The sequence below is a fragment of the Heptranchias perlo genome, chromosome 3 (assembly GCF_035084215.1).
Source record: "Heptranchias perlo isolate sHepPer1 chromosome 3, sHepPer1.hap1, whole genome shotgun sequence".
Lineage (NCBI taxonomy): Eukaryota > Metazoa > Chordata > Chondrichthyes > Hexanchiformes > Hexanchidae > Heptranchias > Heptranchias perlo.
In genome coordinates, this window is record NC_090327.1 from 6,437,333 (window position 1) to 6,581,511 (window position 144,179).

The 144,179-nt window shown below is 45.6% G+C and overlaps 1 long non-coding RNA gene across 1 annotated transcript; it reads left to right on the top strand.

Moving 5' to 3' along the window:
- The first annotated feature begins 3,581 nt into the window (after positions 1–3,581).
- LOC137305903 (uncharacterized) lies at positions 3,582–92,164 on the top strand. The gene is made up of 3 exons (XR_010958777.1): positions 3,582–3,696; positions 8,338–8,488; positions 91,973–92,164. It is a non-coding gene; the product is annotated as an uncharacterized lncRNA (long non-coding RNA).
- The last annotated feature ends 52,015 nt before the right edge of the window (positions 92,165–144,179 follow it).

The following is a 144,179-nucleotide window of genomic DNA, read 5'->3' on the forward strand; positions in this document are numbered from 1 at the left end:
TTGACCCAGACACCAAGGAGAACTCCCCCACTCTTCTTTAAAGAGTGCCAATGGATCTTTTACATCCACCTAAGAGGGCAGATGTGCCTCGGTTTAACATCTCATCTGAAAGACGGCCTCGCCGACAGTGCAGCACTCCCTCAGTACTACACTGGGAGTGTCAGCCTGGATTTTGTGCTCAAGTCTCTGGAGTGGGACTTGACCCCATGTGTCGGAGGTGAGAGTGCTGCTCACTGAACCACGGCTGACTGCAAATGCCACGTGTTATTTGCGATCGACATCTTGAAAGCCAATTAAAACGTCTTCAGGCAAATTTCCACTGTCTTTTGCTTCCCTTGAATATATGCGGATATCGGGCACAATAAAAACTGCAATTGACACCATGGAGAGAGTCGACATTGTGCGGAAAGGCAATGGAAAAGGCTATCAAATTACATAGAGAGGCTTTATTTTCTCTGTTTGATAACATCGGAACAGTGGTGCTGCATTTATAGACTTAGAGAAAGAATAACAGGAGTAAGTGGAGGGCAGCCAGGGATCATTGGAAGTACATCCACACGCAGGACCAGTGATACTTCTGGCACTGGGTGTACTGATGGAACATAGGACCAGGAAGAGGCCATTCAGCCCCTCGAGCCTGTTCTGCCATTCAATCAGATCATGGCTGATCTGTATCTTAACTCCATCTACCCGCCTTGGTTCGGTAACCCTTAATCCCCTCGCCTAACAAAAAACTATCAATATAGGAACACAAGAGTGACTGAAATTGACCTCATCAAGCAGGTCTGCCTGTAGCAGTATTGGGTATGATTTTAGCTGGGAGCCGGGAACCCAGTCCGTCCCTAGATATTCACATGGGGAACCCGGAAGCCGAATGAGTGCGACTCAATTGAAAGTGAGTATTTGTGCTTCCGGGTTTCCCAAGCACCAGGCAGTTGGATTGACAGGCTGTGGGGGCCTGTTGGAAGGCAAAGGAGCTGTGAATCAGAGAGGGGGGGGGCGGGAGGGAGAGAGAGAGATCGTGGCCCCTGAAAGAAATCAGGAGTTGCGGAAAGGTGGGCGACATCGGGGGGGGAGAGTGGTCCAGCATTGGGGATCGAGGGGGAGGCCCAGCATTGGGGGAGTCGAGCATTGGGGGGGGATCTAGCATTGGGGGGTCTAGCATTGGGTGTCCAGCATTGATGGGGGTTTGGCATTGGGGTGTCCAGCATTGGGGGGGGGTCCAGCACTGGGGGGTCAAGCATTGGAGGGTCCAGCATTGGGGGGTCCAGCATTGGGGGGTCCAGCATTGGGGGGTCCAGCATTGGGGGGTCCAGCAGCCGAAGATCAAGGGGTCCAGCATCGGTGATGGGGGGTGGTGGGGGGGGGCGGCCGATTGCAGGTTCTTGTCGGCCAGGTGAGCGTGTTGGGCCTGGATGAAGCACTCCTGCTCCTCCGGGCCCACAAGCAGTGCAATAAAGGCACTCACCTCATGGATCCAGCTCTTCCCGCCTGCTTTTACCTGACGTAAATTGAAAGCAATGGGAAATCTGAACAGGTAAGGTTAAATTTGTTTTACTTTTGTAATACACAAAATATTAAGTACCACGACTATTTCAATGAGGTACATTGCCCCTTTAAGTATCGGCCCGCCGGCTTTACGTTCTTGGGGGGTTAACAATACCCCCAATGCCTCAGTCACAGACATATTTAAGTTAATTTGTTTTATACCTACAGGCTACATTCCACCGTACCAACTGTGGCAGTAAAAATGCCCAATGGGGCTGAATCTTTATGTCTCAGAATTATTCAAAGCACGTGCAACAGATATGCAAGAATTAGACAGCCTGCCATGCACCACTGCATCAGACAGACGACAGGTGCCCCATTTCAATATGAGCGGTCCTTTATAGAACGTAACATGCAGCTGCAACCGCCATGAAGAGACAGATACATGCCACAAGTTATTATGGCCTCCCTAGGGTGCACAGCACCAACGTTGCCGTTCAGCACCTACACATAATGACTTGCACTATATTAAAGGGGACAAAACAACAGCTCTGTAAATATCAAATCAGAGAGTCATAGAATCTTAGAAAGGTTACAGCACGGAGGAGGCCATTCGGCCCGTAGAGCCCATGCCGGCTCAATGCAAGAGCAATCCAGCTAGTCCCACTTCCCCGCCCTATCCCCGTAGCCCTGCAAATTTCTTCCTTTCAAGTACTTATCCAATTCCCTTTTGAAGGCCATGATTGAATCTGCCTCCACCATTCCCTCAGGCAGTGCATTCCACTCGCTGTATAAAAAGGTTTTTCCTCATGTCACCTTTGGTTCCTTTGACAATCACCTTGAATCTATGTCCTCTGGTTCTTGACCCTTCCACCAATGGGAACAGTTTCTCTCTATCTACTCTGTCCAGACCCTTCATGATTTTGAATACCTCTATCAAATCTCTCCTCAACCTTCTGTTCCAAGGAGAACAACTCCAGCTTCTCCAGTTTATCCACGTAACTAAAGTCCCTCATCCCTGGAATCAGTCTAGTAAATCTCTTCTGCACTCTCTCGAAGGCCTTCACATCTTTCCGAAAGTGCGGTGCCCAGAACTGGACGCAATACTCCAGTTGTGGCCGAACCAGTGTTTTATAAAGGTTCACAATGACTTCCTTGCTTTTATACTCTATGCCTCTATTTATAAAGCCCAGGATCCCGTATGCTTTTTTAACCACTTTCTCAACTTGCCCTGCCACCTTCAACGATTTGTGCACATATACCCCCAGATCTCTCTGTTCTTGTGGGTGTGATCGATACAAAAGGTGCTTGACCACAGCATGAAAATAAGTGGAAGTTACGTTACAGCTGTATCCCCCATCTGGAGTCCTGCATTCGGTTCTGGGCACCGCACCTCAGGAAAGATATATTGACCTTGGAGGGGATGCAGCGCAGATTCACCAGAATGGTACTGGGGCTAAAAGGGTTAAATTATAAGACAGGCTGCATAGACTAGGCTGTATTCCCTTGAGTATAGAAGATTAAGGGGTGATCTAATTGAGGTGTTCAAGCTTATTAAAGCAGTTGATAGGGTAGATAGAGAGAAACTATTTCCTCCGGTGGGTGAGTTAAGAACAAGGGGGGCATAACCTTAAAATTAGAGCTAGGCCGTTCAGGGGTGATGTCAGGAGGCACTTCTTCACACAAAGGGGAGTGGAAATCTGGAACTCTCTCCCCCAAAATGCTGTTGAGGCTGGGGGTCAATTGAAAATTTCAAAACTGAGATTGATAGATTTTTGTTGGGTAAGGGTATTAAGGGTTACGGAACCAAGGTGGGTAAATGGAGTTAATACACAGATCAGTCATGATCTAATTGAATGGCGGAACAGGCTCGAGGGGCTGAATGGTCTACTCCTGTTCCTGTGTTGCTATGTTTCTAATACCTGCTAATGCACTTGTGGCAAAAATAATGGTTGTGAAAAATGTCGATGTGTTAACAACGCACTCTGTTTAATACACAGATCGCCCAGCAAGTACGGGGGATGAAGAGATACGCCCTGAGTTGGGAATCTCCAGAACTGGCTGGTCAATTTACACCGCTCCACCGTCTGCTTCACACAAAAAGGCATCTCGCCCTCAACCTCCCCGTTATTTTTAAGAACTTGCTGGATTTGCCCATTAATTGTCCATTAAACTCGCCGCAGAAAGTTAGGGCTGGTAACTAACAGCGTAAGTACCTTTTTAACAATGTGATAATTGTTAATGCAATGCCAATTAACCTCCCTGGCCCAGAAAGAGAACAATTTAAACTGTTGCGTCTTGTTCCTGCAGGTAGTAAATTGTTCCTAGAGGTTTTAAAAATTTTATTTTTTTTTGCTTACTTTTCCTTTCTGTCTCTTTTTTCTCTCGCTCTTAATTTCCCTCTCTTTATTTCTCTTTCTGTACCTGATTTGACTCTAATTCACCCTATTTCCTACTCCGTCATTCCTGTTTCCTTCTCAATCCTTAAATCTCGTTGGTTCAGGAGATTGGCTGTTGTTCCCGTCGTTCACTAAGATCCCAGATGCCCCTTTGTCCTCACTGCGCCCGTTACCAGCTCGCAGTTCCAGCGAGTTACGGTGTAAAGATTTATTGAGCTGAACGTTGCAGGAGAAAGTCCATCTGACAGCGTATGTCGTGAGATGCCCCACTCCAGTGAGATTTGGCCCATTCGGGTGAATACATGCTCAATGGAATAGAACTATAGAAAGGTGAGCACAGGAGGAGGTTATTTCCGCTCTTGTTCGCTGCGATGAGGTTAGCCCACCCTGATTATGCCCAGTTACTTTTTCCTGTTGGAGGAGGTTACAGAGATTGCGGGGGGGGGGGGCGGTGGGCACGAGGCCAGGGAGGGATTTGAAAACAAGGATGAGGATTTTAAAATCGTGGCATTGCCGGACCGGGGGCCAATGTTGGTCAGTGAGCACAGGAGGTGATGGGTAAATGGGACTTGGTGCGAGTTAGGATACGGGCAGCAAAGTATCAAGCACAATACATTAATTGGACAAATCAAACTTGCAGTGACTCCTCCTGCCTCCCTTAAGGATGTCACTGAATGCTCTGCTTAGCATTTCTCTGCTCAGGTAATTTAACCTTCCAACACTCCATACATGAGCACTGCTTCTGGATACAATGTAGACCTAGTAAGGCCCACACCATGCAAAGAGCTTCCATCACTGGCTTAACATTAGCTATTACCTTATATAAACACACCAACTCCTTCGCTACGCGCAAAAACAAATAAGAACATAAGAACGTAAGAAATGGGAGCAGGAGTAGTCCATACGGCCCCTCGATCCTGCTTCGCCATTCAATAAGATCATGGCTGATCTTTGGCCTCAACTCCACTTTCCCGCCCGATCCCCATATCCCTTAATAAGATGATAGAAAAGAAAAGTCCGTCACTTCCTACTGCCCTGTGGCTTCAGGCCAAACATCCCTCGAATAACTAATCCTGACTTGGGCCAAAATTCTCTTCCTAAAAGACTCCGCAAGGATTGCGCTAAATTGACAAATTACTCCGATGGGCTCGATTTTCGCACCCGCGATCGGGTGCGTTCCTGGCGGGGGGGGCTGCGAAAATCGGGGATTCCGGGGGCGGGTCTGGAGCCCGGCCCCAACCCGCCCACTTCCGGGTTTCCCCACTGACGCGCTGACATGCGCCCGCAGACCCCGCATGTGGGACTCCGGTGCCACTTAAAGTACTTGAACAGGTATTTCAGGTTGTTTACAGACCTGATTGACCTGATATTTTAGCAGGGATGGGATTTTGCAACTGACTGAGACTGTTTCCCGTACTGGGGGAAACACTCCCAGTTCAAATGGACGTGTTGCAGCCATCAGCCTGTGGCAGCTGCAAAGGTCCATTTGACCAGTTGGGGGGGGGGAGACCCTCACTCATTGCAGGAGGCCACTCTGTCACTTGGGACAAAGTTTGGCCTCCACCACCCTCCTCCTAACAACAAAATCCACCAACTTGCACACTTACCCCGGGGTCCAGACACATGTACCTACCTTGCGGACCCCCTCAAACGTACATCTTCCGGATTGGGGCCGCCGTAGCTGCAGTCATGACCTCCTCGGAGGACGAACAGCATCACCAGCCTCGCCGGCCATGCTGTCCACCTCTGACACGTGGAGCTCCACAACACAGTGCTGTGACACATCCACCTGCACAGCAGGAGGGAGGGCAACCACAGAGAGAGAGATGCGTCGCAGAGGGCACTACCCTCGCCACAGGGTCCACAGACCGAGGCTCAGCTTCCTGGACCTCTCTGAGCAGCAGTGCACACGGAGGCTCAGAGTCACTCGACATGTAGTCGTGGACATCTGCAGCCTCCTTCATGCCGAGCTGCTCCCGGCTGGCCCGAGCACCATCTTCTTACCTGTCGCTATCAAAGTCACCACTGCCCTCAACAACTTCTCCTCCGCATCCTTTCAGGGTGCCACCAGGGACATCGCCGATGTCTCTCAGTCGTCTGCACAAAAGAGCCCTGCCAATACACCTACACCCAATCTGCAGTGACACAATGGGTGGCATTAGTTGTGGGTCTTCATAGTGATCCTCAGGAAAGGGCATTATTGCACAAACCAAACAAGATTCGTAAATACGTGGCAGTAGTGGTGCCAATATAACATGTAATGTGAGTTGATCAGAAATTAAATATCAGTAAAAACCATGACAAACCCTCAAACACCCTTGTGCATCCCCTTCATGCTCACGACACGTTTGCCTTACACTTCCTACTGCACATATGTGATGCATGCCCTGTGGCTGCAGCACAGGTAGTGGCAGGTTGAGTGAAGCTGACTGTGAAAGAGATGCATGAGAGGGTGAGTATGAGATAGAGCCATGAGATTGTATGAGGATTGGGTTGAGTGGTAGTGGCGGGATGAGTACTGGCGAGGTGAGTAAGTGCAGGTACGATGAGGATGAGCTTTGAGTGGGTGTGAGGAGTGATGTGACAGAGTAGTGTTGGCAGTGCAGAAGGAGATGTGGGGTGGGGGCGGTGATGTGGCAGACGGAGTGTAGGGGAATGAGTAAGTGTACTCACTTTGGCTGACCTACTTAGGTCATTGCAGCGCCTCCTGCACTGTATGCAGGTGCATGATATGTTGGTGGTGCTGGTGACCTCCTCTGCCACCTCGAGCCAGGCCTTCTTGGTGGCAGAGACAGGCCGCTTCCTCCCGCCCGCCGGGGAGAAGATCTCTGTCCTCCCCCTCCTCCTCACCCCATCCAATAAGAGCTGGAGTGAGGCATCATTAAACCTGGGAGCAGCCTTCCCCCTGGGCTGCTCCATGCTGTAATTTTTCCTATTTCCTGCAGCATCAGTCAGTGGAGGACTGCCCCTTTAAATAGAGCTCCTCCAACTGACAGACCTTACTGCGCATGCGCAGCCCGCCCGCCGCGCAGCTCAGCAGTGGGGAACCCGGAAGAACAGGTAAGTGGATCCAATCAGCCTGCGATTGCTTGCGGAGCAGACTGATTTCACCGGGCGCGTTAGCCACGCGCCCAATCGACCCCCCTCTGCGAACCCGCTGCCATGGTAATATCGGGCTACATGTCTGTCTCAGATACACTTTCCAGACATGCCTGTTTATGGGTTAAATAATTAATTCACTTGGACTTTGCAGCCATGACTCGGTTTCTAGCATTCCCTCACTCCATCTACAAGATCCTGAAGGTTGTCGTCATTAAGGGTTTTTTTTGAGTCCATTTAGAATCACTTTCATAAGTCACAGCTGAATTAATAGAAATGTGTATCTTTGAATGTTTAGGAGACTCGTTAGCTATTCAACAATTGAGTTGGCCACATTCGTGCAGGCCTTTTCTGATTAGAATCATAGAATCATAGAAGTTACAACATGGAAACAGGCCCTTCGGCCCAACATGTCCATGTCGCCCAGTTTATACCACAGTTTATAAACAGGCATGTCTGGAAAGTGTATCTGAGACAGACATGTAGCCCGATATTACCAGTGATTGGCTCATTCACTGTGATTGCATTATAACAAATCCCATCTTGCAAAAATCACGTGTTCCTGAGAATGTGTTAAAAGGTCAGTGCAAAGCAATTAATACTCATCTTACTCATGTTTTGCATGAAGAAAAGGATTTCAATTCCTGTTACTACACACCTTTAAAAAATCTTACACACCGTACTGATGTTGAAATGCACGAGGTATCACAGATATATTTGATATACTATTTAGCTATCGTCTCACAAAACTTGTTTAAATTGCAAATATCTTTGTTTGTTCTTCCCTCTCCAACACCTCTTTTTCTCAAATAATAACATTACTAATTATTTTTTGTATCTCCTAAGTTCAAGTTACACCATTGGCTTAGATTTTATTTGTTTCTCATCCTTGTTTTCAAATCCCTCCATGGCCTCGCCCCCTCCCTATCTCTGTAGCCTCCTCCAACCCCCGCAGAACTCTGCATTCCTCCAATTCTGGTCTCTTGCGCACCCCCAGTTTTAATTGCTCCACCATTGCCGGCCGTGCCTTCAATCGCCTAGGCCCTTTACTCTGGAATTCCCTCCCTAAACCTCTCCGCCTCTCTCCCCTCCTTTAAGACGCTCCTTAAAACTTACCTCTTTGACCAAGCTTTTGGCCACCTGTCCTAACATCTCCTTATGTGGCTCGGTGTCAAATTGTGTTTGATAATGTTGCTGTGAAGCGCCTTGGGACATTTTACTACGTTAAAGGCACTATCTAAATGCAAGTTGTTGTTGTTGTTTATCTTTCCCCTCTTCAAAACTTTCCTTTTTTTCCTCATATTATTCATATGGTTACAATGGAGTTTTCCCTCTCCTGCTTCCTCTACAGATTTGTAGCTCTCACTGTTGTTGGTGTACGACAGTTAAGTCTCCAAAGACAAACATCTTCAACAGGTGGACACTTGACATGCTCCAGGCTTGAAGCAGGCGCCAAAATCAGGGCTCAGCGCTGAATGTGTCTCGTAAATATCTCCGTTCAGGTAAACACGCACCTAAGACACCCTTTCGTGACACAAACAATATTTAACTCACCCAATGTTGTCAAGGGGGAGTTGGACTGGTTCCTGACTGAGGCAGTGATTGCATCATATTGACCCCCATTGAGGCTGGGGGTCAACTGAAGATGTCAAAACTGAGATTGATCGATTTTTGTTGGGTAAGGGTATTAAGGGTTACGGAACCAAGGCGGGTAAATGGAGTTAGGATACAGATCAGCCATGGTCTAATTGAACGGCGGGACAGGCTCGAGGGGCTGAATGGCCTCCTCCTGTTCCTATGTCCGGATCGTGAGTTGCGGGGCAGGATTGATGGACCAACTCGTCTTTTCCTGCTTGTCGTTTTCGTATGTTCACACGTCAATAGCTCAGAATTTTTATTTGCTAAATCAATATGTATAAATTGCTGGGAAGAGTGCAATCTTTCTCGGTGTGTCATTTTCCCTATTGAAGGCACCTCGCAATTGTTATTTCTTAACGTTTTGCTTGGCGATCATGTGACGTGGGTTACCATGGCCCACTCTTTGAGTATTGTGCATCCACAGGAGCAGAGTGGAAACCACAATCTATCAAAGGAAGCTGGAAATCCCTCAACATCCGAAACCCGGGTGAAATTTCCAACTCTGCAACTTAAGGTGAACTAAAGACCCCGGTGCGGGGGGTGGGGTGGGGTGGGGGGAGTTTCTGTCAGTTTTGTGCTCAGATTCTAGCGCAATCCTGGTGGAATCGGCTGAACCAGCGCGAAAGATCGGGGTTGGGGGGGTGGGTGGGGTGGGTTTAAACGGAAGTGAGTTATGCCCAAAACCACTTCCGTTCGTGTTTTCCGCGATCTTTTACGCCCGGATCAGGCCCCGCCCACAAAACTGGCCACGCCCCCAAGTCGACAGTGCGAGATCCTGCCCATTGCGCAGGTTCAGGAAGGCACTTCGAATTGCGCCCATTTTCCTAGGCGCACAGGCACCAGTGGGTAAGTTTTAAGTCTTTTCATATCAAAAAATATTAAATTTACTAAGAAACTGACTTGTGTGCACCAATGAAACTATTAAGTGGTTCAGCGCAGTTTCTTTTAAGTCATTTTCAGTGATTTTAAATCAGGTTGTTTACAGGCGGAGGACTGAACACCCTCATTAAAAATGCTTGTTTTTGGCGCTAAACCAATTTTCAGCTGTATTAATAAAACTGCACCATCGTATATCAGGGAATACATTTTAATGGAAAGTAAAAAAAAACCGATATGATTCCGTTCTATTACGCCGCCCGATTGCACTGGTTCATGGACGATTTTACGTTTTGTGATTATGCAAAAGCGTTTTAGCGGACTCTTGAACTTTAATCTAACCAGCGGAATTTCAAGCGCATTTTGGGCGCCATTTCCCGATTGTACCCCAAGCAGAAACTCTAGGCAGCGTTGTAAGCAGTGTAGCTGGAAGCAGAAAATTACAGAGAGCTAGTAATAGATTAAGTGAATGGGCAAAACTGTCGCAAATGGATTTCAATTTAGGCAAGTGTGACGTCATCCACTTTGGACCGAGAAACATAGAAAATGGGAGCGGGAATAGGCCACTCGGCCCTTCGAGCCTGCTCTGCCATTCAATACGATCATGGCTGATCCTTTATCTCAATACCACATTCCCGCGCTCTCCCCATACCCCTTGATGCCTTTTGTGTCTAGAAATCTATCTAGCTCCTTCTTAAATATATTCTTATTCTTATTCAGTAACTTGTAAAGTTTCTTATTCAGTAACTTGGCTTCCACAGCCTTCTGTGGTAGAGAATTCCGTAGGTTCATCACCCTCTGAGTGAAGAAATTTCTCCTCATCTCAGTCCTAAATGTCCTACCCCGTATCCTGAGACTGTGACCCCTCGTTCTGGACCCCCCCAGCCAGGGGAAACATCCTCCCTGCATCCAGTCTGTCTAGCCCTGTCAGAATTTTATATGTTTCAATTAGATTTTTATACGTTTCAATGAGGACCTAAAAAGGATATATCAGAGTACTTTCTAAATGGTAAAAAGCTCAAAACAGTGGAGATCCAGAGAGACTTAAGGGTCCATGTACATAGATCATTAAAATGTCATGGACAGGTACAGAAAATAATCAAAAAGGCTAATGGAATGCTGGCCTTTATATCTAGAGGACTAGAATACAAGGGGGTAGAAGTTATGCTACAGCTATTCAAAGCCCTGGTTAGACCACACCTGGAGTACTGTGTTCAGTTCTGGGCACCGCACCTTTGGAAAGATATATTGGCGTTGGAGGGAGTGCAGCGTAGGTTTACTAGAATGATACCCGGACTCCCGGGGTTAAATTACAAGGAGAGATTACACAAACTAGGGTTGTATTCCCTGGAATTTAGAAGATTAAGGGGTGATTTGATCAAAGTTTTCAAGATATTAAGGGGAACTGATAGGGTAGATAGAGAGAAACTATTTCTGCTGGTTGGGGAGTCTAGGACTAGGAGACACAGTCTAAAAATTAGAGCCAGGGCTTTCAGGAGTGAAGTTAGGAAACACTTCTACACGCAAAGGGTGGTAGAAGTTTGGAACTCTCTTCCACAAACGGCAGTTGATGCTAGCTCAATTGTTAATTTTAAATCTGAGATTGATAGATTTTTGTTAACCAAAGGTATTAAGGGATATGGGGCTAAGGCGGGTATATGGAGTTAGGTCACAGATCAACCATGATCTCATTGAATGGCGGAACAGGCTCGAGGGGCTAAATGGCCTTCTCCTGTTCCTATATTCCAATGTTCTACCCCCCACCCCCCCAAATCCTGGACTTCAGACACAGGAGCAGGCTTTTGTAGAAAACACTAACATTAAATGACGAATTTTGTAAGTAGATACACCCATCTTTTATTTCCAGGATTTTTATGCCGTAAATGTTATTATTAGCCGTATACACTGATATGAATAACGGAAAGAACATCGCAGACAAAAACAACATTAAGAAATTATTTGATTGGTTTATTTCATGATAGTTGCTGGTTCCAGATCTTAAACGAAGATTGAGTGATCTGATTCGAGGGTTTTGTTGTGCTTATTCATAATTGAATGGTAGTGAAACAAAATGATTTTTTCATTGCTTCATATTTAGTCAATTGGATCTTTCAGCCAAGCAACATTATTAATTTGACAGATAGTAATTATTTTAGCCAATTATGCCAGATGGACAACCTTGAGTTATGACCACCAAAGGTACAGTGACCATTTCAAAGGTATAATGACCTATAATTGCGAGAGGGCTACATATATATTATATATTACTATTGTCTCAATAAAATTAAAGCAGTGCTGATGAAAGTAATTATCTCATAATCCAGGATTGCCTGGGACATTGGGATGGATGAATAAAGAAATAAGGTCAAGATTGAAACGTAAGGAAAAGGCACACACTAAGTACGTGGCCAAAAAAGGAGAGGGTGACAAAAGGGAATACGAAAAGGTTAGGAAAGAAGTTAAAAAAAACAATTAGGAAGGCAAAGAAAAACTACAAAATTAAATTATCATGGAATAGAAAAGGAAATAGTGAAGTATTCTACAGACACATAAATAACAAAAGAAAAATCAGGATAGGGATAGGGCTACTTAGGGACAGACACGATAAACTCATAGGTAGTGACAGCGAAATGGCAGAAATATTAAATAATTACTCTGCCTCAGTATTTACCAGGGAGACTGACATCCTGGGCATGACATTAGAAGATGAGATCAAAAAAGATGTAAAGACATTTAAGATAGAAAGGGGGGAGATAACTGATAAACTATTCAAACATAAAGAAGATTAAATCCCTGGTCTGGATGGAATGCAGCCGCACATGTTAAAAGAAGTTAGGGAAGAGATAGCAGAGGCACTATTAAAGATATATAAAAATTCATTAGAAAAGGAAATAGTGCCAGAGGACTGGCAGACAGCTAATGTGATTCCTATATTTAAAAAGCACAATCGAACCAGTCCAAGGAACTTTAGACCAGTTAGCTTAACATCGGTGGTAGGAAGGATAATGGAATCCTTACTCAAAGATACAACAGCAAAACATCTAGAAACTGAAAATATAATAAAGAATAGTCAGCACCGATTTCAAAAGTGAATGTCCTGCTCACATATGGACATACAAACATACGAATTAAGAGCAGGGGTAGGCCATTCGGCCCCTCGAGCCTGCTCTGCCATTTGATAAGATCATGGCTGATCTGATTGTGACCTCAACCCTACTTTCCCGTCTACCTACTCTAACCTTTGACTCCCTTGTTAATCAAGAATCTATCTAACTCAGCCTTAAAAATATTCAATGACCCTGCATCCACCACTCTCTGGGGAAGGGAGTTCCACAGACTCACGACCCTCTGAGAGAAAAAATTTCTCCTCATCTCCGTCTTAAATGGGCGACCCCTTATTTTTAAACTGTGGCCCCTAGTTCTAATCTCTCCCACAAGGGGAAACATCCTCTCAGCATCTATCCCTTCAAGTCCACTCAGGATCTTATATGTTTCAATAAGATCACCTCTCATTCTTCTAAACTCCAGTGTTTACAGGCCCAACTTGTCCAACCTTTCCTCATAAGATAACCCCCTCATCCCAGGAATCAGTCGAGTGAACCTTCTCTGAACTGCCTCCAAAGCAATAATGTCCTTTCTTAAATAAGGAGACCAAAACTGCACACAGTATTCTAGATGTGGTCTCACCAATGCCCTGTACAACTGTAGCAAAACATCTCTACTTTTATATTCCATTCCCCTTGCAATAAATGACAACATTCCATTTGCCTTCCTAATCTCTTGCTGTACCTGCACACTAACTTTTTGTGATTCATGTACTCAGACACCCAGATCCCTCTGTACCTCAGAGTTTTGCAATCTCCCTCCATTTAAATAATATTCTGCTTTTCTATTCCTCCTGCCAAAGTGGACAAGTTCACATTTTCCCACATTATACTCCATCTGCCAAATTTTTGCCCACTCACTTAACCTATCTATATCCCTTTGCAGACTCCTTATGTCCTCTTCACAACTTACTTTCCTACCTTCCTTTGTGTCATCAGCAAATTTAGCAACCGTACATTCAGTTCCTTCATCCAAGTCATTGATATAGATTGTAAATAGTTGAGGCCCAAGCACTGATCCCTGTGGCACTCCACTCGTTACATCTTGCCAACCTGAAAATGACACATTCATGCTTACTCTCTGTTTCCTGTTAGCTAACCAATCCTTTATCCATGCTAATAGGTTACCTCCTACACCATGAGCTCTTATTTTGTGTGGTATGCTTGACCAACCTTATTGAATTCTTTGAAGAAGTAACACAAAGGGAAGACAAGGGAAATGCAGTAGATCATAGTATCATGGTAGGTACAGCACAGGAGGAGGCCATTCGGCCCATCGGACCTGTGCCGGGTCTTTGAAAGAGCTATCCAATTAGTCGCATTCCCCTGCTCTTTCCCCGTAGCCCTGTAAATTTTTTCCCTTCAAGTATTTATCCAATTCCCTTTTGAAAGTTACTATTGAATCTGCTTCCACCGCCCTTTCAGGCAGCGCATTTCAGATCGTAACAACTCGCTGCGTAAAAAAAAATGTTTCCTCATGTCGCCTCTGGCTCTTTTGCCGATCACCTTAAATCTGTGTCCTCGGGTTACTGACCCTTCTGCCACTGGAAAAAGTTTCTCTTTATTCACTCTGTCAAAACATTCATGATTTTGAACACCTCTATTAAATCTCCTATTAACCTTCTCTGCTGTAAGGAGAACAATCCCAGCTTCTCCAGTCTCTCCACATAACTGAAGTCCCTCATCCCTGGTATCATCCTAGTAAATCTCTTCTGCACCCTCTCTAAGGCCTTGACATCCTTCCTAAACTATGGTGCCCAGAATTGAACACAATACTCCAGCTGAGGCCGAATAAATGTTTTATAATTATTTAGCATAACTTCCTTCCTTTTGTTCTCTATGCCTCTGAGCCCAGGATCCCATATGTATCTTTAACAGCCTTCTCAACTTCTCCTGCCACCTTCAAAGATTTGTGTATGTGCACCCCAAGACTCTCTGTTCCTGGACCCCCTTTAAAATTGTAACATTTACTTTATATTGCCCCTTCTCATTCTTCCCAACAAAATGCAGCACTTCACAATTTTCTGCTTTAAATTTCATCTGCCATGTTTCTGCCCATTTCACCAGTCTGTCTATTGCCTCCTAAAGTCTGTTACTATTCTCCACATTGTTTACTGCATTTCCGAGTTTCGGGTCATCTGCAAACTTTGAAATTATACTCTCTTTAAGAACAAAATAACATAAGAAATAGGAGCAGGAGTAGGCCATACGGCCCCTCGAGCCTGCTCCACCATTCAATAAGGTCATAGCTGTTCCAGTACAGCTACAACACTGGCATCTACCCGACAATGTGCAAAATTGCCGAGGTATGTCCTGTCCACAAAAAGCAGGACAAATCCAATCCGGCCAATGACTGCCCCATCAGTCTACTCTCAATCATCAGCAAAGTGATGGAAGGTGTCGTCGACAGTGCTATCAAGCGGCACTTACTCACCAATAACCTACTCACCGATGCTCAGTTTGTGTTCCGCCAGGACCACTCGGCTCCAGACCTCATTACAGCCTTGGTCCAAACATGGACAAAAGAGCTGAATTCCAGAGATGAGGTGAGAGTGACTGCCCTTGACATCAAGGCAGCATTTGACCGAGTGTGGCACCAAGGAGCCCTTGTAAAATTGAAGTCAATGGGAATCAGGGGGAAAACTCTCCAGTGGTTGGAGTCATACCTAGCGCAAAGGAAGATGGTACTGGTTGTTGGAGGCCAATCATCTCAGCCCAAGGTCACTGCTGCAAGAGTTCCTCAGGGCAGTGTCCTAGGCTCAACCATCTTCAGCTGCTTCATCAATGACCTTCCCTCCATCACAAGGTCAGAAATGGGGATGTTCGCCGATGATTGCACAGTGTTCAGTTCCATTCGCTACCCCTCAGATAATGAAGCAGTCCGTGCCCGCATGCAGCAAGACCTGGACAACATCCAGGCTTGGGCTGATAAGTGGCAAGTAACATTCGCGCCAGACAAGTGCCAGGCAATGACCATCTCCAACAAGAGAGAGTCTAACCACCTCCCCTTGACATTCAACGGCATTACCATCGCCGAATCCCCCACCATCGACATCCTCGGGGTCACCATTGACCAGAAACTTAACTGGACCAGCCATATAAATATTGTGGCTACAAGAGCAGGTCAGAGGCTGGGTATTCTGCGGTGAATGACTCACCTCCTGACTCCCCAAAGCCTTTCCACTATCTACAAGGCACAAGTCAGGAGTGTGATGGAATACTCTCCACTTGCCTGGATGAGTGCAGCTCCAACAACGCTCAAGAAGCTCGACACCATCCAGGACAAAGCAGCCTGCTTGATTGGCACCCCATCCACCACCCTAAACATTCACTCCCTTCACAGGATGTACTGCAGCAACTCGCCAAGGCTTCTTCGACAGCACCTCCCAAACCCGCGACCTCTACCACCTAGAAGGACAAGGGCAGCAGGCACATGGGAACAACACCACCTGCACGTTCCCCTCCAAGTCACACACCATCCCGACTTGGAAATAGATCGCCGTTCCTTCATCGTCGCTGGGTCAAAATCCTGGAATTCCCAGCACTGTGGGAGAAGCTTCACCACACGGACTGCAGCGGTTCAAGAAGGCGGCACACCACCATCTTCTCAAGGGCAATTAGGGATGGGCGATAAATGCCGGCCTTCCCAGTGACGCCCACATCCCATGAACAAATAAAAAAATATCCCGGCCCTCCTCCACGCACAAGACAGACTTAAGGGCTGGCTCCTTGAAGACAAGGGATGCCCCCTGTAGACGTAGCTCATGACACCTTTGAGGAAACCTACCAGTGAGGCACAGCAGTGGTACAAAGACAGTCGCATCACCACTAGGTCTGTCATTGAACAAGCCATCGGGCTGCTGAAGTTGCTTTACCTGTGCCCGGATCGATCTGGGGGAGCGCTTCAGTAATCACCAGTGAGGGTGTGTAGAATAATCGTCAAGTGTTGCATCCTGCACAACATCGTTCAACAGAGAGGGTAACCGGTGGATGAGGTTCCATGTGCTCATAAAGCAGCTGCACCTACCATCAACATTGAAGAAGACGAGGAGGAGGAGGAGGAGGACGAGGACAACGGGCGAACCACCTGCTAAGCAGCATCTCATCTGGTTGCTCGTGATGCCAGGGAGTCACTCATATTTGATAGATTCTGATAGGGAGATCTGCAAAGTGACTGTAATCAGGCACTCAGACCACCTGTAACGACCACCAACACTAACAGTCCTACAACCACACATACACCCATTGCAAACGCACCCAATGGGCGGCATCAAATCTCACCATTCATGGTGAAGCACATGAAAGGACGCTTTCACAAAAGGGACTCAAGAATGGGCAGAACGTGGCAGTGGTGGTGAGAATCATTACATTTAATGTGCATTGAACCAAAACCAAATATAAGTGTGAAACGTGACAGTCTATCAGCCACCCTTGTGCCTACCCTTGGTGATTACAAAACTGTTGACTCCCTCTTCCTACATCTTCTATGTGGTGCAGCCCCTGTGGCTGCAGCAGAGATAGTGGCAAGTTGCTCAGATTCATGCCCTGACTGCTTAGATGATTTTGACCTCCGACCTCTGGGTTTTGGAGCCCGTGGGGGCCCCGCCAAAGACTGCTCCACCTGCACCTGTGCAGGGGCAGGCTCGGCCACCTGGAGAGGAGGCAGCATTGCAGGTACCGATTGAGAGAGAGGGGCAACGGGTGAGATGTGGGAGTGCTTTGAACGGAGTCCCCACTTAAAATATCCCCCTTTTGCCATCATCCCTCTCCTGGGTCAGGGCCACATCACTCCTACCACCCTGCTGGATGGCAGTTTGGAAGACATGTGTGATGCTAATGTTAATGTTTCTGTCTGCCTGTTTAAGGCGGCAGCATGTTGTTCACCCTGAGTCTGCACGGCCATTGCAGAGGAGATTCACCAGGATGTTACCAGGGCTGGAGCGCTTCAGCTATGAAGAGAGACTGGGAAGATTGGGTTTGTTTTCCTTGGAGCAGAGGAGGCTGAGGGGGGACATGATTGAGGTGTACAAAATTATGAGGGGCACAGATAGGATGGATACTAAGGAGCTTTTTCCCTTCGTTGAGGGTTCTATAACAAGGGGGCATAGATTCAAGGTAAAAGGCGGGAGGTTTAGAGGGGATTTGAGAAAGAACTTTTTCACCCAGAGGGTGGTTGGAGTCTGGAACTCACTGCCTGAAAGGGTTGTGGAGGCAGGAACCCTCACAACATTCAAGAAGCATTTGGATGAGCACTTGAAATGCCATAGCATACAAGGCTACGGACCAAATGCTGGAATATGGGATTAGATTAGACAGGGCTTGATGGCCGGCGCGGACACGATGGGCCGAAGGGCCTCTATCCATGCTGTATAACTCTATGACTCTATGACTCTATTTGTGAGCCGTGCATTAAGCGCAATGGAAGCTGCCATTCCTTCCATCGCGGACATTCCCGCACTTACCCACACCACCAGTCCACTAATGCTGGAGGTGAACTCCTCCATCCTCTGCGTTAATATGGAGTCTGAGCGTGGCAAGTCTTCCAGTACGTCGCGAAGGCGCCTCTGTAGCTCTATCATTCTCCTTTTCAAGGATGATCCCTAGGGTTCAGCATCTGCGCCAAGCTGAGCAGAGCTTGGAGAGGAGTGCGCCCCCCCGCCCCCCCGACTCCGACGCGGACTCTCCACAGCTGTCCCTGCCACCAGTGTCTGCTCACGCTCACTAGTGCGTGGTGACTGACCAGGTGACAACCCGTCTAACAGGACCCACCGAGGTGTGAGTATCTGCGCTGGTGGATGGCTCACTAAGATGTGACGGTGCACCCTCAGAGGCAGGGGGCTCCTCTAAGGAATCGCCCTCGTCCACTTCTTCACTCCTTGACGGCCCTGGAAGAGAACGTACAGCAATATTAATAATCATCGCAGAAGTGATGTTGCGATGAGCATACTGAGGTGTGCAGCAGGTCAATCATTGATAACATCAATTCATGTTGTGTGTGAGGGATGTTAATGTGCTGTCCCCAGATGTTTGCGGAGTTCCAGTCTCGGCAACCCTGACGGCCAGGCACTCCACCGTTTGCAAGGCCTCCTCCTCCGCCTCCGTAAGGGCCACTATTTGTGGAGGCCCCCCTCCAGTCCCACTCCTCTCCCTCGCATTTTGCGCTCTCTTATCCTACAAGGGGAGAAAGAACAGACGTGTGAGTGAGTGAGGGTGAAGTGGTCACCCGATGGATGCATTGCTCTGGGTCAGGCTGACAATGAACGAGATGCATCAGAGGGTGACGATCAGACAGATTGATCACATTGCATCGGGATTGGGGTGAGTGGGAGAGGTGGGTGCACAAATTGGGGTGGGGGGGTTGATGAAGTGCACAGGAAGTGAAGGTAACTTGACACTGAGCCTTAAGTGGGTGTGAGGAGTGATGTGATGGAACAGGTTTCACAGGGCAATGTGAGGGGGGGGGGGGGGGGTAATGTTCACCACAGAAGGCAGGTGAATCAGTAACTGTACTCACTTTTCCTGACCTGGTTAGGTCATTAAACCCCTTCCTGCACTGCAGCCATGACCGGGGCACCGTGCTCCCACTGCTGACCTCTTCTGTCACCTCCAGCCACGCCTTCTTGGTGGCAGAACCAGGTTTCTTCCTCCTGTCAGCACCTCCCTCCTGCTTCTCACAGCAGCCAGTAGTATCTCCAGGGCAGCGTCCGAGAACCTGGGTGCTGCCGTTCTTCCAAGACGTTCCATTCTGCTTTTTACTCCTTCCTCCTTCAAAATGCATTGGTGCATTGGCCCTTTAAATAGCGGGCCTTAAAACACGTCCTGCGGGTGCGCAGTACACCCGCAGAGCAGTTTGAGGACGCGAAACCTGGAAGTCGAATTAAATGGATTCAATTGAGTTACGATTACTCGGGAACACGCACAAAAATTATATCCAGGTTTCCCAACGGCTTATTAACCCCCCCCTCCACTGCTGAGATCCCGTCTCATTGTTAAAATTTAGGCCTTAGAGTCTAAATGGGGTAGAGGAGCAGAGGGATCTCGGGGTACAGAGACACAAATCACTAAAATTAGCGACACACGTTAATAAGACCATAAAAAAAGCAAACCAAGAGCTGGGGTTCATTTCGAGAGGGATAGAATTGAAAAGCAGAGAAGTTATGTTAAACCTGTACAGAACCTTGGTTAGACCACACTTGGAGTACTGAGAACAGTTCTGGTCTCCATATTATAAAAAGGAGATAGAGGCACTGGAGAAGGTGCAAATAAGATTTACAAGGATGATACCCAAACTGAGAGGTTAGACCTATCAGGAAAGAATGAATAGGCTGGGGCTCTTTTCTCTAGAAAAGAGAAGACTGAGGGGTGACCTGATAGAGGTCTTTAAGATTATGAAAGGGTTTGATAGGGTAGACGTAGAGAGATGTTTCCACTTGCGGGGGAGACCAGAACTAGGGGCCATAAATATAAGATAGTCACTAATAAATCCAATAGGGAATTCAAGAGAAACTTCTTTACCCAGAGAGTGGTGAGAATGTGGAACTTGCTACCACAAGGAGTGGTTGAGGCGAATAGTGTAGATGCATTTAAGGGGATGCCAGATAAACACATGACGGAGAAAGAAATAGAAGGATTTGGCTGATAGGGTTAGATGTTGTAGGGAGGGAGGAGGCTCGAGTGGAGCATAGACCTGTTGGGCCGAATGGCCTGTTTCTGTGCTGTACATTCTATGTAATTCTAATTGTTAAAGGAATGTCCGTCCTGTTTGCACTGACTGCACTGGAAGATCTTCCTTTCACAGTCTGACATCCCTCCATCAAGCAAAGAGGAAAAATGTGGCAGAGAATAGTGAAGGTGGCAAATCTCTCATGAGAGAGAGAGAGAGAGAAAGATGCAGCAGAAGATGATGGAGAGGGAAAGATACAAGAGAAAAGAAGAGTAAAGAAGAAAAGATTACGGAAAAGAGAGAAAAAATGACTTTCATGTCACTTTTATACTGCGCTGACAAATGCCATCATTTTTACAGTGATGCTAACAGGGATTCACATTTACTCTGAATGATCACATCAGGGTGAGGTCGCAGAAGGCAGAACTCGATGAATATTACTTAAAAGTTTATACAGAACACCATTCACCGGCCTCCCATTGCCAGGGCAATTTCTAATGATTGAATAGAGCTGACAAGATACTCAACTCTTTCAATCATTAAAGTATAAATGGCAGTACATCAGGCCAGCAGGGGTTTCTTTTAATTCATCGTGACAGTTTTAAATATAATATTTTGAAATATGAGAAACGTGGTTGTAAATATTCATAATTCAGAGGATATAAAGACAGAAAGATTTATTTATAAAGAGCCTTTCATGACCTCAGGTTGTCCCAAAGCGCTTCACAGCCAATAAAGTGCTTTTTGAAGTGTAGTCACTGTTACAATGTAGGAAATGCACACAGCAAGATCCCACAGACAGCAATGTGATAATGACAAGATCATCTGTTTTTCAGTGATGTTGGTTGAGGGATAAATATTGGCCCAGGACAACACCCCAGCTCTTCTTTGAAATAGTAGCCATGGGATCGCGTACATCCACCTGAGGGAGCAGACGGGGCCTTGGTTTAACATCTACACCCGAAAGGCGGCACCTCTAACAGTGCAGCACTCCCCCAGTACAGCACCAGAGTGTCAGCCTAGATTTTGTGCTCAAGTCCCTGGAGTGGGACTATGCATCCACAACCTTCTGACTCAGAGACAAGAGTGCTACCCACTGAGCCACTACTGACAGTGCAGTGGAAACAAAAGCCCTGGAATCATTCCTCAGCACCTCCCAAACCCGCGACCTCTACCACCTAGAAGGACAAGAGCAGCAGGCACATGGGAACACCACCACCTGCACGTTCCCCTCCAAGTCACACACCATCCCGACTTGGAAATATATCGCCGTTCCTTCATCGTCGCTGGGTCAAAATCCTGGAACTCCCTTCCTAACAGCACTGTGGGAGAACCGTCACCACACGGACTGCAGCGGTTCAAGACGGCTGCTCACCACCACCTTCTCAAGGGCAATGAGGGAAGGGCAATAAATGCCGGCCTCGCCAGTGACGCCCACATCTTATGAACAAATAAAAACAAAATCCCGGCCCTCTTCCATGCACAAGACAGACTTAAGGGCTGGCTCCTTGGAGACAAGGAATGCCCCCTGCAGTCATGGCTCATGACACCTGTGAGGAAACCTACCAGTGAGGCACAGCAGTGGTACAACGACAGTCGCATCACCAATAGGTCTGTCATTGAACAAGCCATAGGGCTGCTGAAGTTGCTTTACCGGTGCCCGTATTGATCTGTGGGAGCGAATAAAAAAAAAATTCAAGAGACAATTGGACGTTGTAAAGGGGGGGACTGTAGGGTTCATCTGGACAGATTAATTAAGTAACTTTCGCGCCAGACAAGTGCCAGGCAATGACCATCTCCAACAAGAGAGAGTCTAACTATCTCCCCTTGACATTCAACGGCATTACCATCGAGACTTTTTTGAAGAAATGTCCCGCCAGTTTTATGAGCTAAGTTACGGGGATGAGAGTCGGGAGGGGTTTATATACATTAAATACGAACAGTCGCGTTGGTTCGGGGAGACAGAGGAATGTCTCTAATAAACAGTTTGGAAGATGCACAGCTGCAGATGCAGGTCAACACTTTAAGGGACCAGCTGCGAAAGATACTGGGGGAGGGTAACGAGCTAGAGGGGTCAGAGTTACGGGAGGACCAGGCTCTGACCATACATTTAAAGGAGGTCATAACCGAGCTGGAGACGCACGTTCAGACGATCAATAGTTTGATCAGGGAGGATCGGAATGCGTTGGCACAGGCAGCTAGTAATGATGGGTGTGTGTTGTACGGTGCGTGGTTGCTGAACGAAGGGAGCAGTAATATGGAGGATCTGCAGCAAGGTCGCGTCCCTTCCTGGGTTAGCAACCGGCACCTCACCGCACTGAGCCCCTATGATAATCTGATGAGTCCGTGTCAACTCCGACTGGTCTCAGAGCCATACCCGGTTCCAGTTGATTGCGGCCAGTCCAACCACACAGTGATGGGGATTGTACTCCAGGTGCCGGTAATGGGCAGGTCACCGCAGCCAGCACCGGTTTACCGGGTACAAAACATTGGCGTCCTGAGGAACGGGGTGCAGGTCTGGTATCATGGGGCCCCACTGTTTGTAATAAAGTGGGAGCACGCCATGATCGGTACTGACCTCAAGGGGTGCCAGAGCAGGGGTGCGCACGTGGTGTTGTGTCCCCCGCACCTGAACGCGTTCGATCGGCCAGTGTGTGGGTTTGAATCGGACCGTGCAGAGCCCATCAGTTGCACCATGGAGGTGATGACCCACAGTCACATTCCACCCCAGGTAGCAAACGCGGGCAACGGGACGTACTGCGTCACGACGAACGTGTGATGATCCGGATTCTTTCCCCTCAGTCTGGTTCAGTAAAAACTGAAGTCGAATACATTTTAAAGTTCATCACGACTTTAATAGCAGGGTTCTTAGTCTGCAGCATTGATTTGGACTCCTGATAGAGTCCCTCTATGCTGGCAGAGCAAGAACAAAAACATACAGAAATCCACACGTTTTTATACAAATCAATAGGGTTGGAACATACTTAACGAGGGTCAACACCAATCATAAGCCGAGCGTAGGTTGCCATGCGAGGTTACATTATTTCCGGCCAATCATAACTCGTCCATGTGCTGATCATGTTGCTGTTAGACATCAAAGGGGATACTTCCTCACCTTCCAACTTGGAATGTTCTTCCCTGTTCCTTCTGTTCCTTATCTCCCAACCTGGAATGTCTTTCAACTTTGGCTAAGCTCGTTACCTATATTGATCTGCCATAAACATGGAGACATTCAGACCAGTCCTTGAATCACATCAAAGACTCTACATTGATAAGACCATGCAAACCTGCTGACTACGCAAACATATGGCCCAGCAGGAGGCCAGGCCACCTGTACCAATCTCAGTTACTAACTAATTAACCCTTTCTAACCATTTTGCATTCTGCTTCTTTGCCACGTAGGCATCTTAATATTTTACCGAAAACTGACCACGTAGGGATTCTCACGTGGACCAGTATCGGGTACACAACTACACTTGGTGCCCTGTCACCAACAAAACTTTCTGCTTCAAACCCCACATAGAGGTTCAGGTGGTGCAAGAGTGCATCATCCCCATTTCAGACTTCACCACGGTACACATTGAACGAGACGGTACAGGACCTGCAGCAATACGTAACACGGTTCGGGTATGAAATTCCCCCTCTGCCCGAACACCTCACAAAACTAATAAGGAAAGTTGAACTCTCTCAAAAACACTTCTACACCCTTGAACAACGGAACAGGGAAGCGGGGGAAGAAATAAAAGAAATGGTTTCCCCGTCCTGGTGAGGACTTCGGTTTGAATGTCGAGATCCCGCCATGGATCCGAATAGTTTCACACACAATAGTAATGGTACAACTAATCATGGTGTTGAATCTGTTAGAGTTATCCCGTAAAAAGAGAAAGAAAGCTCTCCAAAATCGTTGGGAGGCCCTAATGAAAGGGTAACCAGGAGTTTATCTGCCTGTAAGTGTGTTGAATTGAATTGTTTGTTTGGTATAAGAAACGGGACCCCAGGTGTAATTGATCAGTTATGGACGGTTTGGTTGTGACCCACAATGCACCTCCCACAGGGAAGATGACGAAATTCGTGATATTTCTGGTTTTGGTGATGAAATATCAAAGGGAGGACTGTAGCACCAGCATTCTGGCCATTTTTATGAATCATATTTTAAATCCAATACCCCCAAGAAAGAACTGTACTCTTTGGCAAGCTTGTCGGAGTGGCTTAGGGAATAGGATTGACTGGCAGGAGTTTCGAGCCAGGCTAACCTGACTAAGGTGCATTCATATACAAACGGATATTTCACACTGACAGGCTGGGTGGAAGGGGACCCACGCTGATTAACATGATTACTGGGAACAATATCCCGAGAGGTAACTCAGAGACTCTCAGTCCCAACTGAAACTGGTGGAAGGCAGGAGATGGCCGGGCCATTGTCTTCCAGGAGAGAAGCCAGTTAAGCAAGGTCGGTTTGAGATTGAAACCCATTACCTGTTAATGGGGGCCATCAATTCAGGAAACGACAGACACCCAGTAATCAACACCCGTTGTCTCTCCAGATGCAAGGCCTGGGAGCGGGGAAATGAAATAGCATTTTTCATAAAGATTTCAAAGGTTATGAGTCACTCCAGGCCACGGGGTGGGGCGGGGCGGGGCGGGGTGGGGTCCAGACAGATCACCTGAGTCAATACATCGATCAGTATTGGCGAGAGAAAAGGTGATGGGTTTTGGGGATAGAAGGAGCCGTTTGGCAACAGTTCCTGGCTCGGCTCTGCTCTCTGCTCTGCTCTCTTCTCTCTTCTCCTCGGCATCAATCTACAGCGAGTCTCCCGAGTGGGCCTCGGCTCGATTCAGCGGAACACCGCCAGAAGCTGAGCGCTGCTCTTCATCCCTCATCAACGGACCTCGACTCAAACTGGGACTTGGAGTCTGCGTCGGCGGTACTGAACCAGGAGCGAGACGTGCGGGAAGAAACTGCGAGCAACAACGGGCATTCGGGGTGAGCATATTGCCTGCGCCTACACATCCACAAGACCACTGAGCTGTGTGAGGGGGTGATTGTAAGTCCCAACCAAACCTTAGAGGGTTTTAGTGCTGGAGGCGGGTCCTGTGTTAATTTATTTCACGGGATGGTTCCCTTATTAGGCTGTGGTAATTTAGCACGGTGGGGCTTATAGAACAAGCCAGGGTTGTACTGTTTGTACTGTTTACTGGTGTCATTGTTAATCTTATTAAACACAATATGGTTGAGCCCGAAAACGTGTGTCCGAGTCTGACCTGTCCTTATAATCCCTATCGTTCCATCGTTCCAGATCTTATAGTAAGAGGTGTATTTTCGGTACTCCCGAGAAAACCACTTACAATTGTCGCTGGGTCAAAATCCTGTAACTCCCTGTCTTAAAGCACTGTGGGAGAACCTTCACCACATGGACTGCAGTGGTTCAAGGAGGCGGCTCATCACCACCTTCTCAAGGGCAATTCGGGATGGGCAATAAATGCCGGCCTCGCCAGCGATGCCCACATCCCATGAACGAATAAAAAAAAAGTGTTGCAGAGATAACCCTGCAAAACTGTCCATAAAGTATTAGCTTAATTTGAAGCCATCTAATCAGATTTCGCTTGCTGTTATGCGAATGTAACATGTTTAGTCACGCAATTAAGCGACATGACCTATAACCTCCTCCAGCCCTACCACCCTCTGAGATCTCTGCGCTCCTCCAATTCTGGCCTCTGGCACATCCCCAATTTTCATCACTCCACCATTGGCGGCCGTGCTTTCAGCTGCCTCAGCCCTAAGCTCTGGAATTCCCTCCCTAAACCTCTCCGCCTCTCTCTCCTCCTTTAAGACGCTCCTTAAAACCTACCTCTTTGGCCAAGCTTGTGGTCACCCTATGTGGCTCGGTGTCAAATTTTGTTTGATAATCACTCCTATGAAAGGCGCTATATAAATGCAAGTGGTTGTTGTTGATGTGACTTGCTGCACAGACGGCAGGAAATGTGCAAAATAGCAAGTGAGCATTTTCTAAAGAGGATGCAGTTTTTGAGAAATGGAACTTTTATATTCCTGATGTTGAACACTGAAAAAGAAAAAAGAAATAATCAGGAAAGCATCGTGCCTGTAATAAAGCCCGCGTCAGTATTGTTCCAAGAGTGAACCTTTTACCATAGGGTACTCCGAAATATTTGTCACAAGATTATCACATGAGAATCAAAGACCTGTAAATCAGAATACAAGAGAAAGATCAAGGCTACACCATAGACCGTGAAAGGCCTTCAAGCTAAGCACTGACAGGCCAAAGGAAACAATCATGCAGATATTGAACCTGGGTGCAATGTGATATAAGCTCGTGCTCAAGGTGGCTGAGGAATCTGGTAAGTGGCAGAATAATTTCCTTGTTGTTTACAATCATAAATACATCTCCTCATTGTAAAGTCGATAAAGCCCCCTTCATCTGCATGACAAGAATAGGTAATAAAACCTTTCAAGTCCTTGGCTGATAATATCCTGTGTCCTTCAGTGTCTTCCAGCTAAATAATTTCAGTACCGTTCTCCGCTTTATGTATTGATATTATCAAAGAAGTCTTTGCAGAGTGCGTTTCTGTCCAATGTTGTAAATTGTCTTCCGTTTTCGCAGATGAGCCCACCTCTCAGTCACTGCAGAAGGTCATAGTATCAAATAATGAGGAAGACACCACGGATGCAGATCTCAGTTATGTCTCACCAGGAAGAACGCTCAGGACAAACATTGATCGGATCTGTAGTCCAGGCAGATCACTGTACTACAGAGTGGTAGGAGAACGGATTACCGATAACTGGAACCTTCCCAAATCCTCGGTTATCGGAACATAGGAACAGGAGGAGGCCATTCAGCCCCTCGAGCATGTTCTGCCATTCAATTAGATCATGGCTGATCTGTATCTTAACTCCATCTACCACCTTTGGTTCCGTAATCCTTAATACCCTCACCCAACAAAAATCTATCAACTTCAGTTTTGACATTTTCAATTGACCCCCAGCCTCAACAGCTTTTTGTGGAGAGATTTTTTCTGTCATAAAATAAGAAGCAGTCACAATTTGGTCAGACCCTGTTTGCGGAGCAAATTGGCTCTCTTATCAATTATTTTATCAACTCAAATTTTTTAATTAATTCCATTTATAGGGCCACTCCAATAGGCATGGCATCCATTTAGTTCAGAAAACAATACTGAGGGTGTATTGTGGATGACATCTGCTATGAGGGGGGTGGGGGAGTCTCCCTGGGGAGAATGACTTTGGTGTCAATGGCATTTGTCTCTGCAGAATAATTGCAAGATGTCTAAATAAAAAAGAAAAATTTCATTTATCTAGCACCTTTCACGACCTCATGACTTCCTAAAATGCTTTATAATCTAATGAGGTACTTTTTGAAGTGTAGTCACTGTTCTAATATAGGAAACGTGGCAGCCAATTTGCGCACAGCAAATGTTACAAGTTGGATGGCCTGGTGGTGAAGGATGGAATACTAGAGCCTGGTCTTCAGTTGCTTCCAAGCCTTTATTCACAGAGATCCACATTACACACACCACACCCTAGATAAACTCTCTTATATATGGATACAAGAGAGTCCCAATTGATACACACAACCTGAATTCAATTAACAGCAATTGATATCAATTACATGGATACAATTAACAGCAAAGTCCCACAAACAGCAATGAAATAAATGACCAGATCACCTGATATTGGCTAAGGGATAAATATTGGTCCAGGGCACCGGGTAGAACTCTCCTGCTCTTCTTTGAATAGTGTCATGGGATCTTTCTCCTCCACCTGAGAGGGCAGACGGGGCCTCGGTTTAATGTCTCATCTGAAAGACGGCACCTCCGACAGTGCGGCGCTCCCTCAGTACAGGCACTGGAGTCTCAGCCGAGATTATGTGCTCAAGTCCCTGGAGTGGGACTTGAACCCACGACCTTCTGACTCAGGGACAAACCACTGGAAGAGCCAGCCTGTATGTTGGACCTATAGCAGATGGCATAGTTATGTGACAGTCTCCTTCATGAAGCAGAGGTATCAAAGACAGATCTCCCAGAATGGACTATTTGGACCAGGAAATGGGGTAAGGATAGGTACATACATAGTGGGCCAGGTGCAGTTACACCTGCAAAAGTGGAGTTGAGGTAAAAATCAGATCAGCCATGATCTCATTAAATGGCGGAGCAGGCTCGAGGGGCCGAGGGGCCTACTCCTGCTCCTATCTCTTATGGTCTTATGGTCACCTGCCTTTCTTGTCCAGTCAAAAAGTGTCATTGTTCCTCCAAATCTAGGAATTGTAAACAATTTTACAACACCAAGTTATAGTCCAGCAATTTTATTTTAAATTCACAAGCTTTCGGAGGCTACCTCCTTCCTCAGGTGAACGATGTGGAAATGAAATCCTCGAAATGAAGTCGCATTTATAATTCACAGAACAATGCTTGGTGATAACAGACAGTTTTTTCAACTGCCTGTTGCCAAGGCAATCAGTGTGCAGACAGACAGGTGTTACCTGCCAGGTCTCAGAATATACAAATCACCAAAAAAAAACAACAAACAAAAAAAAACAGAGATAGAGAGGTAGAAACATAGAAAAGACAGCAACTGGGTCAGTCAGCATGGCTTTATGAAGGGGAAGTCATGTCTGACAAATTTGCTTGAGTTCTTCGAGGATATAACGTATAGGGTGGATAAAGGGGAACCAGTGGACGTAGTGTATTTAGACTTCCAGAAGGCATTCGACAAGGTGCCACATAAAAGATTATTACTTAAGATAAAAAATCACGGGATTGGGGGTAATATTCTGGCATGGGTGGAGGATTGGTTATCGAACAGGAAGCAGAGAGTTGGGATAAATGGTTCATTTTCGGACTGGCAACCAGTAACCAGTGGTGTTCCACAGGGGTCGGTGCTGGGTCCCCAACTCTTTACAATCTATATTAACGATTTGGAGGAGGGGACCGAGTGCAACATATCAAAATTTGCAGATGATACAAAGATGGGAGGGAAAGTAGAGAGTGAGAAGGACATAAAAAACCTGCAAGGGGATATAGACAGGCTGGGTGAGTGGGCGGAGATTTGGCAGATGCAATATAATATTGGAAAATGTGAGGTTATGCACTTTGGCAGGAAAAATCAGAGAGCAAGTTATTTTCTTAATGGCGAGAGACTGGAAAGTACTGCAGTACAAAGGGATCTGGGGGTCCTAGTGCAAGAAAATCAAAAAGTTGGTATGCAGGTGCAGCAGGTGATCAAGAAAGCCAACGGAATGTTGGCTTTTATTGCTAGGGGGATAGAATATAAAAACAAGGAGGTATTGCTGCAGTTATATAAGGTATTGGTGAGACCGCACCTGGAATACTGCATACAGTTTTGGTCTCCATACTTAAGAAAAGACATACTTGCTCTCGAGGCAGTACAAAGAAGGTTCACTCGGTTAATCCCGGGGATGAGGGGGCGGACATATGAGGAGAGGTTGAGTAGATTGGGACTCTACTCATTGGAGTTCAGAAGAATGAGAGGCGATCTTATTGAAACATATAAGATTGTGAAGGGTCTTGATCAGGTGGATGCAGTAAGGATGTTCCCAAGGATGGGTGAAACTAGAACTAGGGGGCATAATCTTAGAATAAGGGGCTGCTCTTTCAAAACTGAGATGAGGAGAAACTTCTTCACTCAGAGGGTGGTCGGTCTGTGGAATTTGCTGCCCCAGGAAGCTGTGGAAGTTACATCATTAGATAAATTTAAAACAGAAATAGACAGTTTCCTAGAAGTAAAGGGAATTAGGGGTTATGGGGAGCGGGCAGGAAATTGGACATGAAGCTGAGTTCGGATCGGTCAATGCCCTGTGGGTGGCGGAGAGGGCCCAGGGGCTATGTGGCCGGGTCCTGCTCCGACTTCTTGTGTTCTTTAGATTTGTGGTTGGGATCAGATCAGCCATGATCTTATTGAATGGCGGAGCAGGCTCGAGGGGCCGATTGGCCTACTCCTGCTCCAATTTCTTATGTTCTTATGTTCTTATGTTCTTCATTTCGAGGATTTCATTTCCACATCGTTCACCTGAGGAAGGAGGTAGCCTCCTCAAGCTTGTGAATTTAAAATAAAATTGTTGGACTATAACTTGGTGTTGTAAAATTGTTTACAATTGTCAACCCCAGTCCATCACCGGCATCTCCACATCAAATCTAGGAATGCTGCTGGAACCTCCAATGAGTTTCCCTTGTGCCCAGTTTGGAAGTAAATATCTTACCGGACAAAAAATAAATAAATCAGGCCTTAGTAACAGCAAAAATCAATGCACCAATGCAAATGCCGATTTTAAGTAAGGATGCCAACTCTGGTTGGACGTATTTCTGGAGGTTTCATCACACGACCTCCTGCCCCACCCCGCCTTCACACTCCCGCCATTGGTCGCCCAACATGCCCATAATCGCTGTGCCCCGCCTTCCCATCGGAAAGCGATAGACTCTTCTTAACCCGATGGTTGTCGGTCAAACAGCCTTTTCTCCCATGTCTGATATTTTTATGATGTGGAGATGCCGGTGATGGACTGGGGTGGACAAATGTAAGGAATCTTACAACACCAGGTTATAGTCCAACAGTTTTATTTGAAAATCACAAGCTTTCGGAGATTATCTCCTTCGTCAGGCGAGTGAGTGAAATCGCATATGCGATTTGAGAACCTCTCATTCACTCACTCACTCACCTGACAAAGGAGATAATCTCCGAAAGCTTGTGATTTTCAAATAAAACTGTTGGACTATACCTTGATATTTTTATAACTAATAAACAAAAGTGTGCAAAGAAAATGAAAAAAACACACACAATTTCTTTTAATGTCCCTATGATGTTCCTCCCGGGTGTTTTGCTCACAGCAGTGCCCTGGAGATTAATCTTCAATTCCTGGAGACTCCAGGCCAATCCTGGAGGTTTGACGACTGTAATTTTCAGGCAAAAAAAATCGAAGATTCCAATAATTAAAAAGTGATACCTTTAAGAAGGCGGGTCAGGCAAGCAGCGGTAGCTGTGAGAAGGTGGCAAGAAAACCACTGAATTCCCTGTGGGACCAATTTAGATTTTCTTTGAATGCTTCATTAGGCCTGCGTTGGGTCATCGGTACAGTTCTCAAAACGCTATCATTTTCCTTCACTGTGAAATGCAGAGCATCGTGATTTGGGTGCACTATTCTGTGCGCCCTATAAGGCTTAGGGTTGCCAACTCTGGTTGGACGTATTCCTGGAGGTTTCATCACATGACTTCCCACCTTCAATCGCCCCCACAGTCAAACAGCCTTTTTTCCCCATTTCTGATACTTTTATAACTAGTAAGCAAAAGTGTTCAAAGAAAAATGCATCTTTTTTTTTAGCACTTTTATGATTTTTCTCACGGGTGTTTTGCTCACAGCAGTATCATAGAATCATAGAAGTTTACAACATGGAAACAGGCCCTTCGGCCCAACATGTCCATGTCGCCCAGTTTATACCACTAAGCTAGTCCCAATTGCCTGCACTTGGCCCATATCCCTCTATACCCATCTTACCCATGTAACTGTCCAAATGCTTTTTAAAAGACAAAATTGTACCCGCCTCTACTACTGCCTCTGGCTGCTCGTTCCAGACACTCACCACCCTTTGAGTGAAAAAATTGCCCCTCTGAACCCTTTTGTATCTCTCCCCTCTCACCTTAAATCTATGCCCCCTCATTATAGACTCCCCTACCTTTGGGGACTAATCCTGGAGAATAGTCTTCAATTCCTGGAGACTCCAGGGCAATCCTGGAGGATTGGCAACCCAAATAAGGCTTGGTGTTGCCTGTGGTACCATACAAAATCAGAGCTGTGACATACAGAGGAATCTTCCCTTTACAGTCACCACCACTTACACTGCCCCCGCTTATCCCGGACTACCGCTACATCAAGCAAACGGCGCTAACCGTTCACCATCACCACAGGCATCGATTACAAAGGCGCTGCTTAATCCAAAACTCTGCTGCCCGTATCGTAACTCGCACCAAATCCCGTTCACCCACCACCCCTGTGCTCGCTGACCTACATTGGCTCCCAGTCCGGGAACGCCTCGATTTTAAAATTTTCATCCTTGTTTTCAAATCCCTCCATGGACTCGCCCCCTCCCTATCTCTGTAACCTCCTCCAGCCTTACAACCCTCCAAGATCTCTGCGCTCTTCCAATTCTGGCCTCTTGTGCATCACCGATTTTAATCGCTGCACGGTGGCCGTGCCTTCAGCTGCCTAGGCCCTAAGCTCTGGAATTCCCTCCTCAAATGTCTCCACCTCTCTCTCCTCAGGGTGTATGTATGTATGTATGCATAGATGACCACAAGATGGTTTGACACTAATAATGTAAAGCTCATTTATTCCAAAAATCACTTAGTACATTTTTAACCTGTACAGTGGATAACTGTATACATACAAATTTACCAGCAAATGCTAAAGGACTTTTCTACATGATCATGGTTTTGAAACTAATTTATTAAAAATTCTTTTTCTAAAAATTGTGTTTTTAAGCAAACTCTTGCTGCATCCTTTTATACGGTCTGGGTTTTAGGCTTGCTGTCACCCAGCAGTGCCTGCAACATAATTACCAGGGATATTATGTTACTTCAATCCAAAGTGAGCTGATATGAAAAGATCAATATTGCTCCTTAAAACCTACCTCATTGACCAAGCTATTGGTCACCTGTCCTAATATTTGCTGACGTGGCTCGGTGGCTTGTTTGATAATCGCTCCTGTGAAGTGCCTTGGGAGGTTTTACTACGTTAATGGCGCTATATAAATGCAAGTTGTTGCTAAACCCGTTGGCTATTCCGGGCAGCTGTCCGAGGTTCAATTTCTGCCCACTGACGTTCCCCCTGCAGCCCTGGTTTAATGTACGTTGGTAAAAAATGGAATCTCGTTGAGTATCTTTGTTAGAGAACTCAAGTCTTTCACATCAACTCTACTCAGCAGATATATTTCCTGCTTTGAATCACCCCCTCATTAAATGTTCATTTCTGAGACATTCACAAGGGGTCAGCGGTTCAGCAACTTTGAAATTGACCAGCTTTCCAGTTGAAGTTGCTGACATGGGTCGTGATGCGACTCCCTGCATGACCCATAACACTTGGCAATATTCCTTACATTTATTAAACACCGGCATTATTTCCGGAGCTCACCATAGAAGTCTGACAACCGTAACAGCGGCCATCGCGTTTGGCGGGCAAATCGTCTTCGCACGAACCCGCCCGCTCTAGACGGGAGGACTGCACTTGTCTGTTTAATCTCTGGGAGCCGAGGCACCAGTCCAAACTCTGTGGCTAGGAATACTCTCTTGACTCTGCCTTCATACTCAAGCCCCAAAATTTAACACACATTCCCAACTTAAGTTTAGGATATTAGAATGTAAAGGAAATAGCTTAATAGGCCGGCTAACTTGCTGGAGTGGGACATCTCGCGGCCTCTGCCGTTAGTTAGACATTTTCCTGCACCCTTCAGCTTTAAATAACATTTGCACCACAACTTGCAGGAAGTTCGAGCCGATAACGGGCACGGCGAGGGAATGTGGGACCTTAATGAACGACAGGAACAACAGTCTATCTGTCTCCTTAACCAATGAGATTTAAGGATTGAGAAAGAAACAGAGGTAGGACGGAGAAGGAGGGCGAATTAGAGTCAAATCAGGTATAGAAAGAGAAATAAAGAGAGACTGGATTAAGAGAGAGAGAAAAAAGAGACAGAAAGGAAAAGTAAGAAAAATGGAAAAATTTAAAAATTGACTTTTTGAAAATCTCCAACAGTTGAACAAATCTGAAGGACTGAGACTCCATGGTTTAAATTGTTCACTTTTTGGGCCAGAGAGGTTGTTTAGCAGTCATTAACAATTATCATATCATTAATTGGGTACTTAGGCGATTAATTTCGAGACTTAACTTTCTATAGCGAGTTTAATGTGCAAATCCAGCAAGGGTGGTAGAGAAGGCTTTAAACTAAATGGCCAGGGGGAGAGAGTTCAGGTGGGGTGAAGTTTAGATTGATAAAGAGAAAAGACAAGGAAGTGGTGCAGGAAAGTGATGGGAATAATGATAAACAGAGTGTGTCAGGAAGGGACAGAGCGTACAAACATAAGAGTGCACTAGCAAATGGGGCCGGGGTAGGAAAGAATGGTGAAAAGACAAAATTAAAGGTTCTTTATCTGAATGCGCGCAGCATTCGTAATAAGATAGATGAATTGATGGCACAAATAGAAACAAATGGGTATGATTACAGAGACGCGGTTGCAAGGTGACCAAGGTTGGGAGGTAAATATTCAGGGTTATTTGACATTTCGGAAGGATAGGAAAAAAGGTAAAGGTGGTGGGGTATGTCTGTTAATAAAGGATGAAATTGGTATAATAGTGAGAAATTATCTTGGCTCAGAAGATCAAGATGTTGAATCAATTTGGGTGGAGGTAAGAAATAGCAAGGGAAAGAAATCATTGGTGGGAGTAGTATATAGGCCCCCTAACAGTAGCTACACTGCAGGGCAAAATATTAATCAGGAAATAAGGGGAGCTTGTAAAAAAGGTAATGCAATAATCATGGGCGATTTTAACTTTTCATAGATTGGACAAATCAAATTGGCAAAAATAGCCCTGAGGAGGAGTTCATAGAGTGTATTAGGGACTGTTTCTTAGACCAATACATCGGGGAACCAACCAGGGAACAGGCCGTTTTGGATCTGGTAATGGGTAACGAAACAGGATTAATTAATGATCTCAAAGTAAAGGATCCCCTGGGAAGCAGTGATCATAACATGATAGAATTTCACATCCAGTTTGAGAGCGAGGATCTTGGGTCTGAAACTACTGTGTTAAACTTAAATAAGGGCAATTAAAAAGGAATGAGGGTGGAATTGGTTAAAGTGGACTGGGTAAACAGATTAGATGGTATGATGGTGGATAAGCAGTGGCAAACATTTAAAAAGATATTTTATGATTCGCAACAAAAATATATCCCTGTGAGGAGGAAAGACTCCACAAAAAGGGCGAACCAACCATGGCTAACTAAGGAAGTCAAGGATGGAATTGGGTTAAAAGAAAAAGCATACAACGTGGCAAAGATTACTGGTAAGCCTGAAGATTGGGAAACTTCAAAAACCATCAAAGGATGACTAAAAGAATAATAAAGAGGGAGAAAATAAATTATGAGAGTAAACTAGCAAGAAATATAAAAACTGACAGTAAAAGCTTCTACAAGTATATAGAAAGGAAGAGAGTAGCTAAAGTAAACATTGGTCCCTTAGAGGATGAGACTGGGGAAATAATAATGGAAAACAAGGAAATGGCAGAGCAATTGAACAGATATTTTGTATCTGTCTTCACAGTAGAAGACACTAATAATATACCAATAATAGTAGAAAATCAAGGGGCAAAGGGGAGGGAGGAACTAAAAACAATCACTATCACTTGAGAAAAAGTACTAGGTAAACTAATGGGTCTAAAGGCTGACAAGTCCCCTGGACCTGATGGCTTGCATCCGAGGGTCTTAAAGGGAGTGGCTACAGAGATAGTGGACACATTGGTTGTAATCTTCCCGATTTCACTAGATTCTGGAAAGATCCCAGCGGATTGGAAAACCGCAAACGTAACACCCCTATTCAAGAAGGGAGTGAGACAGAAAGCAGGTAATTATAGACCAGTTAGCCTAACGCCTGTCATTGGGAAAATACTAGAATCCATTATTAAGGAGGTAGTAGCAGGACATTTGGAGACTCATTATACAATCAAGGAGAGTCAACATGGTTTTATGAAGGGGAAATCGTGTCTGACAAATTTATTAGAGTTCTTTGAGGAAGTAACGGGCAGGGTGGATAAAGGGGAACCAATGGATACAGAATATTTGGATTTCCAAAAGGCATTCGATAAGGTGCCACATAAAAGATTACTGCACAAGATAAGAGCTCATGGTGTTGGGGGTAATATACTGGCATGGATAGAGGATTGGCTAACTAACAGAAAACAAAGAGTCGGGATAAAAGAGTAATTTTCGAAATGGCAATCTGTAACTAGTGGGGTGCCGCAGGGATCAGTGCTGGGGCCTCAACTATTTACAATATATATCAATGACTTGGATGAAGGAACAGAGTGTCTTGTGACCAAATTTGCTGATGATACAAAGATAGGTGGAAAAGCAAGTTGCGATGAGGACACAAAGGGCTTGATTTTACAATGTTGGCGGGTTGTTAGCGGGGGGGAGGTGCACATGGCAAACCCATAGAATCATATCATAGAAGATTACAACATGGAAACAGGCCCTTCGGCCCAACATGTCCATGTCGCCCAGTTTATACCACTAAGCTAGTCCCAATTTCCTGCACTTGGCCCATATCCCTCTATACCCATCTTACCCATGTAACTGTCCAAATGCTTTTTAAAAGACAAAATTGTACCCGCCTCTACTACTGCCTCTGGCAGCTCGTTCCAGACACTCACCACCCTTTGAGTGAAAAAATTGCCCCTCTGGACCCTTTTGTATCTCTCCCCTCTCACCTTAAATCTATGCCCCCTCGTTATAGACTCCCCTACCTTTGGGAAAAGATTTTCACTATCTACCTTATCTATGCCCCTCATTATTTTATAGACTTCTATAAGATCACCCCTTAACCTCCTACTCTCCAGGGAAAAAAGTCTCAGTCTATCCAACCTCTCCCTATGAACCAAAATTACCGTTTCCGACGCGATTGCATGTTGATTGATGGTGATTATCGTCCTCTCCGGGTTTCGCGCCTGGCAGCCAACCTGATTGACAGGCTGGCTGCCATCAGTAGCTGCAACGTGAGGGGAGGGGCGAGGAAGAGAGAGAGAGAGACATCATCTGGCGCTGAAACGTGGGATGGGGAAAGATTGGGAGGAGAGAGGGGAAGATCGGGGTGGGAGGGGGAAGATCGGTGGGGGGAGAGGGGAAGATCGGGGGGAGGAGAGGGGAAGATCGGGAGGACATCGGGAGGGTGAAATCCCGGGGGTGGAGGCGGGGTGGAGGGGGACACGGGGAGGGCATTGGGGGATGAAGAGGGATACATCGGAGCGGGAGACATCAGTGCAGGGTGCAAAGGTAGGTTCATTTGGTGTTTTCACTTCCTTCCGTGGTTTTTTATTTAATTTATTTTGTTTCTTTTTCCCTGATCCGGCCCTTCATGCCTGGTTTCACCAGGCGTGAATCAGAAGCGGTGGACAAGCCGCCCAGGTAAGTTAAAAATCTTTCTAGTCTCTTCTTCTGTCACAGGTGAAGTGCCTCAAGTAGCTCAATGAGGTACATTTGGCTCTTTAACTGTCATCCCGTTGGCTGTAATAGTCGGCGGGACTTCCATTTTCGGTTCACCCGTGCGCACACAGATGGGTCCCTGGGAAATTCGGAAATCGGCGGGTTGGAGCCGGCTTCTGAACCCGAACGGGAATTCCGCGATTTTCGGAGCACCCCCGCCCCCCACGCACCCGGAATTGCCCCCTAAAATCACCCCCAAAGTGTCTGCAAAGGGATATTGACAGGTTAAGGGAATGGGCAAAAATTTGGCAGATGGAATATAATGTGGGAAAATGTGAAGTCATCCACTTGGGAAGAAAAATAAAAAAGCAAAATATTATTTGCATGGAGAAATGTTACAAAATACCGCGGTACAGAGGGATCTGGGTGTCGTTGTACATGAAACACAAAGAGTCAACATACAGGTGCAGCAGGTAATCCTGAAGGCAAACGGAATATTGGCCTTTATTTCTAGAGTATAAAAACAGCGAAGTCATGCTACAACTGTACAGGGTGCTGGTGAGACCACACCTGGAGTACTGCATACAGTTCTGGTGCCCTTATTTAAGGAAGAACATACTTGCATTGGAGACAGTTCAGAGAAGGTTCACTAGATTGATTCTGTCTTATGAGGAAAGATTGAACAGGTTGGGTCTATACTCATTGGAGTTTAGAAGAATGAGAGGAGATCTTATTGAAACATACAAGGTTCTGAGGGGACTCGATAGGGTAGATGCTGAGAGGATGCTACCCCTCATGGGGGAATCTAAAACTAGGGGGCATAGTCTCAGAATAAGGGGTCGCCGATTTAAGACCGAAATGAGGAGGAGTTTCTTCTCCCAGAGGGTCATGAATCTTTGGAATTCTTTACCCCAAAAAGCTGTGGAGGCTGAGTCATTGAATACATTCAAGGCTGAGTTAGACAAATTTTTGATCAGCAAGGGAGTCAAAGGATATGGGGAAAAGGCGGGAAAGTGGAGTTGAGGTAAAAATCAGATCAGCCATGATCTCATTAAATGGCGGAGCAGGCTCGAGGGGCCAAATGGCCTACTCCTGCTCCTATCTCTTATGGTCTTAAGTTCTTAAAAATAACGGGCAGGTTGAGGGCGAGATGCCGCTTGTGCGAAGCAGACGGTGGAGTGGCGTAAATCGAGCAGCCAGTTCTGGAGATTTGCAGCTCATGGAGTATCTCCTAATCCCCCGAACTTGCTAGCCGATTTGCGCATTAATAATGGCGTGCGTCGTTAACACAACGAGATCCGGCCCATTTGTTTTCAGTTATTGAAATTGTAACTACCAAACAATATATTCAGTTTGTCATATTACAGGTTGTGAAACCTGAGGACATTTCTAATTCTTTATCCCTCATCTCATGTGGCATTTCATTTTGTGCCAGTGTGGCTCAGTGGGTTGCATTCTTGCCTCTGAGACACGAAGGTTGTCGGTTCAAGTCTCACTTCAGGACTAGGTTGCCACTTCGGTGCAGTACCGAGGGACTGTTGCATTGTTCATTGAATCTTACAATACGGAAGGAGGCCATTCGGCCCATTGTGCCTGTGCCGGCTCTTTGAAGGCACTCCCGTCCTCTTTCCCCATAGCTCTGCAAATTTCTCCCCTTCAAGTATTTATCCAATTCCCTTTTGAAAGTTACTATTGAATCTGCTTCCTCCACCCTTTCAGGCAACACATTCCAGATCGTAACAACTCACCGCGTAAAAACATTTCTCTTCACATCGCCTCTGGTTCTTTTGCCAATTTCCTTAAATTTGTATCCTCTGGTTACCGAGCCTCCTGCCAGCGAAAACAATTTCTCCTTATTTATTCTATCAAAACCCCTCATAATTTTGAACACCTGTTAAATCTCCATTGTTGAAGGTGTAACGTCTTTCAGATGAGATGCTAAACTCATCAGACTGTTCAGGTAGGGATAAAGATCCAATGAGAATATTCATATAAAAGCGGGGAATTCTCCTCTTGTCCCAGCAAGCATTCATCCCATGACCAACGTCACCAAAACAGTTCTGACTGGTCGCTTACCTGATTGCTGTTTGTGGGACCCTGCTGTAAACATTGGCTGCACTGTGGGACGTCCTGAGAACGTGAAAGACACTCTATATGAATGCAAGTTCTTTCAATTTCTGTTTCCTGAATTGACGAATTCACCAAATGAAAACCGTAATGAGCGATGTCTTAAAGTAATGTTACATCCAACGTACACAGTGCATAATCTTATTATTGATGAATTATGTTGTCAATAGTAATGACTATTGTCTGAGTTACCGAACAACGGCAGTGTGGGGCCTAGGTGACTTAACGCATGGGCACCAACAGTGAGGCAAAGGGAGGACCGTAGAATTCGGGGCGGGTTGGGGGGGTGCAGGGTTTATAGGTCTGGACAAGGCTACAAAGATAGGGAGGGGTTAGGTCGTGATTGGATTTAAACATGAGGATGAGAATTTTAAATCGGACATGTTGTGAGAATGGGAACCAATGTAGGTCAGCAAGGACAGGAGGGCTACTCGATCAGGATTTGTTGCGGGACGTGATATGAGCAGCAGAGTATTGGGTGAGTTGAGGTTTATAGGTGGAGGATGGGAGGTCGGCCAGCAGGGCAGTGGAATAGTTGAGTCTGGAGGCGACAAAGGCATAGATGAGAGTTTCAGCAGCAGATGGGCTGAGCGAGAGAGGAGGTGTGTGATGTGGCAGAAGTGGGAGTAGGTAGCCTTTGTGATTGAGAGGTTATGGAGTCAGAAGCTCAGCTCAGGGTCAAATAGGATTCTGAGGTTGCGAAGAGTCTGGTTCAAAAAAAGAAGGAAAGAGCTCACATTTACATAGCGCCTTTCACAACCTCAGGACGTCCCAAAGCACTTTACAGCCAATGAAGTGTTTTTTGAAGTGAAGTCACTGTTGTAATATAGGAAACGCGGCAGCCAATTTGTACACAGCAAGGTCCCACAAACAGCAATGAGATTAATGACCAGATCATCTGTTTTAGTGATGTTGGTTGAGGGATAAATATTGACCAGGGAGATTTCCCTTGCTCTTCTTCAAGTTAGTGCCATGGGATATTTTACGTCCACCTGAGAGGGCAGACGGGGCCTAAATTTTGTGCTGAGGTCTCTGGAGGGACTTGAACCCACAACCTTCATAAATCAGAGGCGAGAGTGCTACCAACTGAGTTACTGTAAATTTTAAAGGTAAAAGCAACACGTGCTTGTTAGGTCTAATGGCCTTCTTCTGTTCAGAATTTTTTTAATGTTCTTATGTTGATATATGCAATTTTATCTCAACTCAACTTCGATACAGATTGTGACAGAGAAGATGAATCATGCATGTATTTGCTACACTATTTTTAGATGCATACCGACAGAAAGCTCCTCTGAAGTCAAAATGTGTCATAATATCTGCTGCATAACATTAGCTGAAACAATTTGGACTGTTTACTTCAAAGCATAATTCAATTAAATGTGACAGTACTTTGCATATTTTAGTTAGGAAAGAAAGAGATTGATCGACAAGCTAAGTGGAGCTAATTCAGCCTGATTGCTCTCCGTAGTCCAGTTTGCAAGGTGGATCTGTGGCAGAATTTATCATGCAAATACCTAGATCATTTCTAATATTAAAATATCACTGCAAATTAAAACATCAAATAAAAACAAATTTTAACTTGGAATCAGTCGGTTACAGCATTTATTCCACAGTGCAGACATTTATATATTCTCTGACCCTTTCGAAGTCCTTTTATAATGAAAGAAAGAAAGAACTTGCATTTATATAGTGTCTTTCACTACCTCAGGACGTTCCAAAGCACTTCCCAGCCTATGAAACTATTAACCTCTTTACCAAGAGACTAGTGAGAATGTGGAACTCGCTATAACAAGGAGTGGTTGAGGCGAATAGCGTCGATATATTTAAGTGGAAGCTTGATAAACACATGAGGGAGAAAGGAATAGAAGAATATACTGATAGGGTGAGATAAAGTAGGGAGGGAGGAGGCTCATGTGGAGCATAAACACCAGCATGGACCAGTCGGGCCGAATGGCCAGTTTCTGGACTGTAAATTCCATGTAATTCTATGTAAAGTACTTTTGAAGTGTGGTCACTATTGTAATGTAAGAAATGTGGCAGTCAATTTGCGCATGGCAAGGTCCCACAAACAGCAATGTGATAATGATCGGATAATCAATGTTGGTTGAAGGATAAATATTGGCCAGGATACTGGGGAAAACTCCCCTGCTCTTTAATGTAGTAAAACGTCCCAAGGCACTTCACAGGAGCATTATCAGATAAAACTTAACACCAAGCCACATAAGGAAATAGTAGGTCAGGTGACCAAAAGCTTGGACAAAGTGGTAGGTTTTAAGGAACGACTCAAAGGAGGAGAGAGAGAGGGAGAGAGGCGGAGAGATTTGGGGGGGAATTCCAGAGTTTAGGGCCTAGGCACCTGAAGGCAGGGCTGCCAATGGTGGAGCGATGGAAATCGGGGATACGCAATTGGCAAGAATTAGAGGAGTGCAGAGATCTCAGAGGGTCGTAGGGCTGGAGGAGGTTACAGAGACAGGGAGGGGGCGAGGCCATGGAGGAATTTGAAAACAAGGTTGAGAATTTTAAAATCGAGGCATTGTTGGACCGGGAGCCAATGTAGGTCAGCGAGCACAGGGGTGAGAGGTGAACGGGACTCGGTGTGAGTTAGGATACGGGCAGCAGAGCTTTGGATAAGCTCAAGTTTATGGAAGGTAGAAGGTGGGAGAGCATTCAAAAAGTCGAGCCCAGGGATGAAGCGTTCCCTAATTATGTAGTTTTAATGCTCAGCACACTACATCTGATTATAATCAACCCACTGCCAAAATTCATCTAAAGACAGAGCAGGCCACTTTAGAAGTCTAGTCACTTTGTTATAAGACGCATTTTTGAAAGGTGTGTTTTATTGTTAGTTTTGCTTAGATTGAATTGCTGACTGAATGATGAATTGGGTCATGGTACAAAGATATGCAAATTGGCTGCTGTACTTTTTTTTTAACTGCGGCTCTTACAGAGCCTTAACCCAAGTATTTCGCTGATTTAACCAAAACACTGAGCTGCAAACTGCAATGATCAGTCTTCCACTGCAGGACTATGTGAACAACTCTCCTATAAACAATGGTTCGGGCCTACAATTCGAACCCGTTTTCCGGCAGAGGTTTTGCTTCAACCTATTAATTAGTTTACGATGTGGATGGAGGTAAGTTACTCGCAGAACTGCAGACGGGGTACATTATACAGACTGGCGTTCGTCTCATTTGCTTTTTTTTTGTGGGATCTTGCTGTGCGCTAATTGTCTGTCGTGTTCCCTTACATAATAACAGCAACTACAGTGCAAAAGTAATTAGTTGGCTGTGAAGCATTGTGAGAACGAACTGAAGGCAGGACTATATAAATGCAAGTTCTTTCTTTATGTTGTCACAAATGTTACATTTAATTGGCCTTAAAATAAAATAGAGGATTGTCTCGTTCAGTGAAATCAGGTCTCGTTGTCAAGTGAATTTTTTTTAAAGCAGTCGGCGAGCAGGAAATCCTGGTAAGTGTTAAGAACAATTTTGCTGTCAGATTCAAAAAACTTGACAACAACGAAACGATCATTGAACACAAGGATGTGAATTTTAAAATCGAGGTGCTGCCAGACTGGGAGCCAATGTAGGTCAGCGAGCACAGGGGTGATGGGTGAACGGGACTTGGTGCGAGTTAGGATACAGGGAGCAGAGCTTTGGATGAGCTCAAGTTTACGGAAGGTGGAAGGTGGGAGACCGGCCAGGAGAGCATTGGAATAGTCGAGTCCAGGGATGAAGCGTTCCCTAATTAATATAGTTTTAATGCTCAGCACACTACGCCTGATTATAATCAACCCACTGCCAAATTTCATCTAAAGTCGGAGCAGCCCACTTTAGAAGTCCAGTCACTTTGTTATAAGACGCATTTTTGAAAGGTGTGTTTTATTGTTAGTTTTGCTTAGGTTGAATTGCTGACTGGTGCCCCGATATTAACGGGGAGGCGGCAGAGGGTGAGGGGAGCCCGATACCAGGCAATGGACACGGCAAGGCCGGGGACATGGTGTCTCTGCCGATCTTAACGGCACGGCTTCAATTAAATAAAAGAACACACAGTCCCGCCCGGTTTGTAACCGCCTGGCCGCCTGGCGGGAATGAGAATCAGTGGCAGGAGGCCGCAGCCAGGGACCCGTGGGAACAGACCTCGGCAGTCAGTGGAGGGTCTGGCCACAATCAGAGGAAGGGTCATGATCAGGGGGACTGGGTATTTATATAGTGCCTTTCACAACCTCAAGATGTCCCAAAGCACTTTACAATCAATGGAAGTATTTTTTGAAGTGTGGTCACTGTTGTAATGTAGGAAACATGGCAGCCAATTTGCGCATAGCAAGGTCCCACAAACAGCAATGAGATAACAACCAGATAATCTGTTTTTTAGTGATGTTGGTTGAGGGATAAATATTGGCCAGAACACCAGGGAGAACTCCCTTGCTCTTCTTCGAAATAGTGGCCGTGGGATCTTTTACATCCATCTGAGAGGGTAGACAGGGCCTCGGTTTAATGTCTCATCTGAAAGACAGTACCTCTGACAGCACAGCACTCCACAGCTGAGATTTAGTGCTTAAGTCTCTGGAGTGGGACTTGAACCTATGACTTTCATGACTCAGAAGCAACAATGCTACCCACTCTAGAATGACATTCTAGAATTGAAAGGGACTTTGGACACTATTTTTTTCCAGCATGAATGCCTTTCAGTTTACCTTGTACTGAACGCATTCTCTTTTTGGCTGTCAGCAGAAATCGAATGCCTTTATCGGCATTTTGTACATTTATCAATGCAAATGACCACTCGACTTGTTTCTCTGATGACAGCAAATTCGCAAAACACCATCTGAAAACAACACAGGAGGCCAATTCTGAGCTGAACTTTTTACTCCTGTGATGGAATTCTGAAAACAGAAAGGGCCGTTCTCCGGGACACAAGCAACCTTTTCAAAACTATGAGGAACAAGTCACAGTCTGGGCTGAGCGCCATGCAGAAAGTTAGCAGATATTCAAAAGTATGCAGATGGCTTTCAGATTGTCAAAGATGCATTAAACCACCTCAAAAGAGCAGCAAAATGCAAATTGGAAACACGACGCAAAAACTCAAAACAACGCCAGCTGGATAGTTAGGGGAAAAAAAATCCGAATAAAACACGAAAACATCAGGAGTCATCTCATCAAGTGTGAGGATGACAACCCCCTCCCCCTCAACTTCAGGCTGTTGAGGAATCCAGCGAGTCACACTATCATTTACGTGACTACATGAGAGAAGCTGGGATTGTTCTTCTTTATGGTGTCAGCCGTGGCTCAGCAAGTAGCACTCTTGCACTTTGATAGATTTATGAAAGTTGTGGGCTCAAGTCCCACTCCAAGAGACTTAGAGCCTAAAACTTTTTTTTAAAGCAGTGCCAGTACTGAAGGAGTGCTGCACACTTTCAGGTGAGATGTTAAACCAAGGACCTGTCTGCGCTCTCAGGTAAAAGATCCCATGGTCACTATTTTGAAGAAGAGCAGGGGAGTTCTCCCCGGTGTCCTGGACAATATTTATCCCTCAACCAACATCACCAAAAAACAGATTATCAGGTCATTACCACATTACTGTTTGTGGGACTGTGCTGTGTGCAAAATGACTGCTGCATTTCCTATATTACAAAAGTAACTCCTCTTCAAAAGTACTTAACTAGTTGTGAAGTGCTTTGGGACATCTTGAGGTCGTAAAAGGCGTTATATAAATGCAAACTCTTTCTTTTAGTGCAGGGAAGGTTATAAGGAGATTCTGAAGGGTTTCGATAGAGTAAAGAAGGAGAAACTGTTTCCACTGGCCGGAGAGTCGACAACCGGAGGACGCAGATTCAAGATAATTGGCAAAAGAACCAAGGGGGAGATGAGGGAATATTTTTTACGCTGCGAATTATTATGATCTGGAATGCACCGCCAGAAAGGGCGGTGGAAGCAGATTCAATAGTACCTTTCAAAAGAGAATTGGATAAATACTTGAAAAGGAAAAACGTGCAGGGCCATGGGGAAAGATCAGGGGAGTGGGACTAATTGCTGGCACAGGCCGATGGGCCGAATGGCGGCCTCCTGTGATTCTATGTCCTGTTATTATAAGGCTCTCCTGCTATCCGCATGTCAACTCTAAGTAGTGAATCTGTTTAAATCCTCTGATAATAAAGTCCTATGTCCCTTATTGTTTGTTGCACTCCAAGTAACTTATTAGTTTCGCTTTCCTTTCCACAATAATATTACTGCTTCCCATAAGAAATTTGGGTGCCAGTTCAAAGACTATTAATGCACAATGTCTCTCACAGTTGAATCCATCAGAGTAAAAAGCAGGAAACTATCACCATCTCAGAAAATGAAGAAGGTCTCACTGATACAGACACTGAAGTCCAATAGGTTGGAGCTCCATAGCAATCACCCGCGTGATCGCGGTTTCAGACAGGCAGTTGGGCGGCTGAACGTAACTAGTGTCTGGACTTTCCCCACAAAGTTTCCCCTAAGCCTGAGGGTCGCCTGCAGAAGAAGTGGGGGACATATTGCTGATTCTTTCATAACCTCTCCTTATACCCAGAGAAGCTTGATGGGAGTAGGCTATTTGCCTGCTCCGTGAGTCATGCGCAAAGCGTGCCTGAAATGCTGACGCGCACATTGGCGCAGCGCTGTTGCACACTTACGTGCAAATTGGCTGAGTCCAGTTGGTGGAGCTGGCCGGCATGGGTATCAATGTGCTCACTGAGCTGGTGCAGAACCAGCCGCCTCCTCCATGTAGCTCTACTGGGCACCACACGTTAACACAGGATGTCAAAGTCTTAGAGAGGGTGCAGGAAAGATTTACTAGAATGGTGCCAGGGATGAGGGACTTCAGTTATGTGGAGAGACTGGAGAAGCTGGAGCAGGATAGAGCAGGATAGAGACGGTTAAGGGAAGATTTGATGGAGGTGTTCAAAATCGTCAATGGTTTTGATAGAGTAAATAAGGAGAAACTCTTTCCAGTGGCAGAAGGGTCGGTAACCAGAGGACACAGATTTAAGGTAATTGGCAAACGAGCCAGAGGCGACATGAGGAAACATTTTTTTTACGCAGAGAGTTGTTATGATCTGGAACGCGCTGCCTGAAAGGGCAATGGAAGCAGATTCAATAATAACTTTCAAATGGGAATTAGATTAATACTTGAAGGGAAAATATTTACAGGGCTAAGGGGAAAGAGCAGGGGAGTGGGACTAATTGGATAGCTCTACCAAAGAGAGGCACAATGGGCTGAATGGCCTCCTTCTGTGCTGTATCATACCATGATACTAGCTGCAGGGTGTTGTTATCTAGAGCTCACTGGTGTCATTTAAGGCAGTGCATAGGGGCAGTGGGCCAGTATTCAGGTTGATGTGGGTTTGAATGCCAAGCTTGTCCCGTGGAGAGATCCTCTGAGTGATGGATCCTTTCACAACTTGGCAGCGAGTCCAACAATTACGCCTATGAAAACCAAAAGAGACGCAGTTATTACAATTATAGAAAGAAAGAATTGGGAATTCCGAAGGGAATTGGACAAATACTTGAAAAGGAAAAATTTGCAAGGCTACGGGGAAAGAACAGGGAAACGAGGCTAATTGGATAGCTCTTTCAAAGAGCCAGCACAGGCACGATGGGCTGAATGACCTCCTTCTCTGCTGTACGATTCTATGACTCTATGATTCCATGAAAGAACATGCATTTACATAAGAGTCTTAATGCAATCTCAGGATTCCCCAAAGTGCTTCACAGCCAATTAATTACTTTAGAAGTGCAATCACTGTTGTTAATATAGTCAAATGCAGCAGTCAAGTTGTAATATAATTTAAGAACAGTTCAATATGAACAAGGAGAGTCATTGATTAGTATTGGTATTATTTTGACTCCATCAAGTGCAAAGAATTGAAAAGGATGATAAATGCGTGACATAATTGTAGCTTCTTTTCTGAGTTTATTTCTTTTGTGCTTCTCTGAATATGCTTCATGTAACAAGGCGTATCTGTGTTATAAAAGTGACACACTGGGAATTCATATTAAAACACCACACACTGGAGCAGATGGCTTTGATTAAAGAAACTCCCTGTCTGTAGGAATAAATTAAATCTACTTTACGGAGTTTGATAACAGATGTCTTGTGACAGGTCAGTTTACACATATGCTCACAACTAAATTGCTGCGCTCTCTAGTCAAATGATGCTAAATCTCACAACGTAGCACTCCAGCGTAAATACAATATAAAACGATACTCAGCGCAGAACCTTTGTTTCCAACGGAGGGGTGATTTACCAGCTTTGCGATGCTGGCGGGGACCGGCACGTGATTTTCTGTCAATTTTGTTTAGAAGATCACGGGCAGTGAAATGCCCGAATTTTTCAATACATGTTGTCAGCAGGTGAGACTGCACACCGCCAGTGCAACATAAAAAAAAAGATCTTTTATATAAGCCCTGAATTTATTGTGAACAATGCTATCCTATTGTTGTCAGCCCTGGCTCGGTGGGTAGCACTCTCACCTTGGAGTCAGGAGGTCATGGATTCATAATCCCACTCCAGAGACTTGAGCACAAAAATCTAGGCTGACACTCCCAGTGCTGCATTGTCAGAGGTGCCGTCTTTCAGATGAGACATTAAACCGAGGCCCCGTCTGCCCTCCCAGGTTGAAATTAGAGATCACATGGTCCTACGTCCTGGCCAATATTTATCCCTCAACCAGCACCACTAAAAAAACATTATCTGGGCATTATCACACTGCTGTTTGTAGGACCTTGCTGCGTGCAATTTGGCTGCCGCATTTCCTACATTACAACAGTGACCACACTTCAAAAGCACTTAATTGGCTGTAAAGCGCTTTGGGATGTCCTGAGGTTATTTGATTACCTACGCAACAAGCTCTGTACTTCAAATTAATTCATTGTATGTCTGGTACTTTGAGATGTGTCTGAGAATCGTGATAAGGAGCTACATTAATCAAAGTCTTTTTCTTTCTTTTAGATCAAATAATGAGAAGAATTATTTAACGGTAAACTGTAAATATTTTCCCCCTTATTTTATGTCCCTCTCCAGTGGCTCCAATTATACACTTTCCGGGAAGATGTTAGTTGCATTTGGAGCAACTCTTATCCCAGACTGATTCTGAGCAGAATTAGAAGATGTTTCAGAAATGGCAGGTCTGGAATGTACCAACCTGATGATTAATGTACTGGAGATCCCTTTCCAAGTCGCTCTGTGCAAATAACCCTTTTGTGGTTCACTGTCTCCTTAGAATGGGAATAGAATTTTACGAGGACTACAAGCAGAGTATTGATTACGATGACTGAACAAGTGGTTCCATGATTCTTACTGGTGCATTCCATGATTCTGCCCGTCACAATTAGTGCCGCTAACTTGTGGCAACTGAATAGGCAAATTCCATTTTCATTATAGAAAAAAGAATGAGCTTGCAGTTATATAGCGCCTTTCACAACCTCAGGATGTCCCAAATTGGCACTTTACAGCCCATGCAGTACGAATGAAGTGTAGTCACTGTTGTAATGTCGGAAACTTGGCAGCCAATTTGCTCACAGCAAGGTCCCTTTAGACCACATCTGGAGTACTGTGCACAGTTCCGGGCACCGCATCGGAGAAGGGATATGTTGGCCTTGGAAGGAGTGCAGCGTAGATTCACCAGAATGTTACCGGGGCTCCAAGTGTTAGATTATGAGGAGAGATTACATAAACTAGGTTTGTGTTCCCTGGAATATAAAAGGTTAAGGAGTGCTTTGATTGAGGTTTTTGGGATTTTGAAAGGAATTGATAAGGTAGATAAAGAGAAACTTTTTCCGCTGGTGGGGGAGTCTAGGGCAGGGGGACATCACCTTAAAATCAGAGCCAGGCCATTCAGGAGAGAAGTTAGGAAACACTTCTTCACACAAAGGGTGATAGAAGTGTGGAACTCTCTCCCACAAAAAGCAACAGATGCGAGCTCAATTAATAGCTTTAAATCTGAGATCAATAGATTTTTTATTAGCCAAGGATTTAAGGTGAGAGGGGAGAGATACAAAAGGGTCCAGAGGGGCAATTTTTTCACTCAAAGGGTGGTGAGTGTCTGGAATGAGCTGCCAGAGGCAGTAGTAGAGGCGGGTACAATTTTGTCTTTTAAAAAGCATTTGGACAGTTACATGGGTAAGATGGGTATAGAGGGATATGGGCCAAGTGCAGGCAATTGGGACTAGCTTAGTGGTATAAACTGGGCGACATGGACATGTTGGGCCGAAGGGCCTGTTTCCATGTTGTAACTTCTATGATTCTATGATTCTATGATATTAAGGGATATGGAGCCAACGCGGGTAAATGGAGTTAGGATACAGATCAGCCATGATCTCATTGAATGGAGTAACAGGCTCGAGGGGCTGAATGGCCTACCCCTGTTCCTATATTCCTATGTCCTACAAAAAAGCAATGAGATAATGACCATAATGAGAGTTTGTGGATTTCCTAGATCTATTTTCTGTGTTTGAGAGATTGAATCCTGTGATTCCATCCATTTTTCCATGAAAACTGATAAACAGTCGTCTTCACTAGAAAGAACACTCCTTTGGGTAGAGAGAAGGAGAGGCTAGACCAGCACTATACCTTTGATTGACAAAAGCAACAGGCAGGATTGGATCAACCTGCAACCTTTCCATGAGTTAATTTTTCAAAGCCATTGGTAATGTGATGTTTCAACCTGATTCTACCAGTCTTAGTTACTTGACATTGATGGACATTGGCAGTGCCTTAACAAGCATGCTATTATGCTGGGTGTAAAACAGCATGATAAAGTCCCAGAGACTGCTCACATTCTCAAGACCTTGTTTCGGGTTGTGATATTCAGTCTTAAATACACTGATGGTCATTACCTTTACCCTCCTTCAGCTCATCAAATAATCTAATCAATTATCGCATTGCAATCCAAAATGTTCCAACTCTTCACCAGGTGAGAATTGTTTTATTGAAAATCAGCCTGCTCCCCTAAATAGTAATTGAACACTATATTTGAAACAGTAAAGAGGGGTGGGGGGGTGGGGGAATTCCCATGGGGGTTCTCCCAATCATCTGCCATTTACACTGTTTTTTTTCTGGGGTTTCGACAGGTCTTCCAACTGCTTTGCTGTGAACCAGAACACTCCATGGAAATTCACCTGCTGTATGTTTAAGCCAATAGTTCTTAAATACTTTTGTGCCTTTAACAAATCTGTGCTGGCTTTCATTTATTAACCTAGGAAGGAACATAAGAGGTGACTAAAGTAGTGGACAGGGGAATGTCAATGGATGTTATTTATATGGACTTCCAGAAGTCATTTGATAAAGTCCCACATAAGAGACTGTTAGCTGAGATAGAAGCCTATGGAATCGAGGGAAAAGTACAGACTTGGTTAGGAAGTTGGCTGAGCGAAAGGCGACAGAGAGTAGGGATAATGGGTAGGTACTCACATTGGCAGAATGTGACTAGTGGAGTCCCGCAGGGATCTGTCTTGGGGCCTCAATTATTCACAATATTTATTAACGACTTAAATGAAGGCATAGAAAGTCTCATATCTAAGTTTGTCGATGACGCAAAGATTGGTGGCATTGTAAGCAGTGTAGATGAAAACATAAAATTACAGAGGGATATTGATAGATTAGGTGAATGGGCAAAACTGTGGCAAATGGAGTTCAATGTCGGCAAATGTGAGGTCATCCACTTTGGGCCAAAAAAGGATAGAGCATGGTACTTTCTAAATGGTAAAAAGTTAAAAACAGTGGATGTCCAAAGGGACTTAGGGGTTCAGGTACATAGATCATTGAAGTGTCATGAACAGGTGCAGAAAATAATCAATAAGGCTAATGGAATGCTGGCCTTTATATCTAGAGGACTAGAGTACAAGGGGGCAGAAGTTATGCTGCAGCTATACAAAACCCTGGTTAGACCGCACCTGGAGTACTGTGAGCAGTTCTGGGCACCGCACCTTCGGAAGGACATATTGGCCTTGGAGGGAGTGCAGCGTAGGTTTACTAGAATGATACCCGGACTTCAAGGGTTAAGTTACGAGGAGAGATTACACAAATTGGGGTTGTATTCTCTGGAGTTTCGAAGGTGAAGGGGTGACCTGATCGAAGTTTATAAGATATTAAGGGGAACAGATAGGGTGGATAGAGAGGAACTATTTCCGCTGGTTGGGGATTCTAGGAGTAGGGGGCACAGTCTAAAAATTAGAGCCAGACCTTTCAGGAGTGAGATTAGAAAACATTTCTACACACAAAGGGTGGTAGAAGTTTGGAACTCTCTTCCGCAAACGGCAATTGATGCTAGCTCAATTGCTAAATTTAAATCTGAGATAGATTGCTTTTTGGCAACCAAAGATATTAAGGGATATGGGCCAAAGGCAGGGATATGGAGCTAGATCACAGATCAGCCATGATCTTATCAAATGGCGGAGCAGGCACGAGGGGCTGAATGGCCTACTCCTGTTCCTATGTTCCTCTTTTACTGTGACATTGATTATTATGGTACATACGAGCAATTGTGGCTTCTCCTCAATCCTCACAGCCTCAATGCTTCCTAGATTCTCCCTCGCAACCAAATCAAGAAATGGATTAAGTCCCTCAATGTCCATTGCAAGCAGTTTCCTCCAACCATATGCCTGTTTTGTCTTTAAGTGTGAGTGGCGGGGCATTCAGACATGGGTTGGGAATTCCCTTGTTGCTCCTGCCAACCCTGCCGCCATAACTTCACCAGACGTGCGGCAGAAACTCCATTTATGCACCTGAGCCGAGTTTCCACCGGGCTTCCGGTGAAGTTACGGCGACAAAGCAGCAGCAACTCCCAGGAAATTCCTGGCCGTGGTAATTTGGCCGGTGGAAATTCCTTGCACTCTCTCATCAAGGCACGAACAATAAGATTTGCATAAGCCTAAAATTTTCACTTCTAACACCTTACTTCCTACACCCTGCAAACATTTCTGTGTCAGCACAATGTTTTTTGCATGCATAGGAACATAGGAACAGGACTAGGCCATTCAGCCCCTCGAGCCTGTTCTGCCATTCAATTAGATCAATGGTAGGAAAAATAATGGAACCCTTGCTCAAAGATGTAATAGAAAAACATCTAGAAACCAAAAATATAATAAAGAATAGTCAGCACGGATTTCAAAAGGGAAGGTCATGTTTGTACAAGCTTATTGAATTCTTTGAAGAAGTAACAGAAAGAGTAGACAAGGGTAATGAAGTAGATGTAATATATTTGGATTTTCAAAAGACCTTCGATACAGTACCGGATAGTAGATTCTTGACTAAGGTCAGAGCATATGGAGTCATTGGACAAGCTGTGGAATGGATAGCAAGCTGGCTACAAAACAGAAAACAGAGAGTAGGGGTTAAAGTTAGTTACCCAGACTGGCAAAAGGTGGGAAGTGGTGTTCCACAGGGATCGGTGCTGGGACCACTGTTGTTCACCATTTACATAAACAATTTGGACTGTGACAAAATACAGGAAGACACTAATAAACTTGCAGAATGGGCATGTAATTGGCAAATGAATTTCAATATAGATAAGTGTGAGATGGTACATTTAGTAGGAAGAATAAGGAGGCCACATACTGCTTGGATAGTAAGAGTCTAAATGGGGTAGAGGAGCAGAGGGATCTAGGGGTACAGATACACAAATCACTAAAAGTAGCGACGCAGGTTAATAAGGTCATAAAAAAAGCAAACCAAGAACTGGGGTTCCTTTCTAAAGGGATAGAATTGAAAACCAGAGAAGTTATGTTAAACTTGTTTAGAACCTTGGTTAGACCACACTTGGAGTATTGTGAACCGTTCTGGTCTCTATATTATAAAAGGGATACAGAGGCACTGGAGAAGGTGCAAAAAAGATTTACTAGGACGATACCGGGATTAAGAGGTTATACCTATCAGGAAAGATTGAGCAGGCTGGGGTTCTGTTCTCTATAAGTTACAAGGAGAGGTTACACAAATTGAGGTTGTATTCTCTCGAGTTTCAAAGGTTAAGGGGTGATCTGATCTAAGTTTATAAGATATTAAGGGGAACAGATAGGGTGGATAGAGAGAAACTATTTCCGCTGGTTGGGGATTCTAGGAGTAGGGGGCACAGTCTAAATATTTGAACCAGACCTTTCAGGAGTGAGATTAGAAAACATTCCTACACACAAAGGGTGGTAGAAGTTTGGAACTCTCTTCCGCAAATGGCAATTGATACTAGCTCAATTGCTAAATTTAAATCTGAGATAGATAGCTTTTTGGCAACCAAAGATATTAAGGGATATGGGCCAAAGGCAGGTATATGGAGTTAGATCACAGATCAGCCATGATCTTATCAAATGGCGGAGCAGGCACGAGGGGCTGAATGGCCTACTCCTGTTCCTATGTTCCTATAAAAGTGAAGGCTGAGGAGAGACCTGATAGAGGTCTTTAAGATTATGAAAGGGTTTGATAGGGTAGATGCAGAGAAGATGTTTCCACTTGCGGGGAGACCAGAACTTGGTGCTATAAATATAAGATAGTCACTAATAAATCCAATAGAGAATTCAGGAGAAACTTCTTTACCCAGAGAGTGGTGAGAATGTGGAACTCGCTACCACAAGGAGTGGTTGAGGCGAATAGCATTGATACATTTAAGGGGGAGCTAGATAAACACAGGAGGGAGAAAGGAATAGAAGGATATGATGATAGGGTGAGATGAAGTAGGGAGGGAGGAGGCTCGTGTGGAGCATAAACTTGGTGGGCCGAATGGCCTGTTTCTGTGCTGTACATTCTATGTAATTCTATGTAATATAACCATGACTGATCTATATTTTAACTCCATCTACCCACTTTGGTTCCGTAACACTTAATACCCTTGCACAACAAAAATAACTCTTCAACAATTATCTTTTTCCTTCAGTTGGTTATGTATCCTGTTCCCCCAATGTACAATCAACAACAAGAACTACTTGCATTTATATAGCGCCTCTATCGCAGTTAAACATCCCCAGGCACTTCAAAGACGCGTTATCAGACAAAATTTGACACCGAGTCACGTAAGGATACGTTAGGGCAGGTGAACGAAAGCTTGGTCAAAGAGGTCGGTTTTAAGGAGCGTTAAGGAAAAGTGATCCACCCGTGGCTTACTAAAGAATTTAAAGAGAGTATTAGATTGAAAGAAGAGGCCTATAATGTTGCCAAGAAGAGTAATAAGCCTGGGGATTGGAAGAGTTTTAGAAGCCGACAAAGGTCGACCAAAAAGTTAATAAGAAGGGAGAAAATAGAATATGAAAGTTAAACTAACAAGAAATATTAAAACGGATTGTCAGAGCTTCTACAAGTAGGTAAAAAGGAAGAGAGTAGCAAAAGTAAACGTTGGTCCCTTAGAGGCTGAGACAGGAGAAATTATAATAGGGAATCAGGAAATGGCAGATGCATTGAACAAATATTTTGTATCTGTCTTCACAGTAGAAGACACAAAAAGCATGTCAGGAATAGTGGGGAACCAAGGGGTAAATGAGAGTGAGGAACTTAAAACAATTAATATCACTAGAGAAAAAATACTGGATAAACTAATGGGACTAAAAGTCGACAAATCCCCTGGACCGAATGGCCTACGTCCTCGGGTTCTAAAAGAGGTGGCTGCAGAGATAGTGGATGCATTGGTTATGATCTTCCAGAATTCTCTAGATTCTGGAATGGTCCCATTTGACTGGAAGGTAGCAAATGTTACCCCGCTATTCAAGAAGGGAGGGAGAGAGAAAACAGGGAACTACAGGCCAGTTAGCCTGTCATCAGTCATCAGGAAAATGCTAGAATCCATTATTAAGGAAGTGGTAACAGGGCACTTAGAAATTCATAATATGATTAGGCAGAGTCAACATGGTTTTATGAAAGGGAAATCGTGTTTGACAAATTTATTAGAGTTTTTTGAGGACGTAACTAGCAGGGCAGATAAAGGGGAACCAGTGGATTCTGGATTTTCAAAAGGTATTCAATAAGGTGCTACATAAAAGGTTGTTACACAAGGTAAGGGCTCATGGGGTTGGGGGTAATATATTAGCATGGATAGAGGATTGGTTAAAGGACGGAAAACAGAGAGTAGGGATAAACGGGCGATTTTCAGGTTAGCAGGCTGTAACTAGTGGGGTGCCGCAAGGATCGGTGCTTGGGCCTCAGCTATTTACAATCCATATTAATGACTTAGATGAAGGGACCGAGTGTAATGTTTCCAAGTTTGCTGATGATACAAAGCTAGGTGGGAAAGTAAGCTGTGAGGAGGACACTAAGATTCTGTAAAGGGATATAGACAGATTAAGTGAGTGGGCAAGAAGGTGGCAGATGGAGTATAATGTGGGGAAATATGAGGTTATTCACTTTGGTAGGAAGAATAGAAAAACAGAATATTTTTCAAATGGTGAGAAACTATTAAATGTTGGTGTTCAGAGAGACTTGGGTGTCCTTGTACAAGAAACACAAAAAGTTAGCATGCAGGTACAACAAGCAATTAGGAAGGCAAATGGCATGTTGGCCTTTATTACAAGGGGGTTGGAGTACAAGAGTAAGAAAGTCTTACTACAGTTGTACAGGGCTTTGGTGAGACCTCACCTGGAGTACTGCGCACAGTTTTGGTCTCCTTATCTAAGGAAGGATATACTTGCCTTAGAGGCGGTGCAATGAAGGTTCACTAGATTAATTCCTGGGATCAGAGGGTTGTCCTGTGAGGAGAGATTGAGTAGAATGGGCCTATACTCTCTGGAGTTTAGAAGAATGAGAGGTGATCCCATTGAAACTTATATGAGGGGGCTTGACAGGGTAAATGCTGAGAGGTCGTTTCCCCTGGCTGGAGAGTCTAGAACTAGGGGGCATAGCCGCAGGATAAGGGGTCGGCCATTCAAGACTGAGATGAGGAGGCATTTCTTCAAGCAGAGGGTGTGACTCTTTGGAATTCTCTACCCCAGAAGGCTGTGGATGCTGAGTCACTGAATATGTTCAAGGCTAAGATGGATAGATTTTTGGACTCAAGGGGAAATCAATGGATATGGGGATCGGACGGGAAAGTAGAGTTGAGGTCAAAGATCAGCCTTGATCTGATTGAGTGGCGGAGCAGGCTCGAGGGTCCGTATGGCCAATTCCTGCTCCTATTTGGTATGTTCTTATTAAAGGAGGAGATAGAGGCGGAGAGGTTTAGGGAGGGAATTCCAGAGCTAAGGGCCTAGGCAGCTGAAGGCACGGCTGCCAATGGTGGAGCGATGTAAATCGGGGATGAGCCAGCGGCCAAAATTGGAGGAGTGCAGACCGGACTGAGAGCCAATCGTGTCCTCTCTTTATCTCTGGCATTTTCTTTAAGTTGGACACCTATCTCCTGGACCTCCAGCCCAATCCTCTGAGTGGAGGAGACAATGGGGTTGATTTTCATCTTGCTATCCAGGCATAGAATTATCGTTGTGCATGTGATGCCCATCATAGAAACCTCCTGATTTTCATTTCCATTGAAATCAATAATGGCCAGCCAATTCGGAATTTTTTTTTTATTCGTTCATGGGATGTGGGCGTCGCTGCACTTAATTATTGCCCATACCTAATTGCCCTTGAGAAGGTGGTGGTGAGCCGCCTTCTTGAACCGCTGCAGTCCGTGTGGTGACGGTTCTCCCACAGTGCTGTTAGGAAGGGAGTTCCAGGATTTTGACCCAGCGACGATGAAGGGATAGCGATATATTTCCAAGTCGGGATGGTATGTGACTTGGAGGGGAACGTGCAGGTGGTGTTGTTCCCATGTGCCTGCTGCTCTTGTCCTTCTAGGTGGTAGAGGTCGCGGGTTTGGGAGGTGCTGTCGAAGAAGCCTTGGCGAGTTGCTGCAGTGCATCCTGTGGATGGTGCACACTGCAGCCACAGTGCGCCAGTGGTGAAGGGAGTGAATATTTAGGGTGGTGGATGGGGTGCCAATCAAGCGGGCTGCTTTGTCCTGGATGGTGTCGAGCTTCTTGAGTATTGTTGGAGCTGCACTCATCCAGGCAAGTGGAGAGTATTCTATCACACTCCTGACTTGTGCCTTGTAGATGTTGGAAAGGCTTTGGGGAGTCAGGAGGTGAGTCACTCGCCGCAGAATACCCAGCCTCTGACCTGCTCTTGTAGCCACAGTATTTATATGGCTGGTCCAGTTAAGTTTCTGGTCAATGGTGACCCCCAGGATATTGATGGTGTGGGATTCGGCGATGGTAATGCCGTTGAATGTCAAGGGGAGGTGGTTAGACTCTCTCTTGTTGGAGATGGTCATTGCCTGGCACTTGTCTGGCGCGAATGTTACTTGTCACTTATCAGCTCAAGCCTGGATGTTTTCCGGGTCTTGCTGCATGCGGGCTCGGACTGCTTCATTATCTGAGGGGTTGTGAATGGAACTGAACACTGTGCAATCATCAGCGAACATCCCCATTTCTGACCTTATGATGGAGGGAAGGTCATTGATGAAGCAGCTGAAGATGGTTGGGCCTAGGACACTGCCCTGACGATCTCCTGCAGCACGTCCTGGGGCTGAGATGATTGGCCTCCAACAACCACTACCATCTTCCTTTGTGCTAGGTTTGACTCCGGCCACTGGAGAGATTTCCCCCGATTCTAGTTTGATGCCATTTTGATGCCCAGGCAACAAGTTAAATATCCACCCCAACGTCTGTCATTATTACTTCCTCCCTTTACATGCTGGCGGACACTCCCCCCACCATCAAAAATATGTTTGCGTTGTTCCGTTACTGTACTCACCAACACTCACAGGACCTCATTGCTAAATCAACATTTTTTATCTTGACGTTCAGACATTTTTTACCTGGAATTACGTAGAATTTTACAGCACAGCAACAGGCCAGTCGGCCCAACAGGCTTGTGCCGGTGATTCTGCCCCACATGAGTCTCCTCCTATCCTACCTCATCTAACCCTATCGACATAACCTTCTAATCCTTTCTCCCTCTTGTACTTAAATAGCTTCCCCTTAGATGCATCATTGCTAATCGCCTTAATTACACCATGTGGAAGCAAGTTCCACATTCTAACCACTCTCTGAGTAAAGAAGTTTCTCCTAAATTCCTTATTGGATTTATTACTGACTATCTTATATTGATGGCCCCTAGTTCTGGTCTCCCCCACAATTGGAAACATCTTCTCTACATTTCCGCTATCAAACCCTTTCATAGTCTTAAAGACCTCAGTCTTCTCTTTTCTAGAGAAAAGAGCCCCAGCCTGTTCAATCCTTCCTGATAGGTCTAACACCTCTCAGTTCTGGTATCATCCTTGCAAATCTTTTTTGCATTTTCTCCAGTGCCTCTATATGTTTTTTTGTAATATGGAGATCGGAACTGTGCGCAGCACTCCACACTTTTCTTCTCCATTCTATCTCCTCCAAACAACTGTGCACTTCGCATTCGATCACTGAACGTTTCAACATTCATAACAATTCTGCGGTTCTTTCGCTACTTGAGAAGTGCTAAAGGATCATTACTACAGGTGCATTGTGATTCACTGCCACTTTACATTGCTGCTAACAATAACACATCATCGTAAACTACCCATTTGAAAGCTGCACACTCCCATGATTTTACTAGTGTTCGTTCATTTTGAAGAAAAACATTTTTTTTTAGCAAGTAACGGAATGTCGGACCCTGGATGAGTAATCGCTCATGTGGTGAGTAGAATAGTGCGGCAGTATTTGATCACATCTGGCAAACAGATATTGCCAGGTCCAGGTAAGCTACACATTTTATGAGAGTGGACTCCAGGCTGTACAGCTTTAGAGGTATCACAGGGTCTACCTTCAAAGATCTTATCACAACACATCTTGTTTGAATTTTCTTTGGAATGGATTTGGCAGCTACTATCTGGTTTTATATGATCAAAGAAGCTGGCCTGGTGCCATTCCATAGTGAGGCTATGTTTGCTGTTCCTATTTACGGTCTCTCTCTCTCTCTCTCTCTCCCTCTCGCTCTCCTGCTGTCTGTAATAGAAAAAAAATCTTTCTTTAACCTTAACGAGCTTTTTTTTTCATTTCTTTGTTTCCATTACACTGTTTTTCTTCAGTTGAATGCCCTGGTTTCTCTCCTCCCTTTCTCTGTTGCTCTGTGTATTTCTCATTATCCTTTCTTTCTCCAGCTCAATCTGCTTTTATCTTTTTTCTTTTATTGCCTCACCTTTTTCTTTGTTCCAACTACTTTGATGTCTTTCATTTTCTCACACTTAGCCTCAATTTTTATTTGTCATTATTTCTTTATCAACACATCTCTTTTTACCTCCTTTTCTTTTACAAGCTCCTTGTCCATCTTTAAATTCAAACGCTCCCCATATCGTGTCCATGCAATGGCTATGAACTTATCCTCTACGCTCTCTGTCCTAAAATCTCTCACTGTTGTCTCCCCGCAAGGCCTTGCTTCTCCCTATCTCTGTAATTCGAGGGGCCGTATGGCCTTCTCCCGCTCCTATTTCTTATGTTCTTATAACCACCTCCAGCCCTACAACCCTCTGAGATCTCTGCGCTCCTCCAATTCTGGCCTCTGGCACATCCCCGATTATCATCGCTCCACCATTGGCGGCCGTGCCTTCAGCTGCCTAGGCCCTAGGCTCTGGAATTCCCTCCCTAAACCTCTCCTCTTCTCTACCTCTCTCTCTACCTCTCCATCCTCCTTTAAAACACCCTTTAAAACCTACCTCTTTGACCAGTATCTCCTTTTGTGGCTCAGTGTCAAATTCTGTTTGATAACGCTCCTGTGAAGCGCCTTAGGACGTTACTAAATTAAAGGCGCTATATAAATGCAAGTTGTTGTTGTTGTTTTAGAGTTCCTGTGTTTTGTTCCCAAAAAACCTGGAGCAGCTCATGAACATCAACAGATTCAGGTTGCAAGTGCTGCTACTCCACCTGATACTATGGTATCGATTAACATAAACTTTACAATATGTTTTAACGATGTTAGGTTTTATTTTTTACAAATGCCAAAAATGGTTCCAATACTTGGAGATATCAAAAGCAGGAGTTATTTCATCTGTTGTGGTGGCATTTTAAAGAAGGCCGCTTTAGCAAAATGGTGATATGACAGAAAATGACCCTATTGCCACAAATTCAAAACGCACTTCGGCCTTTAAAGGATTAATACATATTTTCCGACACTTAACTTCAGCGCAACTAACATTGTCTGCTTTGAAAATTCAAACACTATTGAACAACAAGCTAAATCACAGCACAATGAGACATGCTATTTTAATGTAATGAATGGGCAAACTCCGGCACGGTCTCAATGGGCTGAATGGCCTCCTTCTGCGCTGTAACCATTCTATGATTCTATGATCCTATTGTTCAATTCAAACAGGGTGATTGTTACCATCGATAACCTGCTGCGTTAGTCTTTTGAACGCTGCCTAATGTAGTCAGCATGTAACTCATTTTGAAAGAAATACATTATAGTGCTATAAAAAAAAGTCAGACCTTTAACAGACTTTGTATAATCCAAATAAGGTAAATTCTGTGCTTGCATGCCATGGTAATGTGATGCACATGGTGAATGGAATTTAGTATTGCTTATCAAGCATCTCTCTTGTACGGAAATCTACCAGGTCTGGTAATATGGATGTTATGCACAGTGGAAAATTTAGCTTTAATTAGCATCAGTTAGTAGTTAGTTTTCTATTTCATTCACAACCGCTGTTTAACAATCCTAATTGTAGTTGCATATAAAACAAGATTGTAGTAACAGTACATCGAGTTACATCGAGTCTACAGCACAGAAACAGGCCACTCGGCCCAACTGGTCTATGCTGGTGTTTATGCTCCACCCCAGCCTCCTCCCAACCCTCTTCATCTCACCCTATCAGCATATCCTTCTATTCCTTTCTCCCTCATGTGTTTATCCACCTTCCCCTTAAGTGCCTCTATACTATTCGCCTCAACCACTCTATGTGGTAGTGAGTTCCACATTCTAACTGCTCTTTGGGTAAAGAAGTTTCTCCTGAATTCCTTATTGGATTTATTAGTGACTATCTTATATCTATGACCCCTAGTTTTGGACTCCCCACAAGTGGAAACATTTTCTCTGTGTCTACCCTATCAAACCCCTTCATAATCTTAAAGACCTCTATCAGGTCACCCCTCAACCTTCTCTTTTCGAGAGAAAAGAGCCCGAGCCTGCTCAGCCTTTCCTGATAAGTATATTCTCAGTTCTGGTATCATCCTTGTAAATCTTTTTGCACCTTCTCCAGTGCCTCTATATCCTTTTTATAATATGGAGACCAGAACTGTACACAGTTACTCCAAGTGCGGTCTAAGCAAGGTTCAATACAAGTTTAACGTATCTTCTCTTTTTTCAATTCTATCCCTCTAGAAATGAGTGCTTGGTTTGCCTTTTTTATGGTCCTATTAACCTGTTGCTACTTTTAGTGATTTATGTATCTGCACCCCCGAGATCCCTCTGCTCCTCTACCCCATTTAGACTCTTATTGTCCAAGCAGTATGTGGCCTCCTTATTCTCCCTACCAAAATGTATCATCCCACGCTTATCTATATTGAAACTCATTTGGCCTTTACAAACCCATTCGACAAGTTTATTAATGTCTTCCTGTATTTTGTCGCATTCTTCCTTTGTATTAACGAGACCTCCCAATTTGGTGTCGTCTGCAAATTTTGACATTGTACTTCTGGTTCCCGAATCCAAATCGTTAATGTAAATTTTGAACAACAGTGGTCCCAGCACCAATCGTTGTGGAACACCACTTCCCATCTTTTGCCAGTCTGAGTACGTCAACAGTTTATTTCATCAAGGCAAATGTATCAGTGTCAACATTTCTATGTGGGACCAATATTACACCATAGATCTTTTGCATAACTGAAGTTAATTAGATCCATCTAAATTTTTTTATTTGTTTATGGGATGTGGGTGTCATTGGCAAGGCCAGCATTTATTGCCCATCCCTAATTGCCCGTGAGAAGGTGGTGGTGAGCCTCCTTCTTGAACCGCTGCAGTCCGTGTGGTGAAGGTTCTCCCACAGTGCTGTTAGGTAGGGAGTTCCAGGATTTTGACCCAGCGACGATGAAGGAACGGCGATATATTTCCAAGTCGGGATGATGTGTGACTTGGAGGGGAACGTGCAGGTGGTGTTGTTCCCATATGCCTGCTGCCCTTGTCCTTCTAGGTGGTAGAGGTTACGGGTTTGGGAGGTGCTGTCGAAGAAGCCTTGGCGAGTTGCTGCAGTGCATCCTGTAGGTGGTACACACTGAAGCCATGGTGCGTCGGTGGTGAAGGGAGTGAATGTTTAGGGTGGTGGATGGGGTGCCAATCAAGCGGGCTGCTTTGTCCTGGATGGTGCCGAGCTTCTTGAGTGTTGTTGGAGCTGCCCTCATCCAGGCAAGTGGAGAGTATTCCATCACACTCCTGACTTGTGCCTTGTAGATGGTGGAAAGGCTTTGGATATGAATGTAAAAGGTATGATCAGTAAGTTCGCTGATGATACAAAAATTGGTAGGGTGGTAAATAGCGAGGAGGATAGCCTCAGTCTGCAGGACGATATAGATGGGTTGATCAGATGGGCGGAACAGTGGCAAATGGAATTTAACCCGGAAAAGTGCGAGGTGATGCACTTTGGAGGGACTAACAAGGCAAGGGAATACACAATGAATGGGAGGACCCTAGGCAAGACAGAGGGTCAGAGGGATCTTGGTGTGCAAGTTCACAGATCCCTGAAGGCGGCGGAACAGGTAGATAAGGTGGTAAAGAAGGCATATGGGATACTTGCCTTTATTAGCCGAGGCATAGAATATAAGAGCAAGGAGGTTATGATGGAGCTGTATAAAACACTGGTTAGGCCACAGCTGGAGTACTGTGTGCAGTTCTGGTCGCCACACTACAGGAAGGATGTGATAGCTTTGGAGAGGGTGCAGAGGAGATTCACCAGGATGTTACCAGGGCTGGAGCGCTTCAGCTATGAAGAGAGACTGGGAAGATTGGGTTTGTTTTCCTTGGAGCAGAGGAGGCTGAGGGGGGACATGATTGAGGTGTACAAAATTATGAGCGGCATAGATTGGATGGATACTAAGGAGCTTTTTCCCTTCGTTGAGGGTTCTATAACAAGGGGGCATAGATTCAAGGTAAAAGGCGGGAGGTTTAGAGGGGATTTGAGAAAGAACTTTTTCACCCAGAGGGTGGTTGGAGTCTGGAACTCACTGCCTGAAAGGGTTGTGGAGGCAGGAACCCTCACAACATTCAAGAAGCATTTGGATGAGCACTTGAAATGCCATAGCATACAAGGCTACGGACCAAATGCTGGAATATGGGATTAGAGTAGACAGGGCTTGATGGCCGGCGCGGACACGATGGGCCGAAGGGCCTCTATCCGTGCTGTATAACTCTATGACTCTATGAGTCAGGAGGTGAGTTACTCGCCACAGAATACCCAGCCTCTGACCTGCTCTTGTAGCCACAGTATTTATGTGCCTGGTCCAGTTAAGTTTCTGATCAATGGTGACCCCCAGGATTTTAATGGTGGGGGATTTGGCGATGGTAATGCTGTTGAATGTCAAGGGGAGGTGGTTAGACTCTCTCTTGTTGGAGATGGTCATCGCCTGGCACTTGTCTGGCGCGAATGTTACTTGCCACTTATCAGCTCAAGCCTTGGTGTTGTCCAGGTCTTGCTGCATGCGGGCATGGACTGATTCATTATTTGAGGGGTTGCGAATGGAACTGAACACTGTGCAATCATCAGCGAACATCCCCATTTCTGACATTATGTTGGAGGGAAGGTCATTGATGAAGCAACTGAAGATGGTCGGGCCTAGGACACTGCCCTGAGGAACTCCTGCAGCAATGTCCTGGGGCTGAGATGATTGGCCTCCAACAACCACTACCATCTTCCTTTGTGCTAGGTATGACTCCAGCCACTGGAGAGTTTTCCCCCTGATTCCTATTGACTTCAATTTTGTCAAGGGCAGTCACTCTCACCTCACCTCTGGAATTCAGCTCTTTTGTCCATGTTTGGATCAAGGCTGTAATGAGGTCTGGAGCCGAGTGGTCCTGGTGGAACCCAAACTGAGCATCGGTGAGCAGGTTATTGGTGAGTAAGTGTCGCTTGATAGCACAGTTGACGACACCTTCCATCACTTTGATGATGATTGAGAGTAGACTGATGGGGTGGTAATTGGCCGGATTGGATTTGTCCTGCTTTTTTTTTTGTGGACAGGACATACCTGGGCAATTTGTTAATGTACTTAACTGTTGTTTTCAAATGACACTTGCTAAAGATACATCACATAGTTAACCCTATGCCAGGAAAGAGAAACCAGCATAAAAACTGATCGAACAACACATGACAGGAAACTGATGTGAACATTACTGACAGGCAGAAATCATCATTATAGGTGTTTAATTTGCATCAAGCTAACCAAATACCATGGCCATTTTTGACCAGGACAGATTGTATTTTACATAAACAGAATTTATATCTAGAATTATTAGAATATTAGACACTTTGAGTTACTTTATGTAATTTTCTCCTCTTGCCATACAGTGCTCGCAATCGATAAAATGTCTGTGAGCCAACGTTAAACTTATTGATCATCGACAGTACATTGTTAGAAATGAATTAATATCCTTCATTCTAGGCATGTTACTGCCAACTGAGGACAGATGCTCGTACAGTAATAGTGTTTATTTAATAAGACCCGTTGAACAAAAGGAGATTTGCTCGCCAAGGGATACACTAGTTATTCACATTATAAAATATTGTAGTTGAAAGAAAACTGCACCAGAGATTTCACATATAACGACAGCAACTTGCATTTATATAGCGCCTTTAACGTAGTAAAATGTCCCAAGGCGCTTCACAGGGGCGATTATCAAACAACATTTGACACTAGGCCACAAAAGGAGATATTAGGACAGGTGATCAAAAGCTCAGTCAAAGAAGTAGGTTTTAAGGAGCATCTTAAAGGTTGTAACTGGTGGGGTGCTGCAAGGATCGGTGCTTGGGCCTCATCAGTTTACAATCTATATCAATGACTTAGATGAAGGGACCGAGTGTAATGTATCCAAGTTTGCTGACGATACAAAGCTAGGTGGGAAAGTAAACTGTGAGGAGGACACAAAGAGGCTGCAAAGGGATATCGAGAGATTAAGTGAGTGGGCGAGAAGTTGGCAGATGGAGAATAATGTGGGGAAATATGAGGTTATCCAATTTGGTAGGAAGAATAGAAAAACGGAACATTTTTTAAAAGGTGAGAGACTAAGAAATGTTGGTAGTCAGAGGGATTTGGGTGACCTTGTACTCGAATCACAGAAAGTTAATATGCAGGAACAGCAACCAATTAGGAAGGCAAATGGTATGTTAGCCTTTATTGCAAGGGGGTTGGAGTATAAGGAGGTCTTACTGCAATTATATAGGGCTCTGGTGAGACCACACATGGAGTACTGTGTACAGCTTTGATCTCCTTACCTAAGGAAGGATATACTTGCCTTCGAAAGGGTGCAACGAAGGTTCACTAGATTGATTCCTGGGATAAGAGGGTTGTCCTATGAGGAGAGAATGAGCAGAATGGGCCTATATTCTCTGGAGTTTAGAAGAATAAGAGGTGATCTCATTCTTAGAAAATTCTTAGAGGGCTTGACAGACCATAAGACCAGAAGAGATAGGAGCAGGAGTAGGCCATTCGGCCCCTCGAGCCTGCTCCGCCATTTATTGAGATCATGGCTGATCTGATTTTTACCTCAACTCCACTTTCCCGCCTTTTCCCCATATCCTTTGACTCCTTCGCTGATCAAAAATTTGTCTAACTCAGCCTTGAATGTATTCAATGACTCAGCCTCCACAGCTTTTTGGGGTAAAGAATTCCAAAGATTCATGACCCTCTGGGAGAAGAAATTCCTCCTCATTTCCATCTTAAACGGGCGACCCCTTATTCTGAGACTATGCCACCTAGTTTTAGATTCCCCCATTAGGGGTAACATCCTCTCAGCATCTACCCTATCGAGTCCCCTCAGAATCTTATATGTTTCAATAAGATCTCCTCTCATTCTTCTGAACTCCAATGAGTATAGACCCAACCTGTTCAATCTTCCCTCATGAGACAATCCTTCCATACCCGGAATCAACCTAGTGAACCTTCTCTGAACTGCCTCCAATGCAAGTATGTCCTTCCTTAAATAAGGGCACCAGAACTGTACCATGTACAGTTGTAGCATGACTTCCCTGCTTTTATACTCCATCCCCCTAGAAATAAAGGCCAATATTCTGTTTGCCTTCCGGATTACCTGCTGCACCTGTATGTTGACTTTTTGTGTTTCATGTACGAGGACACCCAGATCCCTCTGTACCGCAGCATTTTGTAGTATTTCTCCATTCAAATAATATTTTGCTTTTTTATTTTTCCTCCCAAAGTGGATGATTTCACATTTTCCCACATTATATTCCATCTGCCAAATTTTTGCCCATTCGCTTAACCTGTCAATATCCCTTTGCAGACACTTTGGGCTCGAATTTAGCAGGCCTGCGGGTTCCCAGTGGGTGGTCCTCCGGGAGCGTGGTCAACACGCTCGGCGAAATTAGTGGGTTGCCCACGCGATCGTAGCAGGCAACCCACTAATAGGAATCAATTACCTGCTCCTCCGGGGTCCACGGCACTGGCCTGCGCGTCGGTCGGGCTGCGCATGCGCAGTACGATCTGTCAGCTGGAGGCTCTCTAGTTAAAGGGGCAGTCCTCCACTGACAGATGCTGCAACCAATGGAACAAATTGCAGCATGGAGCAGCCCAGGGGGAAGGCTGCTCCCAGTTTAATGATGCCTCACCCCAGGTATCATCAGATGGGGTGAGGAGGAGGGGGAGGACACAGATCTTCCCCCCGGCGGGCGGGAGGAAGCGGCCTGCCTCTGCCACCAAGAAGGCCTGGCTCGAGGTGGCAGAGGGGGTCACCTGCGCCACCAACATATGGCCCACCTGCATACAGTGCAGGAGGCGCTGCAATGACCGCAGTAGGTCAGCCGCAGTGAGAACATGAAGTCTTTCCCCTACACTCCGTCTGCCACAACACTGCCCCCACCCCACATCTCCTTCGGCACCGCCAACACTATTCTGTCACATCACCCTTCATACCCACTCAAACCCCATCCTCATCTTACCTCCACCCACTCACCTCGCCAGTACTCATCCTGCCACTAACACGCAACCCAATCCTCATACAATCTCATTGCTCCATCCCATACTCACCCTCCCGTGCATCTCCCTCACGGCCAGCCTCACTCAACCTGCCACCACCTGTGCTGCAGCCACAGGGCATGCATCACATATGTGCAGTAGGCAGCGTAAGGCAAACGTGTCGTTGGCATGAAGGGGGTGCACAAGGGTGTCTGAGGGTTTGTCATGGGTGTTACCTATATTGAATTTCAGAGCAACAAACAGCACACATTATATTGACACCACCACTGCCATGTCTCCGCGAATCCTGTCCGTTGTGTCCAATAATGGCCGCTCCTGGGTATCACTATGAGGACCCACCACTGATGCCACCCATCGTGTTACTGCAGAGTAGGTGTAGGTGTATTTGCAGGGCTCGTCCGCGCAGACGACTGAGAGACATCGGCGGTGTAGCCGGCTGCACCCTGGAAGGATGCGGAGGAGAAGGTGTGGAGGGCAGTGGTGACTTTGACAGCGACAGGTAAGCAGTTGGTGCTGGGGCCAGCCAGGAGCAGCTCGGCATGAAAGAGGCTGCAGATCTCCACGACTACATGTCGAGCGAATCTGCGCCTCCCTGTGCACTGCTGCTCGGAGAGGTCCGGGGAGCTGCGCCTCGGTCTGTGGACCCTGTGGCGAGGATAGTGCCCTCTGCGATGCGTCTCTCTCTGCGGTAGCCCTCCCTCCTGCTGTGCAGGTGGGCGTGCAACAACACCGTGTTGGGGGGATCCACGTCTCTGCGGCGGACGGCGTGGACTGCGAGGCTGCTGGGGCTGGTCATGCTCTTCGTCCTCCGAGGGTGTCCACACACCACCCATCTGGCAGGTGTTGGTCTGAGGGGTTGTGCAGGGTAGGTGGGTGGTTCCTCGGACTGGGGCTGCGGTTTCGTGTCGGTCTGTCCTCTGGCTTGGCGGGGGGTGGTGGAGGGCAGGGGTTGCCCTATGTGACGCGGTGGCCTCCTGCGTGGGTGAGGGCTCTCCCCCGTGGAGCGCACCTTGGCACCTGCCACAGGCTGCTGGCTGCAACACGCCTGGTTGAGGAGGGACTGTTTCCCCCAGTGTGGGAAACTCACTGCCTTGAACCGAAAATCCCACACTTCCTCTTTTGACAGCTGCTTCAGCTCATTAACTGACCACAACGAGCAAGGTAAGTACTCTCAAGTGGAACCCCGCTGGCTTTAATTGCCTGCGGGATTCCCACCAGCGGGGCTTGCGCGCGCAGCCCCGCACGTCAGCGCGGTACCTGGAAGTGGCCGGGATTTCGTCGCGATCCGGTCATGTGACCGGATATCGGGATTTTCGGAGCCACCCCGCTGGGAACCCGCCGGAAACACGATCCCAAAATCGAGCCCTTTGTGTCCTCATAGCAACTTGCTTTTCCACCTATCTTTGTATCATCAGCAAATTTGGCCACAATGCACTGTGTTCCTTCATCCAAGTCATTGATATATATTGTAAATAGTTGAGGCCCCAGCACTGATCCCTGTGGCACCCCACTAGTTACAGATTGCCATTTCGAAAATGACTCTTTTATCCCGACTCTTTGTTTTCTGTTAGTTAGCCAATCCTCTATCCATGCCAGTATATTACCCCCAACACCATGAGCTCTTATCTTGTGCACTAATCTTTTATGTGGCACCTTATCGAATGCCTTTTGGAAATCCAAATATACTGCATCCATTGGTTCCCCTTTATCCACCCTGCCCGTTACTTCCTCAAAGAACTCTAATAAATTTGTCAGACACGATTTCCCCTTCATAAAACCATGTTGACTCTCCCTGATTGTATTATGAGTCTCCAAATGTCCTGCTACTACTTCCTTAATAATGGATTCTAGCATTTTCCCAATGACAGGCGTTAGGCTAACTGGTCTATAGTTACCTGCTTTCTGTCTCACTCCCTTCTTGAATAGGGGCGTTACGTTTGCGGTTTTCCAATCCGCTGGGGCCTTTCCAGAATCTAGTGAATTCTGCAAAATTACAACCAACGCATCCACTATCTCTGTAGCCACTTCCTTTAAGACCCTCTGATGCAAGCCATCAGGTCCAGGAGACTTGTCAGCCTTTAGACCCATTAGTTTACCTAGTACTTTTTCTCTCGTGACAGTGATTGTTTTTAGTTCCTCCCTCCCCTTTGCCCCTTGATTTTCTAATATTATTGGTATGTTATTAGTGTCTTCTACTGTGAAGACAGATACCAAATATCTGTTCAATTCCTCTGCCATTTCCTTGTTTTCCATTATTATTTCCCCAGTCTCATCCTCTAAGGGACCAATGTTTACTTTAGCTACTCTCTTCCTTTTTATATACTTGTAGATGCTTTTACTGTCAGTTTTTATATTTCTTGCTTCTTTACTCTCTTAATTTATTTTCTCCCTCTTTATTATTCTTTTAGTCATCCTTTGCTGGTTTTTAAAGTTTTCCCAATCTTCGGGCTTACCAGTAATCTTTCCAATGTTGTATGCTTTTTCTTTTAACTTGATACCATCCTTGACTTCCTTAGTTAGCCATGGTTGGTTCACCCATTTTGTGGAGTCTTTCCTCCTCACGGGGATATATTTTTGTTGCGAGTCATAAAATATCTTTTTAAATGTTTGCTCTGCTTATCCACCATCATATCATCTAATCTGTTTACGCAGTCCACTTTAGCCAATTCCGCCCTCATTCCTTTATAATTGCCCTTATTTAAGTTTAATACAGTAATTTCAGACCCAAGATCCTCGCTCTCAAACTGGATGTGAAATTCTATCATGTTATGATCACTGCTTCCCAAGGGATCCTTTACTTTGAGATCATTAATTAATCCTGTTTCGTTACCCATTACCAGATCCCTGGTTGGTTCTCCAAAGTATTGGTCTAAGAAACAGTCCCTAATATACTCTATGAACTCCTTCTCAGGGCTAGTTTTGCCAATTTGATTTGTCCAATCTATGTAAAAATTAAAATCGCCCATGATTATTGCATTACCTTTTTTACAAGCTCCCCTTATTTCCTGATTAATATTTTGCCCTGCAGTGTAGCTACTGTTAGGGGGCCTATATACTACTCCCACCAGTGATTTCTTTCCCTTGCTATTTCTTACCTCCACCTAAATTGATTCGACATCTTGATCTTCTGAGCCAAGATCATTTCTCACTATTATACCAATTTCATCCTTTATTAACAGAGCTACCCCACCACCTTTACCTTTTTTCCTATCCTTACGAAATGTTAAATAACCCTGAATATTTAGCTCCCAACCTTGATCTCCTTGCAACCACGTCTCTGTAAAGGCCACTAAATCATACCCATTTGTTTCTATTTGTGCCATCAATTCATCTATCTTATTATGAATGCTGCGCGCATTCAGATAAAGAACCTTTAATTTTGTCTTTTCACCATTCTTTCCTACCCTGGACCCATTTACTAGTGCACTCTTATATTTGTACGTTCTGTCCCTTCCTGACACTCTCTGCTTATCATTATTCCCATCACTTTCTTGTACTACTTCCTTGTCTTTTCTCTTTATCAATCTAAACTTTGCCGCACCTGCACCCTCTCCCCCTCTATTTAGTTTAAAGCCTTCTCTACCGCCCTTGTTATATGATTCGCCAGAGCACTGGTCCCAGCATGGTTCAGGTGACGCCCGTCCTAACGGAACAGCTCCCTCTTTCCCCAGTACTGGTGCCAGTGCCCCATGAATCGAAACCCACTTCTCCCACACCAATCTTTGAGCCACACATTCATCTCTCTGATCTGATTTACCCTGTGCCAATTTGCTTGTGGCTCAGGTAATAATCAGAACCTTTGTGGTTCTGCTTTTTAATTTAGTCCCTAGCTGTTCAAACTGACTCAGCAAAACTTCTTTCTTAGTTCTACCTATGTCGTTGGTACCTACATGGACCATGACAACTGGATCCTCCCCCTCTCACTCCAAGTTTTTCTCCAGCCCTGAGGAGATGTCCTTAACCCTGGCACCGGGTAGGCAGCACAGCCTTCGGGACTCTCGCTCTTGGCTGCAGAGAACAATGTCTATCCCTCTAACTATACTGTCGCCTACTACAACCACATTCCTTTTTACTCCCCCCACTTGAATGGCCCCCTGAACCACGGTGCTGTGGCCAGTTTGCTCATCCTGCCTGCAATCCCTGCACTCATCCACAAGGATGCAAGAACCTCGTATCTATTGGACAAGTGCAGAGGCTGAGGCTCCTGCAATGTTACCTCCTGGATCCCCGTACCTGCCTCACTCGCAGTCGCACCCTCCTGTCCCTGACCATGTGCCAATTCTACAGTATTTAGTCTAAGGGGTGTGACTGCCTCCTGGATCAAAGTGTCCAGGTAACTTTCTCCCTCCCTGATGCCTCACAATGTCTGCAGCTCGGACTCCAGCTCCTCAACTCGGGGCCAAAGTTCCTCGAGCTGCAGACACTTACCGCAGATGTAGTCGCCCTGGACAAAACTGTCCAGTAGCTCCCACATATTGCAGCTGCAACACATCTCCTGCCCTGTCATAACTATTTTATTTATTTAATTGATTACTACCGGGCCAATCAAATTATTTTTAAGTTGAACCAAGTACTGGCCTTGTTTAATTTATTAAATTAAGTTGAGTTTTTTAAAAAAACGTAGTTTTGTGCGATAAGTCACTTAGCCCACAGTCCTAAGAAAGAAGAAAACAAGAGATACTCACCACCAACCACCTACCTGCCTTACCTGTGCCATCACACCGCAGTTTTGTTTTGTTGTTGCTGTGACCCGCTCTCGGTACGCCCCTCTCCGCTCTCGGTACGCCCCTCTCCGCTCTCGGTACGCCCCTCTCCGCTCTCGGTACGCCCCTCTCCGCCCTCGGTACGCCCCTCTCCGCCCTCGGTACGCCCCTCTCCGCCCTCGGTACGCCCCTCTCCGCCCTCGGTACGCCCCTCTCCGCTCTCGGTACGCCCCTCTCCGCTCTCGGTACGCCCCTCTCCGCTCTCGGTACGCCCCTCTCCGCTCTCGGTACGCCCCACAAATAACAATGAAGTTAAGACTTATGATAACAATAAGTGTGTCACATAAGGAAGGAATCACAACAGAATGACGCATGAAAAACATATGTGTTGGGCGAATAAAGTCCCTGGGTAGAGTTTGATGAACTATATTATAGTTAGAGCTAGGTTCCTGCAAGATATGGGCCTGTGTCTTCTACAGGGAGTGACGAAAATCACTTAATTGGCAACAAACCTCCCAAGCATTTTCAGGGCCAACTTTGAGAAATACAGGAGGGATTTTCATCATGCATTTAACTTGAAATGTGATGCTACTTTTGACAAAGAGCTCCTGATGAAGGATTTCCAGGACCTGACTGGTCTTTTCATGGAATCATAGAATCATGCTGCTCAGAAGGAGGCCATTTGGCCCATTGTGCCTGTGCCGGCTCTTTGAACGAGCTATTCAATTAGTCACGCTCCCCCGGAGCCCTGCAATTCTTTTTTCTTTTCAAGTATTTATCCAATTCCCCTTTGAAAGTTACTTTTGAATCTGCTTCCACCGCCCTTTCAGGCAGCGCGTTCCAGATGGTAGCAACTCACTGCGTTAAAAAATAAAATCTCTCCTCATCTCCCGTCTGGTTCTTTTGCCAATTATTTTAAATCTTTGTCCTCTGGTTACCGACCCTCCAGCCAGAGGAAACAGTTTCTCCTTATTTACTCGACCGAAGCCCTTTTACCAAGATGCTCTTGTATATTCCGATGTAGCTTTAAATATTTTCCTGCCTACTGCCAAAAAGCAAACTACGTGGGGAAATTGAGCGGAACTGGGCAAGGTGGGAGTCTAGACATTGCTGACACCAGGTCACGAAAATCAGAAAGTTATTTCACTCCCCATTCATCATCTTGATGAGTACAATATTCCCCCCAAAAAACTAAATATAGCTTAAAGACTATGAGGACATTACTATTGTAGTGCAATACTATTAAATAAATCCTTCTTGGTTCCTAATTATGATTCACACAGAATTTATGCAGGGAAAATACCACCATTTCCAGTACGCCTATAACAAGATGGACTGCTCACATCTGCCAGGTAGTTTACTTAGAATCGTAGTGTTTGGAGGAAAGGTTGCCCCCATTTAGGGATAAATTTTAACCCCCCGAACGGGTGGGTTGGGGGTGGGTGGGAAGATAAAAATTGTAAAAAGGTAAAGCCCGACCCCAACCCACCTCCAACCCGCCCACTTCCGGTTTTAACGGAGGCGGGTCGAGGGTGGGCAACCAACCCGCTCTCAGGAGGCGGGTCGGTCAGTAAAATCCTTTAAGGAGGCGACGGGCCTACATTTTAAGAGCTTTTTTATTTTTAACTCCTGGGGGGGGGGCGGGATTCCCGGGTCTTCTGCTTCACGCTACGTAAGAGGAGGAGAGAAGGCCTGGCTCAGCAGGTCAGTGCCTTTATTGCACGGCCTGTGGGCCAAGAGGAGCAGGAGTGTTTCCTCCAGGCCCAACAAGCTCACCTGCAGCGATCCCATACATGGGGTCGACCGACCCCACCCCCACTCCGATCTCTGACACCCCCCCACCATGAGCTCCAACCCCCCCCTGATGTCTGACCTGCCCATGACCGACCACCCCCCCCTCTCACCCCCGATGACTGGCGATCCTGATGACCACTCCATGACCGACCTCCCCCGATCTCCGACCCTTTCGATGACCCCCTGATGATCCTTCATGACCGACTCCCCCAGATGACCGACCCCACCGATGACCGACCCCCCTGATGACCGGCCCCTTAGATGAAACCTGATGACTGACCCCCCCCGATGACCCACTGATGATCCCTCATGACCGACTCCCCCAGATGACCGACCCCACTGATGACTGACCCCCCTGATGACCGGCCCCCTAGATGAACCCTGATGACCACCTACCCGATGACCCACTGATGACCGACCCCATCGATGAACCCCAATGACCGAACCCCACCTCCCGATAACCGACTCCCCTGATGACTGACCCCCCCCCACTGATGACTGACCCCCCCCCCGCTGATGACTGATCCCCACCCGATATCTGACCCTACCCCCCGATATTCGACCCCCCCGCAACCAACTACCGACCCCCCCCCCACCCCACCGCCGATCTAAGACTTACCTGTCAATCTAGCCGGCTGTTGGGCGGGAAACGTACTGAAAGAAAATGAAAGATATCCTTACGTCAAAATCGTAAGGACATCAAGGAATCTCATACTTCCGGGTTTCCCGTCCGGAAACCCCCCCCCACCGCTCTCTTCCCGGCTTGACATTAGAATTTACGCCATAGAGTCAATTTTACACAGGTTTTCCTCATTTAGGAACATAGGAACAGGAGGAGGCCCTTCAGCCCCTCGAGCCTGTTCCGCCATTCAATTAGAGCATGGCTGATCTGTATCTTAACTCCAACGACCCGCCTTGGTTCCGTAACCCTTAATACCCTCACCTTACAAAAATCGATCAATCTCAGTTTTGAAATTTTCAATTGACCCCCAGCCTCAACAGCTCTTTTGGGGGAGAGAGTTCCAGATTTCCACCACCCTTTGTGTGAAGAAGTGCTTCCTGACATCACCCCTGAACGGCCTTGCTCTAATTTTAAGGTTATGCCCCCCCTTGTTCTGGACTCTCCCACCAAAGAAAATAGTTTCTCTCCATCTACCCTATCAACTCCTTCAATCATCTTAAACACCTCAATTAGATCACCCCTTAGTCCTCTATACTCAAGGGAATATAAGACTAGTCTATGCAACCTGGCCTCATAATTTAACCCTTTTAGCGCCGGTATCATTCCGTGTATGTCTGTGGAATTTGGAAGACTCCTGGTGCAGGAATTCTAATTTGCAGTAGGCTACATGCTTCCAATATCAACAACACTGTTCAGTTGAACAACAGTTGAAATCACTATAGCAACAAAAGACTTTTCAGTTAAGTGATTTATGACGTAAAATTGAATTGCTGGCAACCCATTATTTTTATGTAGCCATTAAATAGGAGGCTCAGCCCTTCCGTTAATTGCTGCTTGTACCCCTGTTCCTGGAACTGCAAAAGTGATTTGGGAAACGTTTGTTCTGAATCTCATTGTGCCGACGAGCTTATTTTCCTTTTAATTACTAATATACTGCTCTGAAGGACAGACAGAGTTATTTGATCAGGAACACACAAAATTGACCGGAAAAGACCAGCTGGTCCATCAAGCCTGTCCCACACACTCATGGTGGTTGGAACACCATGACTAGACACTTCCTCTCTCCCACTCCCTCCCCCACCCTCTCCCCCACCCTCTCCCCCAACCCCTCGCCCTCTGCCCCTCCCCCGTAGCTATATATTCTCCTGGGAGAGGCAAACATACCGGAGAAAAAACTCAGAGCCAATAAGGGGAAAATTACTCTGGAAAATTCCTCTTCGCCCCTTTCAGGTGATTGAAACTAGTCCAAGAGTTTCAATTGTTATCAATAAAGACACTTACCTGCTTACTTGAAGCTTTTAATTTTCTGCATGATTACCCACGCCATGAAACATAGAAACATAGAAAATAGGAGCAGGAGTAGGTCATTCGGCCCTTCAAGCCATTCAATATGATCATGGCTGATCCTCTATCTCGATACCATATTCCCGCTTTCTCCCCATACCCCTTGATGCCTTTTGTGTCTAGAAATCTATCTAGCTCCTTCTTAAATATATTCAGTGACTTGGCCTCCACAGCCTTCTGTGGTAGAGAATTCCACAGGTTCACCACCGTCTGAGTGAAGAAATTTCTCCTCATCTCCTGAAGTCCCTCACTTAGGAACATAGGAACAGGAGTAGGCCATTTAGCCCCTCGAGCCTGTTCAGCCATTCAGTAAGATCATGGTTGATCTGTGACCTAACTCCATATACCCGCCTTAGCCCCAAATCCCTTAACACCTTTGGTTAACAAAAATCTATTAATCTCAGGTTTAAAATTAACAATTGAGCTAAATAGATTTTTGGACTCTAGGGGAATCAAAGGAACAACACCACCTGCACGTTTCCCTCCAAGTCGCACACCATCCCGACTTGGAAATATATCGCCGTTCCTTCATCGTCGCTGGGTCAAAATCCTGGAACTCCCTTCCTAACAGCATTGTGGGAGAACCTTCACCACTCGGACTGCAGCGGTTCAAGAAGGCAGCTCACCACCACCTTCTCAAGGCAATTAGGGATGGGCAATAAATGCTGGCCTTGCCAGCGACGTCCACATCCCATGAACGAAAAAAAAGGAATGGGACTGGGCAGGAAAGTGGAGTTGAGGTAGAAGATCAGCCATGATCTTATTGAATTGCGGAGCAGGCTCGAGGGGCCGTATGGCCTACTCCTGCTCCTATTTCTTATGTTCTTAGGTAATACCTTTGGTTAACAAAAATCTCAGATTTAAAATTAACAATTGAGCTAGCATCAACTGCCATTTGTGGAAGAGAGTTCCAAACTCCTACCGCCCTTTGTGTGTAGAAGTGTTTCCTAACTTCACTCCTGAAAGTCCTGGCTTTCATTTTTAGGCTATGTCCCCTAGTCCTAGATTCCCCAGTCAGCAGAAATAGTTTCTCTCTATCTACCCTATCAGTTCCCCTTATTATCTTGAAAATTGCACCCCTGCCAAAATCTCCTGTCAATGAGGTCTGTCAAGTACCTCAAGTAGCTAAGTAACTATCTAAAGCAGCATCCCGCCGGCTTTAATTACCGGTGGGAGTCCCGCATGCGGGAGCTGCGTGCGATTCAATCAAATCACTTCTTAATCTTCTAACTTTCGGGGAATACAACCCTAATTTGTGTAATCTCTCCTTGTAATCTAACCCTTGGAGTCCATTGTAAACAATTTTACAACACCAAGTTATAGTCCAACAATTTTATTATTTTAAAATTCACAAGCTTTCGGAGGCTTCCTCCTTCCTCAGGTGAATGTCAAGAGATCCTCGAACCTCTCACATTTATAAATCACAGAACAATACCTGGTGATTACAGACAGTCTTTTCAACTGCCCGTTGCCAAGGCAATCAGTGTGCAGACAGACAGGTGTTACCTACAGGGCCACTGAATATACAAACGGCCAGAACTAAAAAAAACAGATGATGTGGAGATGCCAATTAAAAAAAACAGAGAGAGAGAGGCAGAAACATCCAGAAGGAAAAGACAGCAATTGACCCGTTATATTAAAAACAGATAACATTTGTTCGCTGGTGGGGTAACGTGTAGCGTGACATGAACCCAAGATCCCGGTTGAGGCCGTCCTCATGGGTGTGGAACTTGGCTATCAATTTCTGCTCGACGATTTAGCGTTGTCGAGTGTCTCGAAGGCCGCCTTGGAGTACGCTTACCCGAAGGTCGGTGGTTGAATGTCCTTGACTGCTGAAGTGTTCCCCGACTGGGAGGGAACCCTCCTGTCTGGCGATTGTTGCGCGGTGTCCGTTCATCCGTTGTCGCAGCGTCTGCATGGTCTCGCCAATGTATCATGCTTTGGGGCATCCTTTCCTGCAACGTATGAGGTAGACAACGTTGGCCGAGTCACAGGAGTATGAACCATGTACCTGGTGGGTGGTGTTCTCTCGTGTGATGGTGGTATCTGTGTCGATGATCTGGCATTTCTTGCAGAGGTTACTGTGGCAGGGTTGTGTGGTGTCGTGCACGCTGTTCTCCTGAAAGCTGGGTAATTTGCTGCGAACGATGGTCTGTTTGAGGTTGGGTGGCTGTTTAAAGGCGAGTAGTGGAGGTGTGGGGATGGCCATAGCGAGGTGTTCGTCGTCATTGATGACATGTTGAAGGTTGCGGAGAACATGGCGTAGTTTCTCCGCTCCGGGGAAGTACTGGACGACGAAGGGTACTCTGTTGGTTGCGTCCCATGTTAGTCATCTGAGGAGGTCTATGCGATTTTTCGCTGTGGCCCGTTGGAACTGTCGATCGATGAGTCGAGCGTCATATCCCGTTCTTACTAGGGCGTCTTTCAGCGTCTGTAGGTGTCCATCGCGTTCCTCCTCGTCTGAGCAGACCCTGTGTATTCACAGGGCCTGTCCATAAGGGATAGCCTCTTTGACATAGTTAGGGTGGAAGCTGGAAAAGTGGAGCATCGTGAGGTTGTCCGTGGGCTTGCGGTAGAGTGAGGTGCTGAGGTGCTCGCCTTTGATGGAGATTCGTGTGTCCAAGAAAGAAACTGATTCTGAGGAGTAGTCCATGGTGAGCTTAATGGTGGGATGGAACTTGTTGATGTTATCGTGTAGTCTCTTTAGTGATTCCTCGCCGTGGGTCCATAGGAAGAAAATGTCGTCGATATATCTGGTGTATAGCGTTGGTTGGAGGTCCTGTGCAGTGAAGAAGTCCTGCTTGAACTTGTGCATGAAAATTTTGGCGTATTGGGGTGCGAATTTGGTCCCCATGGCTGTTCCGTGCGTTGGGGGCGGGAGGTCTCCTAAAATGGCGGAATCCCGGAGCGGGTTCGGAGCTCCAACCCGCTCACTTCCGGGTTCCCCAGTGACGCGTTCAGATGCGCGCGCAGCTCCCGCATGCGGGACTCCCACCGGCAATTAAAGCCAGCAGGATGATAATTTAGATAGTTATTTAGATACTTGAGGTACTTGACAGACCTCATTGACAGGAAATTTTGGCAGGGGTGCAATTTTGAAGGATCCTCAGCGTGTTTCCCGTGCTGTGGGAAACACCCCCTGTTGGAGCAGACGTGTTTCAGTCAGCAGCCAGTGGGAGATGCAAAGGATTATTTGACAGTAGGGGGGAAAACCTCATTTATTGCAGCAGGGCACTCTGTCACTTCAGACAATGTTTTGGCTGCAACACCTTTGTCTTTCCACTCAAAATTCTTAATTTATACCCTAAACTCTGCTGTGCAAACACATTTACCTACTTTGCGGACCCCCTCAAACTCATACCGTCAGGATGGGGGGGCGCCATAGCTGCATTCATCACTTCATCCGAGGACGAGCAACATCACCAGCCTCGCCAGGCATGCCGTCCACCTCCGCCACGTGGAGCTCCACAACACTGTGCCGCACCACAGGCACCTGACATTCACCTGAGAAAGGAGGAAGCCTCCGAAAGCTTGTGATTTTCAAATAAAATTGTTGGACTATAACTTGGTGTTGTAAAATTGTTTACATTTGTCAACCCCAGTCCATCACCGGCATCTCCACATCATGCTTTTGTCCAATGTTTCGTTGCTTTATTACATTTCAAAGGTCCCTGCTATAAATGCCAAATACTTTGGACTTGTGTCTGGATCAAGCCTCCTTTAACACAGTACCATTGTAAACATTACAGTAGATCCTGATCACAAATGTACTTGAACATTTTTAGAAGGATCAACATGCAGGCAGCAGTGTCATTTTATGAAATCCAGTGATGCTGACATTTTTTTTTGTCAAGTTAAATATTTACGTGTTGCGCTTGGCTCTACTGTTTCTATCTCTGATGTTGCAGCCCTTCACTCTCCATGCATTTCGCATTTCCCTCGCTCCCTTTCTCTCGCTATCTTATAACTGCTTTGTCGCAGCCTTCAGTGTAGCTGTACGTTTCTGAAGCTTCGCATCTCTGAGTTAATGAAGAGAGGCTGACTCTTTCCCTTGGTACCGTTGAAGGTACGAGAGATTAATCGCCCTTGCATCTAGTGAGGCCCCTGAAAGATTTCAATTATGGAAATAAAAGAAAAGGCCTGATAAGAAATATCACATTTATCAATAATTCATCAACAGTAACTCCAATGTGCAACTGCAAACCCGATGATATTCTGCAAATATTTAACAATTCCGACTCCTGTGGCTAGGTTAATATATAAAAGGATCTGGAAGATCAGTCAATTAATTGTTTATGACAGTGATTTTCACTTTAATTTAAATATAAATGATGATCCATAAAACATATGTCACTTTAGGTGTATGCAAGGCAATAAATTCAAATCAAAGACTAGGTGTTTAAGCTTGGTCCATATGATGGATTTGTTCATTTTCTTACAGAATTGTAACTCAATGATTTTTATTTTCAAAGGGTAAAACCCAACTTTACAATCAGTTTTATTCCTTTCTGAAATACTTGATTGGAGTTAAGAGAGCAGCTGCAGAGAAAGCTTTTTTTTGAATCTTCAGCCTCAGCCGTTCTAAAGCCGAGGACAGCTCTTTCAAAGAGCCAGCACAGGCACGACAGGCAGAATGGCCTCCTTCAGTGCTGCATCATTCTATGATTCCACGATTCAGTACACGGTTTCCTGAGAGCTAAAACGTCAGTTTCGTCTGAAAATCTTTCTCAATTGGGCCTCAAGTTTCTATCCTTGCAGGCGGGAGGCATTTCAAGACTCTCCCATCAACAAAAGCAGCCGTCTACTTACCTGCTCACTCGAGTAATTCCACTTCAACCAGAGAACAGTCATAATTCATCCCGACCGCAGCCACGATAACTTGAAAGGGATTGCATAGCTATTGTCTGTTCACAGATATCACTGAATAATGTGGCATAAAGCGAATGAAGAGTGTTACAAAATTCAGGTCAGCTTGTAGAGTGTATTGGTCGCTCCTACAAGTGGTCTGAAAATCTTGGCCCAGGAGCACTCTGGAGTAAAAATACTTAATTGGAGGAGGGCCAATTTCAGTGGGCTGAGAACGGATCTGGCCCGGGTAAATTGGAATCAAAGATTGGCAGGCAAAACCGTAATCGAACAATGGGCGGCCTTTAAAGAGGAGATGGTTCGGGTACAGTCTAGGTACAGCCCCACGAGGGGGAAAGGTAGGGCAACCAAAGCCAGAGCTCCCTGGATGATGAAAGAGATAGAGAGTAAGATGAAGCAGAAAAAGGGGGCGTATGACAGATGTCAGTTTGGTAACACAAGTGAGAACCAGGCAGGATATAGAAAGTTCAGAGAGGAAGTGAAAAAGGAAATAAGAGGGGCAAAGAGAAAGTATGAGAATGGACTGGCGGCCAATATAAAAGGGAATCCAAAAGTCTTCTATAGATGTATAAACAGTAAACGGGCAGTAAGAGGAGGGGTCGGGCTGATTAGGGACCAAATAGGAGATCTATGAATGGAGGCAGAGGGCATGGCTGAGGTACTAAATAGAATCATAGAAAGTTACGGCACTGAAGGAGGCCATTCGGCCCATCGTGTCCGTGCCGGCCGAGAAAGAGCTATCTAGCTCAATCCCACTTTACAGCACTTGGTCTGTAGCCCTGTAGGTTACGGCACTACAACTGCACATCCAAGTACTTTTTAAATGTGATGAGGGTTTCTGCCTCTACCACCCTCTTAGGCAGTGAGTTCCAGACGCCCACCACCCTCTGGGTGAAAAAAATTCTCCTCTGCTCCCCTCTAATCCTTCTACCAATTACTTTAAATCTATGCCCCCTGGTCACTGACCCCTCTGCTAAGGGAAATAGGTCCTCCCTATCCACTCTATCTAGTCCCGTCATAATTTAATATACCTCAATTAAATCTCCCCTCAGTCTCCTTTGTTCCAAGGAAAACAACCCCAGCCTATCCAATCTTTTCTCCTAGCTAAAATTCTCCAGCCCTGGCAACATCCTCGTAAATCTCCTCTGTACCCTCTCTAGTGCAATCACATCTTTCCTGTAATGTGGTGACCAGAACTGTACGCAGTACTCAAGCTGTGGCCTAACCAATGTTTTATACAGTTCCAGCATAACTTCCCTGCTCCTATATTCTATGCCTCAGCTTATAAAGGAAAGTATCACATATGCCTTCTTAACCACCTTATCTACCTGTCCTGTTACCTTCAGGGATCTGTGGACATGCACTCCAAGGTCCCTCTGTTCCTCTACACCTCTCTATATTCTCCCATTTATTGTGTATTCCCTTGCCTTGTTTGCTCTCCCCAAATGCATTACCTCACACTTCTCTGGATTGAATTCCATTTGCCACTTTTCTGCCCACCTGACCAGTCCATTGATATCTTCCTGCAGTCTACAGCTTTCCTCCTCACTATCAACCACAATTTTTGTATCATCTGCAAATTTCTTGATCAAGCCCCCAACATTCAAGTCCAAATCATTAATATATACCACAAAAAGCAAGGGACCTAGTACTGAGCCCTGCAGAACCCCACTGGAAACAGCCTTCCAGTCGCAAAAACACCCATCAAACATTATCCTTTGCTTCCTGCCACTGAGCCAATTTTGGATCTTGAGTACTTTGCATCTGTCTTTACCAAGGAAGAAGATTGTGCCGAAGTCATGGTAAAAGAGGAGATAGTTGAGATACCGGATGGGGTAAAAATTGATAAAGAGGAGGTACTAGAAAGGCTGGCTGTATTTAAAGTAGATAAGTCACCTGGTCCGGATGGGATTCATCCTAGGTTGCTGAGGGAAGTAAGGGTGGAAATTGCAGAGGTACTGGCCATAATCTTCCAAACATCCTTAAATAGGGGGGTGGTGCCAGAGGACTGGAGAATTGCAAATGTTACACCCTTGTTCAAAAAAGGGTGTAAGGACAAACCCAGCAACTACAGGCCAATCAGTTTAATCTTTTAGAAACGATAATCCAGGACAAAATTAAGCGTCACTTGGACAAGTGTGGATTAATAGAGGAAAGCCAGCATGGATTTGCTAACGGCAAATTGTGTTAACTAGCCTGATTGGGTTTTTTGATTAGGTAATAGAGAGGGTTGATGAGGGCAATGCGATTGATGTTGTGTATATGGACTTTCAAAAGGCATTTGATAAAGCACCACATAATAGGCTTGTCAGCAAAATTGAAGCCCATGGATACAAAATTGGCTAAGTGACAGGAAACGGAGAGTAGTGGTGAACAGTTGTTTTTTGAACTGAAGGAAGGCATACAGTGGTGTTCCCCAGGGCTCGGTACTAGGACCACTGCTTTTTATGATATATATTAATGACTTGGACTTGAGTGTCCGGAGAACAATTTCAAAATTTGCAGATGACACAAAATTTGCAAGTGTAGTAAACAGTGAGGAGGATAGTGATAGACTTCAAGAGGACATAGACAGGCTGATGGAATGGGCGGACGTATGGCTGATGAAATTTAATGCAGAGAAATGTGAAGTTATGCATTTTGGCTGGAAGAACGAGGAACATAAGAACATAAGAATTAGGAACAGGAGTAGGCCATACGGCCCCACGAGCCTACTCCGCCATTTAATAAGATCATGGCTGATCTTTGACCTCAACTCCACTTTCCCGTCCGATCCCTGTATCCCTAAGAGTCCAAAAATCTATCGCTCTCAGTCTTGAATATGCTCAACAACTGAGCATCCACAGCCCCCTGGGGTAGTAAATTCCAAAGATTCACCACCCTCTGAGTGAAGAAATTCCTCCTAATCTCAGGCCTAAATCGCCCTTAAATATAAACTAAATATAAACTAAATGGTACAATTCTAAAGGGGGTGCAGGAACAGAGAGACCTGGGGTGTATGTACACAAATCTTCGAAGGTGGCAGGACAGGTTGAGAAAGTGGTTTAAAAAGCATACAGGATCCTGAGCTTTATAAATACAAAGTACAAAAGCAAGGAAGTTATGATGAACCTTTATAAAACACTGGTTCGGCCACAGCTGGAGTATTGTGTCCAATTCTGGGCACTGCACTTTAGGAAGGATGTGAAGGCCTTAGAGAGAATGCAGAAAAGATTTACTAGAATGGTTCCAGGGATGAGGGACTTCACTTACGTGGATAGATTGGAGAAGCTCCTTAGAGCAGAGAAGATTGAGAGGAGATTTGATAGAAGTGTTCAAAATCATGAATAGTTTAGATAAAATAAATAAAGAGAAACTGTTCCCATTGGCAGAATGATCGAGAACCAGAGGACACAGACTTAAGGTGATTGGCAAAAGAACCAAAGGCGACATGAGGAAAAACTTTTTAACGCAGTGAGTAGTTATGATCTGGAATGCGCTGCCTGAAAGGGTGGTGGAAGCAGATTCAAAGGTGGCTTTCAAAAGGGAATTGGATAAATATTTGAAGTGAAAAAATTTGCAGGGCTATGGGGAAATAAATTTAAAACGGAAATCGACAGTTTCCTAGAAGTAAAGGGAATTAGGGGTTACGGGGAGTGGGCAGGAAATTGGACATGAATTTAGATTTGAGGTTAGGATCAGATCAGCCATGATCTTATTGAATGGCGGAGCAGGCTCGAGGGGCCGATTGGCCTACTCCTGCTCCTATTTCTTATGTTCTTATGTTCTTATGAATGGGACTAACTGGATTGCTCTTACAAAGAGCCGGCATGGGCTCGATGGGCAGAATAGCCTTTTTCTGAGCTCGAACCAATCTATGATTCTAACGATAGTTCTGTTTTCACCTCAAAGCAAATGGTGAGGGAGCTCTGGGAGCTGACCCAATGTCCATTTAGGTTATGGTACCGCTATTGTAACGTTAGATTGCTGAGTAGCTAAGAGTAGGTTGAATCGTGTGTCTTCAATTGACTGTTTTAGTACTGATTTCAGGCAGACAGGAGCATGGTAACTATTCTGTGATTAGACCCTCGGCACTTTTCTACTTGCTCCTCCTGCTGATTCTCATCCACATTCCTCCCAGTGACAATTGTATCACTTCTTGCCTTCAGTCGTTTCAACGATTAATGCGGTATCGTCTTCATCCCTTATGACGGGCGCGTTGGTGACAACGCGATCTGTCCGCTATACGCTGTAAACCAAGAAGTTTAAAAGGAGTACTTTGGTGCAAATGCATTCTATCAGGAGGCCAATTTGATCAGTCAATTCCGTTTTCTTCTTGGAATCAACATAAGTCTCAGTTCGAGTCGAAATTGGCAGCGACTCTGGTTTTCTCAGTTAAGTCGCCCGCTATGTTTGGCAGGAGTTTCGTTCGTTTTCAGGAGGTGTTGCTGGGTGGAATGTTTCGTAATAACAGTTTCAGCTCAGAGGGAGGGAAATATTGAAATCTGCATCACACCTGCTATAAATCTGCCTCTTGTCAGCGAATCACAGAACATCGCGACCAGCGATTGCGGAGATTGTGGAGAATCTCCCCGGTCCCACCCCCACCATTCCCAGTCTTCCCAAATAAAAAAGGTCAAATGGCTGTAGGCTACAGGACGCAACGCAGGGAGAGAGGTCTGTGGATAGTCATAAAGAAAGAAAGACTTCCATTTATATCACACCTTTCACAACCTCAGGACGTCCCAAAGCACTTTACAGCCAATGAATTACTTTTGAAGTGTAGTCACTGTTGTAATGTAGGAAACAAACTATTCTTGGCTAGGTTACTGAAGCCAATAACACTATACAATAATGTGGAGATGCCGGTGATGGACTGGGGTTGACAATTGTAAACAATTTTACAACACCAAGTTATAGTCCAGCAATTTTATTTTAAATTCACAAGCTTTCAGAGGCTACCTCCTTCGTCAAGTGAACGATGTGAAAATGAAATCCTCGAGGATTTCATTTTCACATCGTTCACCTGACGAAGGAGGTAGCCTCCGAAAGCTTGTGAATTTAAAATAAAATTGCTGGACTATAACTTGGTGTTGTAAAATTGTTTACAACTATACAATAACACATTGTAACACAAATGTAAGGAATCTTACAGCACCAGGTTATAGTCCAACAATTTAATTTTAAAATCACAAGCTTTCGGAGATTATCCCCTTCGTCAGGTGAGTGAATGAATAAGAGGTTCTCAAATCGCATATCTTATATTAGGCTGGGAAACCATCACACCAATCAAAAGGTGTCGTTGGTGTTCAGACAGGTTAGCCACGGAAAACAGTAGGTCCCAGTATGCTGAATACACATTGTGTCAAATTATACAGACAGAGAGAAAGAGATCCGAAAGGCAGATAGAGAGAGAGAATATTAAAAACAGATAACTTTTTTTCCCCCTTGCTGGTGGGGTTACGTGTAGCGTGACATGAACCCAAGATCCCGGTTGAGGCCGTCCTCATGGGTGCGGAACTTGGCTATCAATTTCTGCTCGACGATTTTGGGTTGTCGTGTGTCTCGAAGGCCGCCTTGGAGAACGCTTACCCGAAGATCGGTGGCTGAATGTCCTTGACTGCTAAAGTGTTCCCTGACTGTTGGGGAACACTTTAGCAGTCAAGGACATTCAGCCACAAGAGGGGCTAAATGGCCTACTCCTGTTACTATGTTTCTATGTTCATTACCAACACCTGCTGTCAAAGAAAATGGGAGCAGTGGTTATGATCTAAAGTTGTTGAAATCAGTGTTGAGACCAGGAGGTTGTAAAGTGCCCAATCGAAAGATGAGGTGCTGTTCCTTGAGTTTCCGTTGAGCTTCGTTGGAACAGTGTAAGAGGCCGAGGACAGACAATGGACAACCCCACTCCAGGGACTTGAGCACAAAATCCAAGCTAACACTCCAGTGCAGTACTGAGGGAGTGCTGCACTGTCAGAGGTGCTGTCTTTCGGATGAGATGTTAAACCAAGATCCCCGACTGCACTTCATTAGCTGTAAAGCACTTTGGGACGTCCTGAGGTCGTGAAAGGCACTATATAAATGTAGACTGTGTGAAGCGTAAACACTGGCATAGACCAGTTGGGCCGAATGGCCTGTTTCTGTGCTATGAATTCTATGTAAGCCGTTCTTTCTTTCATTCTCACTTGGTAAGGCCTCATTACACTCAACAGCTGTAAGTTTCTGCGTCGCTTACAGCTGTGCAGCCAGATGTAAAAGTAACCATTTTACTTCATGTCGGATCTGATGCCACTGAGTTCAATAAAAGGGAAGGTTTTTTATGACAACATTGAATGGTACAAGTGTGTTTGGGAGTGGTGGAGGGGGGAATCAGCTGATTAGAACAAATCCCTTAAATTAAATGCAGCTCATGCGGAGAAGTGGAGTGAGAAAATAGCTGGAGGGAGGAAAGCAACAAGATTTTTATTTCTCTTTTAATTAGTATCCTCACATTGCTCAGAGCTGTGCAATGCTAGTTCTGTGCCTGCACCTGGACTCCTGCATATGTGTGTGTGTGTGTGAGTCCGTGTGTGTGAGTCCGTGTGTGTGAGTCCGTGTGTGAGTACGTGTGTGTGCCTGTGTGTGCACACGTTTGTGTTTGTGTGCGCGTGTGTGCCTGTGTGTGCACACGTGTGTGCGTGAGTGTGTGAGTGTGTGCGCATGTGTCTGTGTGTGTGCGTGTGTGTGCCTGTGTGTGTCTGTGTGTGTGTGTGTGTGTCTGTGTGTGTGCGTGTGTCTGCGTGTGTCTGTGTGTGTGTGCGTGTGTCTGTGTGTGTGTGTGTGTGTGTGTGTGCGTGTGCCTGTGTGTGTGTGTGTGTGCTTGTGTGTTACTGTGTGTATGTGCACGTGTGTGTGTCTGTGTGTGTGCATGTGTGTGTGTGTCCGTGTGTGTGCATGTGTGTGTGTGTCCGTGTGTGTGCATGTGTGTGTATGTCTGTGTGTGCCTGTGTGTATGTGCGTGTGTGTGTGTCTGTGTGTGTCTGTGTGTGTATGTGTGTGTGTGTCTGTGTGTGTGTGTATGTGTGTGTGTGTATGTGTGTGTGCGTGTGTGTGTCTCTGTGTGTGTGTGTATGTGTGTGTGCGTGTGTGTGTCTCTGTGTGTGTGTGTATGTGTGTGTGCGTGTGTGTGTCTCTGTGTGTGTGTGTATGTGTGTGTGCGTGTGTGTGTCTCTGTGTGTGTGTGTATGTGTGTGTGCGTGTGTGTGTGAGTGCAGAGAAATACTTTTTAAGATGGCAGTCAGGTTTTTAGCAGGGCGAATATAATTGTAGCTGGGGAGGAGAAAGAAGGTAAAAGTGAGCATTAGAGAAAAGTAGTCAAGGAACTGTGAGCCCATGCTGGCTTTATAAAAGAATAATGATTGAGAGAAATGTAGACAATTCAACACAGACATAGAATCATACAGCATGGGAGGAGGCCATTCAGCCCATCGCACCTGTGCCGGCTCATTGAAAGAGCTATCCCATTTAATCCCACTCCCCTGCTCTTTTCCCAATTGCCCTGTAATTTTTTCTCCTTCAAGTATTTATCCAATTCCCTTTTGAAAGTTATTATTGAATCTGCTTCCACCGCCCTTTCAGGCAGTGAATTCCAGATCATCACAACTCGCCGCGTAAGAAAAATTTCTCTGCATCTCCCCTCTGGTTCTTTTAACAATCACCTTAAAACTGTGTCCTCTGGTTACCGACCCTCCTGCCACTGGAAACAGCTCCTCCTTATTTACTCTATCAAAACCATTCATGATTTTGAACACCTCTATTAAATTTCCTCTCAACCTTCTCTGCTCTAAGGAGAACAATCCCAACTTCTCCCGTCCCGCCAAATAACTGAAGTAGGTTCAGATGGAACCATCTTGTTGACTGGATACTTTTAGTGCTGTTGTTGATGATTATCAGTTGTGGTCACACTGCAGGTTTACTCAGGTACTTACAATATGCTACAAAGTACCTCACATTACTACCCCCGGCCAGGTTCCCTTTCAGATTGCAGGCTCCCTCTTTACCACCCAGCCACAATAGTGGCAACTGAGCAGAGGCTAGAGATTTTTCCATGAGGTGACATTATGGGGTAGATATAAATTGTTGTTAAGGAGATAGGCTGTTGGTTCCCGTCGCTCACCAAGGTCCCAGATGCCCCCCGCCCGTCTTCCCGTTATCAGCTCGCATCTTCCAGCGAGGTGCAGCGCAAACAATTTTCAAGCTGAAGGGTGCAGAGAAAAGTCTAACTAAAGGCCAGCAAGGTCGGGTCCGTCGCATCGTCCCAGCCAGATAAACATCCTGAATTTTCTAGCAGGGTTCTTCCCATCTCCTGTCGTTACTTCTATGGGAGTTCATCGGAACGTTTCTAAGAATTTCTGGCCATTCTCCCGACTGTTCCGCTGAGCATCCCAGCCAGAGAATGTCAGTGAAAGGTCAAGGCTATCGGTGTTCTGACCCTGTTACTGGTACGATACACAGGCAGGTCTTAAACTGAGTTATGTGAAATATCCCATTCTTCATTATCCAGGCAGCAGTAGAGGGCCCAGTTGGTTGTTAGCAAATCCCGAACATATCACGTAAAACCCCAATAATCACGTCTTCAGGCTTTTTTTTATTTGTTCATTAGATGTGGGCATCATTGGCAAGGCCAGCACTTATTGCCCATCCCTAATTGCCCTTGAGAAGGTGGTGGTGAGCTGCCTTGAACAACTGAGTAGCAGAGGGCAATTAAGAATCAACCGCATTGACCTCCACTGGGTCTGGAGTCACATATAGGCCAGACCAGGTAAGGACGGCAGGCTTCCTTCCCTAAAGGGCATTAGTGAACCAGATGGGTTTTTACAACAATCTGGCAGTTTCATGGCCAACATTAATGATACTAGTTTTTTTTTATTCCAGATTTTATTTAATTAATTCAATTTAAATTCTCCTAGCTACCATAGCAAGATTTGAACTCAGGACTCTGGATTATTAGTCCAACAACATAACCACTATGCTACCATACCCATCAGGCTAAAGCGATTGATTTTAATTTTTATCCACATCGGTAGCAGAACAGGTCCAGGTCAAGTAAATGAGATTTTGTTCGAAGACTTTATATTGCTTAGAGTATTGTAACTTTCATAACAGCATCGGTTGCCTGTTTTCATCATTGCCCAAACGTAAACTCCAGCATATCTATCACCACAGCCTCGATCAGTTCAAATGTGCTTTTAATAAAAGCAGAGGGAGAACTCCTTTACTCCCTGGGGTTTCAGGGATCTGCTTCTGTTTTGGGCCAATTACTCACACATCACATGTTATAAATCCAAATAGCATCTTCAAATTAATGGGACGAGAAGTGATTTTCTGCATTGAATGAACCTCGGTGAGTGACCGGACACATGGCACAGTGCTCACACAGGTCAATTGCTGAAACTCTCCAGAAACATAGAAACATAGAAAATAGGAGCAGGAGTAGACCATTCGGCCCTTTGAGCCCGCTCCACCATTCATTATGATCATGGCTGATCCTCTATATTCCCGCACTCTCCCCATACCCCTTGATGCCTTAACTTAACACCAACAACAACAACAACAATTTGCATTTATATAGCGCCTTTAATGTAGTAAAACGTCCCAAGGTGCTTCATAGCAGCGATTATTAAACAAAATTTGACACCGAGCCACATTAGGAGATATTAGGACGGTTGATCAAAAGCTTGGTCAAAGAGATAGGTTTTGAGGAGCATCTTAAAGGAGGAGAGAGAGGAAGAGAGGCGGAGAGGCTTCGGGAGGGGATTCCAGAGCTTGGGGCCGAGGCAGCTGAAGGCGCGGCTGCCAATGGTGGAGCGATGAAAATTGGGAATGCGCAAGAGGCCAGAGTTGGAAGAACACAGAGATCTGGGAGGGCTGCAGGGCTGGAGGAGGTTACAGAGATAGGGAGAAGCGAGGCCATGGAGGGATTTGAAAACAAGGATGAGAATTTTAAAATCGAGGCGTTCCCGGACTGGGACTCTGAGTCACGTTAAAAGGTGAACAACAGGAATCCTAAAGTGAGGCATTACTGAAACCATGTGGTTCACTGGAGGACATCAGAGGATCACTGACAAAGTATACTACAATTATAAAAAAAATGTGAAAAAAGGTGAAAGTTGAGGCTAGAAGTTTTTAATCAAGCCAATAACGTTCATACAAAACAATTCATAAAATGACATTTGTACTTCTCTCCCCATCTCTTCTGAAAGCAATAATTCATGCCCATTTAAACTGCCGATACTGGAGTTAAAAGGGTTAAATTATGAGGACAGGTTGCATAGACGAGGCTTGTATTCCCTTGAGTGTAGAAGATTAAGGGATGATCTAATTGAGTTGTTTCAGATGATCAAAGGATTTGATAGGGTAGATAGAGAGAAACTATTTCCTCTGGTGGGGGAGTCCAGGACAAGAGGCTGGGTCCAGTGCTAGGCCGTTCAGGGGTGATGTCAGGAAGCACTTCATCACACAAAGGGTGGTGGAAATCTGGAACTCTCTCCCCCAAAAAGCTGTTGAGGCTGGGGGTCAATTTCAAAACTGAGATTGATAGATTTTTGTTCGGTAAGGGTATTTATGGTTATGGAATCAAGGTAAGTAGATGGAGTTAAGATACAGATCAGCCATGGTCTAATTGAATGGCAGAACAGGCTCGAGGGGCTGAATGGCCTCCTCCTGTTCCTATGTTCCTTAAGCACCAGTCTAGATAATAGTTAGTCCTTGGCGACATCAAACTGGGTGACCCCCGTCACCTGCAGTCCAAGGAAATTATCTGGAAATTAAAGATTAAACATGGACCATTTTATTTCCAGATTTCTGGCTGCAGTGCTATTCCTGCACATTTCCTCTTGACGATGATGTGCTGAAGTGATGGTGGGATACTCGGCAGCTGATTCATCCCCACCTTTGAACGCACTGACAGGATCTTTGTCGGTATTCCTTACCCTCCCCCCCAGGGGCTGGTGGCCTGGGGAGACCGGAGGGTCCAACATCTACTGATGAGAGCGGTGGCAACTGTCAGCAAGTCAGCACTGAACTCTGTGGATGCTGACCTGACAATGAACATGCAGACACTTGAGATGGTCTGCTCAGTTACTACGTTATGTGTTAGTGGAGAATGTGAAGGAGGACTGTCAATTCCGGGTCGGAATATGTCACATGTGTAAAAATTTCATTTGACATCTGTGTCAGACAAATAATTAACTTTGAAATGCACCGTCTATTGATTATCATGTTTTACTATTCTTAAATCTTTTACATCTCAAAGATTTAAAGGAATCATCTTGTCCCCGGAATTTCACAGCATTGCCATTCTTGTCTGTTTTGTAGGAGATTTGTTCCTGGTAGTGCTTTTAACATTATTAAGACATTACTGACAGACCTGCCCATTTTCTTTGACTACAAAACTGCATTGGTAATTTGAGAAGTTTCAACCAAAGCAGTGAGAGGGTCTCTTTGCATGGAATATATTATCTTGATGTAAAAATTTGAGAGGGCCAGCACCAGATCTCTCTCTCTGAAAAACTATTCACTCCCCTCCAAACCAATTTTGCAATATTTTTCACCAATGCGAGTAAGACCTAAGTTATTTGTAACGTTCACAGGCTTATTTCTGACCTGCTAACATGATTAATTAATTGGTCTTTTCCCCTCCACTCCTCACGTCAAGGTATTGGCGGCCTGGAACACCTTGCTCACTCAGCCGCTCTTCGTGCATGAATCCAGGCAATGAATGCCAGCCGGTTGTTTAACCGTTTAGCTGCCATTGCCCGCAGCCATCTCCTACACAACAACAACAACTTGGATTTATATAGCGCCTTTAAGACAGTAAAACATTCCAAGGCGCTCCACAGGAGCGATTATCAAACAAAATTTGACACCGAGCCACGTAAGAAGATATTAGGACAGGTGATCAAGGAGGTAGGTTTTAAGGAGCGTCTTAAAGGAGGAGAGTGCGGTAGAGAGCTGGAGAGGTTTAGGGAGGGAATTCCAGAGCTTAGGGTCTAGGCAGCTGAAGGCATGGCTGCCAATGGTGGAGCGAAGAAAATCGGGGCGGGGGGGAGGGGGAGGTGCACAAGAGGCCAGAATTGGAGCAGTTAGTAACACGGTAAAGAGGGTGAGGAATTCCTGAAATGTGTACAAGAGAACTTTCTTGATCAGTGTGTTTCCAGCCCAATGAGGAAGGAAACAGTGCTGGATCTAGTTCTGGGGGATGAAGTGGGGCAAGTGGAGCATGTTTCAGTGGGGAAGCATTTGGGGAACAGTGATCATAATATCATTAGGTTTAGAATAGTTATGGAAAAGCACAAGGAACGATCAAGCGTTAAAAAAATGCTTAATTTCAGTGAGTTAAAAAGGGATCTTGCCCTGGTGGATTAGAATCAAAAATTGGTAGGCAAAACAATAATTGAACAATGGGAGACCCTCAAGGAGGAGTTGGTTCAGGTACAAAGGAGACACATCCCTACGAGAGGGAAAGGAAGGGCATCCAAAGCTAGAGCTCCCTGGATGACTAAAGATATAGAGATTAAAATGAAACAGAAAAAAGGGACTTATGACAAATGTAAGGTTCATAATAAAGTTATAGAATCATAGAGTCATAGAGTTATACAGCACGGATAGAGGCCCTTCGGCCCATCGTGTCCGCGCCGGCCATCAAGCCCAGTCTAATCTAATCCCATATTCCAGCATTTGGTCCGTAGCCTTGTATGCTATGGCATTTCAAGTGCTCATCCAAATCCTTCTTGAATGTTGTGAGGGTTCCTGCCTCCACAACCCTCTCAGGCAGTGAGTTCCAGACTCCAACCACCCTCTGGGTGAAAAAGTTCTTTCTCAAATCCCCTCTAAACCTCCCGCCTTTTACCTTGAATCTATATTATAAACCAAGCTACCAGAAAGTACAGAGGAGATCTAAAAAAGGGAAAAAGAGGGGCAAAGAGAGAGTAAGAGAATAGATTAGTGGCTAACATAAAAGGAAACCCAAAGTCTTTTATAAACATATAAATAGTAAAAGGGTAGTCAAAGGAAGGGTGGGACTGATTCGGGACAAAAAAGGCAATTTTCTTGTGGAGGCAGAGGGCCTGGCTGAGGCACTAAATGAATATTTCACATCAGTCTTCACTAAAAAGAGGATGCTGCCATTGTAGCGGTAAAGGAGGAGGTAGTAGTGATATTGGATAGGATAAAAATAGATAAAGAGGAGGTACTTAAAAGATTGGCAGTACTCAAAGTAGAAAAGTCGCCTGGTTCGGATGGGATGCATCCCAGGATATTGAGGGAAATAAGGTTGGAAATTGCAGAGGCTCTGGCCACAATCTTCCAATCCTCCTCAGATATGGGGATGGTGCCAGAGGACTGGAGGATTGCAAATGTTACACCCCTGTTCAAAAAAGGGGAGAGGGATAAACCGGGCAATTACAGACCAGTCAGCCTAATGTCGGTGGTGGGGAAACTTTTAGAGACAATAATCCGGGACAAAGTTAATTGGCACTTAGAAAAGAATGGGCTAATAAATGAAAGTCAGCATAGATTTGTTAAAGGAAAACTGTATTTGACTAACTTGATTGAGTTCTTTGATGAAGTAACGGAGAGGGTTGATGAGGGTAGTGCGGTTGATGTTGTGGATATGGACTTTCAAAAGGCATTTGATAAAGTACCACATAATAGACTTGTTAGCAAAATTAAAGCCCATGGAATTAAAGGGACAGTGGCAGGGTGGATACAAAATTGGCTAAGGGGCAGGGATCAGGGAGTAATAGCGAGTAGTGGCTGCAGTGTGCACCATCCACAGGATGCACTGCAGCAACTCGCCAAGGCTTCTTCGACAGCACCTCCCAAACCCGCGACCTCTCCCACCTAGAAGGACAAGAGCAGCAGGCACATGGGAACAACACCACCTGCACGTTCCCCTCCAAGTCACACACCATCCCGACTTGGAAATATATCGCCGTTCCTTCATCGTCGCTGGGTCAAAATCCTGGAACTCCCTTCCTAACAGCACTGTGGGAGAACCTTCACCACACGGACTGCAGCGGTTCAAGAAGGCGGCTCACCACCACCTTCTCAAGGGCAATTAGGGATGGGCAATAAATGCCGGCCTCGCCAGCGACGCCCACATCCCATGAATGAATAAAAAAAATGGTTATTTTTCAGACTGGAGGGAAGTACACAGTGGTGTTCCCCAGGAGTCGGTACTAGGACCACTGCTCTTTTTGATATATATTAATCAGCTGGACTTGGGTATAGAGGGTATAATTTCAAAGTTTGCAGATGACATAAAACTAGTAAACAATGTGGAGGATAGTAACGGACTTCAGGGGGACATAGACAGACTGGTGAAATGGGCAGACACATAGCAGATGAAATTTAACCAGAGAAGTGTGAAGTGATACATTTTGATAGCAAGAATGAGGAGAGGCAATATAAACTAAATGGTACAATTTTAAAAGGGAGTGCACATACACAAATCTTTGAAGGTGGCAGGACAAGTTGAGAAGGCTGTTAAAATAGCATATGGGACCCTGGACTTTATTAATAGAGGCATAGAGTACAAAAGCAAGGAAGTTATGCTAAACCTTTATAAAACACTGGTTAGGCCTCAGCTGGAGTATTGTGTTCAATTCTGGGCACCACACTTTAGGAAGGATGTCAAGGCCTTGGAGAGGGTGCAGAAGAGATTTACTAGAATGGTGCCAGGGATGAGCGACTTCGGTTGTGTGGAGAGACTGGAGAAGCTGGAGTTGTTCTCCTTAGAACAAAGAAGGTTTAATAGATGTGTTCAAAATCATGAACGGTATTGACAGAGTAAATAAGGAGAAATTGTTTCCAGTGGCAGAAGGGTCGGTAACCAGAGGACACAGATTTAAAGTGATCAGTAAAAGAGCCAGAGGCGACATGAGGAAACATTTTTTTACACAGCGAATTGTAATGATCAGGAATCCACTGTCTGAAAGGGTGGTTGAAGCAGATTGAATAGTAACTTTCAAAAGGGAATTGGCTAAATACTTGAAAAGAAAAAAATGACAGGGCTATGGGGAAAGAGCAGGGGAGTGGGACTAATTGGATAGCTCTTTCAAAGAGCTGGCGCAGGCACGATGGGCCGAATGGCCTCCTTTTGTGCTGTACCTACTACGATACTATGATACTTCTAAGACGCTAAAATGGAAAATGTAATGTTTGCTAAGAATCCTACTTCAACATGAATTTACAACAAATAATAATCAGGTATTAGGAATTAATGGAATGATCAAAGAAAGAAAATGATTTATTATTTTCAATTTCTTTTCTCCATTAACAGAAGTATTTGCTTATCAGTTACACATTTGAGTAGAATTGACGATATATATTTTTAAAGTTACATATAAATTGATGAAATAATACGTGTGGGGGATATGGGAAAGCAGAGAAAGATCATCGAAAGGGATTATATGTTCACATTGCAATTTCCAAACCACCTACATAAACTATGGATCGACACAGCACCAGAGTGTCGCCAGAACAGACAGACATGGAATGATGTATCACATCACAATTCACTATAGCAAGTCTCATGGACATCGCTGCGTTGGTTTGCATGACACATTGCAAAGGACTATTTGATGAATGTTTCAGAATGGCACTTAATGGACAGGAACCACGGTAACTCCCACAACACGCTAATGACAATTCGCAGCAAGTCAAGTCATCCTGTTTCAGGAGATGGAAACTTTATCTGAGAATTATTAACCTCTTTATCACCACACCTTTGCAAACTGTCCCTTCTGTTTCTATACACAAACCTTTGAAGGTGGCAGGACAAGTTGATAAAGCTGTTAAATAAAGCATATGGGATCCTGGGCTTTATCAATAGAGGCATGGAGTACAAAAGCAAGGAAGTTATGCTAAACCTTTCTAAAACACTACTTAGACCTCAGCTGGAGGATTGTGTCCAATTCTGGGCACCGCACTTTAGGGAGGATGTCAAGGCCTGCAGAGGAGATTTACTAGAATGGGACCAGGGATGAGGGACTTCAGTTATGTGGAGAGACTGGAGAAGCTGGGGTTGTTCTCCTTAGAACAGAGAAGGTTATGGGGAGATTTAATAGAGGGTTCAAAATTATGACGGGCTTTGATAGAGTAGATAGGGAAAAACTGTTTCCACTGGCAGGAGGGTCGGTAACCAAAGGGTACAGATTGGTAAAAAAGATGATTGGTAAAAAAAGCCAGAGGGGAGATGAGGCAAATTTTTTTTACGCAGCGAGTTGTTATGATCTGGAATGCACTGCCTGAAAGGGTGGTGGAAGCAGATTCAATAGTAATAGATTCAATAGGGGGTTTAACTGGTAGAATAGATAAGGGAGAACCGGTGGATGTGGTTTATTTGGATTTTCAGAAGGCCTTTGATAAAGTCCCACATAAGAGGTTAGTGTGCAAAATTAAAGCACATGGGATTGGGGGGAATATACTGGCATGGATTGAAAATTGATTAACAGACAGGAAACAGAGAGTAGGAATAAATGGGTCTTTTTCGGGGTGGCAGGCAGTGACTAGTGGGGTACCACAGGGATCAGTGCTTGGACCCCAACTATTCACAATTTATATCAATGATTTGGATGAGGGAACCAAATGTAATATTTCCAAGTTTGCTGATGACACAAAACTAGGTGAGATTGTGAGTTGTGAGGAGGATGCAAAGAGGCTTCAAGGCAATTTAGATAAGTTGAGTGAGTGGGCAAATACATGGCAGATGCAGTATAATGTGGATAAATGTGAAGTTATCCACTTCGGAAGGAAAAACAGAAATGCAGAGTATTATTTAAATGGTGATAGATTGGGAAATGTTGATGTACAAAGGGACCTGGGTGTTCTTGTACACCAGTCACTGAAGGCAAACATGCAGGTGCAGCAAGCAGTTAGGAAGGCAAATGGTATGTTGGTCTTCATTGCAAGAGGATTTGAGTACAGGAGCAAGGATGTCTTACTGCAGTTATACAGGTCCTTGGTGAGACCACACCTGGAGTATTGTGTGCAGTTTTGGTCTCCTTACCTAAGAAAGGATATACTTGCCATAGTGGGAGTGCACGAAGGTTCACCAGACTGATTCCTGGGATGGCAGGACTGTCGTATGAGGAGAGATTGGGTCGACTCGGCCTGTATTCACTCAAGTTTAGAAGAATGAGAGGGGATCTCATTGAAACATATAAAATTCTGACAGGGCTAGACAGACTGGATACAGGGAGGATGTTTCCCCTGGCTGGGGGGGTCCAGAACAAGGGGTCACAGTCTCAGGACATTTAGGACTGAGATGAGGAGAAATTTCTTCACTCAGAGGGTGGTGAACCTGAGGAATTCTCTACCACAGAAGGGTGTGGAGGCCAAGTCACTGAATATATTTGAGAAGGAGCTCGATAGATTTCTAGACACAAAAGGCATCAATAGGTATGGGGAGAGAGTGGGAATATGGTATTGAGATAAAGGACCAGCCATGATCATGTTGAATGGCGGAGCAGGCTCGAAGAGCCGAATGACCTACTCCTGCTCCTATTTTCTGTTTCTATGTTTCAAAAGGAAATTGAATATATACTTAAAAAGGAAAAAATTTGCAGGGCTATGGGGAAAAATCAGGGGAGAGGGACTAATTGGTACCTGTTTCATATAGCTAGCACAGGCACGTAAGGCTGAATGGCCTCCTTCTGCGCTGTAGGACTCTATGAAACTGGCCTCTGCTGGTGTAAAGCAAAATTTAACATTGATTGTATTGTTAGTCCTCACTGAAAATAAATTGCTAACAATTTTACAAGTGTGCAATTGCTATAAAGCACACTTTAGGCTGCCTCAAATAACGGGGCGCAAAATTGGAAATGTTGAAATCTTTATTTACCAGCATTCTGCCGGAGTTTTTTATCAATATTTTCTCATATTTGTGAATGTGTTAATCTGACTAAAGCCTGGAAATAATAGTTGTTTGGAATTGCTGAAGAATGTTGTAGAGGGGCTAAAATATTTATGTTTCCTCCCTTTCCATTCTCTAGCTCTTTTTCCATTACACAGCACAGTCTAATGTTTTGCGTGGGGCTATCAGGAAGTATGTGAGGCTTTCTCCCTCTCTCTGCCTGAACTCCTTACCTCCATTTAGCCTCATTCACCTCCCCTCATGATGGCACAGCGTGGAAATTTCTTTGGTCATTTTCCTTAATCGCCCTTTGACCTTTCCAGCTTTCAAATACGAATCGTGTTTCTTTCATAAAACATTGGCAAAATAGATTTTCTCTCAAATTTGAATGATGAATTTCAACAAGTAGAGCAAGAAATTGTGAGCACCAATGATCATAGAATCATACAGCACTGAAGGAGGCCATTCGGCCCATCGTGCCTGTCCCGGCTCTTTGAAAGAGCTATCCAATTAGTCCCATTCCCCTGCTCTTTCCCCTTAGCCCTGCAAGTTTCACCTTTTCAAGTATTTATCCAATTCCCCTTTTGAAAGTTACTATTGAATCTGCTTCCACTGCCCTTTCAGGCAGCGCATTCTAGATCATAACAACTCACTGCGTAAAAAAAATTCTCCTCATCTCCCCTCTGGTTCGTTTGCCAATTACTGTAAATCTGTGTCCTCTGGTTACCGACCCTCCTACCAGTGGAAACGGTTTCTCCTTATTTACTCTATCAAAACCCTTCATAATTTTGAACACCTCTATTAAATCTCCCCTTAACCTCCCTTTCCTGAGGGCAGTGAATCAGTTGGGTTACAGCTCCTTGGGTTTTGGTGTCCACTTATAAGCTCAAACAGTGAATGCTGGCAAACTGTTCATCTGTGAACGAAGCAGGGATGTCGCAGACAATAGCGGGAGAGATGTAACATGGGCTGCCGATTTGCTATTATCTATGGTGTCAGCAATGGTTCAATTGGCAGCGGTCTTGCCTTTGAATCAGAAAGTTGTGGGTTTAAGTCCTACTCCAGAAACTTGAACATAAAGTCTAGGCTGACACTCCCGAGCAGTACTGAGGGAGTGCTGCACTGTCGTAGGTGCCATCTTTCAGATGAGACGTTAAACTGAGGCCCCATCTGCCCTGTCAGGTGGATGCAAAAAAGTCCCATGGCACTATTTCGAAGAAGAGCGGGGGAGTTCTCCCCGGTGTCCCGACCAATATTTACCCTTCAACCAACATCACTAAAGACAGGTTATCTGGTCATTATCTCATTGCTGTTTGTGGGACCTTGCTGTGCACAAATTGGTTGCCGTGTTTCCTGTATGACAACAGTGACTACACTTCAAAAAAGTATTCCATTGGCTGTGAAGCACATTACGACGGCCTGAGGTCGATGAAGGTGCTATATTAATGAGAGTTCTTTCTTTTTCTTTCACAAGGAAAGTTTAGGCCTCCTGTGCCCTGGGTTTCTGCTCCGGCCGCGAGGTATTCCCGATTTCCCTCCCAAACAACAACAACAACAACAACTTGCATTTATACTGCGCCTTTAAGATAGTAAAACATCCCAAGGCGCTTCACAGGAGCAATTATCAAACACAATTTGACACCGAACCACTTAAGGAGATATTAGGACAGGTTGGCCAAAGAAGTAGGTTTTAAGGGGCATCTTAAAGGAGGAGAGAGAGGTAAATAGGTGGAGGGGTTTAGGGAGGGAATTCCAGTGCTTAGGGCCTAGACAGCTGAAGGCACGGCCGCCAATGGTGGAGTGATGAAAATCGGGGATGCACAAGAGGCCAGAATTGGAGGAGCGCAGAGATCTCGGAGGGTTGTAGGTCTGGAAGAGGTTACAGAAATTGGGAGGGGCGAGGCCATGGAGGGATTTGAAAACAAGGATGAGGATTTTAAAATCGAGGCGTTGCTGGACCGGGAGCCAATGTAGGTCAGCGAGTGCAGGGGGTGATGGGTGAACGGGACTTGGTGTGAGTTAGGATACGGGCAGCAGAGTTTTGGATGAGCTCAAGTATATGGAGGGTGGAGAATGGAGGCGGGCCAGGAGAGCATTGGAATAGTTGAGTCTATTCCCTGAGTGCGGGGGGACCGTTCCTTCGTTCCCCAGCGGCGGCCTCCTGCCACCCGACATTGCGTCCCCGCCCAGTGGGTGCCCCTCTCGCCTGCTCAGAAGAGAAGGTTAAAATCCAGAACCCGTTCTGGGACAGCAGGGCCTTGATGGTTTCTGCTGGGTGTGCAGGGTTAAAATGGCCCCTCAAGCATTGTTGCTTGCTTCGTTCCGGTACACAAATAGTCCTAAAATAGTTAACATTCCACACAACGAAGGAGTACAAAAACATGAAGCCCAATGTTACCAGCAATTTATTAGAGCTTGATTTAAAATAATAACTCCTTCAGTTGCCTCTTAATAGCTAAGTAAAATATGCATCAATTATTGCCATACTCCCAGTAGGAGTTCTGGCCAGTAAACTGACCAGCTGTTCAGCAGCTGTTTTCTAAACATGTAATGTGGAGAATGTTTTTTTTTTACTGGAATATTGCGTTTTCTTAATTCTTACAATGCAATCCCCGCTTGAGACAGCGATGGTCTGATGTGAGATTAGTTAGTGGAGGTAAGTGGCTGTGTTAGGAGTCTGTTGCTGTCTGTATCGCTGTAGCACTCAGCTGGTGTAGACATGACCGAATTCTTTACAAAGGAACGTCGTAGGTCAGAGGCCGCAGCCACAAATGAAACGAGTGTAGACGGGCTTGTCAGAGCCGCACTGAATAATAACTTCGCTTCTGCTAGGCTGATATGATGTTATATTTTTAATAAATTGCTTCCATTATACACTGTAATGGCAGCGTTGCAAATAATGGCATTTGCCATTTGGTTCCCTCCGATCGTCCATGAGCCATTTTTACTGTCGCAACCGTCGTGTTATTAAATGAGATTTCAAAGACGGAAGCAGGTATCTTAACCCCCTGACAATTTTCTTATAAAAGTGACATTGAAATGACAATATTACACCCAATATGTTCTCCTGGCTGCGCACGCTCAACAGCAGGAAATATATTGAAATTCCTTTTTACCAATTTCTTTATCTGCTGTGAATGTCAGCTATTACCAGGAGGAGATGAATCAAGCCAGACATGTGGGTGAAATGAACCTGGCACATATAATAGCAGCTTCAAAAAAAAAAGCAATACTTTTATTTAATTTTTTTTAAAGTTTCTGGTGGCATCTGAATATATTTACCTGAGTGGTAGCTAGTAAAAGAATCGAGTCTGTTCTCAAGATGTGCGCAATGTGCCTTGGAGCGCGAGTCCTGATTCTTCGTTTCTTCGCCCTTTTTAATGGGCACAAGTCCATTCTCAACACCTGTAAAGACTCTCATGTGAAGGCCCACACTGTTCCTTCACACGCATTGTTTCCACGATGCTGTTGAAGCACAAATGAGTGCAAGGAACATGGGATCCACTGCATTCTAACCTTGATTTCTTATCCCTAATACACAGTTTGCCATTCCTGATCTAATCTCAGACAAGGAGAAAAAGACTTGCATTTATATCACCCCGTTCACGACCTCAGGACAATGAAGTACATTTTTTTTAAAGGGTAGTCATTGTTGTAATGTAGGAAACACAGCAGCCAATTTGCACACAGCAAGCTCCCACAAACAGCAGTGTGGTAATGACCAGATAATCTGTTTTAGTGTTGTTGGTTGAGGGATAAATATTGGCCCAGGACACCAGGAAGAACTCCCCTGTTCTTCTTCAAAATAGTGCTATGTCCACCTGAGAGGGCGGATGATATTGATTTAATGTTCTATCCCAAAGACGGCACCTGCAACAGTGCAGCACTGCCTCAGTACTGCACCAGAAGTGTCTGCCTGGATTATGTACTCAGGTTCCTCGGTTGGGACATGAACCCACAACCTTCGAACTCAGAGGTGAGAGTTCTACCATCTGAGCCACAGCTGACACATTTTATGAAAGGGAAATCGTGCTTGACAAATTTATTAGAGTTTTTTGAGGATGTATCTAGCAGGGTACATAAAGGAGAGCCAGTGGATTTAATATATTTGGATTTTCAAAAGGCATTCGATGAGGTGCCACAAAAAAGGTTGCTACACAAGGTAAGGGCTCATGGGATTGGGGGTAATATATTAGCATGGATAGAGGATTGGTTAATGGACAGAAAACAGAGAGTAGGGATAAACGGGTCATTCTCAGGTTGGCAGGCTGTAACTAGTGGGGTGCCGCAAGGATCGATGCTTGGGCCTCAGATATTTACAATCTATATTAATGACTTAGATGAAGAGACCGAGTGTAATGTATCCAAGTTTGCTGACGATATAAAGCTAGGTGGGAAAGTAAGCTGTGAGGAGGACACAAAGAGTCTGCAAAGGGATATCGACAGGTTAAGTGAGTGGGCAAGAAGGTGGCAGATGGAGTATAAAGTGGGGAAATGTGAGGTTATTCACTTTGGTACGAAGAATAGAAAAATAGAATATTTTTCAAATGGTGAGAAACTATTAAACGTGGGTGTTCAGAGAGATTTGGGTGTCCTTGTACAAGAAAAACAAAAAGTTAGTATGCAGGTACAACAAGCAATTAGGAAGACAAATGGCATGTTCGCCTTTATTGCAAGGGGGTTGGAGTACAAGAGTAGGGAAGTCTTACTAAAATTGTACAGGGCTTTGATGAGACCTCACCTGGAATACTGTGTACAGTTTTGGTCTCCTTATCTAAGAAATCTTGCCTTAGAGACGGTGCAGCGAAGGTTCACTAGATTAATTCCTGGGATGAGAGGGTTGTCCTATGAAGAGACGTTGAGTAGAATGGGCCTATACTCTCTGGAGTTTAGAAGAATGAGAGGTGATATGATTGAAACATATAAGATTCTGAGGGGGCATGACAGGGTAGATGCTGAGAGATTGTTTCCCCTGGCTGGAGAGTCTAGAACTAGGGGACAGGATAAGGGGTCGGCCGTTTAGGACTGAGATGAGGAGGAATTTCTTCACTCAGAGGGTTAAGAATCTTTGGAATTCTCTACCCCAGAGGGCTGTGGATGCTGAGTCGTTGAGTATATTCAAGGCTGAGATGGATAGATTTTTGGACTGTAGGGGAATCAAGGGATATGGGGATTGGGCAGGAAAGTGGGGTTGAGGTCGAAGATCAGTCATGATCTTATTGAATGGTTCAAGGGGCCGTATGGCCTAGTCCTGCTCCTATTTCTTATGTTCTTATAAGGAAATCTTTGTCCGATAAGTGATCTTTCTCTCCCCTCCATTGCGGCTTCCCTCAGTTTCACTCTTATGTTTCTTCTAAGCTTCAAACATGCTGCCCTTCGTGGTCTTCCTCCTCTCTGCATTTGTGTTGGAATCATGATTCACTGCACCATCTTGTACTCTAACTCATCGTGGGGGGACAGGGGGCAGTTAAAATTGGAGTGGGAGGGACTTACCCACTTGCGTTTCCCGCCCCGATCTGACTGACTGCAATTTTAAATTGCAGGTGGCCGCAAAACACCCGCACCTAAAACTGGCAGAGTTCTCCTTAAATTTTCAGATCAGGTTCTGTTGATGTCATCGGGGCCCTAGCTGCTATTTTAATCTAAAGTCTGAGCAGTGGGGAGCAGTGGTGACCCCTCTGCCAGGTTAAACCAACTGGGAACAGCAGCCAGAGCCAAAAGAGGCCCAACAAGGTGAGTTTTTAAATATTATTTTTTTTTGTCTCTTTGTGGGCCAGGAGCAGCAGGATTGGCTCCTCCTGGGCCCCACAACGAAACCGCGGGACTCCCCTGCCCCCTGGGCTTCTCCCCACCACCACCACCCCCCACCTCCTCTCCGCCCACTGGGATTCCCTTTGCAGCTCCTTGGCCTGGGCCGTAGGCCATTCCCATGGGTCCCCAACGACGCCCTCCGAGACACATGATTTTAACGTCCAGACAGCTCCTTACCAACAAACTCGCGGCCCTTTGCAAAACAAGCACTGGAGTTTATTACAAGAGGGATAGAACTGAAAAGCAGAGAAATAATTTGAAACTTGTATCGAACCTTGGTTAGAACACACTTGGAGTAATGTGCACAGTTCTGGTCTCCATATTATAAAAAGAGGCATTAGAGAGGCCGCATGAAAAATTCACAAGGACAAGGCAAACAGTATAGATGCATTTAAGGGGAAGCGAGATAAGCACATGAGGGAGAAAGAAATAGAAGGATATGCTGATAGGGTGAGATGAAGTAGAGAGGGAGGAGGCTCATGTGGAGCATTAGCGATGGCATAGACCAGTCGGGCCAAATGGCCTGTTTCTGTGCTGTAGATTCAATGTGACTCGATGTAATAGCGGGGAGCATACAGATCCAGGAGAAATAACATCAAATTAGTGCAGAGTGATACAGAAGTTGGGGATGAAAGGAGGAATTTTGAAAGACTTCACTGTCAGCACTAGACATTAGTAAGCAATAAAGCTGGAGCTTGGTAGCCCTGATTCTCAGACTCAGTTTTGCCACTAGGGAGTCTTTGCTTTCACACAGGAGCCTCGTGAAACATCCTCTGACATCCTCTTTATTTAAATGAAGGCGCAAGACTAGAATTATTATCATAGAGTTGTTGTAGAACCAAACATGGATCAGATACAGAGAGGTTCACACCAGGAGAGCCATTATCCAACTTATACATAAAAACATGAAATGGTGCAAAATAAGGCCATTTGGCCTATTGAAACCATTATTACAAAGATCATTTGCAACTTTTTCCATCACAAAATCTAAGCAATTTATTTAATCTCCCCAGTGAAAGATCTGCAAGATTTCTTCTGGCCTTCAAACATGATTGATTAAAATGCTGGTATATCTACATAGCTTTACACCCTCCATTATTAACCCTGGGTAGTTCTTTTCCACAAGTGAGATTTCTGTGGGTCCCAGCACCACAAATACCACTGTGTTCTACAGAGTATTTAATCATTTCTTGCTCTACATCTCTAACTCTCTGTCTATCATGCCCAGGGTGCCGATTCCTGGCCTGGAGGTTGGGAGGGATAGAGCAAGTGTTTGTGCTTTTTTGGGAGGATTGTCCCTCTCTCTAGTTATGTTCTACAGGCTCCAGGTCTTCAGATGGACCTTGAAAGCAGGGAAGTGGACTAAGGGTCAGATTATCTGGAATCCAGATTATAAAAAGGATATGGAGGCACTGAAGAAGGTGCAAAAAAGAATTACGAGGATGTTACCCAAACTGAGAGGTTACACCCATCAGGAAAGATTGAATAAGCTGGGGCTCTTTTCTCTAGAAAAGAGAAGCCTGAGGGGTGACCTGATAGAGGTCTTTAAGATTATGAAATGTTTGATAGGGTGGACGTAGAGAAGATGTTTCTACTTGTGGGGGAGACCAGAACTCGGGGCCATAAATATAAGATAGTCACTAATAAATCCAATAGGGAATTCAGGAGAAACCTCTTTACTCGGGGAGTGGTTAGAATGTGGAATTTGTAATCACAGGAGTAGTTGTAGCGAAAAGCATAGATGAAATTTGAGGGGATGCTTAATAAGCACATGAGGGAGAAAGGAATAAAAGGGTATGTTAATCGGGTGAGATGAAGTAGGGTGGGAGGAGGCTCATGTCTTTTTTTATTCGTTCATGGGATGTGGGCGTCGCTGGCGAGGCCGGCATTTATTGCCCATCCCTAATTGCCCTTGAGAAGGTGGTGGTGAGCCGCCTTCTTGAACCGCTGCAGTCCGTGTGGTGACGGTTCTCTCACAGTGCTGTTAGGAAGGGAGTTCCAGGATTTTGACCCAGTGACGATGAAGGAACAGCGATATATTTCCAAGTCGGGATGGTGTGTGACTTGGAGGGGAACGTGCAGGTGGTGTTGTTCCCATGTGCCTGCTACTCTTGTCCTTTTAGGTGGTAGAGGTCGCGGGTTTGGGAGGTGCTGTCGAAGAAGCCTTGGCGAGTTGCTGCAGTGCATCCTGTGGATGGTACACACTGCAGCCACTGTGCGCCAGTGGTGAAGGGAGTGAATGTTTAGGGTGGTGGATGGTGTGCCAATCAAGCGGGCTGCTTTGTCCTGGATGGTGTCGAACTTCTTGAGTGTTGTTGGAGCTGCCCTCATCCAGGCAAGTGGAGAGTATTCCATCACACTCCTGACTTGTGCCTTGTAGATGGTGGAAAGGCTTTGGGGAGTCAGGAGGTGAGTCACTCGCCGCAGAATACCCAGCCTCTGACCTGCTCTTGTAGCTACAGTATTTATATGGCTGGTCCAATTAATCTTCTGGTCAATGGTGACCCCCAGGATGTTGATGATGGGGGATTCGGCAATGGTAATGCCGTTGAATGTCAAGGGGAGGTGGTTAGACTCTCTTGTTGGAGATGGTCATTGCCTGGCACTTGTCTGGCGCGAATGTTACTTGCCACTTCGCAGCCCAAGCCTGGATGTTTGTCCAGGTCTTGCTGCATGCGGGCTCGGACTGCTTCATTATTTGAGGGGTTGCGAATGGAACTGAACACTGTGCAATCATCAGCGAACATCCCCATTTCTGACCTTATGATGGAGGGAAAGTCATTGATGAAGCAGCTGAAGATGGTTGAGTCCAGGACACTGCCCTGAGGAACTCCTGCAGCAAGGTCCTGGGGCTGAGATAATTCGCTTCCAACAACCACTACCATCTTCCTTTGTGCTAGGTATGACTCCAGCCACTGGAGAGTTTTCCCCCTGATTCCCATTGACTTCAATTTTACTAGGGCTCCCTGGTGTCACACTGGGTCAAATGCTGCCTTGATGTCAAGGGCAGTCACACTCACCTCACCTCTGGAATTCAGCTCTTTTGTCCATGTTTGGACCAAGGCTGTAATGAGGTCTGGAGCCGAGTGGTCCTGGCAGTACCCAAACTGAGCATCGGTGAGCAGGTGATTGGTGAGTAAGTGCCACTTGATAGCACTGTCAACAACACCTTCCATCACTTTGCTGATGATTGAGAGTAGACTGATGTGGCGGTAATTGGCAGGATTGGATTTGTCCTGTTGTTTTGTGGACAGGACATACCTGGGCAATTTTCCACATTTTCAGGTAGATGCCAGTGTTTTAGCTGTACTGGAACAGTTTGGCTAGAGGCGCAGCTAGTTCTGGAGCACAAGTCTTCAGCACTACAGCCGGGATGTTGTCGGGGCCCATAGCCTTTGCTGTATCCAGTGCACTCAGCCGTTTCTTGGTATCGTGTGGAGTGAATCGAATTGGCTGAAGACTGTCTTCTGTGATGGTGGGGATATCGGGAGGAGGCCAAGATGGATCATCCACTCGACACTTCTGGCTGAAGATAGCTGCAAATGCTTCAGCCTTGTCTTTTGCACTCACGTGCTGGACTCAGTCATCATTGAGGATGGGGATGTTTACAGAGCCTCCTCCTCCCATTATTTGTTTAATTGTCCATCACCATTCACAACTGGATGTGGCAGGACTGCAGAACTTTGATCTGATCCTATTGGTTGTGGAATCGCTTAGCTCTGTCTATAGCATGTTGCTTCCGCTGTTTAGCATGCATGTAGTCCTGAGTTGTAGCTTCACCAGGTTGGCACCTCATTTTTAGGTACGCCTGGTGCTGCTCCTGGCATGCTCTTCTACAATCCTCATTGAACCAGGGTTGATCCCCTGGCTTGTTGGTAATGGTAGAGTGAGGAATATGCCGGGCAATGAGGTTACAGATTGTGCTGCTGCTGCTGGTGGCCCACAGCGCCCCATGGATGCCCAGTTTTGAGCTGCTAGATCTGTTCTGAATCTATCCCATTCAGCACGGTGGTAGTGCCACACAACACGTTGGATGGTGTCCTCAGTGTGAAGACGGGACTTTGTCTCCACGAGGACTGTGCGGTGGTCACTCCTACCAATACTGTCACGGACAGATGCATCTGGGACAGGTGGATTGGTGAGGACAAGATCAAGAAAGTTATTTCCCTCGTGTTGGTTTGCTCACCACCTTGCCACAGGCCCAGTCTGGCAGTTATGTCCTTCAGGACTCGGTCAGTAGTGGTGCTACCAAGCCACTCTTGGTGATGGACATTGAAGTCCCTCACCCAGAGTACATTACTGTGCCTTTGCTACCCTTCGTGCTTCCTCCACGTGGTGTTCAACATGGAGGAGGACTGATTCATCAGCTGAGGGAGGACAGTAGGTGGTAATCAGCAGGAGGTTTCCTTGCCCATGTTTGACCTGATGCCTGAGATTTCATGGGGTCCAGAGTCAATGTTGAGGACTCCCAGGGCCACTCCCTCCTCACTGTATATCAGTGTACCGCCACCTCTGGTCGGTTTGTCCTGCCAGTGGGACAGGACATACCCAGGGATGGTGATGGAAGAGTCTGGGACATTGGCTGAAAGGTATGATTCTGTGAGTATGGCTCTGTCAGGCTGTTGCTTGACTAGTCTGTGGGACAGCTCTTGCAATTTTGGCACAAGTCCCCAGATGTTAGTGAGGAGGACTTTGCAGGGTCAACTGGGTTTGGTTTGCCTTTGTCGTGTCCGGTGCCTCGTGGTCCGTCCGGTTTTATGCTTATTGTGACTTTTTTTTAAGCAAGATTGTGCAACTGAGCGACTTGCTCGGCCATTTTAGAATCAACCACCTTGACCTCCACTGGGTCTGGAGTCACATATAGGCCAGACCAGGTCAGGACGGTAGGTTTCCTTCTCTAACGGGCATTAGTGAATCAGATGGTTTTCTTTTACAACAATCCGGTCGTTTCATGGCCACCATTACTGATACTTGTATTTTAATTCCAGATTTTATTTAATTAATTGAATTTAAATTCCCCAGCTGCTGTGGTAGGATTTGAACTTATGACTCCAGACCTCTGGATTATTAGTCCAGTAACACAACCACTATGCTACCGTACCCATGCTATATGCAGAGCATAAACACCGGCATGGACCAGTTGGGCCGAATGGCCTGTTTCTATGCTGTACATTCTATGTAATTGCATGTAAATCTCTGTCGGAGAAGGTGCTGCATTTTGAAAATGTTTGCCATTGTGTGAACATTTTTGCAATGGACATTTTTATTAAACCGGATTTGCATTTGTGACATCTTTTTTAGTCTTCAACATGCACCATTTTCTAAAATAAATGCCAAAAATTAAAGATTGTGGAAGTGGTATTTTCAAATCCCTAAACAACAACATCAACTTGCATTTATTCGGGCAGGAACGTAATGAAACAGGAATTGACACCGAGCCACATTAATGAGATATAAGGACCGGTGACCAAAAGGCTGGTCAAAGAGATAGTTTTCTAAGGAACATCCTAAAGGAGGAGAGAGAGGTAGAGAGGCGGAGAGGTTTAGGGAGGGGATTCCAGAGCTGATGGCGCAGCCGCCGATGGTGGAGTGATGAAAATCGGGGATGCGCACGAGGCCGGGAACGGAGGAGAGCAGAGCTCTCGGAGGGTTGTAGGACTGGAGGAGGTCACAGAGATAGGGCGATTTCCTGTAAATCCGATGCACCTTCACCACAAGTGAGGCAACAAAATAAGCTTCCCAATTTCTTAAAGTTGTCAGAAATCTGAATCAATAACGCAAGGTCACGGGTTCATAATATTCCCCGGTTGTAATGTTCTCCATCTATATTGAATTTTGTCCCCAGAATGTTCAGTTCAATATAATCTTACCATTTTACAGTGAGCCTGCTCATTTTCCATATAGCCTCCTGGGGCTGGTGCCCATTGATGTGTGACAATAGCAGGATTGGCAGCAAACAGCGCTATAATCTCTGTCTCCGATGCTGCCTGTGTGCCTCAGAGAAGCTGTTAACAATATGGATTCTCTTTGAAGTGGTGCTAGGTGATCTGGATGCAGTATTACAGGGCACAGAAACAGTGGGTTTTTTTTTGATCAAGCTTGTTTATTCTCAGTCTGAGGAACAACAGCCCTCTTATTGTGTACGAATAAGCCAGGCATCCTGCAGGAGAGCATTTTACTGATAACGGGGTTGTTACTGGATTCAGTATAAGTTTTTTCAAAAATGGGATGAGCTGATCGAAGAGAGTCAGCGTGGATTTGTGAAGGGAAGGTCATGTCTGACTAATCTTGTTGAATTTTTTGAGGTGGCCACTAACATGGTGGATAAGGGAGTGTCTATGAATGTTGTCCGTGTGGACTTTCGGAAGGTTCCGCACAAGAGATTATTAGCTAAAATGATTGCGCACGGATTGGAGGTAGGAGACTGAGAGTAGGGATGAAGGTAATGTTCCCTGATTTGCGGTGTTGGCTAGGGGCCGCAGAAAGTAACCTGAGATTCCCCAGCTGCTGATACACAGGCAAGAACAATGTTAAGAGAGAATTAATTCTTCTCCTCTTTGTACTAAGCCAGTAACCGTAACCGGTGACCTCCGGTCAACAGTGGGATGTGACCAATGGTGGTCCTCATGGATCTCTACTGGGGCCTCAACTTTCCACCATATACATTAATGACTTGGATAAAGGAATAAGGTGTTGAATGTCCAAGTTTGCAGAGTTTGGAAGCTCAGTAAGTTGTGTAGATGGGAGGAGAAAGTTACAAAGGGACATAGACAGGCTATGTGAGTGGGAAAATGTGATATCATCCACTTCTGAGCCGAGAAAGACAAATGGGAATATTCTCTTAATGGTGAGAGACTAGGAGCTGTGGAGGAGCAAAGGGATTTAGGTGTCCATGTACACAGATCACAAAAAGCTAATGCAGAGGCACCAATAGTAATCAAAAAGGCTAATGGAATGTTGGCCTTTACCTCGAGGGGGTTGGAGCACAAAAGTGAGAAAGTGATGCTTCATAATATAAGAACAGAAAATGCTGGAGAAGCTCAGCAAGTCAGGCAGAATCTGCGGAGAAAGAAACAGAGTTAACGTTTCAGGTCGATGACCTTTCGTCAGAACTGGAAGAAGTTGAAGATTTAACAGATTTTAAGCAAGTACAGAGCCAGGGAAAGGGGGGTAGGTTGGGGGGAGGGAGGAAGGGGAGGGGAGGAAAGAACAAAAGGGAAGGTCTCAGATAGGGTGGAGGGCAGGAGTGATTAAATGACAACAGGGATGATGGTGCAAGGCTGGGAGGGTGGTAATGGGTCAGGTTAAGATGGAAAAGATGGGTCTAGAGGAGCTGTGAATGGTGACATCAAAACCAACACCAGCAGGTGCTGTCCGATAAAATGGGAGCAGTGGTTCTGATCTGAAGTTACTGAAATCAACGTTGAGTCCGGAAGGTTGTAAACTGCCTAATCGAAAGATGAGGTGCTGTTCCTCGAGCTTCTGTTGAGCTTCATTGGAACAGTGTAACAGGCCGAGGACAGAGAGGTCAGAGTGGGAGTGGGACGGGGAATTAAAATGTCAAGCGACCGGCAGATCAGAGTCACGCTTGCAGACTGAGCGGAGATGTTCAGCAAAGCAATTGCCCAGTCTGCATTTGGCCTCCCCATTGTAGAGGAGACCGCATGGTGAGCTGAAGTGATGGTTCAGTTGTACAAAGCCTTGGTCAGACCCCATCTGGAGTACTGCGATCAGTTTTGGGCACCGATCACCGGGAAAGATATATTGGCCTTGGAGTGGGTAGAGCGCAGATTCAACTAGAATAATATTGGGGCTTAAAGGATTAAATTATAATGACAGGTTGTATAAACTTGGTTTGTATTCCCTTGAGTTTAGAAGGTTGAGGGGTGAACTAATTGAGGTCTTTAAAATGATAAAGGTATTTGAGAGGGTAGATACAGGGAGCCTATTTCCACTGGTGGGGGAAATCCAGGACAAGGGGGAATAACCATAACATTAGAGCTAGGCCATTTAGTAATGAAATCAGGAAGTGCTTCTTCACACAAAGGGTGGTGGAAATCTGGAACTCTCTTCCCCAAAAGTCTGTGGATGCTGAGGTTCAAATGAAAATTTCAAAACTGAGATAGATAAGATTTTTGTTGGGTAAGGGTATCGAGTGGTATGGAACAAAGGCGGGTAAATGGAGTTGAGGTACAGATCAGCCAGGGTCTAATTGAATGGCGGAACAGGTTCGAGGGGCTAAATGGCCTCCTCCTGTTCCTACGTTGCCATGAGTGAAACAGGACGGGGTGCACTTATTTGGTGTTGAATTATTGACGCTGTTGATGATATTTGGCACAGTCGCAAAGAGAGGTGATGTGGCGTCACGTTGTAGGATGGGCAATGGAATAAGGGAATGTGGGAGAAATGGAGATAATGCTCCGTGCGGCAGCCACTGAGGAGCCCTCTGAGCGAAGGGCTTTGTGATGCTGCTTTCCTCCATTTTGTTCTGGTTCCAATGGAGCCAGTAGAGTTGCCAACCCTCGAGGATTGTCCTGGATTCTCCAAGAATTAAAGATTAAAGACTTGGAGTGGAGGAAGGGGCAGGAGCGGATCTAGAGGAGCGGCGGGAGTGGTGGGAGCGGATCTAGAGGAGCGGCGGGAGTGGTGGGAGTGGATCTAGAGGAGCGGTGGGAGTGGTGGGAGCGGATCTAGAGGAGCGGCGGGAGTGGTGGGAGTGGATCTAGAGGAGCGGTGGGAGTGGTGGGAGCGGATCTAGAGGAGCGGTGGGAGTGGTGGGAGCGGATCTAGAGGAGCGGCGGGAGTGGTGGGAGTGGATCTAGAGGAGCGGTGGGAGTGGTGGGAGCGGATCTAGAGGAGCGGTGGGAGTGGTGGGAGCGGATCTAGAGGAGCGGCGGGAGTGGTGGGAGTGGATCTAGAGGAGCGGTGGGAGTGGTGGGAGCGGATCTAGAGGAGCGGCGGGAGTGGTGGGAGTGGATCTAGAGGAGCGGTGGGAGTGGTGGGAGCGGATCTAGAGGAGCGGTGGGAGTGGTGGGAGCGGATCTAGAGGAGCGGCGGGAGTGGTGGGAGTGGATCTAGAGGAGCGGCGGGAGTGGTGGGAGTGGTGGGAGGGGTGGGAGTGGTGGGAGGGGTGGGAGTGGATCTAGGGGAGCGGCGGGAACACTGGGAATGGATCTAGAGGAGTGGCATAGGTGATCCTAGGGGAACGCCGGGAGCTGCGGGGGTAGCGAAGGTGGTCCTGGGGGAATGCCGGGAGTGGCGATGGTAGCGAGGGTGGTCCTGGGGGAAGCCGGGAACTCCGGGAATGCTGGGAATGCTGGGAACTCCTGGAATGCTGGGAATGTCGGGAATGCTGGGAATGTCGGGAATGCTGGGAATGCCGGATCTTCCGGAGCAATCGGTGGGATCGGAAAAAAAAAATCAAGCAGTGACGTCACAGGGCAGCAGGTAGGTGATTGGCCGGAAGTATTAATGCTTTTTTTCCCTCTGAGTTGGGGAAATGGGTAAAATTAAATTAAAAGCTGGGAGCATAAAACTGCTGTTAGTTTATTAAATGTAATAACTTAAACTAGTTTATTAACTAGATTAATAAAACTATAAATAACCAATTGAATAAAAACTTTTAAAAACTATTTATGGTCAGAGCGCGGGGGTGGAGAAAGAGCGAGGTAAGAAAATCAAAAGTGAAGTCAGCACAAGGGAAGGAGATGGCTGTGGGCGGTGGCTGGTGTTTCTTTTTCTGGTGAGTGCTTTTTTTTTAAGGCTTAGTTTATTTTCAGTTAAGTTTAGTAATAATATAATAGGGAGTAATCAAGGACAGACAGCACGGATTTGTTAAGGGAAGGTCGTGCCTGACCAACTTGATTGAATTTTTTGAGGGGTTAACAAGGAGGATTGATGAGGGTAGTGTGTAGTGTACATGGATTTTAGCAAGGCTTTTGACAAGGTCCCGCATGGCAGACTGGTCAAAAAAGTACAAGCCCATGGGATCCAAGAGAAAGTGGCAAATTGGATCCAAAATTGGCTCAGTGGCAGGAAGGTCGACGGGTGTTTTTGTGACTGGAAGGCTGTTTCCAGTGGGGTTCCGCAGGGCTCAGTACTGGGTCCCTTGCTTTTTGTGGTATAGATCAATGATTTGGACTTAAACGTAGGGGGCATGATTAAGAAGTTTACAGATGGTAAAAAAATTGGCCGTGTGGTTGATACCGAGGAGGAAAGCTGTAGAATGCAGGAAGATATCAATGGATTGGTCAGGTGGGCAGAAAAGTGGCAAATGGAATTCAATCCGGAGAAGTGTGAGGTAATGCATTTGGGGAGGGCAAACAAGACAAGGGAGTACACAATAAATGGAAGGATACTGAGAGGTGTAGAGGAAGTGAGGGACCTTGGAGTGCATGTCCACAGATCCCTGAAGGTAGCAGGGCAGGTAGATAAGGTGGTTAAGAAGGCATATGGGATGCTTTCCTTTATTAGCCGAGGCATAGAATATAAGAGCAGGGAGGTTATGCTAGAACTGTATAAAACATTGGTTAGGCCACAGCTTGAGTAGTGCGCACAGTTCTGGTCACCACATTACAGGAAAGATGTGATTGCACTAGAGAGGGCACAGAGGAGATTTACGAGGATGTTGCCAGGACTGGAGAATTTTAGCTATGAGGAAAGATTGAATAGGCTGGAGTTGTTCTCTTTGGAACAGAGGAGGCCGAGGGGAGATTTAATTGAGGTATATAAAATTTTGAGGAGCCTAGATAGAGTGGATAGGGAGGACTTATTTCCCTTAGCATGTAGGTCAATAACCATCCTGTGGATGGTACACACTGCAGCCACGGTGAGCTGGTGGTGAAGGGATGAATGTTTCGGGTGGTGGATGCGGTACCAATCAAGCGGGCTGCTTTTCCCTGTAAGCAGCAAATGCTTAGTAAGAGGAGGGGTGGGGCCGATTAGGGACCAAAAAGGAGATCTACTCATGGAGGCAGAGGGCATGGCTGAGGTACAAAATGAATACTTTGCATCTGTATTTATCAAGGAAGAAGATGCTGCCAGAGTCTCAGTAATGGAAGATGTAAGTGAGATACTCAATGGGCTAAAAATTGATAAAAAGGAGGTACTTGAAAAGCTAGCTGTACTTAAAATTGATAAGTCACCCAGTCTGGATGGGATGCATCCTAGGTTGCTGAGGGAAGTAAGGGTGGAAATTGCGGAGGTACTGGCCATAATCTTCCAAACATCCTTAGATACGGAGGTGGTGCCAGAGGACTGGAGGATTGCAAATGTTACACCCTTGTTCAAAAAAGGGTGTAAGGATAAACCCAGCAACTATAGACCAGTCAGTTTAACCTCAGTGGTGGGGAAACTTTTAGAAACAATAATCCGGGACAGAATTAACAGTCACTTGGATGAGTGTGGATTGATTAGGGAAAGTCAGCACGGATTTGTTAAAGGCAAATCGTGTTTAACTAACCTGATAGAGTTTTTTGATGAGGTAACAGAGAGGGTAGATGATGGTATTGCGGTTGATGTGGTGTATATGAACTTTCAAAAGGCGTTTGATAAAGTGCCGCATAATAGGCTTGTCATCAAAGTTGAAGCCCATGGAATGAAAGGAGCAGTGGCAGCATGGATATGAAATTGGCGAAGTGACAGGAAACAGAGAGTAATGGTGAACGGTTGTTTTTTGGACTGGAGGGAGGTGTACAATGGTGTTCCCCAGGGGTCGGTGCTGGGACCACTGCTTTTCTTGATATATATTAATGACTTGGACTTGGGTCTACAGGGCACAATTTCCAAATTTGTAGATGACAGAAAACTTGGAAGGGTAATAAACAGTGAGAAGGATAGCGATAGACTTCAAGAGGATATAGACAGGCTGGTGGCATGGACGGACATGTGGCATATGAAATTTAACACAGAAAAATGCAAGGTGATGCATTTCGGTAGAAAGAATGAGGAGAGGCAATATAAACTAGAAGGCACAATTCTAAAAGGTGTACTGGAGCAGACAGATCTGGGGGTATATGTGCACAAATCATTGAAGGTGGCAGGGCAGATGAAGAAAGTGATTATAAAAGCATACGGGATCCTGGGCTTTATAAATAGAGGTGTAGAGTACAAAAGCAAGGAAGTCATGATGAACCTTTATAAAACACTGGCTCGGCCACAACTGGAGTATCGTATCCAGTTCTGGGCAACGCACTTTAGGAAAGATGTGAAGGCCTTAGAGAGGGTGCAGAAGACAATGATTCCAGGGATGAGGGACTTTAGTTATGTGGAGAGACTGGAGAAGCTGGGGTTTTTCTCCTTGGAACAGAGAAGGTTGAGAGGAGATTTGATAGAGGTATTCAAAATCATGAAGGAGCTAGGCAGGATAGATAGGTAGAAAATGTTACCATTAGCGGAAGGGTCAAGAACCAGGGGGCATAGATTTAAGGTGATTGGCAAAAGAACCAAAGGTGACATGAGGAAAAATCTTTTTACACAGTGAGTGGTTAGGATCTGGAATGCTCTGCCCGAGGGGGTGGTGGAGGTAGATTCCATTGTGGCCTTCAAAAGGGAACTGGATAAGTACTTAAAAGGAAAAAATTTGGAGGGCTACGGGGCTAGGGCGGCAGAATGGGATTGACTGGATTGCTCTTGCATAGAGCCAGCACCGACTCGATGGGCCCAATGGCCTCCTTCCATGCTGTAACCTTTCCATGATTCTATGATTCTATGGTTGATCTCCTGGACACCACTGAGAGCAAACACATGGGAGAAAAATCACTGGTGGTTTAAAAAATGGTGTATTTATTTCATTGAACACTTTCGTTTTATTAGTTATAAAAACATTGGAAAGGCTGTTTGACTGGGCCGAGCGGTTCGAGGCGGAGGGGGAGGTTTCAAGCGATGAAAACTCCAGGAATACGGCCTACTCGAGTTGGCAACCCTAGGAGCCAGCAACCTCAAAGTCCAGTCCTTTCTGTATGGTGAAGCTTTGAAGAGCACAGTAGACTATCATTATTTGTGACATGCTGCAGAGCCTCTCCCAACACGCTCAGGCAGTGAAAGCCTGCCTTCCAGGCCCCAAACGATCGTCTCGATGGCCAATCTTGTGCCTCGTCGTAGTGCTCCTTCTGCTGCTGTTCGTGCCACTCTTACCTGGGTTGGGGGCCGGGGGGGCGGGGGGGGGGGGGCGGGCGGGGGTGGTCATCGTTCACGGGAGCAGGGCCTAGGCTTTGTCACACAGAAGCCGCCCGTTGAGCTGAAAGACATCAGGGAGGGCTGAATTTGCAAGGATGAATGCATAGTGACAGCTTCCACATGTCAGGCATTGCCACTGAGGGTCCACTGTATTTTTTCACGCACAAGCTGTACGTTGAGGGGGAGGAAGCTCCTCCTGGTGGTGTAGTTGAGGGGATGTTCTTGACAACAACAACAACAGCAGCAGCAGCAACAACAACAGCAACAACAGCAACAACATGCATTTATACAGTGTCTTTAACGTAGTAAAATGTCCCAAGGCGCTTCACAGGAGCGATTATCAAGCAAAATTTGACACCGAGCCACATAAGGAGATATTAGGACAAGTTGTCACAGAGGTAGGCTTTAAGGAGCGTCTTAAAGGAGGAGAGAGAGTTGGCGAGGTGGAGAGGTTTAGGGAGGGAATTCCAGAGCTTAGGGCCTAGTCAGCTGAAGGCACGGCCCTCAACGTACAGCATGTGTGTGAAAAAATACAGAGGACCCTCAATGGCAATGCCTGACATGTGGAAGCTGTCACCGTGCATTCATCCTTGCAAATGCAGCCCTCCCTGATGTCTTTCAGGGAGCAAGATCAGCTCAATGGATGGCTTCTGTGTGTCAAAGCCTAGGCCCTGCTCCCCTGAGCGATGAAAATCGGGGATGCACAAGAGGCCAGAACTGGAGGAGCGCAGAGATTGGAGGGTCGTAGGGCTGGAGGAGGTTACAGCGATAGGGAGGGGAGAGGCCATGGAGGGATTTGAAAACAAGGTGTTGCCACAATGAGAGCCAATGTAGGTCAGCGAGCACAGGGGCGATGGGTAAACTTGGTGCGAGTTAGGATACGGGGCAGCAGAGTTTTGGATGAGCTCCAGTTCACAGAGGGTAGCAGGCAATCAGACATGCTGTTATAATAAGAAAAATGTCAGATTCCCACTTCCTTTTGCATTGCTAGGTGGCCTCTTTTTTGTCCTGCTCAACTACATCATGTTGATAGCTTACGCAAGGAGCTATTTATATAGAAGAAAGGACTTATATTTATAAAGTGCCTTTCACAACCGGCAAGAGAGTGCGCGCCAAGGTTCTCAGACGATGCAGTGGAGGCCCCGGTGGAGGGAGTGTACGAAAGGAAGGCCATCCTGTACCTGCAGGGTGGCAGGAGACCCTCCAGACACCGGCTGCAGAGGCAGTGGGAGGCTAGGGCCCAGGAGGTGAATGCCAGGAGCATTGCACGGCGCACGTGGGTGCGGTGCAGGAAAAAGTTCAATGATTTGACAAGAGTGGTCAAGTTGAGTGAATGCAAGTGTCATAGAATCATAGAAAGTTACAGCACAGAAGGAGGCCATTCAGCCCATCATGTCTGTGGCGGCCGCAAGAGAGCTATCCAGCTTAATCCCACTTTCCAGCATTTGGTCCGTAGCCCTGTAGGTTACAGCACTTCAGGTGTACATCCAAGTACTTTTTAAATGTGATGAGGGTTTCTGCCTCTACCACCCTTTCAGGCAGTGAGTTCCAGACCCCCACCATCCTCTGGTAAAAATATTTCTCCTCAACTCCCCTCTAATCCTTCTACCAATTACTTTAAATCTACGTCCCCGGTCACTGACCCCTCTGCTGAGGGAAATAGGTCCTCCCTATCCACTCTATCTAGTCCCGTCATAATTTTATATACCTCAATTAAATCTCCCCTCAGCCTCCTTTGTTCCAATGAAAACAACCCCAGCCTATCCGATCTTTCCTCATAGCTCAAATCCTCCAGCCCTGGCAACATCCTCGTAAATCTCCTCTGCACCCTCTCTCGTGCAATCACATCTTTCTTGTAATGTGGTGACCAGAACTGTACACAGTACTCAAGCTGTGGCCCAACTAGTGTTTTATACAGTTCCAGCATAACCTCCCTGGCTCTTACATTCTATGCCTCAGCAATATCCCGTATGCCTTCTTAACCACCTTATCTATCTGTCCTGCTACCTTAAAGGATCTGTGGACGTGCACTCCAAGGTCCCTCTGTTCCTCTCAGCATCCTTCCATTTATTGTGTATTCCCTTGCCTTGTTTGCCCTCCCCAAATGCATTACCTCACACTTCTCCGGATTGAATTCCATTTGTTACTTTTCTGCCCACCTGACTAGTCCATTGATATGAGGAGGTGTAGCCCTAATAATAAAGGATGACATAAGGACAGTGGTGAGAAAGGATCTTGGCTCGGAGGATTAGTATGGGTGGAAATAAGAAATAACAAGGAGCGGAAAACACTGCTGGGAGTAGTTTATAGGCCCCCTAATAGTAGCAATACCATTGGACAGAGTATTAATCATGAAATAATAGGAGCTTGTAACAAAGGAAATGAGACATCGTGGGAGACTTTAATCTTCATGTAGACTGGGCAAATCAAATTGGCAAAGGTAGTTTTGAGGACGAGTTCATGGAATGTATTCGAGACAGTTTCCAATAGCAATATGTCATGGAACCAACCAGGGAACAGGCTATTTTAAATCTTGTCTTGTGTAATGAGACAGGGTTAATTGGTAATCTCACAGTAAAATAACCTCTGGGGAAGAGTGATCATAATATGATAGAATTTCACATTGAGTTTGAAAGTAACGTACTTCAGTCAGAAACTGGAGACTTGAACTTAATTAAAGCCAATTACATAGGTACGAGGGACGAGTTGTCAAAGGTAGATCGGGAAATTAAATTAAAGGGCTTGACAGTTGAAAAACAATGACAAACATTTAAAGAAATATTTCAATTTTCTCAACAAATATACATTCCATTGAAAAATTAAAACCCCACGGGAAGAGTGATCCTCCCGTGGCTAACTAAAGAAGTTAAGGAGATTGAAAGAAGAGGCCTATAATGTTGCAGAGAAGAGTGGTAAGCCTGGGGATTGGGAGAGTTTTAGAAACCAACAAAGAACAATCAAAAAATCAATAAAAAGGGAGAAAATGGAATATGAAAGTAAATTAACAAGAAATATTAAAACAGATTGTCAGAGCTTCTACAAGTATGTAAAAAGGAAGAGAGTAGCAAAAGTAAACGTTGGTCCCTTAGAGGCTGAGACAGGAGAAATTATAATGGGGAATCAGGAAATGGCAGATGCGTTAAACAAATATTTTGTATCTGTCTTCACAGTAATAAGCATATCAGAAATAGCAGGGAACCAAGGGGTAAATGAGAGTGAGGAACTTAAAGCAATTAATATCACTAGAGAAAAAGTACTGGACAAACTAATGGGATTAAAAGCCGGCAAATCCCCTGGACCTGATGGCCTACGTCCTCGGGTTCTAAAAGAGGTGGCTGCAGAAATGGTGGATGCATTGGTTATGATCTTCCAAAATTCTCTAGTTTCTGGACCGGTCCCTGTGGATTGGAAGGTAGCAAATGTTACCCCGCTATTCAAGAAGGGAGGGAGAGGGAAAACACGGAACTACAGGCCAATTAGCCTGACATCGGTCGTCGGAAAAATGCTGGAATCCATTATTAGGGGAGTGGTAACAGGGCACTTAGAAATTTATAATATGATTAGGCAGAGTCAACTCGGTTTTATGAAAGGGAAATCATGTTTGACAAATTTATTAGAGTTTTTTGAGGATCTAACTAGCAGGGTAGATAAAGAAGAACTAGTGGATGTTGTATATTTGGATTTTCAAAAGGCATTCGATAAGGTGCCACATAAAAGGTTGTTACACAAGGTAAGGGCTCATGGGATTGGGGGTAATATATTAACATGGATAGAGGATTGGTTAAAAGACAGAAAACAAAGAGTAGGGCTAAACGGGTCATTCTCAGGTTGGCAGGCTGTAACTAGTGGGGTGCCGCAAGGATCAGTGCTTGGGCCTCAGCTATTTACAATCTATATTAATGACTGAGGTGAAGGGATCGAGTGTAATGTATCCAAGATTGCTGATGATACAAAGCTAGATGGGAAGTAAGCTGTGAGGAGGACACAAAGAGTCTGCAAAGGGATATAATAGGATTAAGTGAGTGGGCAAGAAGGTGGCAGATGGAGTATAATGTGGGGAAATGTGAGGTTATTCACTTTGTGTCTTCGTACAATTAACACAAAAAATTAGCATGCAGGTACAGCAAGCAATTAGGAAGGCAAATGGCATATTGGCCTTTATTGCAAGGGGATTCGAATAAAGAAGTCTTACTACAGTTGTACAGGGCTTTGGTGAGACCTCACCTGGAGTACTACATGCAGTTTTGGTTTCCTTATCTAAGGAAGGATATACTTGCCTTAGAGGCAGTGCAACAAAGGTTCACTAGATTAATTCCTGGGATGAGAGGGTTGTCCTATGAGGAGAGATTGAGTAGAATGAGCCTATACTCTCTGGAGTTTAGAAGAATGAGAGGTGATCTAATTGAAACATATAAGATTCTGAGGGGGTTTGACAGGGTAGATGCTGAGAGATTGTTTCCCTGGCTAGAGAGTCTAGAATTAGGGGGCATAATCGTAGGATACGGGGTCGACCATTCAAGACTGAGATGAGGAGGAATTTCTTTATGCTGAGGGTTATGAATCTTTGAAATTCTCTACCCCAGAGGGCTGTGGATGCTGAGTCATTGAGTATATTCAAGGCTGTGATGGATAGATTTTTGGACTCTAGGGAAATCAAGGGATATGGGGATCGGGCGGGAAAGTGGAGTTGAGGTTGAAGATCAGCTATGATCTGATGGAATGGCGGAGCAGGCTCGAGAGGCTTAATGGCCTACTCCTGCTCCTATTTCTTATGTTCTTATAATATCTTCCTGGAGTCTACAGCTTTCTTCGTCACTATCAACCCCATGGCCAATTTTTGTAACATCTGGAAACTTCTTAATCAAGCCTCTTACATTTAGGTCTAAATCATTAATATATACCACAAAAAGCAAGGGACCTAGTACTGAACCCTGTGGAACCCCACTGGAAACAGCCTTCCAGTCACAAAAACACCTGTTGACCATTACCCTTTGCTTCCTGCCACTGAGCCAATTTTGGATCCAACTTTCCACGTTCCCTTGGATCCAATGGGCTTTTACTTTTTATGACCAGTCTGCCATGAGGGACCTTGTCAAAAGCCTTGCTAAATATGTCAAGTGGCATGTCCTACCAACTGCACCACTGCTCCACGCACGGCACCCCCCGTCACCCCCCACCAATAAACGCTTTCCACCCGTATGCAATGCTGCACTTCGCATGTTGCATCTCACCCTCACATAGTACCGCACACTTGCAGGCCACACAATCACCACTCACAGGGTCACACACTCTGTCAGCTATTCAACCATGACTGGCACATCACCCAGATTGCTTGCAGGATACTCACTGACATACTGCCCTCTGTCTTGCAGGAGAAGGTGGCACAATACAGCCGGCAGCAGGAGAGACCTGAGGGAGGACAAATACGCCTACACGTCCTCACCCCCCGGAGGAGACAGTGCTGCACATCATTGGGCAGACCGTTGCTGCGGCCGTGACCACATGCTGCGCTGGAGGTCTCGACAATGGGGGTCTCTGCATATCTAATGCTCCTTCTCGTTTCCTGCATCTCCCTCATCCCACAATCTTTTCTGACTCATGTGCTGCAGATGCTGTCAGCACGCACTTATTCCTCTTACTTGCTCCTCTCTCCGCTCCACAACTCAACCTGTTTCCCTTTGTCATTGCAGATACCCAAGAACTGGAGTCGGCACAGCCTGAGGAAGAGGAGGAGGAGAGGGAGGATGAGGGGGAGGACACTGAAGCCACACCGTCACTCGATCTGACACTTGCATCCAGTAGCTCAGAGACTGATACTGCATTTAGTGTCGAGGCTAGGCTAGAGGAGGGATGGTGAGACACCGGGCACAAGTGCACAGGAGCCGGGGCGGGGGCAACAGATACCACAGGTGTCAGCTCGCTGAAGGGCGAGGTCGCACAATGGTTCTGCTGCCGAGGGGTCAGATGGTGACTTCGATGGGCCAGGCTACAGAAGACGGCTGATGGGCGTACACCACCAAATACTTGGTGCACTGGAAAACCTGCCAGAAAGCCTGCGCACAATGAGAAGGGGCATGGAGGAGTCCAGCTCCAACTTGGCACAGGACTTTGCGCAGAGCTTGGAGCCCATCCTTTCCAACATGGAACGGGTGGTCACCACCATCAGCGCACCTGTGGAACCCACCATGAGGCAGCGTCTGATGGCCGACACACAGCTTCCATTGCAGCACAAACAGATGCCATCGCAGGTCTGCAGGCTTCAGCTGAAGCTCAAACTGCTGCAATGGCAGCTCAGGCCACTGCAATGGAAGTGCAGACTGCTGTGTTCCAGGCTCAGACTGCTGCTATTGTGGGTCTGGAGACCACTGTGGAACGGGGCTTCCAGGGCATCGCAGCACTCCAGCAATCTGTTCTCCAGCTGATCACCAGGAGTTCTGAGACGCTGCCCCGGGAGAGTGGCAGTGGCGCCATGGCAGTCGAACCCCCTGTCTTCTGTCCAGATGATAGCATTCCCTGTCCACCCCTGCCTCTCTGCCAGTGCCCTTGCTGTTAAATGTTGGTGTTCAGAGAGATTTGGGTGTCCTCGTACAAGAAATACAAAAAGTTAGCATGGAGGTACAGCAAGCAATTAGGAAGGCAAATGGCATGTTGGCCTTTATTGCAAAGGGGTTGGAGTATAAGAGTAAGGAAGTCTTACTACAATTGTACAGGGCTTTGGTGAGGCCACACCTGGATACTGTGTACAGTTTTTGTCTCCTTATCTAAGGAAGGATATACTTGCCTTAGAGGCGGTGCAATGAAGGTTCATTAGATTAATTCCTGGGATGAGGGGGTTGTCCTATGAGGAGAGATTGAGTAGAATGGGCCTATACTCTCTGGAGTTTAGAAGAATGAGAGGTGATCTCATTGAAACATATAAGGTTCTGAGGGGGCTTGCCAGGGTAAATGCTGAAAGGCTGTTTCCCCTGGCTGGCGAGTCTAGAACTAGGAGGCATTGTCTCAGGATAAGGGATCTGCCATTTAAGACTGAGATGAGGAGGAATTTCTTCACTCAGAGGGTTATGAATCTTTGGAATTCTCTACCCCAGAAAGCTGTGGATGATGAGTCATTGATTATATTCAAGGCTGAGATCGATAGATTTTTGGACTTGAGGTGAATCAAGGGATATGGGGATTGGGTGGGAAAATAGAGTTGAGGCCAAAGATCAGCCATGATCTCACTGAATGGCGGAGCAGGCTCGAGGGGCCGTATGGCCGACTCCTGCTCCTATTTCTTATGTTCCTATTCTCATACACTCTCTTTGCCCCTCTTATTTCCTTTATCAGTTCTCCCCTATACTTTTTGTATTCAGCTTGGTTCTCTACTGAATTATGAACCCGACATTTATCGTAAGCCTCCTTTTTCGGTTTCATTTTAATCTCTATGGGCGCTAAATTGGGCCGTGTAGCGCCCATTGTTTCGGCGCTACACGGCCTCTCTGACATCCAAGATGGCGTCTTGGATGCGCACGCACGATTCCAGCTTGACATGCGCCGGACGCCATCTTGGTATAGGAGTTAGCGCAGGCGCAGATAACGAGCACTGGAATCATGTAAAGCAGGGAGAAAATGGCTTCAATCAGTGTGCAACGCTGATTTAAAGTGATAGACCCCATTTTGGGACTTAACGCTCAACTCAATGCATGGTCTTAACCCCGACCATCTGAACGTGTCTTAGAGTGCCTGGAGGACCCCCCACCAGCGCTATTTAAAGGGACCATGCAGGATTTATAGGTTAGTGACTGGATTATTGCTTCTGGCTGCCAAGACATTTGTAACTGTTTTTGGCGGTCTCCTAGACTTGAATACTGCCACTTGCTGCATCCTGATATGCGTCACCTTCTCCTGCAAGAAAGCGGGATGTGTGTCTATGTGATGTGCCTGTCATTGTTGAATAGCTGCCAGTGTGTGTGGCCTGTGAGTTGTGGGTGGGCGGTTTGGAACAGTGGTAATGTGTAAGGGTGAGAGGAAGCATCTGATTGGAGGAGCTGCCTAGTGGTGGAAAGAGTTTGGTGATATGTGGGTGATGGGGGTGTAGTGTGTGGTGCAGTTGGTGGGAGACACCACTTGACAGTTGACCTCACTCACCTTGACCACTCATGTCAAAGCATTGAACGTCTTCCTGCACTGCATCCATGTTCATGATGCTATGCGTCTGGCATTGACTTCGTCCCTCGCTGCCTCCCACTGCCTTCACTGCTCTTTGAAGGCCTCCCATTGCTCATTTACTGTTTTACCTGCCAATCTTTGATTCCAATCCACATGGGCCAGATCCCTTTTCAACTCACTGAAATTACTCTTCCTTCAGTTGCATATTTTCACATTTAATTTTTCCTTGTCCTCTTCCATAACTACTCTAATATTGTGGTCGCCCAGACGCTCTCCCACTGAAACATGCTCCACTTGCCCCATTTCATTCCCCAGAACTAGATCCAGCACTGCTTCCTTCCTCATTGGGCTGGAAACACACTGATCAAGAAAGTTCACATGTACACATATCAGGAATTCCTCCCCCTCTTTGCCCTTTACACTGTTACTATCCCAGTCTATATCGGGATAATTGAAGTCCCCCATTATCACTGCTCTAAAGTCCTTGCATCTTTCTGCAATTTGCCTGCAAATTTGCTCCTCTATCTCCTTCCCACTATTTGATGGCCTATAGTATTCATCCAGTAGCGTAACAGCTCCTCTATTGTTCATTAATTCTGACCAAATAGATTCTGTCTTTGAATCCTCAACAACATTATCCATCTCTAATGCTGTAACAGTCTCTTTGATCAATACTGCCACCAACCCCCCTTCTTTTTTACCTTCCCTATCATTTCTGAATATATTGTAGCCAAGACTATTAAGTGCCCATTCCTCCTCTTGTTTGAGCCAGGTCTCCGTTATTGCTATTATATTACAATCCCATGTGGCTACTTGTGCCTGCAGCTCACCAGCCTTATTTACCGTGCTCCGTGCATTTACGCACATGCACTCTAAACCCATCTTAGTCTGCCTTTCGTTTCCCTCCTGTCTGATCCCTCCTGTTTCTGAACTACTCTTTATTCTAATGCTATTTGTTTCTCCCTATCCTCTGTGCACCTTGTATCTCCTCTCTAATGCTTCATCCTGGTACCCCTCCCCCTGCCAAGACAACCTGTTTTTTAGTGATGCTGGTTGAGGGATGAACTTTGGCCAGAACACCGTGGAGAATTCCCCTGCTCTTCTTCGAAACAGTGCCGGGGGATCTTTTACGTCCACCTGAGAGGGCAGATGGGGCCTCGGTTTAACGCCTCACCCGAAAGACGCATTTAGATTAAGCGTTGGTTCTATTTACATCTGTGGAAATGTCAGCATCAGCAAACAAGCAGAGTAACACAGGAAGCATTCCATCTTTCTCCACTAATGCAGGTGCGTCTTTGATGAGCATTAGGATGATTAAGTGTCTTAATGTGAAAGATGTTATTTCAAGTCACACACAAGGGATGCAACACATAAGTGATTCAACACACAAGTGATTGCTTCAGCTGCAAGGGGAGTTGGTTACAGCACTTTGCTTCAGCTGTCAAGGGGAGGTAAACAACACTTTGCCATTGTTTTGATAGGGCTTCTTATAACACAATATTATAAAGAATTCAATAGATCTCATGCATTGTTTATGCAGCAATTTTATTTTCCAATAATGATTTAACTCTGGTATAAATGATATGCAAACTGATGGAGTTTGGTCTCTGTCTTCATTCATTCATTCCAGGATACAAATCCAGCACAGGCACGATGGGCCGAATGGCCTCCTTCGATGCTGTATGATTCTATTGACTTAGTAGCACTCTGCTTTGAATGGCTAGTGTTTGAGCGCCAAAGCATTCATTTTCCAGTTTGCCCTTGTAATAATTTGTCCATCCAGGGCATGGGCAATGAGATGTGGGGGGGTAATTTTAACCCCCAAGATCGGGTGGGTTGGGGGCGGGTGGGGGGTTAAAATAACAGCTTTTTGGAGCGGGACCGCATCCCGGCTCCAACGCGCCCACTTCCGGGTTTTGACCCAGGTGCGTTGGGATGTGCGCGCACAACAGAAACCCAGACGTCCCACCCCACTTAAAGCCGGCGGGCCGATACTTAAAGGGGCAGTGTACCTCATTGAAATAGTCGAGGAACTTAATATTTTGTGCATTATAAAAGTAAAATGAATTTAACCTTACCTGTTCATGTTTCCCATTGCTTCTGATTCACGTCAGATGAAAGCAGGCGGGAAGAGCTGGATCCATGAGGTGAGTGAGTGCCTTTATCGCACTGCTTGTGGGCCCGGAGGAGCAGGAGTGCTTCATCCAGGCCCAACACGCTCACCTGGCCGACAGGAACCCACGATCGGCCGACCTCCCCTCCCACCAATGCTGGACACCCCCCCCCCCCCTCCGATACTGGGATACTGGACCCCCCCCCCACCTCCGATCCCGATATTGGACCCCCTCACCCCCGAATCCTGATCCCGGACCTCCCGATCCCGATGCTGGCTGACCCCCCGATCCTGATGGACCGCTCCGATGTCGTCCACGTCCCCCTACCGTCCCTCCACCCCCACCTCCGATTTGCTTCAGGGCCCACAATCTCTCTCTCCCTCCCTCCCTCCCTCCCCCCTCTCTGATTCATGGCTACTTTCACTTCTGACAGGCCCCCACATCCGGTCAATCAGGCTGCCTGGCACATGAGAAACCCAGAAGCACAAATACTCACCTTCAATTGAGTTGCGCTCGCAGATTGTGACGCACTCATTTGGCTTCCAGGTTCCCCATGTGAATATCTAGGGACGGGCTGGGTTCCCGTCTCCCAGCTAAAATCATGTCCGTGGTGGTATTAAAAGAAAAATGTCAGATTTCCACTTCCTTTTGGATTGCCCCCTTGTGCTGACTTATGCCAGGACAAAGCGGTTTGCTTTATTGGTCGCCCTTGCTTCTGGATTCGATATCCACCCCCTGCATCACCAATGCACCGTGGCTGCAGTATATAAGATCTGCGAGATGTACTATAGCAACTCACCAAGGTCACTTCAGCAACACCACTCTTCCTCCATGACCTCTACCATCGAGAAGAAGAGGAGCTGCAAATATGTGGGGACACCATCCATGTCACACACTATCCCGACTTGGATGTATATCACCTTTCCTTCTTTTCGTCATTGGGTCAGTGTCCTGTAATGCCCGACGAGACATCATTGTGGGACGACCATCACCAGAAGGTCTGCATGGATACAACAATAAGGCCCACCACTTCTCGGACAACTAGGGATGGGCAATAAACGTGGCCTTGCCAGCATCTCCTATGTCCTGAAGACAAATAAAAAAAAAAGAGTGTGATTCCACAGATGTGTATTTTTTCATTATACTGTGTCAATATCGGTCTGTGTTTGGTGGGTGTATTTTTGATGTTTGACTGCCCTTTCATCCTTCACAAGTCGCTGTAAATGGTTTCAGGATACAATGAAAAGTGGTAGACCTTTTGGAACAACCAAGCCAGGTATATGTTTCAGTTAGAAATAAATCAAAGAGATTGAAAACTCTCCAGAGTATTTGCTCTCCAGCAGATTTTCTTTTGATGTGTTCCTTTCACATTAGAATTGCCAGAGGCAGTGAGTCCTTTGTTAATGACCTTTTCCATATTGTGAGGCATGACTCCAAATTCCAGAGACGTTCATTCATCTTTTGTTTTGGGTACGGTAGCATAGTGGTTATGTTACTGGGCTAGTAATCCAGAGGCCTGGACTAAAATCCAGAGTCATGAGTTCAAATCCCGCCACGGCAGCTGGCGAATTTAAATTCAATTAATTAATTAAATTCAATTAATTAAATAAAAATCTGGAATTAAAATACTAGTATCAGTGATGATGGCCATGAAACTGCCGGATTGTCGTAAAAACCCATCTGGTTCACTAATGTCCTTAAGGGAAGGAAACCTGCCGTCCTGACCCGGTCTGGCCTAAATGTGACTCCAGACCCACAGCAATGTGGTTGATTCTTAATTGCCCTCTGAAATGGCCTAGCGAGCCACTCAGTTGTAAAATCTCACTACAAAAAGTCATAATAAGAATAAAACTGGACGGACCACCCGGCATCGGACCACTAGGCACCGGACACGACAACGGCAAAACACCAAGCCCAGTCGACCCTGCAAGGTCCTCCTTACTAACATCTGGGGACTTGTGCCAAAATTGGGAGAGCTGTCCCACAGACTAGTCAAGCAACAGCCTGACATAGCCATACTCACAGAATCATATCTTTCAGCCAACGTCCCAGACTCTTCCATCACCATCCCTGGGTATGTCCTGACCCACCGGCAGGACAGACCCACCAGAGGTGGCGGTACAGTGATATACAGTCAGGAGGGAGTGGCCCTGGGAGTCCTCAACATTGACTCTGGACCCCATGAAATCTCATGGCATCAGGTCAAACATGGGCAAGGAAACCTCCTGCTGATTACCACCTACCGTCCTCCCTCAGCTGATGAATCAGTCCTCCTCCATGTTGAGCACCACTTGGAGGAAGCACTGAGGGTAGCAAGGGCACAAAATGTACTCTGGGTGGGGGACTTCAATGTCCATCACCAAGAGTGGCTCGGTAGCACCACTACTGACCGAGCTGGCCGAGTCCTGAAGGACATAGCTGCTAGACTGGGCCTGCGGCAGGTGGTGAGCGAACCAACACGAGGGAAAAACTTACTTGACCTTGTCCTCACCAATCTACCTGTCACAAATGCATCTGTCCATGACAGTATTGGTAGGAGTGACCACCGCACAGTCCTCGTGGAGATGAAGTCCCGTCTTCGCACTGAGGACACCATCCAACGTGTTGTGTGGCACTACCACCGTGCTAAATGGGATAGATTCAGAACGGATCTAGCAGCTCAAAATTGGGCATCCATGAGGCGCTGTGGGCCATCAGCAGCAGCAGAATTGTATTCCAGCACAATCTGTAACCTCATGGCCCGGCATATTCCTCACTCTACCATTACCAACAAGCCAGGGGATCAACCCTGGTTCAATGAGGAGTGCAGAAGAGCATGCCAGGAGCAGCACCAGGCGTACCTAAAAATGAGGTACCAACCTGGTGAAGCTACAACTCAGGACTACATGCATGCTTAACAGTGGAAGCAACATGCTATAGACAGAGCTAAGCGATTCCACAACCAACGGATCAGATCAAAGCTCTGCAGTCCTGCCACATCCAGTCGTGAATGGTGGTGGACAATTGAACAACTAACGGGAGGAGGAGGCTCTGCAAACATCCCCATTCTCAATGATGGCGGAGTCCAGCACGTGAGTGCAAAAGACAAGGCTGAAGCGTTTGCAACCATCTTCAGCCAGAAGTGCCGAGTGGATGATCCATCTCAGCCTCCTCCCGATATCCCCACCATCACAGAAGCCAGTCTTCGGCCAATTCGATTCACTCCACGTGATATCAAGAAACGGCTGAGTGCACTGGATACAGCAAAGGCTATGGGCCCCGACAACATCCCAGCTGTAGTGCTGAAGACTTGTGCTCCAGAACTAGCTGCGCCTCTAGCCAAGCTGTTCCAGTACAGCTACAACACTGGCATCTACCCGACAATGTGGAAAATTGCCCAGGTATGTCCTGTCCACAAAAAGCAGGACAAATCCAATCCGGCCAATTACCGCCCCATCAGTCTACTCTCAATCATCAGCAAAGTGATGGAAGGTGTCGTCGACAGTGCTATCAAGCGGCACTTACTCACCAATAACCTGCTCACTGATGCTCAGTTTGGGTTCCGCCAGGACCACTCGGCTCCAGACCTCATTACAGCCTTGGTCCAAACATGGATAAAAGAGCTGAATTCCAGAGGTGAGGTCAGAGTGACTGCCCTTCACATCAAGGCAGCATTTGACCGAGTGTGGCACCAAGGAGCCCTCGTAAAATTGAAGTCCATGGGAATCGGGGGCAAAACTCTCCAGTGGCTGGAGTCATACCTAGCACAAAGGAAGATGGTAGTGGTTGTTGGAGGCCAATCATCTCAGCCCCAGGGCATTGCTGCAGGAGTTCCTCAGGGCAGTGTCCTAGGCCCAACCATCTTCAGCTGCTTCATCAATGACCTTCCCTCCATCATAAGGTCAGAAATGGGGATGTTCGCTGATGACTGCACAGTGTTCAGTTCCATTCGCAACCCCTCAGATAATGAAGCAGTCCGAGCCCGCATGCAGCAAGACCTGGACAACATCCAGGCTTGGGCTCATAAGTGGCAAGTAACATTCGCGCCAGATAAGTGCCAGGCAATGACCATCTCCAACAAGAGAAAGTCTAACCACCTCCCCTTGACATTCAACGGCATTACCATCGCCGAATCCCCCACCATCATCATCCTGGGGGTCACCATTGACCAGAAACTGAACTGGACCAGCCATATAAATACTGTGGCTACGAGAGCAGGTCAGAGGTTGGGTGTTCTGCGGCGAGTGACTCACCTCCTGACTCCCCAAAGCCTTTCCACCATCTACAAGGCACAAGTCAGGAGTGTGATGGAATACTCTCCACTTGCCTGGATGAGTGCAGCTCCAACAACACTCAAGAAGCTCGACACCATCCAAGATAAAGCAGCCCGCTTGATTGGCACCCCATCCACCACCCTAAACATTCACTCCCTTCACCACCGGCGCACTGTGGCTGCAGTGTGTACCATCCACAGGATGCACTGCAGCAACTCGCCAAGGCTTCTTCGACAGCACCTCCCAAACCCGCGACCTCTACCACCTAGAAGGACAAGAGCAGCAGGCGCATGGGAACAACACCACCTGCACGTTCCCCTCCAAGTCACACACCATCCCGACTTGGAAATATATCGCCGTTCCTTCATCGTCGCTGGGTCAAAATCCTGGAACTCCCTTCCTAACAGCACTGTGGGAGAACCGTCACCACACGGACTGCAGCGGTTCAAGAAGGCGGCTCACCACCACCTTCTCGAGGGCAATTAGGGATGGGCAATAAATGCTGGCCTCACCAGCGACGCCCACATCCCACGAACGAATAAAAAAAAACTTCCCTCTGACGTGGTTGGAAATCCTTGTACAGTATAGGTTGTACCTTTCATGGCATCATTGCACTAAAACACTAGATAAAGGATTTGGGGTTTTATTTGGGGCCTCATACTGTGTTCACTGTGTTCAGACATCAGCAGAAATACTGAGCAGCAAGAATTTAGAAGACTGGAATTTATTGCTTTTGAACGGCGAAAATGAAGGGGTTTGTTATAAAGTATAGAAGAATCCTTGGGATATTACTGAGGATTGAAGAATTTGAAGGAAATGTTGGGGTTACAGAAGGAAGGAACAAGAGCTAATTCCCAGACTGACAACACTTTGACCTGTTCATTGACAGATACATCACCCAGAAATGCTATGAACATGGTTTAAGTAGAATAGTTTATTGTCATTTATATTAACATTCAGTGCATCTTTAAGTGCTGAGTCCTGAAACCAAAATACTACACGTTCTATCACAAAAATTAAAAAGAACATGAAACATAGTCTCCATGGATTTTAGCAAGGCTTTTGACAAGGTCCCACGTGGCAGACTGGTCAAAAAAGTACAAGCCCATGGGATCCAAGGGAAAGTGGCAAGTTGGATCCAAAATTGGCTCAGTGGCAGGAAGCAAAGAGTAATGGTTGACGGGTGTTTTTGAGACTGGAAGGCTGTTTCCAGTGGGGTACCACAGGGTTTGGTATTAGGTTCATTGCTTTTTGTGGTATATATAAATGAGTTTGACCTAAATGAAAGCATAATTAAGAAGTTTGCAGATGATACAAAAATTGGCTGGGTGGTTGATAGTGAGGAGGAAAGCTGTAGACTGCAGGAAAATAGCAATAGACTGGTCAGGTGGGCAGATAAGTGGCAAATGGAATTCAATCCGGAGAAGTGTGAGGTAATGCATTTGGGGAGGGCAAACTAGGCAAGGGAGTACACAATAAATGGGAGGATACTGAGAGGTGTAGAGGAACAAAGGGACCTTGGAGTGCATGTCCACAGATCCCTGAAGGTAGCAGGACAGGTAGATAAGGTGGTTAAAAAGGCATATGGAATACTTTCCTTTATTAGCCGAGGCATAGAATATAAGAGCAGGGAGGTTATGCTCGAACTGTATAAAACATTGGTTAGGCCACAGCTTGAGTGCTGCGAACAGTTCTGGTCACCACATTACAGGAAAGATGTGATTGCAATAGAGAGGGCACAGAGGAGATTTACGAGGATGTTGCTAGGACTGGAGAATTTTAGCTATGAGGAAAGATTGGATAGGCTGGGGTTGTTTTCATTGGAACAGAGGAGGCTGAGGGGAGAATTAATTGAGGTGTATAAAATTGAGGGGTCTAGGTAGTGGATAGGGAGGACCTATTTCCCTTGGCAGAGGGGTCAATAACCAGGGGGCATAGATTTAAAGTAATTGGTAGAAGGATTAGAGGGGAGCTGAAGAGAATTTTTTTCACCCTGAGGGTGGTGGGGGTCTGGAACTCACTGCCTGAAAGGTTGGCAGAGGCAGAAACCCTCAACTCATTTAAAAAGTACTTGGATGTGCACCTGAAGTGCCGTAACCCACAGGGCTACGGACCAAGTACTGGAAAGTAGGATTAAGCTGGGTAGCTCTTTTTCAGCTGGCAGGGACACAATGGGCCGAATGGCCTCCTTCTGTGCCGTAACTTTTTATGACTCTATGATTCTATGATTACCTTGAACTATTCCTGAGAGCACAACAGAGCAAACTGGTATTGGAGTGAGCTGAAAACTGAGTGAGGAACTTCTTAGACAGGAATTTGATGAGAGTGGAAATTAGGTGCAGAGAGGAAATGAGGTGCTAAATAACAACAACAACTTGCATTTTTATAACGCCTTTAACGTAGTAAAATGTCCCAAGGTGCTTCACAGGAGTGTTATCAGACAAAATTTGTCACCAAGCCACATAAGGAGATATTAGGACAGGTGACCAAAAGCTTGGTCAAAACGGTAGGTTTTAAGGAGCGTCTTAAAGGAGGAGAGAGAGGTAGAGAGGCGGAGAGGTTTAGGGAGGGAATTCCAGAGCTTAGGGTCTAGGCAGCTAAAGGCACAGCCGCCAATGGTGGAGTGATTAAAATTGGGGATGCGCAAGTTGCTAGAATTGGAGGAACGCAGAGATCTCGGAGGGTTGTAGGGCTGGAGGAGGTTACAGAGATAGGGAGGGGGCGAGGCCATGGAGGGATTTGAAAACAAGGATGAAAATTTTAAAATATAAAATTTTAAATAAATTAATCAAAGGACAAAAGAAAAAATGAGAAAAAGACAGGGAGAAGGGGGAATTCAAGAAATTTAATTGAAGGACGTTGTCTTTGTCTTTTTTGTTCTACTTAACTTTATTTGTTATTTATCTCAGAGAAGCTTAAAACTTTAAAGTTGCTCGAGGTTGGAATATTTTCTGCTTCTTAGAACTTGTAAGAAATCCGCCTCCCAGGCTCAGCTTCTGTGGGGTTTCATCGGCAAGTGTCAGCCTTTAGTGAGTGATAAAAACAGAAAATGCTGGAAATACTCATCAGTTCAGGCATCCTCTGTGGAGGGAGAGAAACACTTTCTGTTTTTTTTATTTCAGATTTCCAGCATCCACAGTATTTTGCTTTTGTTTTAGTGTTTAATTCACGGCCATTTCTCTTCCGGGACCTTGAAGAAGTTCTGCTCTTCTCTCTGACGGGATTTCCGTCTGTACCTGTCCCATTCCCACCCTCCTTGCCTTGCACCATCATCCCTTTTGTCATTTAATCACTCCTGCCCTGCACCCTATTACAGACCTTCCCTTTTGTTCTTTCCTCTCCCCACCCCCCGTAAAGACAGTTTTTTCCCTCGCTCTGTACTTGCTTATAAACTTTATCTTCTTCCAGTTCTGACGAGAGGTCATCGACCTGAAGCCGTAACTCTGTTTCTCTCTCCACGGATGCTGCCTGACTTGCTGAGTGTTTTCCAGCATTTTCTGTTTTTATTTCAGATTCCCAGCATCCGCGTGTGCTTGGCTTTTGTTTTAACTTTAGTGAGTGACGCATCGAAATATCAGGGAGGGAGAAGTTTTTAATAGATGGGCTAATAGAGCAGTCCACACTTGGGGTCGGAGTAGGAGAGGAGACACCCGGTACCTAGAGGAGGGGGGTGGGTCTTTGTTAGAAAGGGGGCCAGGTCTCATGGTTGGATCAGGGGGCAGGAACAGTCATCCCTGCTACATAAGAACATAAAAAATAGGAGCAGGAGTAGGCGATAAGGCCCCTCGAGCCGGCTCCGACATTCAATAAGATCGTGGCCGATCTCCGACCTCAACTCCACTTTCCCGCCCGACTCCCATATCCCTTGATTCCCCTAGAGTAAAAAAATCTATCGATCTCAATCTTGAATATATTCAACGACTCAGCGTCCACAACCCTCTGGGGTAGAGAATTCCAAAGATTCACAACCCTCTGAGTGAATAAATGCCTCCTCATCTCGGTCTTAAATGTCCGACCCCTTATCCTGAGACTATGCCCCCTAGTTCTAGGCTCTCCAGCCAGGGGAAACAACCTCTCAGCATCTACCCTGTCAAGCCCCCTCAGAATCTTCCTGCTCTCCAGCGGCTTCTTTTCTCTGGGAAGTATAAGATTCTAAAAAGTCACAGATCCCCCAAAACTCGGAGAAAAACCCTAAAGAAATTCACCTTTTCCCTGAGTATGGAAAAACTTTGGCCATTGTCTAAAATCCTAAGATGGAAGGATAGGTGAGAGGTCACCAGACGAATTCAACAACATACAGTGGAATGTGGGAGAATTACTGCTTCAGACATGTCTCTGTTTTAATGCAAAACCTACAGCAGGTGGTCAACACTCACTGCCATTGAAAGAGGCAACTGCTCCAGACATGTTGGGGCCATGTCTTTGTTTTATGCAAAACCGATCAACACCTAGGACGTTGGATACAAAAGGAAGCCTTGTGTGACAAGCTCTAAAAATCGGAATTAACAATGACCCACCATCCCCTACAGGGAGGAGCAATTGCAACATGATGAGGGAACATCAAAAAGCCATAAAAGATTCTTAAGGACTTTGTAAGAACTGTTTAAACAGATATGAAGTGTTTTTTTCTTAAAGTGACGAAGACCGTTGTAAGAGAGGGATATAGAAGTGGAAACTCGAAAGCTCTCTCGCTCTCTCTCTCTGGTTCTTATTGGCGCTTGTGGGCTGCTTGTCTTGTTCTGCCTGTCTCTTGAAGAGCAGCTTCCAGCGAACAACAAGGCGAGGGGGCAACAGGAGAGCAGTTCGACAGGGAAGGTCAGCAGCTCTAGAAGCAGGCCGACACACAAGAAGAAACCAGAGCAACAGCCCCAGTGACCATCAGACACCTCACGGCAACAAGGGCCTTACGAAACAACCAACCGAATATTGCCACCAACCAACCGGGTAATATTGGGCCACCGCGACCAAAGAAAACCAACTCGGGAGAAAACCGAAGATCCGCAAAGTTTCCACTCTACGATCTATTTCTGACTTAACGCTGGATGAATTACTGTCAAGGATTCATTTGGTGAGCATTATCTCTGGCCCCTTTAGAGTCCAACTTAGCTAGTACAGTGGGATTGGGAGGGGTGAGGTCTCTTTCTACTGTAATTTCCCTCGTGTGTACTAAAGTGTTCCCCATTTTATTAGAGTGTTAAGATTGTTGTGTTTTATTTTCTCTCTTGAATAAAGATCGAAGTTTCTTGCATCAAAACCAGTTGTCTGCTGCACTTTTGTCACAACCCCCAAATAAGTCCAAGGTCTAGAACCCAGGGAGTGGGAGCGATTCGAACCGTTCAGGAGTCAGAGGCGAAGCTGACACACACCACCACCCCCTACAAAAGAGAAGATATGGAGAGTCAAGATGTCGATGGCTGTGACAGGCGAGGATGTGCCATAGACTCATACGGCATGGAAGACGGCCCTTCGGCCCATCGGGCCTGTGCCAGCTCATTGAAAGAGCTATCCAATTAGTCCCATTCCCCTGCTCTTTCCCCATAGCCCTGAAAATTTCTTCTTTTCAAGTATTTATCCAATTCCTTTTTGAAAGTTACTATTAAATCTGCTTCCATCGCTCTTTCAGGCAGTGCATTCCAGATCGTAACAACTTGTGTAAAAAAAAAGTCCTCATTTCTCCCCTGAATTTTTTGCCAATCATCTTAAATTTGTGTCCTCTGGTTACCAACCCTCCTGCCAATGAAAACAGTTTCTCCCTATTTAACTAAAAAAAACATTATCCGTATATTAAATAACCACTGGACCATTTTTGTAGAAAGCTAATACATTTTTTATACAGAACACCTCTGCATGTTTTGCTTCTATCATCTGAAATCTCTGGCATGGGACTTGAACCATTACCAACCTTCTAAGTCAGGAGCAAGAGTGTTACTAACTGAGCTACTGCTATACCTCGTTAACCTTGCCTTTGGTCAGGTCCTTAAAGTCTTCTACCTGATCCATCTTGTTACAGGCATTTTATAATTGCAAGTAGTTGCTAACGCCCATAGCTTTCTTCCCTGCAACCCAGAAAATGATAACATTAAATTTTCATGTTTTAGGTCCAAATCCATCAGATTCCAATGTGTTTTCCTGGGATTGCAGCATGCCCCAAGTCACATCCACCTACAACGTGTAAGCAAAAGCAGCTCTTTACCCCAGTCCTGCGGAAATCGATACAGCTAGCAGGAAAGACAAAGGCTTATTATCATTGCTATGTATTATGCATCGCATATTTTTATTTTCGTGGAAATGTTTTGAATGTAAGAACATAGGAAATAGGGGCAGGAGAAGGCCTTATGGCCCCTCGAGCCTGCCCTGACATTCAATCAGATCATGGCTGATCTTCGACCTCAACTCCACTTTCCCGCCTGATCCTCATATCCCTTGATTCCCTCAGAGTCCAAATATCTATCAATCTCAGTCTTGAATATATTCAACGACAGCCTCTCAGCATCTATCCTGTCAAACCCTCTAAGAATTTTATACGTTTCAATGAGATTCACCTCTCATTCTCCTAAACTCCAGAGAATTTGCTGGCTCTAAAATGAGCCTCAAGGTGAGTTAATGCATTCGGAATGTGTTTCCTTGCTGTTGCTTGTTGTTCTCAGAGAGCTTCAAATATTTAGTATAAACATCTCATTTCGTAAGTAAGGTGTGCTTGAACACACTTTCCAGCGTGAACAGTGCATTAGATTGAAAGATGCCTGAGATGAATGGAATAATAGATAGCTATGACAGGGAGATACAAGGTTGGAACACAATCTCAGAGATCCAGGGCCACAACACAATGAGGCTAAATCTTTGCAGCTTATTCAAGTCACTAGGACTCCCACGCTATGTCATAACCTTTAACTTCCATCTAGGTACGTGCTGCATTTCATGACACCACCATTGGCGGCTGTGCCTTCAGCTGCCTAGACTCTAAGCTGTGGAATTCCTTCCTTAAACCCCTCCGCCTCTCTACCTCTCTCCCCTCCTTTAAGAACCTCCTTAAAACCTATCGCTTTGACCAAACTTTTGGTCACCTGTCCTAATATCTCCTTATGTGGCTCGATGTCAAATTTTGTTTAATAATCTCCTCTGTGAAGCGTCTTGGGATGTTTTACTACATTGAAGTCGCTATATAAATGCAAGTTGATGTTGTTGTTTTTGTTTCAATAATAAATAAACTAATGATGGTGATTTTAACTTTTATTGCCAGGGGAATAAAGGGGCGATAGTGAATCAGCCGCCCATTTTAGACACTCACTCAATTTTCTTTTTCAAGTATATATCCAAATCCCTTCAGTGTCAGCTGTGGCTCTGTGGGTAGCACTGTCACCTCTGAGTTAGAAGGTTGTATATTCATGGTCCCACTCCAGAGACTTGAGCACAAAATCTAGGCTGACATTCCAGTGCAGTACCGAGGGAGTGCTGTACTATCAGATGTGCCGTCTTTTTGGATGAGACGTTAAACCGAGGCCCCAGTTGGATGTAAAAGATCCCACGGCCACTATTGTGAAGAAGAGCAGAGGTGTTCTCCCCAGAGTCCTGGCCAATATTTGTCCTTCAACCAATATCACTGAGAAAGATTATTTCCTCATTAACTCATTGCTGTTTGTGGGATCTTGCTGTGGGCAAATTGACTGCCGCGTTTTCTACATTACAACCGTGACTGCACTTCAAAAGTACTTCATTGGCCGTTTGGGAGGTCCTGAGTTCATGAAAGGCGCTATGTAAATGCAAGATCTTTCTGTTCCATTGGTGGCCGACTACTGCCCATTTTTGGTCCTGGGTTCAAAAGTTAAAATTGCCCACAATGTGTTTCTGGAAAACTGTTATGAAGAAAATGTCAAAGTCACCAACAACATGCGACTCAATTAAAAAAAAAACTTCAAAAAAGTTAACTGAACAGGATGCAATAAGTTCAAATCTGTTAAAGTAAAAACACTGTCACTGGAGCCAAGCAGTAGATATGTTGGGGCAAAATGCAGTGTTACTAAACCTGTCAGCAAGGTAGCAGGGCTGCCAGAGCTGACACAGAATCAGACAGTGTTCCCTATTCTTTCTATTTTAATGAGCTTTTTATCTTTATATGAGGCAGCATTGTCTCAAGAATCAAGCATTGTTTCTGAGGATTCTGTAACAGCAACCTACACTCCCAGGTTAAGTAATGCAAGCAGCTATAGTGGCGAGAAATTAAACTCCTCCTGTTTCCACAATTCACCAAAATGTCCATCTAATCATTCCAAGCACATCAGGGTATCTGCTTAAACCAAAGGCAGCTTTTGTACTGTATGCTTATATTTACTAGCTAATGAATGGAGATCTCATGGGCTAGTTTCGATTGTCTAAGTGGGGGGTGGGGGGGTCGGAGAGGAATTTCCCAGATTTCTTTTTCCCTCCCAAATTGGCCTGGGTTTTTCAATTTGGATTTTCACCTCTCCCAGCAGATCACCTGGCTTTCGGGTGGGGTACGGAGTCTATACTTTGTGATGCACAAGGCATTGCAATTGTATGGGAGAGGCTGGATAGACCAGAGGGTCTTTCCATGTCTGTCATTGTTCTATGTTAATGAATGAAACGATGTTCAGTTGCAGCCACTTGTCAGAAGGAATGATCCATCACTGTTCTCAGGCAAATACACTGTGCTTTGAGGTAATTTGCTGAAAGATCTGCAGTGCCTGTTGCAATGGTTTTCTGACTTGATTGACAAAGAAACGTCCAATGCTTTCTACAACACCAAAAACCATTCCATGTAAAACTTTGAGTTGCATGTTTGTCAAGGTAAAGAAGTCTGTGCTTTAGATTGGTATATATTTGTGTTACTAACCTAGTGAACTGCACTTCAAAATAATTCATTGCATGCAGAGTAGGAAAGATGCTTCCACTTGTGGGGGCAACCAAAACTAGGGGCCATAAATATGAGCTAGTCACCAATAAATCCAGTAGAGAATTCAGGAGAAACTTTTTTACCCAGAGAGTGGTTAGAATGTGGAAATTATTATTACCACAAGGAGTAGTTGAGGCGAATAACATAGATACATTTAAGGGGAAGCTAGATAAACACATGAGGGAGAAAGGAATAGAAGGATATGGTGATAGGGTGAGATGAAGTAGGGAGGGAGGAGGTTCGTGTGGAACATAAATACCAGCATAGACCAGTCGGGCCGAATGGCCTGTCTCTGTGCTGTAGATTCTATGTAAAGTGTCTTAGGATACCACTGAGAGATGTGAAAGGTGTTACATAAATAAATGAAGAACGAGGATGTCTGTAACCTCCAAAGTGAATCCTCTGATGAGAGTAACTTCTGTCAAATACTCTGTGAGAAAAAGGAAAGTAAAAGATTAACTACATGTAAAAAATAATTAGAATAATTAGCTTAGCTTAGAAACTGTGCATTATTTATTACTTTTCTTTACAATAAGGGGCCAACCAAGCTGATCAACTACTGTAAAAATAATGGGCAGAATTTCTTGCATGCCCCTCTCCATCAAACCCTGCACCCCCACTCTGGCGCTAGACCAGAACAGTATACCTGGAGTGTGCTGCTCCCATCCTGGCCCAAGGTCATTGGGAATTCCTGTCTTGGGCGATTTGCATGATGCCAGGGGCACCGATAGCACAGAGCTGCCCTCTCCCGGCAGAGCCGAATGCTGGCGGAAGGGGCAGGAATGCGTAGCCTCGAGCCTCGGAAGCCGGAACCTTCTGGCTGTCAAGGAACCTTCTGGGTGCCAATCTCCATGGGCAGCCAGCAAGTCCCAACTGGACTAACATATCCCAGGAAGGAGTAAACAATGTCAGAGGAACACTACGATCCCCTGCAATCCCTCCAGTTAGCGGTGATATGTATAGTAACTGCATGTTGATAACTGAACACTCGATGGGCACCCCGATGGGAACAAGCATGTTGTAACAATTTCACTTCTCTTGTATTGCTTTGTTTTTCTTTGATGGGATATTCTAGAGATGCTAGAAATTAAAGCAGTTCGCTATTACTGCCAATTTGAGTGTTTCTTTGGACGCAATAAATTGGATCCGCAGGCAAGCCACAGTGCTATCTTCCTTGGACACCCAAATGCACAAGCCATAGAGCAGCAGAGTGAGGCAGAAGACCAGTTACATTCCCCTCCCGCCTCATTAAAACCACTCTGTTGAGTCTGCGATGACTGTAGGCGGAGGCCAGGATCTGCTCTGCCAAAAAGCCCCCAAAATCCAAGGATATTTTAAAGGGGCGGAAACTTGGAGATCTGGGTCTCTGTCCCTCTTTTAATGAATTTTACACCCAATGGAAGGAGTGTTCTCCGGGAACAAGAGTTAGTAAAATCAGACCTGATATATATTACTGTGCCATTATTACTGTTTAAGATATTTGTTTGGCAATTGGGTACAGTAGTGCAGTGGTTATATTACTGGACTGGTAATCCAGAGGCCTTAAAAAAAAAGCCTAGAGAAGCTGGAATTGTGCTCCTTGGAGCAGAGAAGGTTATGGGGAGATTTAATAGAGGGGTTCAAAATTCTGAAGAGTTTTGATAGAGTAAATAAGGAGAAACTGTTTCCACTGGCAGGAGGGTCGGTAACCAGACGGCACAGATTTAAGGTAATTGGCAAAAGGGCCAGAGGGGAGATGAGGAGAATTTTTTTAACACAGCGAGTTGTTATGATCTGGAATGCACTGCCTGAATGGGCGGTGGAAGCAGATTCAATGAAAGCTTCCAAAAGGGGAATTGGATAAATACTTGAACGGTAGAAATTTGCAGGGCTATGGAGAAAGAGCAGGGGGAGTGGGACTAATTGGATAGCTCTTTCAAAGAGCCGGCACAGGCACGATGGGCCGAATGGCCTCCTTCTGTGCTGTAAGATTCTACGATTCTGTGAGTTAAAACCTAAAACAAAGTCTCGCATAATGTATTCTGCCACTTTCCAAAGACAAGGTACCAGAGACAAGGTGCTCTGGGGGCACAGGACAGGCACAAGATGGAAGTAATTTAAAAGATTTCATTTTCCCAGGCATGCTATAGAGCTTACCTGGAACTCAGAACAAGTTTGGAACTCCCTTCCGCAAACGGCAATTGATACTAGCTCAATTGCTAAATTTAAATCTGAGATAGATAGCTTTTTGGCAACCAAAGGTATTAAGGGATATGGGCCAAAGGCAGGTATATGGAGTTAGATCACAGATCAGCCATGATCTTATCAAATGGCGGAGCAGGCACGAGGGGCTGAATGGCCTACTCCTGTTCCTATGTTCCTATGTTCCCAAGTGAAGATTCCTTTAAGGCCTGAGGGAGCTGAGGGTGACATATGAGAGCAGTCTGAAGCACGTAAGCTCCAAGTATGTGACGTAAAAAGAGTAAAAGAAATCCCAAAATATCAATACCTCAGATAGCAGTGAGCAGAATTTCCGATTAACACATTAGACGTATACTAGGAGAAATGTTAAAGGCGCTATATAAATGCAAGTGTTGTTATTGTTATTGAATAGGAGGAGGCCATTCAGCCCCTCGAGTCTGTTCTGCCACTCAATTAGATCATGGCTGATCCGTATCTTAAGTCTATCTACCCGCCATGGTTCCGTAACAATAGTTTTACCCAACAAAAATCGATCAATCTCAGTTTTGAAATTTT